This window comes from Pan troglodytes, chromosome 12 (assembly GCF_028858775.2).
Source record: "Pan troglodytes isolate AG18354 chromosome 12, NHGRI_mPanTro3-v2.0_pri, whole genome shotgun sequence".
NCBI classification, from domain to species: Eukaryota; Metazoa; Chordata; class Mammalia; order Primates; family Hominidae; genus Pan; species Pan troglodytes.
Genome location: NC_072410.2, coordinates 36,842,785 through 36,954,557, shown reverse-complemented (window position 1 = coordinate 36,954,557; position 111,773 = coordinate 36,842,785). Strand labels below are relative to the sequence as shown.

General features: G+C 44.9%; 1 protein-coding gene across 17 annotated transcripts; it reads right to left on the bottom strand.

Annotated features, from left to right (window-relative positions):
• Positions 1 to 38,308: 38,308 nt before the first annotated feature.
• On the bottom strand, positions 38,309 to 88,448 carry ST3GAL5 (ST3 beta-galactoside alpha-2,3-sialyltransferase 5). 17 transcript variants are annotated; one of them, XM_063788823.1, is made up of 9 exons: positions 88,214 to 88,348; positions 69,487 to 69,673; positions 68,283 to 68,422; positions 62,561 to 62,684; positions 60,373 to 60,484; positions 47,028 to 47,371; positions 45,547 to 45,733; positions 43,564 to 43,722; positions 38,309 to 39,552 (listed from the first exon to the last, which is right to left on the bottom strand). In XM_063788823.1, the coding sequence occupies exons 4-9, from the start codon at positions 62,680 to 62,682 to the stop codon at positions 39,304 to 39,306; spliced, it is 1,173 nt and encodes a 390-aa protein (XP_063644893.1). In that variant the 5' UTR covers positions 62,683 to 62,684; positions 68,283 to 68,422; positions 69,487 to 69,673; positions 88,214 to 88,348; the 3' UTR covers positions 38,309 to 39,303. The 17 variants fall into 17 exon arrangements, with proteins under 17 accessions (XP_063644893.1, XP_009440873.1, XP_063644897.1 ...); XM_009442598.5 differs by lacking the exon at positions 68,283 to 68,422 and having other exon boundaries at positions 88,214 to 88,419; XM_063788827.1 differs by lacking the exons at positions 68,283 to 68,422; positions 69,487 to 69,673 and adding an exon at positions 52,041 to 52,239 and having other exon boundaries at positions 88,214 to 88,406.
• Positions 88,449 to 111,773: the final 23,325 nt, after the last annotated feature.

The window sequence follows — 111,773 nt, the reverse complement described above, 5'->3', positions numbered from 1 at the left end:
ACGTAAAAGAGGCATTTTGAAAGCAAGTCCTTAACCCCCAAACCAGCCTTCAGGTGACTGTGGTGCTGGATGACATCTTGACTATAAACTCTGAATTCCTGACCCACAGAAACTGAGATAATAAGTGTTTATTGTTTTAAACAACCAAGTTTTGGGGTAATTGTTTTGCAACAATAGACAACTGATACATGCCCTTAAAAGGATGGGCGGGTCTTCCCTTCCCCTTTACCCTCTCTCTGGATGGAAGGTGGATGTGCAGTGTGCCATCTGGGATCTTGCAGATAAGGGCAACACGCTAGGGATGGAGGAGCAACAACATAGAGGGGGTCTGGGCCCTTGATGGCTTCATAGGACAGGGTCAGCATAACAACTCAGACTTCTATGTGAGAGGAACATGAACGTCTATATTAATTAAGCCAGAGCATCCCAACCAATGCTGGGCCTTCCTGGAGTGCTGTCAATGGGTTGCAGGTGCATGAAGCTACTGATCCCCTCTGTCTCAGGGCCAGTTGCTTCTGCATGTAAGCAGCCTGCTATGGACTGAATGTTTGTGTCTCTCCAAAATTCATATGTTGAAACCTAATTCCCAATGTGATGATTTTCGGAGGTGACTAGGTCATGACAGTGGAACTTTTATGAATGGGATTAGTGCCCTTATAAGGGACTAGCAAGACCAGAGATTTTTCCCTTTCCACCATATGAGGACACAGCAAAAAGGCACTATCCATGAACTAAAAGCAGGCCTTCACCAGACACCGCTCTGCCAGTGTCTTGATCTTGGACTTCCCAGTCTCCAGAACTGTGAGAAATAAATTTCTGTTTATAAGCTATCCAATTTACAGTATTTTGTTTTAGCAGTCTGAAAGAACTAAGACACAGCCTTATTCTTTTACCCCCATGAGCTACACAATTATTACAATTTTCTCTGTGTGCTGTGATGGGAATAATGTTTGGGAAGCTTTGGGTCTCTGTCATGACAGCCAAATTTTATCCCAACAAATACATTCTCCAAAGTGAGATGTGGCTTAGTACTTTTAACATATGCTGCTCTCCTTAATCAGGCTATGGGACACTCTGAGGGGTATGTCAGGTCTTGGCAGGTGAGGTGGCAGGTACTACAAGTGGTCGGGCTTTCTCTAGGTCCCAGAGGCCCCAGGTGTTTGTGATCACTCCCCTTGCCTGTGCAGGAGACTGATTCTGCAAACAACAAGAGCAAACCCTCCTCCAGGCCTTGGGGAACCACTCACAGTTTGCTTCTGACTCCAGCTCTCTTCCCCCTGAGCTGTGTCTGTATCCCAACCTCCCTTCTCTTCTCAGGCTCTGTCCGCTCAGGAACACAGATGGTAACAGTGCAGAGGTGGACACTGCTTAATAACATCATTTCTCCCTGAGGACGGTCATGGGTCACACACCCAAATCAAACCAAGCCTCCTGTGGACAGAATTCTATTAGGAGGTATGGGACTGGGGCTTTCCTGATGTCACCCACTCAGAAGAGCAGAATCTCTATTTTAATGGCTACATGTTATGCACGGAATATTTGTGTCCCACCTAATTCATATGTTGACATTCTAATCCTGATATGATGGTACTCAGAGGTGGGGCTGTTCAGAGGTGATGAGGTCATGAGGGTGGAGCCCTCATGAACGGGATTAGTGCCCTTCTCATAGGAGCCCTGGGGACCTCTCACACCCTCTTCCACTGTGTGAGCACACCACTCAAGAAGAGGGCAGCTTGTAACCCAGGAGAGGCCTCAGCAGTACCTGACCATGCTGGCACCCTGAGCTCAGCCTTCCAGACTCCGGAACTTTGAGAAATACACTTCTGTTGTTTAGAAGCCACACAGCCTATGGTACCATGTCACAGCAGCTCAAATGGACTGAGATGGTGAGGTTCGCCAGACCCAGGCAATCTGCTGGATGTGTCCTCCCCTTTGCTTAAACTCAGGGTTATATGAAGTAAACAAAAGGATCCATTTTAGCATGAGTGACATCACACTGTAACATGAGAACCATACACATTTTGTGATATTGCTTATGCAGACTTAGATCTACAAGACCATAAAGATTCCACAGTCGTGGCTGGGCACAGTAGCTCATGTCTGTAATCCCAGCACTTTGGGAGGTCGAGGTGGGCAGATCGCTTGAGGTCAGGAGCTTGAGACCAGCCTGGGCAACCTGGTGAAACCCAGTCTCTACTAAAAATACAAAAATTAGCCAGGCATGGTGGTGCATGCCTGTAATCCCAGCTACTTGGGGGACTGAGGCAAGAGAATGGCTTGAAACCTGGAAGGGAGAGGTTGCAGTGAGCTGAGATTGTGCCACTGCACTCTAGCCTGGGTGACACACTGAGACTCCATCGCAAAAAAAAAAAGATTACACAGTGGCTTCTAGTCTCACTGCCCAGTGGCTCCTCATTAATAACTGATAGGAACTCCAAACAGCATGGCCAGGAGACTGCATCAGCTTGGACCTGGTGGATCCCTCTTCTGACAGGCCCTGCTGCTCCCTTCAGCTCTCCACACTGCTCCATGCCCACAACTGCTAGTCTTGGGATTGAGTGTTTATTTCAGGGCTCTTATTTCCAAACTAGTTCAGTATCTGCTGAGGTGATTGTTCAAATTTTGCTTTGAGCATTAAGTTAGTGAATTTTTTTCTTCTTTTTTTTGGAGGGAACAATTTTTTTATTGTGGTAAAATATATATAACATAAAATTTAACATTTTAAGCATTTTTGAGTTTATAATTCAGTAGAATTAAGTACTTTCACAGTGTTGTACAACCATCACTACTATCCATCTCCAGAACTTTTCATCACCCCAAACTGAAACTCAGAAGGTATCAAACAATAATTCCCCATTTCCCTTCTGTAACCCATGGCAGCTCTATTCTACCTCTGGTGTCTATGACTTTGCCTATTCTAGATATCTCATCTAAGTGGAATCATACAATCTTTGTCTTTCTGTGACTGGCTCACTTAGCATAATGTCTTCAAGACTCGCCCATGCTGTAGTATGGGTCAGAGTTTCCTTCCTCTTAATGGCTGAGCACGTAAGTTTTTAATCCGTGGATTTCACCAAAGGTTGAAGTTTCTAATACATTCTGCAAAATTCCTGCAGACACTTACTAAATGTGGAGTTGACTTCTCTTTTTCCTGCATCATTCTCTTCATTCTCTATACAGTGACTGTGTGACATCTGGTAGTGCGTGGTTAGGTGTTTCATTCATTCTCTCGAATGAGAGGAGGCCCTCCCAGGTTGGAGTTCTATGCTAGCAGCAGGTGCTCCGTGGAGCGGCGCCAGCAGTGACACCGAGAGACGCCCCTCTCTGGTGACAGCTCCGGAGCACTGCCTGTTACTCTACTCTTATATTCTGGAAGCCTCATCAACATCATGCTTTGGTATTTTTCAGTGTGGCTACACATTTCTTACTTCATTTAATCCAAATGCCCTGATGGAGGCTATGTGTCAGTAACCCTTTGAACTCTGAGGAAACTGAGGCCCAGGGAGGTGATGGCTCTTGCCTCCCCAGGAGGTCAGTGGCAAGTGGGAGGCTGAAGCTTAGGGCACCCAAGTCCAGGACTGTTTTCTGCTTACCCCTCAGGGAGTCTCGAAGGTGGCAGAGGCTTCAGGTTCCCTCCTTTTTGCACTGGCTTTTCTCCTCCTACCTTGATGGGCATGGATACACTGATAGAGGTTGGAGAAGGTGGGGAGATAGGGGAGAATAAGCACCAACCTTTCAATTCCTCAGCTTGTGCAAACCTTGTTTCTTTTGAACTGTCTTCAGGGCTGAGTCTGGCACTCTCAAAAGGCAAGGGTAGGAAGGTGGCAAGAGGGGCTGTAACCACTTCCTGGGGACTGGGGCTAAAACCACGGGGCTAGAATCTTCCCCTCCCCCTGCAGGAGGATATCAGGAACTACAGCCATTTGAGAATAAATGATTCTTGCATATGATTTAAAAATTATGAAATAAAGGAAATGAGGTGAAAAATCTCTTCACTCTTGTCACCAGCAGCCATTTCCTTCCTTACAGGTATCAATGTTTCCTACTTTTGCATATCTTTCCTGAGGACTGTTATGTATGCATATATACACAAGTACATACATACACATATACGTATGTATGTATGGGTATGTGTGTGTATATATATTCTTGTTTCATTTTCTCCCACAGATAGTAAGTATATTATGCATATTGCCCTGTGCCTTATTCTTCCAGCACTTTCACATAATATATAATAGTAATAGCACTGAACATCTATTAAGTGCTTACTATGTTCTGGGGTTCTGGGTACTGCTCTTAGAACTTGGTATGGGTTAATAGTCTTAATACATTTGATCCTCACAACAACCCCATGAGGTAGTATCATTTTTTCAATCTATACATAGTAAAAAAAAAAAAACCCATGCAAGCTAAAACAACACTGAGATACTATTTTTCATCCGTCATGCTGTTAAAGATCAAAAAGCTCACTAACACACGGTGTGGAAGAGGGTGTGGAGACATTGATACTCCATAGATTTTTGGTAAGCAATTCAGCAAAAGCTATTACCATTATAAAGACAAATAACTTTTATTCAGCAATTCCACTTCTAAGAATTTTTCCTGCAGATACACTTTGCAGATGCTGAATGAGTGGGGCACATATTATTCATGCACCATTGCATAATAGCAAAAGACTGGGAAAAAGTTAAACGTGCATCAGTAGGGACTGGCTACATATGGTATATTAACATCCATTTATTGAAATATTAGGCTGTGGGTTTTAAAAAAATGAGTAAATTATTGATGCACAGAGGTGGTGTTAGTCTGTTCTTACACTGCTAATAAAGACATACCAGAGACTGGGTAATTTGTAAAGAAAAAGAGATTTAGTGGACTCACAGTTTCACATGGCTGAGGAGGCCTCACAGTCATGGCGGAAGGCAAAGCAGGGGCAAAGCCACTTCCTACATGGTGGCAGGCAAGAGAGTGTGTGCAGAGGAACTGCCCTTTTATAAAACCATCAGTTCTCATGAGACTTATTCACTATCACAAGAGCAGCATGGGAAAAACTAGCCCCCATGATTCAATTACTTCCCACTAGGTCCCTCCCACAACACGTGGGGATTATGGGAGCTACAATTCAAGATGAGATTTGGGTGGGCACATAGCCAAACCATATCAGACTGGCTAAATATGACATATGATATGATATATTAACATCCATTTATTGAAATATTAGGCTGTGATTTTTTTTTAATGAGTAAGTTATTCATGCACAGCGGTGGGATGCTCTCCAAGATGGAGAGGCAGTGCAACATCATGGTTAAGAATCCAACTTGAGCCAGGCTTCCTGGGTTTTAAGTCTGGCTTTGCTGCTTATCAACTGTGCAAAATTGGACTGTTACTCTACCTCTCTGCATCTCTGGTTTCCTCATCTGAAAAGTGGGGCTTGTAATAATAACACGTTGTAATACCTCCAGCTAACCCTCAGACAAGTAGGAAATAAATGGTCATGGTCATATGCCACTGGAATTTTTAAAAAATATTTTTTACACAGCATGAATGCAGTGGTAACTAACTGATACAAGTGCACAGTAGTTGCTCAATAAGTATTGCTTAATAAGGAACTGAGCAAGTCCTTTCTTTATAGTGGGAAATTTCACAGGTTACCTGAAGAGCAACTCCATGTAGAGCCCAAAGAGGAAGCTCAAGGTTAATATTCAACATACAACCAAAGCACTGGGGTTTTATTTATTCAGCAGGCTGGGTTTTTTTTTGTTTTGTTTTTTGTTTTGTTTTTTTTTTTTTTTTTGAGTACTGGCTGTGCTAGAAGCTGACACACATACAAATAGAGTAAGGATTGACCCCTGTCCTCAGAGCACACACTCTCTGGAAGGAAAAGATTTATAAACAATTAATTATAAGTATCGTGGCACTTGCTGTAACAAAGGTATGCAGAAAGTGTGCAAAGGAGGTAACAAGCATTTCAGCCCGTGGTGGATGCGGGGTGAAGGAGGTGAAGTCATGGGAGTCGGGGTGCCCAGTGAGTGGTAAAGGGATAGAAAGCTGCAAAGGTCAGCCGAATCCAGTGTGGGAAGGGCCTTGAAAGCTTGGGAAGGAATTTGAGTAATACAATTTTTTGGCAGAGGGGTGCCATGATTTTGGAAAGATCACTTTGGTGGCAATGTGGAAGGTGCAAAAGGCGGCTATTGCAGGGCCCAGGATGTGGGGTTGCTTACATCAGACCTCCTGCTACAAGGACAGAATTGATCGGGGACAATTTCTAGGGACAGGATTGATCTGGGGGGTATGTGGCCCCAGATGAGGAAAGAGAAGTCCAGGAGTTGGTAAAAGAAGTCCTTTCTTCTAACTCCCCTGCTAGGTAGGCACTGTACCAGTTAGGAAGGCATTTGGCTGCAGGTAACAGGAAACCTGGTTCTAGAAGTTTAATCACACAGGGGTGCATTTTTCTCATAATAAGAAATCAGTAAATGGTGGTTGCTGACTTTGCTGTGGTAACTTGACAACTCTGAGATTCTTATGGCCTCTCCTCCTGGTCTTAATGTGGTTGGTACAACTCTAAGTATCGTGTCTGTGTTCAAAAGAAAACCAAGAGGCAGAAAGGTGGAAAGAGAGGACCATACCAGCTGCATCTGTCCTCTTTTGTCAGGAAACCAGTTTTACTTGACATTTGCACCCCACCCCCTGCCAGCTTCCACCTATATCTTATGGCCCTATCCTGGGTGCAAGGGGGCTGGGGAACTGAGGAACAGGCTTGTCATGCTCAGTGGAGCCTCTTTGTGGGACCAGGCCCATTTCCATTCCAAATGAATTGGGTTTGTTACAAGGAAGAAGGGGAAATAGATATTAATAGGCAGAAGCATGTCCCCAAACATGGCCAGAGATGGTGTATCTTCTGCCATAGGAACTCCTGGTACATGGCACGAATTCAGACATCCTGCCTTCTGGACCTGACACTATGAAGCCCCACTGTGTTTCCCCACTCCCATTCCAGGCCTCTGCCTCAGTGGGTCCCAGTTCATCCCTGTCCATCCCAGAGGGGCCCTCTGAAGTAGATCCAGGCCCTGGGTGGGGGGCAGTGGCTAGTGCTAAGCAGAGTGGGACGAGAGCACCATCACTGAGTTCCCTACTGACCGTTTCTGAGCTGAGCTGGCACAGAGGTCCTGGGAACAGAGGCTGTCTACAGCCTGGTATTCTGGTAGCACAGAAGGCTCCTGGAAAGCCATCTAACCCATCTTGCTGGTCTCTTCTTGTGGCACATGATAGTAAGCCATGAGGACTCTTGAGGACAGATGGGAAGGTCATATGAAAACTCCTAGCAAAGTGCATTTACTGTGGAACGAGGAGGACCTGGATTCTTCCAAAATCCAACTTGGTGATAAGCTGAGTCATGCGTGGTAACAAATGCCCCGACAAGTATAATTGCTTAAACACGAAGATGTATTTCTTGTTCACTCTGAATGTCCATCGTCAGTTCACAGGGGCTCTGCTCCGTGTCTCTCCACGCTGGGATCCAGGCTGATGGAGCAGCCACCATTTCTAACTTGCTGGTTGCTATGAGAGAGGGAAAGAAGAGATCTGGAGGGTTTACTGTGGCATTTCCTTACTATTTATTTATTTATTTATTTATTGAGACAGTCTCTTATTCACTCGATGGCCCAGGTTGGAGCGCAGTGACGTGATCTCAGCTCGCTGCAACATCTGTCTCTCATGTTCAAGCGATTCTCCTGCCTCAGCTTACAGAGTAGCTGGGATTATAGGCATGCACCACCATGCCCAGCTAATTTTTGTATTTTTAGTAGAAACGGGGTTTCATCATGTTGGCAGGCTGGTCTCAAACTCCTGGCCTCAAGTGATCCGCCCACCTCAGCCTCCCAAATTGTTGGGATTACAGGCATGAGCCACTGTGTCCAGCCTCACTATGACATTTAAATGCCCTGATTTGGGAGAAACTCACATAATTTCTGCTCACAACAGATTGGCCAGGGCCAGTTTCATGGCCCTGCCCTATCACAGAGGGGCCCTGAGTGTGATCTTACCACGGGCCTGGAAGACAGAGAGTAGGGAATGCATTCATGATGACCACATTGACCTTGGGAAAGTTGTCTTAGTTCTCTGGGCCTCCTTTTCTTCACCTGAAAGTAGTGTTCTTAAAGCAAAGACACAGTGGTTAAAATGGCTCTTAGAATCCCTCCAGCCACTGGAGATAGCCATTGGCTAAAAATGAACCTCAAATTAACCTCACACCCCATACAAAAATTAACTCAAAATGGATCACGAACGTAAATGGACTTTACAAAACTATAAAACTTGAAAAAGCATAAGGGCAAATCTTTGGAATCTGGGGCTGGACAAAGGGTTTTTATACCTGATACCAAAAGCATGATCCACAAAAGAAAATTGGTTCAACATGGATCATGAATTGATAACTTGGGCCTCATTAAAAAATCCTATATGAAAACTTCTGCTCTGCAACAGATCCTGTTAACAGGCTCAAAGACAAATTACACAAAGCTACACATATAATAAAATTGCAAAGAGCAACACACACCCAGACACATACACACATACATGAGTGCACATATATCTGGTGAAATCCGGATACATTCTAAGGACTATACCAAGTTTCCTGGTTTTGATATGGTCCTATGGTAATTTATCAAGACATTGGCAGAGTCTGGGTGAAGGGTGCATGGAACCTTCCTGTACATTTCCTTGCACCTTTCTATGGATCTGTAATTACTACAAAATGAGACCAAAAGAATCCTGGCTGGGCACGGTGGCTCACACCTGTAATCCCAGCACTTTGGGAGGCGGAGGCGGATGGATCACTTGAGCTCAGGAGTTCGAGACCAGCCTGGACAACATAGTGAGACTTCTTTTCTGCAAAAAATACAAAAATTAGCTGAGCATAGTGGTGTGCGCCTGTCCCAGCTCATCGGGAGGCTGAAGTGGGAGGATTGCTTGAGCCTGGGAACTTGAGGCTACAGTGAGCCATAATTGTGCCACTGCACTCTAACCTGGACAACAGACTGAGACCATGTCTCAAAAAAAAAAAAAAAAAAAAATCCCTTCAGCCACCCATAAAGAAATCTGCTTTGGGGATCATAAGCATTCGTATATTTAAACACCTAAGTCACTCTTAGTCCTGCAACATGCTCCCGATGGGCTGAGGGGCCAGCAGATCCCATCCCCCAGAGTGTCATTGCATGGAATACATGAAGAACCACCTGAATCACTGCCACTGACATTTCTCTGGCTCTGTCACTTTTATCGTTTACACTGGTCCACAGCTTTTTATCAGAAACTCTTGGGGCCAGGAAGTTTCAAAGATGTGTGTTTTTTTTTTAAAGGGGAGTTAGAAAAGTTGTCTAGGGCTGTGGTGTTTATTATGTAACTCTCCCTCCCCCAACAGGATGTGGGGCAGACCCTGTCATCAAACACATTTAATGTAATTAATAATCACAAATGTAAGGTATAAATACTCCCAAGGAGTGAGATAAATACAGACTAAAATTATCTTGTGTCACTTCAAGTCACCAAATGAGTTCTGTTCAGGTCAGATTTAGCCCTAGACATTACACACGTGCTCACATGCATGCACGCACGGCTGGTTTTCCGAGCTTTTGGATCTGGGAATTGCAGAGCAGAGGCTGTGCAGCATGGCCGAATGTGCCTACCGTGACTCCTCGGGTGCCAGGCCCAGGCCTTGTCTGACCCATGGGTTGTGTGGACAAGAGGCCACTGCACCTCAGGGTGCCAGGGATCCCAGGCTCCTGAGAGTGAGGGGCTCAGAGCTTCCCCAGCTGTCACCTTCACACCTGGCCACTTGCCCCTAGATCTGCTGGACCCTGAAACACACTCCTCCCGTTACTGGCTGGTTGTGGGTGTCATGGTGTCACAGCCCCTGGAGAAAATCCCCCAACCCCCACCAACCTTTGTCCCCTCCAGAGAGCATGGGCACCTTATCTGCAGCCCAGGTGGCTCCTAATCTTCTTAGACTCCAAGGTGCTGGGTCTGGCAGGAGCCAGAGACGGAGCCCAGGCCCGCCCTGGTTTTACAGATGAGGGAACTGAGATCCAGAGAGGGTGAGTGAATTACCTAGACTCACACAGCAGGTCAGTCTGGGCACTGTACTGGATGATTCCTGGCAATGAGAGGGGTGCTGGAGGCATGTTTAAAAATCAGGGACTGGAAGAGCCTCTCAGCCTCAGAGAAGACATCTGAAGCAGCCTCTCAGCCACAGGGAGCACCCCCCGCCCCCACCCCAATGAAGTGGGAGAGGTTCCCAGGCGCAGGGGGAGGAAAGGGGTCATGCAACCACGTCCTTGCCTCCCGCCACGAGTGTACCCCGAGTCACCAGGTTTGCTCAGCCGCAGCAGGGCCAGCCCCGGCGGCTGGAAGGCGGCGGCTGGGCCTGGACGTGGGTGTGGGCGCCCCCGGCCTCCCCCCGCCCCCGCAGGCGCCCCCCACCCCCCTAGCAGGCGCCCCGGTCCCTGTGTGGGCTGCTTTGACTCAGCGCCGGGAGCCGAGCTTAGGCAAACCACGCCGCACTGGACGCCATTCAAGCTTTTACAGGCCCTCAAATTGGGGCTGGAGCCGGAGAGGAAATACTAAAATCCTGTGTACACAACTTCTGTCTGGGCGCGCCGGGGCTCTGGGAAAATCAGGCGTGGCGAGGGACACATTTGGACTGTTTAAGGGCTCCTTTTCCCTGTTCTGCTTTTAGCAGGCATCACGATGTGTCGCCTAAAACCAAGACTCCTGGGTGTGGGCGCCAGGAGGGTCTGCGGAGTGTGTGAGCTGAGGCTCGGCGGGAGGAACTAAGCTTTTCTCCTGCCCCCACGTGCCAGGCACACATGCGCCCAAAGTTGGGTTCAGAAATCCCTGTGGTCCATAAACCACACACTCTGCATGGCCCAGGCCCCTTCCCCTGCAGAAAGATGCAGCTGTCGGATGCTGGATCCTCAGAGCCTGGGCTTGGGAGTTAGGCAGGCCTGGGTGGGAACCCGGCTCCCCACTTGGCAGCACTATGACTGTACTGTGGGCAAGGGCCTCTATTTCCTCATCTGTAAAATGGGCGTGATCATGGTAAGTTACCTTGGAGGTTAAAGACATGATGTAGGTGGGGAACTAGCTCAGAGCCTGGCACATAGTAGGTGCTCCCTAAGTGGTAGCTGTTAGTATTTATATGGATTAATAGTGATAGCATCATGTTGAGCCTGGCACATGCTAAGTGCTGCCTACAAATCAATTCATTTAATCCTCACAGCAGCCCCATGGGATAATACTGTAACCCCATTTTAAGGGCAGAAACTAGGTCAATTCATTGACCTACCCAAGGTCACAAAGCTGGTGACTGGCTGGCCAGTCAACTGAACAAATGAACAGTTGAACCCAGGCCATCATTTTCATAGTGCAGATGATTTGCCACACTCTGAACTGTAACAGAGGAGGAGCTGGTGGTGGCCAGAGCTGCTGATAAGCTGTGTGTCCATGGCATCCTCAGCCTGGCACCGAGCCACCCACACCTGGGCCTCATCCCACTGTCCCAGTTCCAGCCCTGCCAAGTGCCCTCAAGCACTTCCCACCTTGGCCCACCAAGAGCCCGAGCTGCCCCCTCCTACCTCTCGGCCTTGGCTCAGCCTCTCCCCCACCCCCAAGCTCACTGGCTGCCTGCCTGTGCATCAGGCCACTCACTGGCCACCCCTCCGGTGGGGCTGGCTTCTCCTCTGAGCTGCAACACTTCCACCCCCAACCAGTGCCTTCAGCCTCCCTTCCTTCGACTTGGGCCACGCTGGTCTGTGATATGTTTGTTTCCCTCATTCTGGTCGCTCGTCAAAACCCTACAGATCTGAGGCCAGACGTAGTGGCTCATGCCTGTAATCCCAGCACTTTGGGAGGCTGAGGAGGGTGGATCACCTGAGGTCAGGAGTTCGAGACCATCATGGCCAACATGGTGAAACCCCGTCTCTACTAAAAATACAAAAATTAGCCAGGCATGGTGGCATGCGCCGGTAGTCCCAGCTACTCAGGAGGCTGAAGCATGAGAATTGCTTGAAGTGAGAGGCGGAGGTTGCAGTGAGCCGAGGTCATGCCATTGCACTCCAGCCTGGGCAACAGAGCAAGCCTCCATCTCAAAAAACAAAAACAAAAAATCCCCCAAACCCTACAGGTCTGGTCTAGTCTCTTGTGCAAAGCAGGGTCTCCCATTTGTGGAAACGAATTTTCACTGGTGGTAAATATTGGGTGATTGGTGACATTGTCCTCACTGGTGACTTGTATGAAGGAAAAAGAGAAGCCCCAGACAGTTTGTATAAGGAGGCAGGAGACAATGTGGGCATCACCCCATGTTCCTGACGTCTGCTGCCAAGCACGTGGGGGTGTAACTCCTCTGCCCACCCTTCCCCCTACAACCCTCTTAATTGTTCTGTCATCAGGGCCTCCCAGGAGCCCATGCTGTCTCAGGTAATGGCAGAGACCTCAGGTAACGGCAGGTGTGTGAGCTCCTGGCTGGGCTTCCCTATACCAGCAGCCTGCAAAGGGTTTCCATTCTGGGATCAGAGGGGCTCCAGGCCTGCCCATGAGCCACATGATGCCAACCTCAGCGTGGGCCATGCCAGGCCTGAGACCACATAGTGGATCTCCCAGACCTCTGCTGGGCAGCTAGAGCTGTCATCCCGCTTCCCCCAAACAGCCCAAACCCCCAGTGCCCACACCCAAGAGGCACGACAGTGTCATGGAAATAACATGGCCCTTGGAATCCAGAGATCTGGGTGTGGGTCCTGATACTGCAGTTCCATGAGGTCTTGGACAAATCACTTAACATTCCTGTGAGCCTCAGTTTCCCCATGGCAGTAATCATGTATATTTTACTTTGGGATTGAGAGACAGGAGAGGTATGAGAGCACCTGGAACACTGTGGGAGCTGAAGTGTTGGTTTAAGTGGGAGTCACAGTTGTGGTGGGGAGCTAGACTTGAGGGGTGACAGGATGACCCAGTGAGCTGGCCCAGCAGTAAGAAGGGAGGAATTGATGATGGAAAGGCTGGCGTCCCCTGGTCTGGCCTCTGCAGGACTCGTAGTTGAGTCTCCCCACCCCTTAGAGTGGGGGTATTCCTGGCCCCAACCACTTCACACCTTTGACGCTTGGGGGAGGGATGCATATACAGGTGGAGGCTGCTGGGAGTCTGGGGTGCCATGTGGGATACCCCAGACATCTGGCAGAGCTGCAGTGGTGCCCTATGGGTGCAGACTGGTTTGGGACCACAGGTGAGCCACCCCAGGGGCTTCCAGAAGGGCGCAGTGCCAAGGCAGCTGAGGATCACGAGTAAGGAGCCTAAGGGGGCCAGAGAACTTGGGGGCGTGTTACTTGTGCCTAAAAATTGGCAGATCGAGGGTCAGGGCATCTGGACTGCTCCAGTGAATAAGGGAGAATGCACACTGGCCACCATCAGCTGCTGGGTACAGCCGGGAGAGCTGGTGGACTTGAACAGGAACAGTCTGCATGGCGTGACAGCGCCCTCTGCTGTCCAGGCTGGGCTGGCATTGACGGTACAGGAGGAGGGTGATCCTCACACCTGGCATGAGCAGCACCTCCACTTCAAGCAGCCAGGGCTCAGGAGCAGGAGGGACCCCGGTAGATGGGAAACTCATTCCCATTTTACAAATGAGAAGACAGGCTACGAGGAGCGCAGAAAGTTGCTCAGGGTCCCGTAGCTATTAAATGGCAGAGCCAGACCCATCCTGCAATGCCCTTCCTTCTACCCCAGACTGAATCATTTTATGCAAAATATAACAGGACTCAGGGATGCTGGAAACAGTACCCTTCTTTATTTTATTAAAATCAAATTAGATCTGACTCCGCCTCTGGCTGGGCTGCAGAAAACTTCATTCTGACTTGCTTTTGGAGATGGGAGTGGGTGCTGCTCCTCCCTAGGCCTGTGCAAGAGCCAGGGAGTCTAAGGTGATGCCAGAAAATGGGCGTGAGGGAGTAGTGTTTAAATCTTCAGTGCGTCAGCACCACTGTGAGAGCTTCGTGTCCAAGCCTCAGGGGGTCTGTGCTGCCTCCTTGCCCAGTTTGGCAGCCTGGGCCTGAGGCCATGCCACTCGCTCCCCTGAGGCCCCCTACAGCTTGGCTATGCCACCTGAGGCCTTGCTCTCCCGCCCCCACCTCAGCAGGCACTGCTGCTCCCAGCCATGGAGTTCTCTCAAAACCTTTCTCAAACCTTTTCCTCCCCTCCCCAACCCACAGCATAATCCCCTTAAATTGCTCCAGATCCTAGAAAATAAAAGCAGGAAAGGAAAGGTTGGCTGAACAGGGAAGGAAAATATGTCAAGAACAAAAGACAAATGATTATCTCAGGAAAAGTTCCTGCCCCTCTAAACTCTGTGCTGGGCAGCCACACGTGCCCGTGGGAAAGTGCTGTGTCCTTGGAGTGCCCTGCACGCTGCAACTGAAGCCAACAAGACACGGCCCAGACAGGGAGCAGGTTGGTTGAATCCATTTGCAGAAACTTGGGGCAAGGGGTTGGTTGTGACGAATGTGGCATGCCACTCCCCACCTAAAGCAGTGAAAGTTAAAAGGAGGTTATGGAAAATTGGGGAAGGGGCTAAATGCCCAGGAGCCTGGGTTGCAAAGCCAATCCTATCTGAGAAGAATGAACTTGGGGACCCCTTATTGTCATCACAACTATAAAAAATGGCCTGGCAGGTCCAACTGTGGCCCTCTGGACTCTGCAACAGCCAGATCTGCAGTCCTCAGTTTTAAATCTGTAACCAAGAGATTTGGTTAGAGATCCAAATTAGAGACCTAGTTATCCTTAGCTGTTATGTTCAGTCCACAAATCATGTTATTTTGTTTATAAATAGGGCAAAATAAAAAGTGATCTTTAATTTTCTTTGATTAATGAGCTATTAACTCAACTTGAAGACACTAAGCTCTCTTAAAAAAAAAAAAAAGCACTCATGGCAATAAAACTGCCAGCCCAGTGTCACCAGTTACCCAAGGGTGACACCCTCGTCCTGCTGGAGATGGTGCATCTGCTGCTTCGAGAGCCCTTTTCTAACCTGGGAAAGCTTGAGTTTAAACATGAAGATAGTGAAATAAGGTAAGCCTTTAGAAGCAAAACTTTCATGCTAAGTTTAGGAGTAATCTTCGTATGTTTGTTTCTTTAAAATACTGTAATAGTCTAAAGAATCTAACATTAAAGACCGACAGATTAGCCTGATGCCTCCAGTTTTAAATATGTACTAGAATTTAGACTTGTCATGGAACCAATCTAAGTGTCCACCAATTGTTGATTGTATAAAGAAAATGTGGTTTGTATACCCCACGAAATACTATGCACCCATAAAAAAGAATGAAATCATGTCCTTTGCAGCAACATGGATGGAGCAGGAGGCCCTTATCCTAAGTGAACTAACTCAGAAGCAGGAAATCAAAAACCTCATGTTCTCACTTATAAGTAGGAGCTAAACGATGCATACACATGGGCGTAAAGATGGAGATAATAGACACTGGGGACCCCAAAAATGGGGAGGAGGCTGGGAGGGAGGAGGAGAAGGGTTGAAGCAGGGAGAAGGGTTGAAGAATCTCCTGTTGCATATAATGTTCAATATTTGGATGATGGGTACACTAGAAACCCAGTCTCCACTATTACACATATAATACGCATGTAACACGCGAGTACATGTACTCCCTGAATCTAAAATTAAAAAAAAAATTTAAAAGAATTTAGACTTGTGATTTTAAGTTGCAAAGGGAAAAAAATGACCTTATTTTTCTGAATAATTATTGGAATTTCAAGGAAAACTGACGCTTCACTATTTTAATAACATTTTATTTCTTAGATTTATAAGAATTTATTATTTGAAGATATTTTGCTTGTTAAGGCAATACAATTGCTTTGTTAGGCAACTGACGTGCTTACAAAAGAAATGTAATATATTACATTTATAATGCAGTTCAGAGTTTAAGAGAATTTAATTAATTAAATTTACAAATAATTATTAAGGGAACTTAGAGTCTTCAAGTTGAGTTAATAGCTCATTAATCAAAGAAAATTGAAGGTCACTGTTTTTATTTTGCCCCATTTATAAACAGAATAACAAGATTTGTAGACTGAACATAACAGCTAAGGATAACTAGGTTATTTCATTTTAATGGAACATTAATTTAAAACCCAAGCAACTGTAAGTAGTCCTTTCTGGAATGCCCTCAGACATTAAAATAAAAAACAAAACAATTCACAATGACAGATATTAATACGAATAGCTAACGTTTGTATAGTGTTTTACACTAATGCTCTCTTCCATTACTGATGAGAAGCACTGGGAGGTTAGTAACTTGCTCGAGGCCCTGCGTCTAGGAAGTTGGACTGGAGCTTGGCTCTTTGACTCCAGAGGCTGCACTTTTTTTTTTTTTTTTTGAGATGGAGTCTCGCTCTGTCGCCCAGGCTGGAGTGCAGTGGCAGGATCTCGGCTCACTGCAAGCTCCGCCTCCCGGGTTCACGCCATTCTCCCACCTCAGCCTCCCGAGTAGCTGGGACTACAGACGCCCGCCACCACTCCCGGCTAATTTTTTGTATTTTTAGTAGAAACTGGGTTTCACCATGTTAGCCAGGATGGTCTCCATCTCCTGACCTCGTGATCCGCCCGTCTCGGCCTCCCAAAGTGCTGGCATTACAGGCGTGAGCCACCGCACCCGGCCCGGAGGCTGCTCTCTTAACCACGGTGTCGAAGGATGTTTGGGTCTTGGTTCTAGGATCTGCAACTGAGGTCCCTGGAGAAGGGCTAACACTTCCCTAACATACTCTAGTGAATGCTGTCTAGTCAGCACTCCCACCTGCTCAACCACTTTGGTGCTCAACAGAAGACGTGGGCAGATCTTGGCTGCCTAGATTTGAACCCCAAAGTACGGCCACAGGTGTGTGTCCTTACAAACATGGAAATTCTGATATCCACGTGTGACCGTTTACAGATGTGAACTGTGAGAGCTATGCATTATTTTCTTCCTTGTGAACTACATTCACCATTTTCCCACGCTGTCTTTCTCCCAATCATTTACATTTTAAAAGTTGGTGGCATTTAGCATTACAATATAGTTTTTAGGTAACAGAAAGTTCTGGTGGGACTGGTGACTGAACTAGATGAGGAATTAACGTAGCCCAGAGATGGAAGCAGTGGACTTCGTGTCGAATTTTTCATGGACAGGATGAGTGTGTCTTCATCTAGGCGAGCAGCGGCTGTGTCCTGCTAGGCAGAAGCGTGGGTTGTAGTCAGTGTTATCGTATGGAGGTTTAAACATGGGTGACATGGGAACTGTTTGGCGGAGTGCGCTGGGTCGCGTCTGTTGTCTCTCACTCACCGTCTCTGCCATCCTCTCTACTGCTGGGATTGGGAATCTGAAAACTATATTCCAACTCCGTTGTCTTTCTACCTGTTAGGTTCTGCTAACAGTGGGGAGGGGACATCTGGCAGCATCTCTCCCAAGCAGCAACGGTAGCAGTGGTGGCAGCAACAGCAGCAGCAGCTGGTGAGTATGGGCCCCTGGGTAACACCATTTTCCCTTTTGCTTCCTGTAGGTAGAAATCTGTAGGTAGTCTTCTTACAGCAATTCTGACACCTCTGTCACTCACTAATGCTTTGTGTTGAATCCTTCTGTTTAAAATGTTTGCCGTCGTTTCCACTCTGCTGATTGGACGCTGGCTGATACAGATCTCATTCTCTGTTTGCTTGTTGCGCTCAGCTCTTTGATTTTAAGATAGGTCCATCTTGCACTGTAGACACCAGGTTGGTTGCTTCTGACTGCCACATAGTACCATGGAGCATGCGTCGGCGACATTGTACCTCCCCGCCCTGGGGGATTGCTCATTCAGATTGCCGCCCAACATGCTGTGATAATTTTTTTTTTTTTTTTTTTTTTTTTTTTTTTTTTTTTTTTGAGACAGAGTCTCACTCTGACGCCCAGGCTGGAGTGCAATGGCACAATCTCAGCTCACCGCAACCTCTGCCTCCTGGGTTCAAGCAGTTCTCCTGCTTCACCCTCGCAAGTAACTGGGATTACAGGTGCACGCCACCACACCTGGCTAATTTTTGTATTTTTAGTAGAGACGGGGTTTCACCATGTTGGTCTGGCTGGTCTCAAATTCCTGATCTCGTGATCTGCCCACCTTGGCCTCCTAAAGTGCTGGGATTACAGGTGTGAGCCACTGCGCCCGGCTGATAAATATTCTTAAACGTGTTGTCTTTTTAGACCTGTGTGAGAATTCCCCAGGATAAAAGTATATACCCAGGAGTGAAATTGCTTGGTCATAGATCATAGCTATGTCATATGCTACGTACTGTAAGATTACACTCCAAACTAGCCATGCTCCCCACCCAGATAATACTACATATATTATTCTATAACTGGATTTCTTTCACTTTATATATGACAAAAATTTAAACATTTCCAACTGGGGAAATTTAAGAAAAAAATTAAGACGGCAAACTATAATCAACTGTGGAAACAACTGAAACTGTGTATAGGATAACAGCTTCTACAGTCAGCCTGCAAAGCCTGTCTACCACTCATTAACTGTGTGACCCTGGGGTAATAGCCTAACCTCCCTGTGCCTGCCTCAGTTTTCTCATTGGTAAAATGGATATAATAATAGTACCTACCTTATTTTAGGATGTTATTAAATAATGTACATAAAGTACTTAGACTATTCCCTGGCACATAGCAAGAACCCAATGACTGTTGGCTATTATTGTTGAACATTTAGGTAATTTCCAGTTTTTTTGCTATTTCTCAACAATGCTCCAATGACATTCAGGATTTTTTTTTTATGGTGGTAAAAGACATATAACATCACATTTACCATGCAAGGTCAGATTCTAGAGTGACCACCTGAGTACTCACACTAGAGCTCTGGCAGCAAACACCAGCCTGGGTCTAACAAACTTTTGGCTTGGGACACCTGGATCTCTTTAGAATAACAGGGTCTCTTCAGACTGCCTGTTCCAGTTGCTGCATGGTCAAGGCCTGTGGCTGGAAGTCCCCTTCTGATGGTTTCCTGATTTCTCCATAGCCAATCCCCTGGCCAGGGCCAGCTTGAGCTTCTGGTGTGGGTGAGACTCCATAGTCCTAATCTCAGGTCAGGTAGGAGAATGTCTGTGCACAGTTGCATGACATGAAGGGACAGCATTGATTCAAATCCCTGCTCCGTGGCTTAGCATCTGTGTGATCTTAGGCAAGTGATGCCACCTGTCTGAGCCTCTGTTGCCTCATCTGTAAGATGGGAATGATACCTATTTCACTGTGTTGCTGGGAGGATTTGAGAATTGCAATGTGTCTTAGTCTGTTCAGATTGCTATAACAAAATACCATAGACTAGGTGGCTTATAAACAGCAGATATTTATTTCTCACAGTTTTGGAGGCTGTGAAGTCCGAGATCAAGGCACTGCAGATTCAGTGTCTGGCGAGGGCCTTCTTGGCTGGTTCAGAGACAACGCCTTCTTGCTATGTTCTCATCTGGTAGAAGGAATAAGTTAGCTCTCTGGGGCATCTTTTAAAAGGGCATGAACCCCAATCAGCAGAGCTCCACCGTTAGGACCTAATCACCTCCCAAAGGGAGTGCAGTTATTTGCATGCCTGTAACTGAAGAATGGTCCTCCTCTATCAGGGAAAGTCGTCCTCTTCGACTGAGCACACAGCTTCAAGAGGGACGCATGTGAAGTGGTGAGGGAGGAAGGGGACACCCACCTAGCCAGCCTCACATCCTACCATACTTTTGATTTCTATCATTTCCTTCTGATTCTTTCCTAGATTTCTCATCTCTCTGCTTATATTATCCATCTGTTCTTGTATGTTGTTTACTTTTTCCATTAGAGCCTGTAATGATTAATTTTATGTGTCAATTTTGAGGTTCCAAGATGCTTGTTGAAAGTGAAGATATTTAAAGTGTTGAAAGAAACAAACAACCATTAAATTATTCTTCAAAAGTGAAGGAGAAATAAGATTTGCTGTCAGTCAAAGGGTATTTGTAGCCGTTAGACCTACCTTCCAAGAAATGTTAAAATAAAATTTTCAGAGAAAAGGAAAATGACATAGGGCCAGAAATTTGGAACTAAAGAAATAAAGAATGCCAGAAAAGGAATAAGTTTAGATTGGCTGACTGTATACCAAAAAAAAAAAAAAAAAAAAGGAATAAATGGGGTAAAATAAAATATTTTAATTTTCTTATTTTTAATTACTTTGATAGATTATTACTTTGTTCAAAGTAATAATAGCAACAGTGTGTTGGGTGATTATAGAATATGGATAAGTGAAATGAAAGCTAGTTGTCTTATAAGTATAGTAGGGAGGAATTGGGAACAGTCTTGTTATAAATGGACTTCTATTAGTTGTAAATGCATATGGAAAACTAGGGCAACTTTAAAAAAATGTAAAGACATATAATTGATATGCTAGGAGAAGAAAGAAAACAGAGTCATATAAAATGCTTAATTAAAACCAGACAAGGCAGAAAAAGAGAGAAAATTTTTTAAAGGAAATAAGAACAAGTGCAACAAATAAAAAACAGCTATCAACCTGTTAGAATATCAATCTAACTATATCAACAATCACTAAATGTGAATGGTCTACATATACCAATTAAAAGAGACTGTCAGAGTGGATAAAACAAAGCAAGACCCCAACTATATGTTAAGAGCAATCTTCTTTAAATATAAAGACCCAGATAAATTCAAAGTAAAGGAATGGAGAAAGATAAACCATGCTGTCACTAATCAAAAGAGACCTAGGACCGCTATGTTAATTTCAGGCAAAGCAGATTCAGAACAAGGAAAGCTGTCAGGGATAAAGAATACATAACGATAAAGGCATCAATTCTCCAAGAAAACATAGCAATCTTTAACATGCAGGCACCTCACAACACTGTCAAACTATCTGAGGCAAAAACTGATAGAACTGCAAGGAGAAATAGACAAATCCACTATTATATTTGGAGAGGCCAATACCCCTCTATCAGTAATTGACAGCCCCAGAAGGTGGAAAATCAGTAATTACATAGTTTACCTGAATAGCCCCATCAATTGTCTGGATTAAATTGACATTTATAGAATACTTCATTTAACAACAGCAAGAATACACAGTCTACACAAGCTCACGTGAAACATTCAGCAAGTGTTTGATATTTAATGTTTGTGTCCCTCCAAAATGCATAGGTTGAAGCCCTAACCCCCACGTGACTGTATTTGGAGATGGGGTCTTGAAGGATGTAATTAAAGTTAAATGAGGTCCTATGGGGGGTGACCCCATCCAATATGATTGATGTCTTTTACGTCTTTTTTTTTTTTTTTCTTTTGAGATAGGATCTCACTCAGGCGCCCAGGCTGGAGTGCAGTGGTGAGATCTCAGCTCACTGCAACCTCAGCCTCCAGAGATCAAGTGATTCTCCTACCTCAGCCTCCCAGGAAGCTGGGACTATAGGCGTGCACCACTGCACCCAGCTAATTTTTGTGTTTTTTGTAGAGACAAGGTTTTGCCATGTTATCCAGGCTGATCTTGAATGCCTGGGATCAGATGATCCACCTGTCTAGGCTTCCCAAAGTGCTGGGATTATAGGTGTGAGCCACGGCTCTCGGTTGGATTAATGTCCTTATAAGAGGAGACACTGGAGTGCTTGCATTCTCCCGTGCTTCTCTCTGTCCCTTCCTCCCTCTCTCTCCACATTGGTCGTGTGACCACAAAGCAAGAAAGTGGCTGTCTGCAACCCAAGGGAAGAGCCCTCACCAGACACCAACCTGGCTGGCACCTTGATCTTGGACTTCCAATCTCCAGAACTGTGAGAAAATACATTTTTGTTATTTAAGCCACCTGGTGTATGGTATTTTGTTTTAGCAGCCTGAGCAGATGAAGACATCAAGAGAGAACACTTCTGGGCAATAAAACACACTTTAACAAATGTAGAAGAATAGAAATCATACAAAGTATGGTGTCAAATCACAATAGAATTGAAAAGGGCACGTACACGTGAGTGCCCTGGAGTTTAAGCTCCACTGGCTTCAGGCAAATCTGCTTCTGCTGGTGATCCCCTTCCAGGCAGGGCGGGTCAGCCTCTCTGTGCACAGCTGTCCACTGCAAACTTGTCTCCCTCTCTCTGTGGCTGGGCACCAGGACATGTGAAGAAGGAAGTTCTGAGGTTATAGGGATCAGCCTCCAGGGCACAGCCAGCTAGCCTCGGTGACCATTTGGAGGCCTGGTGTGTTAGTCAGGGTTGTCTTAGAGGGACAGAACTAATTATATATATATAATTTATTATTATATATAAAATATATTATAAAATTATTATTATAAAAATATATAATATATATAATTATATATACTTAATATACTTTATATAATAAACTCATAATAAATAATAATTATATATAATTAATATATATAATAAACTCATAATAAATAATAATTATATATAATTAATATATATAATAAACTCATAATAAATATATAATATATAATAAATTCATATATGTTTATATATGAGTTTATTAAGTATTTATATATATATGAGTTTATTAAATATTAACTCACAGGATTACAAGATCCCACAATAGCCTGTCTGCAAGCTGAGGAGCAAGGAGAGCCAGTCCAAGTCCCAAAACTGAAGAACTTGGAGTCTGATGTTTGAGGGCAGGAAGCATCCAGCATGGGGGAAAGATGTGGGCTGGGAGGCTAGGCCCGTCTCACCTTTCCACATTTTTCTGCCTGCTTTATATTCGCTGGCAGCTGATTAGATTGCGGCCACCAGATTAAGGGTGGGTCTGCCTTTCCCAGCCCACTGACTCAAATGTTAATCTCCTTTGGCAACACCCTCACAGACACACCCAGGATCAATACTTTGTATCCCTCAATCCAATCAAGTTGACACTCAGTATTAACCCTCACACTTGATAACAGGAGATTTCTGTAGACAGGAAAGTGAGGAAGTGGGAAGGTATCTCACAAGATGGTCCTGAAGAGACATCAGAGTCTTCCCTCTGGCCTTGCAGGGGCCTATGCAGGTAGCTGCATGGAGCTCTTCTTCGGGTCAAGGAGATGATGTCCCCTTCACTGACTTTTGCACTTCCTTGAATCTGCAGGGGAGTGTCCCTCCAACCTCAGAGTGAGCAGCAGCAGCTGACCAGATTGGAGGACATTTCCACTGTCTTCCCTGGCAGCTGTGATGTGTTGTGCGGTGGCAGCTGAGGATTGCCTGCATGTAATCTTTGAGGTTCCAAGATGCTTGTTGGAAGTGGAGCCTGGTCAAGCAGCAGAAAGGACAGCTGGATCCATGCTGGGTAGGGTGAGGTGGGGTGCGGTGGGGTGCTTGTCAGGGAAGTTGGCTTCAGCTGGAACTGGAGGTTGGCTCCAGCAAAGGAGGTTGAACATCACTGATTCCTGACCTGCAGCACCCAAATGGCCACAAAGAGATGTCATGGGTTTTGAGGAGGCCACAGAGCCAACAGCTTTAGTGTCTTCAGAAGGATGAAGAAAACTTGAACAACATTTAAAAATAGCTTGAGATATAATTCACATCCCAGAGAGTGCATCCATCTATAGGGTACAATTCAATGGATTTTAGTATATTCACGGAGCTGTGCATTCATCACTACAATTAATTATAGAACTTCTTCGTTTACTCAAAATACCCCGGCACCCCTTAGCTATCACCCTGATTCCTCTATCTCCCCCAGCCCTAGGCAACCATTAATCTCCTTTTTTGTATCCATAGATTTGTCTATCCTAGACATTTCATATAAATGGAATCATGCAATATACGACCCTTCTTTCACTTTGTGTAACGCTGTCAAGGTACATCCATGTGATATCAGTTCCTCATTCTTTTTATGGCCAAATCACATTCCATTGTATGGATATATTACATTTTATTTATCTGTTCATCAGTTGGTGGACATTTGGGTTGGTTTCCATGTTTTTGGCTGTTAGGAATGATGTCCCCATGAACATTCATGTACAAGTTTTTGTGTGGACGTGTGTTTTCATTTCTCTTGGACATATGCCTAGGAGTGGAATTGAGTCACGTGGTAACTTTATAACCATTTGAGGAACTTCCAGACTGTTTTTCAAAGTGGCTACACCATTGTACATCCCCACCAGCAATGTACAAGGGTTCCAGTTTCTCCACTTTTTTTTCAACTTTTTTTTTAATCATTTGACTTTTTTTTTTGAGACAGAGTCTCACTCTGTCGCCAGGCTGGAGTGCAGTGGCGTGATCTCAGCTCACTGCAACCTCCGCCTCCTGGGTTCAAGCGATTCTCCTGCCTCAGCCTCCCAAGTAGCTGAGACTCCAGGTATATGCCACCATGACCAGCTAATGTTTGTATTTTTAGTAGAGACGGGGTTTCACCATGTTGGTCAGGATGGTCTTGATCTCTTGACCTCATGATCCACCTGCCTCAGCCTCCCAAAGTGCTGGGATTACAGGCATGAGCCACCGTGCCCGGCCTCATCTGACTTTTTAATTAAAGCTACCCTAGCAGACATGAAGTGATATCTCATTATGGTTTTGATTTGTATTTCTCCCATGGCTAATAATATTCAGGACCTCTTTATGTGCTTATGGCCATTTGTATATATTTTTTAAAGAAATATCTATTCAGATCCTTTGCTTATTTTTGAATTGGGCTATTTGTCTTTTTATTCTTGAGTTGTAATTGTTCTTTATATATTCTAGATACAAGCAACTTATTATGTTTATAATTTGCAAACAATTTTTTCCCATTCTTTGGGTTGTCTTTTCACTGTTTTGATAGTGTCTTTTGAAGCCCCAAAGTTTTTTATTCTGATGGGTGGTTTATCTGTTTTTTTCTTTAGTTGCTCATGCTTTTGGTGTCAATCTAAGAATGCAGTGCCAAATCCAGGGTCATAAGGATTTATCACTATGTTTTCTTCTGTGACTTTTATGATTTTAGTTCTTCTTTATAGGTCATTGATCCATTTTGAGTTAGTTTTTATATACAGTGTGAAATATGGATCCAACTTCATTCTTTTGCATGTGGAAATTCAGTTGTCTCCACATCATTTGCTGAGGGGACTATTCTTTTTCCATTGAAAGAGGTTGGTACTCTTGCTCAAAATCAACTGGCCATAGATATATGGGTTAATTTCTGGGCTCTCAGTTCCATTCTGTTGATGTATAGATCTGTCCTTATGCCCATACCACACTGTTTTGATTACTGTCATTTTGTAGCAGGTTTTAAAATTGGGTGGCATAAATTATCCAACTTTTTCAAGATTTCTTTAGCTATTTGTGTTTTCTTGCATTTTCATATGCGTTTTAAAAGCAACTTGTCCATTGCTGAAGTCGAAATTTTGATAGGGATTGCATTGAATTTGGAATCTGGGAGTATTGCTATCTTAATAATGTTAAGTTTTTCAATCTATAAACATGGGATGTCTTTCCACTCATTTAGATCTTCTTTAGTTTTCAACAATATTTTGTAGTTTTCAGAGCATAAATTTTGTACTTCTTTTGTTAAATATATTCATAAGTATCTTTCTGATGCTAATATAAATGAGTTTTTTTTTTAAGACAAAGTTTTGCTCTGTCACCAAGGCTGGAGTGCAGCAGTGTGATCTCAGCTCATTGCAACCTCTGCCTACCGGGTTCAAGTGATTCCCCTGCCTCAGTCTCCTGTGTAGCTGGGATTACAGGTGCCCACCACCACACTCAGCTAATTTTTTGTATTTTTAGTAGATACAAGGTTTCACCATATTGGCCAGGCTGGTCTTGAACTCCTGACCTCAAGTGATCCACCTGCCTCGGCCTCCCAAAGTGCTGAGATTACAGGCTTGAACCACTGTACCCAGACGGGAATTGTTTTCTTAACTTCATTTTTGATTTGCTCATAACTACTGTATAGAAATAAACTGATTTTTGTACACTAATCACATATCCTTGTAAACTTGCTAAACTCATTTGTTAGTTTAATCATTTTCAGTGAATTCCTTAGGATTTTCAACATACAAGATCATGTTATCTGCAAATGAAGACAATTGTACTTCTTCCTTTCCAATATGGATGGCTTTTACTTCATTTCCTTGCCTTGTTGCCCTGGCTGGCCTCTTTAGTACAATGTTGAACAGAAGCTGTGTGAACAGACATCCTTGTCTTGTTCCTGATCTTCTGGGGAAAGCATTTTGTGTTTCAGCATTGAGTGAAAGCCCTTTAGCTGTGGCCTTTTCTAGATGTCCTTTAACAGGTTGAGGAGACGGAGTTCTTCAGAGGAGGAGCTGTGTCAGCTCTGAGGTGACGCACAGCATTGTCAGCTTTCTGAATCTGAGGTCCCGGCTGGCTGGGAGGAGATGATGTCCTGAAGGATGTGGACATGATGGGCTGGGGCTCTGGGGACTTGAGGGGAGTCCCCGCTGCAGACCTGGGTATGGGAATAAAAAGGCAATATCAAAGGCAGTAATTGGACCCGTGGGAGTGGACCATCTTGGGAAGAGAAAAGAGCATCGGGGCAGAGATGTGGGAGAGGGGAGGGGAGCCCGAGAAATGGTCAGAGGAGGAGGAGAAAATCCAGACTGTGCAGGGAGGAGAGAAGTGCCCCAGCAGCTGAAGACGGTGCCAGAGCCTACTGGCTGGGGGGACCTTGCAGAAGAATGGGCCAGACCCACTGGGGGCCACCTGATAGCCCAGCGCTGAGAGCTGTGCACGCGGCCTCACAACACCAGGTGGCGCGGTGGACCATTGTAACAGCCACTCCTCTTAGCCCTGGTGGTTTCTTTTCATTAACGACAAATGAATGAGCTGGGGCCTCGCCAAGCCCCTGTTCAACCGATGGAAACTCTGAGAGGGGCTGTGACCTTCCTGAAAGCATTACAGGGGCATTGTGGCAAAGGTGGGGCTGCCTCCTGGCCTCCTGGCTCCTGTCCCAGGATCTCTCTCCAGTCACCCCTTACCTACCCCAAAGGGATCTAGAAAAGTGGCTGGCGGAATACCCGGTCAGAAGGCAGCCTGGAGGGACTTGAGGTCCACCAAACCCGTCTAGGTCCCCAGCACCACCTGCTTTTCAGTGTTGCCTGCGGTGAGATCACCTTCCTCGGCTTTCCCATCGATTCTCTGCTCCCAGTTCCCCACTCCCCATTCTCTTTCCACTCAGAGCCACATGATTTTCAGTTTAAGCCGAATTGAGTCACTCTCCGCGCCCCCCCACCCCTGTAACATCCCTCAGGGGCTCCAAATTGCTCCTTACCCCCACATTCATCTCCCTCATCGCAGCCACACCCTGAGCCTATGCTCACTTTGTGATTTGGTTGTTAAAGCATGTCCTGCTTTAACAACCCTTCTCGAAAGCTGCTAGTTTTGCCTGGAACACTCCTCCTGCCCTCCTGCCGGCCCCCTAATTAGCATTTTGGTCTCAGTTTAGACTCACCTGGTTTTCCTGGTGCGCTCCCGTGGTGCGCCTCCCCTTTGCTTTGACACCGCCGTTGTCATGTTGACTTGTTTAGCATCTTTTCCCTCTAGACTGAAGATCCAGAACAGTAGGCAGGGTCCATGTTAGGTGCAGCCTGTCATCAGCGCCCAGCCATGGCTCTCTGCAGGCCATGGGAACTAAAGGTGGCGGTGCTGGCAGGGCAGGATAGGAGGTGGCGCCAGGAGCCACAGGGCAGTATTTCGAGGACAGCCCTGCTGGGTACTAAGATACAGCCAAGAGTGTCTGGAATGATGGGCAGAGCATCAACTGGTTTCAGAGTTTGAACAAATGGTGTTCAGAACAGCATGTTCTGCCAGAATGGTCAGCCAGACTGCCAGGACTGAGGGTCCTACAGAAGGACCCCCTTTGTCATTCTCACTTCCGTATTCCAGAACCGGGGGTATTTTAGTGTGTGGGAAAATAAAGCAATCGTTGAGTTCGATTTCAGTCCCAGGTTTTGGAAAACGTGTGGGTGCATCTGCAGTAGATAGGTCTCAGCACGGCCTTTGTTCCAACCCAGTCAGAACTCAACCAGAATTGGGGCCAGTAGATCCTTGAGCCAGACAATGACAACATGGAGGTACCCATAAAGCCTAGGGGTGACAAGCACCCAGCCATGCCATTCCTGTGGATACGAGGGTTGTTGGCCCATAGGACAAACTCTTCAAAACATTTCCCTCTCCCTTCCCTCTTGCAGCTAGTTGCATTAGTGGGTGGTAATAGAGGTTCTGAATTTTCCCAGTGCATGGGCGGGACGGCTGAGGGGCTCCATGAATGCAAGTTTGTTACACAAAGGAAGTCACCTATCTCTTTATGTACATAGAGACTTCCAGAAGGCTAAAGAAATAAAAAATGATCTAAATGAGCTTTTCTCCTTTGTATTTCATATTTCAGTGTTACAAATATATAAAATCTTTTTTGGGGGGAGTATTCAAACTTGGACAATACAAATTAGGCAGTCCAGGGGCTGGGCATGGTGGCTCACACCTGTAATCCCAGCATTTTGGGAGGCCAAGGTGGGTGGATCACTTGAGGTCAGGAGTTCAAGACCAGCCTGGCCAACATGGTGAAACCCCATCTCTACTAAAAAAACACAAAAATTAGCTGGGCATGGTGGTGGGCACCTGTAATCCCAGACACTCAGAAGGCTGAAGCAGGAGAATCACTTGAACCTGGGAGGCGGAGCTTGCAGTGAGCCGAGATGGTGCCATTGCACTCCAGCCTGGGCAACAGAGCGAGACAGCATCTCAAAATAAATAAATAAATAAATAAAATTAGGCAGTCCTTTGTTTCTGCGGGAAGCTTTGACTCTGACAAACAGGAACAAGACTGTGGTCTTTGAATCTGGCTCTTTACCTCCAGCCAGAATCTCCTCAAAATCGTTATCCCAAACTTGCCCACTTCCTGAAGACAGATGATTCTTTCTAGTTGTGGGGAAGTACAATGCAGGAAGTGGGCAAGTTTGGGATAATGATTCTCTGCTAAATGGATTGAAATTTAACATTGGAAATCGGTCCAATGTAGTCATCCAGATAATGAAAATTAAACTATATACATCTCTATTTGTAGTAGAGATGGGGTTTCACCATGTTGGTCAGGCTGGTCTTGAACTCCTGGCAGGAAGTGAGCGAGGGAGAGGGGTGGGCAGAGAGATGGGAGAGGGAAAGAAAATCAGGACTGCCTGTCTATGGAGGCGGACTGAGGAAAATTCTGGAGACACTTTGAAGTAGCTTCAGGCTGAGACAGATGTCATCAGGAGAGCCCCTTCTGAAAGTGACTCCAAACATCTTGGGATAAAGGTGTTAAAAACATAAACTAGGTCACTAGGAATAAGTATATAAAGCAGTGAGTGTGCTGGTCATATTGTCCAAAGACAACCTCAGGATATTTGACTTGCTGACTGGGCAGTGTAGGAACTGAGGTTGCACACCCCAATGTGCATGAACCTGAAAGGGGCTGCTCCTCTGTGAAGCAGGAGGTTGAATGAGGTGGTTTTTCTATGCCTTGTCAGTCTTCTGTGGGACTAATAGTGGTCATGTTGGGAGAGCTGGAGAGTTTAGCAAGAAGACAGGAGGCCTGTCCCTCTGACCTCTCCTTAGCTGCCCCCCTGGCATCACGGTGCACACCATGTTCTTAAATTTAGGCCAAGTTTGCCGACAAAAGTGATATAGGTGAGCCATCGGCAAAAGATGGAGAAGGGAAGGCCATTGACATGCTATTCCACTCAACCTTTTGTTCGAGGACAAGATGCTTGGTTTAGGCTGGAATCTATAGTTTCATTTGTTTGGAATCAATATGTGCTATGGTCTGAATGTTTGTGACCCCCAAATTCATATATTGAAATCAAACCCCCAATATGACGGTGTTTTGAGGTGGTACATTTGCGAGATGATTAGGTCATGATGGTAGAGCCTCATGAGTGAGATTAACACCCTCACAAAAGAGGCCCCAGAGAGCTCCTACACCCCTTCCACCATGAGAGGACACAGCAGAAAGATAGCCATCTATGAACCAGGAGGTGGCACCTCACCAGACACTGCACCTTGATCTTGAACTTCCCAGCCTCCAGAACAGGGAGAAATACATTTCTGTTGTTTATACACCACCCACTGTATGTTATTTTGTTGTAGCAGCCTGAACACATGAAGACAGTGTGTGTGTGTGTGTGTGTGTGTGTGTGTGTGTGTGAAGGTTTTGAAAGTCACCCCCTTTTCAGCTTATCACAACGGAAGCTCACGCAGCTCTAGAACAAAACCCCATAATCAAAAGGTCTTTTGTCCACCATTATTTTAAATACAAGGTTGTATTTAAATGATCAGATCTGTAGTAATTACCATCTTTTAAAAATAATCTTTGAGTATATAATGATGGCCAAAAATTTTTAAAAAGCAAATATGCAATACAATAGAGTTATATTATCTTGGTTTCCAAATTCCATGTGATAAACTCATGACAACTGCCTTGAACACAAAACACAGAGCCTCTGACTCAGGAATTTCCCTATTAGAGTCTGAAGCTCCAGCCCACACTTTGATATACCTTGGCAGGTCCCTGAAAAGGTAGGGTACACACATATTTTGTAAACTTCAGCAGTAAGCTGGTTTTCTAAAATGTATGGATATGTACACAGACATTAAATGGGCCTATCTGGCTTTTGACACTTTTAAAAATACGATTTAAATCACTAGGACAATTATATATATAAAAAAAGCAACTGTTCATTTATTGCTTCAGTTACCTATATTCCATTCCTCTTAGCATAAGACTCCCTTATCCCAGATTCTAGACTCAAGAGCTCTTCATTGTATTCAATCTTAGACCATCAACTGCCCATCTTCATGTTCCACCAAAGATATGAAATCAAATAAAATCAAAACATATTTATTTAATGCCTACGACAGGCGAGGCCTTGTTATAGGTTCTTGAGATGGAATAATAAAATTCTTTCACTGCAGAGTTTATAACTTAGTTACAGATGTACACTTGAATTACTCATTGCTTTAGGGCTGATGGTCAATTTCTTCCCACTTCAAATGAGCCAGTCTGATGGGACATCTTGATATATTATGAGTAACAGTCAATGCGAAACTACTTTTTCATTTGACTACTGTTCTTGTTTTTTTTTGAGACAGAGTCTCACTGTGTCACCCAGGCTAGAGTGCAGTGGAGGGATCTCCCCTCACTGCAACCTCTGCCTCCCAGGTCCCAAAGTGATAGGGTTAGAATGTAGCCAAAACGAAGTGATCCATGGTTTTAGAAATCTTTAACAGGCTGGGCATGGTGGCTGACACCTGTAACCCCAACACTTTGGGAGGCTGAAGCAGGAGGATTGCTTGAGTCCAGGAGTTCAAGACCTGCCTGAGCAACATAGTGATACCCCCATCTCTACAAAAAACTAAAAATTAGCTGGGTGTAGTGGTGCACACCTGTAGTCCTAGCTACACAGGAGGCTGTGGTGGGAGGATTGCTTGAGCCCAGGAGTTTGAAGCCAGCCTGCACAGCATGGTGAGACTCTGTCTCTACACGAAATAATTTGCTGGGCACAGCAGTGCCTGTAGTCCCAGCTACTTGGGAGGCTGAGGGAGGAGGATTGCTTGAGCCCAAGCATTCGAGCCTGCAGTGAGCTATGATAGTTTTCAAGATACTAGAAAAGTAAAAGAAAAGAAACTAAAAAAAGGAAAAGAAGAAAAAACTCACTAATGTGCAAAAAGAAAATATTTGAAGGTTTAAAACCCACTGGTAAAATTAAATACATGGATAAACCCAGTATTACTTTAATACTGTAATTGTGGTATATAATCCACATCATAACTATAGTATACAAATCTATCTATCTAGTATAAAGCCCCAAATACAAATCTATCAAAAACAATAATAGTTACAGCAACCTGTTAAGAGATAGGGAATATAGGCCAGGCATGGTGGCTCACGCCTGTAATCGCAGCACTTTGGGAGGCCGAGGTGGGCAGATTACAAGATCAGGAGATCGAGACCATCCTGGCTAACATGGTGAAACCCCATCTCTACTAAAAATACAAAAAATTAGCTGGGCGTGGTGGCAGGCACCTGTAGTCCCAGCTACTTGGGAGGCTGAGCCAGAAGAATGGTGAGAACCCAGGAGTTGGAGCTTGCAGTGAGCCAAGATTGCACCACTGCACTCTGGCCTGGGTGACAGAGCAAGACTCTGTCTCAAAAAAAAAAAAAAAAAAAAAAAGAGATAGGGAATATAAAGATATATAAATTGAGATAATATAAAGCCAAAATGTGGGGAGGATGAAGTTAAAGTGTAGAGGTTTTTTCAGTTTTTTGTTTTTACATTTTTCTTTGTTCCTGTTTTCTGTGAGATCTATGTTGCCATCTCTTTAAAATAACTTGTTGTATCTGTAAGATTTTTTTGGTAAGCCTGATGGTAACCACAATGCAAAAACCTATAATAGATTCGCTAAAAATAAAAAGCAATGTGTTAAAACATACTATCAGAGAAAATCACTTACCACAAAGGAAGACAGTAAGAAAGGAAGAGAGGAGTTACAAAACAACCAGAAAACAAGCAACAAAATGGCAGTAGTAAGTCCTTACCTATCAACAAAAACACTGAATGTAAATGGACTCAGTTCTCCAATTAAAAGACATAGAATGGCTAAATGGATAAAGAAGTAAGACCTGACTATATGCTGCCTACAAGAAGATCATTCCACTTCTAACGTGAAGGGATGGAAAAAGATATTCTATGTAATTGGAAACCAAAAAAGAGCAGGAGTAAGTAGCTGATATAAGTAAGTACTTACATCAGATAAAACAGACTACAGATCAAAGACTGTAAAAGGAGACAAAGAAGATCACTAATGATAAAGGGAATAATTCAGCAGGAGGAAATATGTATAAATATCTATGTACTGAACAACAGAGCTCTCAAGTATATAATGTGAACATTAACAAATCTAAAGGGAGAGATAGACTGCAATACAATAATAGTAGGGGACTTCAACATGCTACTATACGTAATGGACAGGTCATCCAGACAGAAAATCAAGAAACACTGGAGTTAAACTACACACTAGACCAAATTAGGCCTGACACCGACAGAACATTTCACCCAACTGCTGCAGAATACACATTTTCTTCATCAGCACATGGAACATTCTCCAAAACAGACTGTATATTAGGCCACAAAACAAGCCTCAACAAATGCAAAAAAGTAGAAATCATATCAAGTATATTTTCTGACCACAATGGAATAAAACTAGAAATAACAAGGGGGGCCTTGGGAAATACACAAACACATGGAAATTAACACACTCCTGAATGACCTAGGGCCAATAAGGAAATTAAGAAAATTTTAAAAATTTCTGGAAACAAATGAAAATGGAAAATGACATATCAAAATGTGTAGAATACAACAAAAATAGTACTAAGAGGGAATTTTATAGCAATAAATGCCTGTAACAAAAAAGTAGAAAGACTTCAAATAAGCAACCTAATGATGTACCTCAAAAAACTAGAAAAGAACAAACTAAACTCAAAATTAGAAGAAAAGATATAAAATTCAGAGCAGAAATAAATGGAGACTAAAAAATAAAGAAAATCAATGAGATGAAAAGGGGTTTTTTTTTGGCAAAAACAAAATTGACAAACTTTTAGCTACATTAACTAAGAGAGAAGACTCAAATAAATAAAATTGTAAATGAAACAGGAGACATAACAACTGATGCCACAGACATACAAAGAATCATTAGAGGCTGTTATGAACAACTACATGCCGACAAGTTGGAAAACCTAGAACAAATGGGCAAATTCCTGGACACATACAACCTACCAAGATTGAAACCATGAAGAAATAGAAAATTTCAACAAACCACTAATGAGTAATGAGATTGAAGCCATAATAAAATGTCTCCCATCAAAGAAAAGTCTAGGAACTGATCGCATTATTGCTGAATTCTACCAAATATTTAAAGAAGAATGACGACCAATTCCATTCAAATGCTTCATAAAAATTGAAGAGAAGGGAATATTTCCAAACTTATTCTATAAGGCTTGCATTACCCTGATACCAAACCAGACAAAGACACAACCAAAAAAGAAAACTATAGGCCAATATCACTGATGAATATAGATGCAAAAATCCTCAAAAAAATACTAGCAAATGGAATTCAACAACACATTAAAAAGATAATTCATCATGATCAAATAGGATTCATCCTAGGGATGCAAGGATGGTTCAACATACAAATCAATAAACACAATATATCACATTAAGAGAAACAAGAACAAGAACGATATGATTATTTCAATAGGTGCTGAAAAAGCATTCAATAAATTAAACATGCCTTTATAAGAAAAAAAACCTTCAACAAACTAGGTATAGAAGAAACATACTTCAAAATAATAAAGGTCATTAGCTATGAAAAACTCCTAGCTAATGTAATACTGATAGGGAAAAACTGAAACCCTTTTCTTTAAAATCCGGAACCAGACAAAGATGCCCACTTTCACCACTTTTATTCGACATACTACTGGAAGTTTCAGGGCAATAAGGCAAGAGAAAGAAATAAAGGGCATCAAAGAAAGAAGTTTAAATTAGTCTTTTTTGCAGATGACAGGATATTATACTTAGAAAAACCTAAAGACTCCACCAAACAATTGTTGGAACTGATAAGTGAATTCAGTAAAGTTGCAGCATTCAAAATCAACATACAAAAATCAATAGCATTTACATATGCCAAGAACAACAATCTGAAAAAGAAATCAAGAAATCAATTTCATTTATGGTAGCTACAAAGAATACAAAATACCTAGGAATCAATTTAACCAAAGATGTGAAAGATCTATCCAAAGACAACTATAAAACACTAATGAAAGAAACTGAAGAGGGCACCCAAAATGGAAAGATATTTCATGCTCATGGACCTGATGACATTCTTCACAGAAATAGAAAAAATAATTCCAAAATTTACATGGAACCACAAAAGACCCCAAATAGCCAAAGCAATCCTGAGCAAAAAGAACAAAGCTATAGGCATCACACTACCTGACTTCAAAATATACTACAAAGCTATAGTAACCAAAACATCATGGTACTGGCATAAAAAGACATCAGACCAATGGAACAGAATAGAGAACCCAGACCCAGATATAAATCCATACGTTTATAGCCAACTCATTTTTGACAAAGGCACCAAGAACATACAATGGGGAAAGGAGAGAGCCTCTTCAATAAATGATGCTGGGAAAACTGAATAGTTATATGCAAAAGAATAAAACTGAACCTCTATCTCTCACCATATACAAAAACCAAAGCAAATGGATTAAAGATTTAAATCTAAGACCTAAAACTATGAAACTACATGAAAGCATTAGGGAAACACTCCAGGACATTGGTCTGGGCAAAAATATTTTGTGTAAGAGCTCAAAAGCACAGGCAACCAAAGCAAAAACAGACAAATAGAATTACATCAAGCTAAAAACATTCTGTGCAGTAAAGGAAACAATCAACAAGTCAAGAGACAATCCATGGAATGGGAGAAGATATTTGTGAACTATCCATCTGACAAGGGGTTAATAACCAAAATATAAAAGGAGTTCAAACAACTCAAAAGTAAAAAACAAACTGATTTTAAAATGGGCAAAAGATCTGAAGAGACATTTCTCAAAAAAAGATAGAGGGCCAAGAGGTATATGAAAAAAATGCTTAATATTACTAATCATCAAGAAACACAAATCAAAACCACAATATAATCTCACCCCAGTTAAAATGGATCTTATTAAAAAGACAGGGAATATAAATGCTGGCAAGGATGTAGAGAAAGGAAACCCTTGTGCATTGTTGGTGGGAACGTAAATTAGTACAGCCGCTATGGAGTATTGTATGGAGGTTCCTCAAAAAACTAAAAATAGAATTACCATCGGATCCAGCCATTCCACTACTGATTATATATCCATATTAGTCTGTTTTCACGCTGCTGATAAAGACATACCCATGACTGTGAACAAAAAGAGATTTAATTGGACTTACATTTCCACATGGCTGGGGAGGCCTCAGAATCAAGGTGGGAGGTAAAAGGCACTTCTTACATGGCAGTGGCAAGAGAGGAGGATGCAAAAGTGGAAACCCCTGATAAAACCATCAGATCTTGTGAGACTTATGCACTACCATGGGAACAGTATGACGGAAACCGCCTCCATGATTCAAATGATCTCCCACAGGGTCCCTCCCACAATACATGGGAATTATGGGAGTAAAATTCAACATGGAATTTGGGTGGGGACACAGAGCCAAACCATATCAATATCCAAAACAAAAGACATATTGAAGATATATCTATACTCCCATATTTATTGCAGCGCTATTCACATAGCCAAAACATGAAACCAACCTAAGCGTCCATCAATGGGTGAATGAATAAAGACAATGTGGTATATATACACAATGGAATATTATTCTGCCATAAAAAGGTTGAAATCATGTTATCTGCAGCAAGATGGATGGAACTGGAGGTGATGTTAAGTGAAATAAGCCAAACACAGAAAGACAAATATCACATGTTCTCATTCCTATGTAGGAGCTAAAAAAGTGGATCTCATGAAGATAGAGAGTAGACTGGTAGTTACCAAAGGCCAAGAAGGGTAGGGGGAAATGAAGAGAGGTTGATTAATGGGTACAAACATACAGTTTGATAAAAGAAACAACAACCAGTGTTTGATAGGTCAGTAGAATGCCTATAGTTTACAATAATTTACTGTGTATTTCAAAATCACTAGAATAATTCAAATGTTTCCACCATAAAGACAAATATTTAATGTGACAGATATCTCAGTTACACAGATTTGCTCCTTATAATTACACAAATGTATTAAATTATCACATGGACCCTCAAAATATGTACATCACTATGTATCAATCAAAAATTAAAATAAAAAAACCCTAAAACTGAAATTTTCTGTAGCTCAAAGTTCTAGAAGTATGTTAAAATACAGAACATGTATGTCTTCCTAAGTTGCCTCAGAACCAGTGATTTCATTTATGTCGGAGGGTGTGTGTGCAGGTCTAGAATGCAATACAAAGCTGTTAGAGTGGCAGTGAATTCTCAGTTACTGGAGATCAACTTTAGAACACCCAGAGGCACCTAGCAAAGGTCTGTTTTCATAAGTGTGTGTGTGGGGTGGGGGAGTAATGGGGGCACAGCTCTGAAGTGAAGATGCAACTTCCAACAAATGAATGCCAAAGTGTGAAAAGTTCTTGAGAATGATCTCCAGCCAACTCCTATTGGCTGGTGGACTCTATAAATAAAGGTCTACAAAAATATGCCTTTTTAGGGTATCTACTTACCACCTGAGTAAGTAAAAGTTGAGAGACATGAGCAAAGCAACCTAAGGATGCAAGAAGGGCCTTACAGGGAGGCGGGATGGGGATGGGAGCGGGCCTGAGAGTTGCTGCAAGCTGACCAAGTGGAAGCTTTGAGCACCACACATCCCAGCAGCCTTGAGAAGCAGGTAGGCAAGTCTCCTCATACCAGCAAGGAGGCGAGCATTAAGAACGTTGTCTGAGGAAGTTCCGGCTTCTCCAATAACCCCCTGAGGGATGTAGGGGTGGAGCTGTGTGGTGTAAGCCCAGCACCACCTGAGCCACAAGGGAGCTGTGGACCATCTTCCAGAGTCTCAATTTTCTAAACTCATTTGATGGGTGATAATCTTAAAACATTTTCTCTTTAACAAGCAGTAGCTTATAGAGTAGGAAATAAAATTCATACAAAATTATTTGTAAAGACACAAAACGAGAGAAATATGACTTTTGCTCTCCTGGCCACTCTGAGCTGGATCCCAGACCCCAGGAGACTGAAGGGACTCTGCTTTGAATGCTATGACCTGACTCCTGGCCCTGCACATGGTGAGGAGGAGGGAGATGGGAAGACGTTCGAATGGGCTAGGGGCCAAGGCTGCACTGAGGCTGCACAAGCAGTTGCAGGAAGGGAAAATGGAGGGAGGTAGCATTAGTGACAAGAGCAGCCACAGAGTGGAGAATAGCGATGGCGGCAGCCGAGTCTGGGGCAGGCTGGGAACAGAGTAGCAGATCTTCTGATATCAGAGGCTAGAGCCATTAAGAGACAGAAGCTAGGGGCAGCCTGTCTTTGGGGAGGAAGCCACCGACACCCAGCATCTCTCCAGAAGGGTTCACAGTTGTCTGGACTCAAGCAGCTTGCAGGACCAGGCGCCTTAATTCTCTGTCCCTCACTACTGGCAGCCACAGAGAGGTCTCCACCTAGCAGCAGCATCCAAGAAGGAGGTTTTGGGTAGATTCATAGACATAAGCACCCAAATTAACCAGACTACGAGAGTTCCTCAAAAGTTTTTATTCTTTTTCATCTTTTTAAACTGGCACACTGCCTGGTATACACCGCCAGGTAGGCATTCAGAAAAGTTTCTTTTTTTTAGATACACAATTTATAATACTGGGAAGATTTCATTTCAGTGTTTCCCAAAACATTATTCCTGGAAAGGGTGTACTCTCCCATGACTCTGGATAATAGAAGTTTTGTTCTGATTTTTTAAGTCACCTCAGACAGACACTGGAACACGTTAGATCTAACACTTAAGTGCTTTGAAAGGGCAGTAAAAAATCCCCAAGGAATTCAAGAATTGTAATAATTGCTGGGAAGACTGTGGTTTCTGCAGCCCAGGGTGGCTTCACAGTTGTCAGAGGTCACAGATTCTATGTCCCTCCCCGACCAGGGACCTCCAGGACAGCTTCCCTGGTTGGTTCTTGAGTCTTTCAGCAGAAGGCAGACCAACAGAGAAGGGTTGTGCCCTTCTCCGACCAGCCCAGGCCTCACGCCACTGTATCGCAGACCCTGTATCAGCAGCATAGCTACGGAGCACGTCATCCTGGGAGTGGATCCTCCGTGGGTCACACCAAGCAGCGCAGCAGGGAACCAGAATGAGGTTCAGGGCCACCATCAAAAGAGTGACCTCCCCTCTCCTTCCAATTAGTTACCTGTATTCAATGTGCAGTGTAAACGAACAGAAGTTTTACAAATTAAATTACTTTCTTAAAAATCAATACAACATCGTTACATACAATTCTCTTTGAGAAGTCTTTCCAATTCAATTCTTAAGTTTCATATACAAAATGGTGTGCAAAAACAAACACTGACCTCAAATAAATAGGGAAAAAAAAGTGGGAAGAGCTAAAATTTTTTGTGTGTTTTTAAATTAAAAGTTAAAAACTTCAGCTGCACTTCAAAGTATCTGCAGGATGGAGAAATACATCAAGAAGGCTGTCAAAAACAGCTCTCAGAGTTAGAGTTGCATTTTCAACTGAGGTTTTCTATGTTCAGAATTCACGATCAATGCCTCCGCTGAGATCTTTCACCACTCCCTCTTTGACCAGCTTTAAGAGGAACTTGGTTTCCGTTGTCACATTATGCATGGTCTGAAAGTTCATAGCAGCCATGCACTGATTGTCGAAGTAGTGCAAAGGTGTTCTGGGTTGACTGAGGTCATATCCAAAACCCGCCAAACTGACTTCATCGCACAGATGTGTGGCTAAGACAACGGCAATGACACCGATTGTGGGGACGTTCTGAGAAAGGGAAAAGAAGACCAAAAAGTAAAAAAAAATTTTGGCACAAGTCACCATTTTGCTGGTATTACACATGCTATGCAGAGTCATGAAAGCTACATTGGGGGCTGCAATTTCATACATCACATAATTTTATACATCATGAACTTTAGAGTCCAACTCTCCATTTAAGTCAGGAATCTAGGCTCTAAAACATGGTCTGTGATGTTCACACTTTCAAGGGGCAGCCTGACAATTCTTACACCAAGTTAAAAGGTATTCCCCTTCTAGGCCGGGCGCGGTGGCTCACGCCTGTAATCCCAGCACTTTGGGAGGCCGAGGTGGGCGGATCATGAGGTCAAGAGTTTGAGACCAGCCTGGCCAATATGGTGAAACCCTGTCTCTACTAAAAATACAAAATTTAGCCAGGTGTGGTGGCACACGCCTGTAGTCCCAGCTACTCAGGAGGCTGAGGCAGGAGAATCACTTGAACCCAGGAGGTGGAGGTTGCAGTGAGCCGAGATCGAGCCACTGCACTCCACCCTGGCGACAGAGCAAGACTCTGTCTCAAAAAAAAAAAAAAAAAAAAAAAGGTATTCCTTCTAAAATGTCTACCCCACTGGTCCTTCCTATATGTGATGCCCAGAATCATTAAAAAAAAATAAAAATTAAAAAAAAAGCCTACTTCCTCTCTCAATGACAAATGTCTATGAGGTCTGCTCTGGGAGAGGAGGGCACAGGACCTTCCACGGTCCTTCCCAGGGCACAGTTTCTGGAGCCCATCCCTTCCTGAGAACAGAGGATTCTCAGTTCTCACTGCAGAAGACTGCGTTCACACACCAGCAGCTACATCCCACTTAAGGGCCCCATTGGCTTTGCTGGCAAATAGCACTTCCAGGCCATTTCCCTATGTAGAGCTGCTAAGCCAGTTTCTTCCCACCGTCTGTTTGGGCAAGTAAATTTTGTTTTTTTTTTTTTGAGACAGCGTCGGTCTCACTCTGTTGCCCAGGTTGGGGTACAGTGGCGCGATCACGGCTCACTGCAGCCTTGACCTTCACAGGCTCAAGTGATCCTCCCACCTCAGCTTCCTGAGTAGCTGGGACTACAGGCATGTGCCACCATGCCCAGCTACTTTTTGTACTTTTTTGTAGAAATAGGGTTTCACCATGTTGCCCAGGCTGGTCTCGAACTCCTGGGCTCAAGCAATCCTCCCGTCTTGGCTTCCCAAAGTGTTGGGATTACAGCCATGGGCCACCATGTCTAGCCTCAAGTACATTTTTAGTCCTGAATTAAATATTTCCACATTTGCTCCTTTAAAAATGTATCCTACTGACCTTGGCCTAGAATCTCCATTGTCTAAACCTTTCTAGATTCTGATGGTGTCCCCACTCCCTCCTCATGTCTGGCATCTTGTCTTGCCTCCTGGAATGTGCAAATCTGACATCGTGCTTTCTGGATCTCCATGCCAGCCTTGGGTAAAAACAGTACACAGGACAGGGAGGAATACAGAAGGCCCTGCAGCTCACTAGGCCTCCTCGAAGGCTGCCACCAATCTACTAATAACTCTTACTATTAGCATCCTTTTGTATAGTTTTTCATGTAAAAATGTGCCTCCCTTTTCATTCATCTTAGTTGAGCTTGTGGCTGCCATAAATATAACTCTTCTTTTTTGTAAAGTGGAACAACAGTGGACCCTCCAGAGTTCACAGATTCAGGTGGGATTAGGGAACATCTACTGAAGCCATCATTTGTTAAAATCTGCTTCCTGCTCCTTGATGCATCTACCTCTCAAAGCCAACCTCACCTGTTAAAAAGGAACTCAACAGCCATTCTGCATGCTTGGAAATAGAAACCAAGAGAAATTAACACAAAGGACACTTTCCTCCTGTTTAGCCAGGGCTCTAGGCGTTGTTCTGTCTTCTCCAACCATGTACCCCCAGTGACCATCTTGTCACACAGGGAATATTCAATGTTTGTGGAAGGAGTGTGTGAAATCAACTGTCCATTGGGGTGATATATGGAGAGAACTAAAAAACCGATGAAAAACTCCCCAAAGCATGTCATCTCTATAGCATGCCCTTTGAGATCACGTCTCCTACTGCTCAACAGGCTTCTTCATCTGCTGGAAGGACATATACATGAGGAAGTTTCTGATACTGCAACTTTAGATCAGAAGTCCTCTTTTAAGTTACTGTTTTTATCCAAAAGAAAAACGCCATTTTATCAATTATAAAAATAGGAAAATATTCAGTTCAACTAACAGACAGATTATAAAGCAGAAAGTAGAAGTCTTCTACAGACTTCCCCTCTGAAGAAGAGCATTCTTCACAGGCTGGTGTCTATTTCCAAGCTTTTATACTAAACACATACTTTTATTGTTAAAGTGTTCTGTATCTTTTTTTTTTTTTTTTTTTTAAGATGGAGTTTCACTCTTGTTGCCCAGGCTGGAGTGCAATGGGGCGATCTCGGCTCATTACAACCTCCGCCTCCCAGGTTCAAGCGATTCTCCTGCCTCAGCCTCCCAAGTAGCTGAGGTTACAGGCACGCGCCACCATGCCTGGCTAATTTTATTTTTAGTAGAGACAGGGTTTCTCCATGTTGGTCAGGCTGGTCTCGAACTCCTGACCTCAGGTGATCTGCCCGCCTCAGCCTCCCAAAGTGCTGGGATTACAGGCGTCTGCAACCGCGCCCAGCCTAGTGTTTTGTATCTTTATTTTCTCACTTAATATACTATGGAGGTGTTTTCCTATCTTCTTCATCCTTAACAGACAATACTGCATTGACTTTATCATAATTTGTTTAAACAATCCCATAATAATGAACATTTAGGCTGTTTTTAGTCCTCTGCTGTTAATGCTATAGTGTACATCCTAGAATATCCATCTTTGCAAATTTCTCTAATTTCCTTGTAATCATGTTTTTAGTATAAAATTGGTGGGTCAGAGATGATTCATATTTAAAATGGTTTAATATTGCCAAAATATCCTCCAGAAAAAGTGCCAGCTGATCATTCTACCTACATTCCTGCCAAACAAGGACATTATCAAACTTTTAAGTCTTTGCTAAGAAAATGGGCAAAAATACTATTGTGGCTCTAATTTGCTTTTATTTGATTATTGGTAAAGTTGAACATTTTTACATGTATTCTTTGGCTATTTTAATTCTTCTTTTGTGAAATGTCTATTCCTATTTTTTGCCCATTTTCTATTGGTTCATCTTTTTCTCTTTGATTTAGTAAGAGCTCTTTGTATTCTGAGAGTGTTTATTCTCATTGTACATGTGATAATTTCCACACAGGTCTTAAGTTTTAAAGACACCAGTCAAGTTATTCAGATCAAGAAGCCGCAAGTAATAAAGGCATGCACACCCCCATGCCCCTGGTGGCAGCACTTGCTAATTGCAGGTAAAGAATCTCTACTGCAATAAACAGCCTAGAGCACAAAGTTCCCAAATTAGGCTGCAAAATAAAAATCGTCCAGGGAATTCAGAAAATCTTAAAACACAAAACAATTAGAATGTCTGAGATGAGACCCAGGCATTAACTGAAAAACACTGTTCTTGAGGATTAACTTTTATAACTATCACCTACAAAGTGATGATAAAAATCAATACTCACCTGAATGGCCCACAGAGTGAAAATGTAAATATGACTTTTCTCTGGGGTACAAAATTTTTTAAATTTTTAAAAAATTAAAAAATAAAATGTAAATAACTTTTCAGATCATGAAAGTGCCTTTCAGTGTCCTGCAGTTATATGGAGTCCTGGAGTAAGAATACCTTAAATAGTACCTCAGTGATTCAAGTGTTAATGTGCTGCCTACACTAAAGAGAAGAGTCACTGGAGAGAAGGCCAATTAAACAATGAGGAGCCCTGCAGCCAAGTGCAGAGTGGTAAACACACATGGAGCATCTAATCACAGGCTGGGTTTCTCCACTGGAGATGCTTCTGGGTATACAGTTGAGCCAAAGTGAAATTTGTACACATCTCCCCTCAAACAAGGAATGATTAACTTTGAGTAGCAATAAAAATACCTTATCTCGGCCCCAGAACCTTGACTGAGGCTCTGAGTACTGAAGGATGTCAAAGGCAGTCTCTTTGATGATAACTGGATTCAAAATCCTGAAATGTTTTGGCTGCAGTGGGATTTTTTCTGCCACCTGCTTCCAAAAGAAGAGTCGTACCCAGAATGGCTAAGGAAAGCAAGCAAGCAGTTGTTAGTCATCCTTCTAGGGGAGGGGAGAAAGCATTCCCACTCATCAGACCAAGGCTGTGGGTGTGACCCCATGTGGCCCTGTGCACTGCCTTCTGAAGCAATCTACTCCTATAGATTGCAAAAGCTATGCAAATCCAGCTCTCCAACTCAAAAAAGTAACTCTAAAATAGCCACTTCACACAGGCGGCACTGGACAAAGAGATGAATTGCAGAACCAGCTTGTATTTGTTTGAGGTAGACATTCCTCAGTGGTGCTAATGCTATCATTTTGTCTAGGGAAGCCCAAGTGAATAGGTCCAATTTAAGGCTATTAAGTGCTGTAACTGCCATCACCTTGCATCCTCTCTCACTTACTCTATTTCCTAGTCCCATGAAGTCGTTTCATATATGCTTCATCTTCCAACTAGAACTTCTGCCCGATAGAAAGTCCAGAAGACCATGATGACTGATATAGAATCAGCTTTGGAAATACAAATTTGTCATCACATGGAGTTTACGTGAAAAGTTGAATACGTCCCATTAGTTTCACAGACAGCTAGTTTGTGCATATGTCTATATATGTGCATACACTCCTCGACAGCTGACCTCTGAAATGTATTTGAATATAATGGGTGAGACTATAAAGTAATGTGACCAATAAAGACAAAAGGAATATGACCAAGTGAGGGCCATCTCCTCCATAGCTGCCCTTCTGGAATGCCATGAATTTATTCCAACAGGGGAACCACTGACCAAAGCATTTTTGGAGCTCTTTAGAGTATTCCTTGATTTTTATATTCTTTTGAATACCCTCAAAAAGGCTTATATCCATCTAAGTAAGTCTAATTTCTGGAACTAGCCAAAAGCTATGCAAGTTCATGTCTGGAGAACAAGGTGGGTGAACAACCTCAGTAACAGCAATTTTGGTCACAATCTGGATATTCCCATTAAGCAATGATCACCATTTTCATGTGACTCTTAATTAGGTCTGGCCCATCCATGCAGAGTGTACAGCTGTACACAGACATAGGAGGAAAGCACCCACTCCTGGATTGACACAACTGCAGCAGGGCCTCTTTATAACCATCTCACTCCATTCACGCCACCAAAAGGAAAAATACTCCCACTGTATGGTACTTTCCGATTTCAACTGGGTGGGCAGGGTCTCATTTGTCTCTTAGGAGTGTGAAATTTCACCCATGAAATCAAAAGCACTGAGGAAGTGCCGGTGCGGAGACCGCACCCAACAAATCTCCCACTAGCTCCTAGTATTTGTTCAGTTTAAATTATAAACACCCTCACCATTGTCTCTACCAGGAATTCTCCAACCTGCCCATGTACAAGAACCACTGGAAGAGGGCCAGGTGCAGTGGCTCATGTTTGTAATCCCAGCACTTTTGGAGGCTGAGGCGGGTGGATCTCCTGAGGTCAGGAGTTTGAGACCAGCCTGGCCAACATGGTGAAACCCCATCTCTATTAAAAATACAAAAATTAACTGGGCATGGTGGCAGGCGCCTGTAATCCTAGCTACTCGGGAGGCTGAGGCAGGAGAATCGCTTGAACCTGGGATGCGGAGGCTGCAGAGAGCCAAGACTGCACCACCGCACTCCAGCCCTCTAGCCTGGACAACAGAATGAGACTCCATCCCCAAAGAAAAAGAATTGCTGAGGGGTTTCTACAAAGAGAGTGATCATCATTTGAAAGACAACACATAAGTATGCATTCTGCTCTGCGTGTTTAAAAATAAAAGGCTATAATTACAACTAAGTAAGACTCCTTCACTTTTTACTAAGGCAGATTTAATAGAAGTATTAGTGCTTACCAGGGTTTCATTTTTTACCATTGCTTGAAGCCAGTTGAAATCAACACTCTTAAATAAAACAGCAACAAATAAGTCATTGGAATAATATTCAAGGTCAGACAGTGGTGCGCCCTCTGGATAAGTCATCCTTATAGTAGTTTTATTTCCAACATGTTCTGAATATCCCTCAACTGGTGCACTGTTTAACCTATTTAAATAAAAAGGACAAAGACACTGACAAAGCAGGCCATCAACCATCTCTGTACACCAGGCAGTATCCATGTCATGTCCTCCACGTCTTCTTATGACTAAGAATGAGTGCATGGTTTGCAGCCTCATCTCCCCTCCCAGCTCTGTCTTTCTAGGATTTCGAGGAATGCAGCCTTTAGTACTTGAGCGAACACTTGTATCTAATCCCTGAATGTCAAGCAATTTCATGTAGCCCTAATATTTTTACTCAATCTAAGCATATTACATTTGGGACTTTCTCTGGGTGCCAGTAAAATATCCTCGGAAATTTTCCATTGTGCTCAGATGTTAGTTCTTGCCAGAATTTCAAAAAAGGAATCAGAAGGGAAAATCTAGTCCACCATGCCTGGCTGACTTTTTGATTTTTTGTAGGGACAAGCTGTCTCTATGTTGCCCAGGCTGGTCTTGAACTCCTGAGCTCAAGCGATCCTCCTGCCTTGGCCTCCCAAAGTGCTGGGATTATAGGCATGAGCCACTGCGCCTGGCCAGAAAACAATTTTTAAACAGTGAAACCAAAAAAGAATCTAGGATGACTGCCTATTGGCTATCATGGTGAGTCTGAACTTCTCTGTGTGTCTTCCATGTCCCAGCCAGCACTGCCTTCCAGGACTCACTGGCCCCAAGCCCCTTCTCCAGAAGCCAGGCCCCTCATTGACTCAAGTCTCTTGCTGTGTCCTCTTCTTGCCCCTGTCTGGGAGTTGTGGTCCTTTGCTGTTTTACTTGAATCTACCCACCTTCCAAATCTCACTTCCTCTGATAAGGTTCTGCCACTTACTGTAGCCGGCAGCATGCTCCTCCAACTTAGGGTCAGTATGACAGTTTGGAGCATCCAACCATTTTGTGTTTTTGTTTCAACTTCTCAAACGTTAAGTCCCTTGTGGGCAGGGACTGTGAAGAGCTTCCTGCGTCCCTCACTGTTCCTGGAGCCACACTGACCAAGAGCAGTGCACTGAGTTCTAGAGGAGAAAGGTTGGTTTTAAAAGCGATGTACCCCAGTCTGGGCAATTCGGAGAAACCCCATCTCTACTAAAAATATAAAAAATTAGCCATGCGTGGTGTGTGCCTGGGGTCCCAGCTACTGGGGAGGCTGCGGTGGGAGGATCTCCTGAGCCTGGGAAGTTGAGGCTGCAGTGAGCCGAGATCACACCACTGCACTCCAGCCTGGACGACAGGAGTGAGACCCTGCCTCAAAAAATAAAATAAAATAAAAACAATAAAAATAAGTAAACAAACAAACAAAAAAACCAATGTACCTTATCACAACATCGAACTGGTTCAGGGTGTGGCCCAGTTCTAATCCGTGCAGTATTCCTCCGCTTCCAATAACCACACAGCGCCGACAGGTCTTGGCTTTCAAGTGTTCAGGGAGGTCGTGCTCTGGCAAGAGTTCCAAGAGGGTCTGGACTTTACTGGAGAACTTCCGGAACCCAAAAGGAGGATCGTACTTGGACTCAGCTTCACTGTCTTTGGGGGCCTTCTGCACAAAAGGGAGTAAGTCCACGCTATACCTGTGCTCAAATAACAGCGCCATTGATGTCTTGGCAAACTTGGGACGACATTCCTTCTGCAAGACTTGCTGAGCATATGTCTGAGCTCTCTGGAATGAAATCACACCAATCTGGGTTTTAAAAACTCTCCTGCATTAAAAATATACTCTTCTAGATGACAATTTGTCCTATGATGTCTGATGTAGCTCCCGTGTTGATTACTGTCTTTTAACACAGAATATTTGCTTTTTAGAGTTAAGTTTGGCTCAGAAACTTGAAGAAACAACCTGGGAGAATCACATGACAAGGAGATAAACACAGCAGGGTATTCATTTCATTGCACAGGCAAAGCAAGAAGGACTCCCGCCTCCCACCCCCAGCCTAACACTGTTCAAATACATTTGGGGTGAAAATGTACTTTGGGGTGTCTAAGACTTCATATTTCATAAAATTCTGATACATGCTACAACACAGTTAAACTTTGAGGACATTATGCTAAGTGAAGCCAGTCACAAAGAGACAAATACTGTATGACCTGACTTATATGAGGTATCTAAAGTAGTCAAATTCATAAAAACATGGTTACCAGGGTTGAAGAGAGGGAGAAAAGGGGAGTTGTTTAATAGATACAGCGTTTCGGTTTTGCAAGATGAAAACATTCTAGAAATTTGTTTCACAAGAGTTTAAATATACTTAATGCTGCCAAATGGTACATTTAAAAATAATTATGATGGTAAATTTTATGTTTTTTTTTAACCACGTTAAAAAAAAAGGTTTCATATATCAGGTTCTCATCTAGCAGGATGACAAACAGGCTTATTTATCAGTTGAGATACAGAATGTCACAGTCTAGAATGCAAATTACCTGAAAGAATCAGGGAATGTCCCCTTAACATAGAAATTGCATTGGTTTCAAAGCATTTTCCCAGCCTGCATTTCCATATGCATTTTAATGTTTTGCCTCAGCCAGGAGCTGCCTGAATGCAACAAAACTCAGAGGAAAGGCGGGCACGGCGGGTCACACCTATAATCTCAGCACTTTGAGAGGCCAAGGTGAGAGGATTGCTTGAGCCCAGGAGTTCGAGGCTAGCCTGGGCAACATGGTGAGACCCCACCTATACAAAAAAATTTTTAAAAAATGGGTCAGGAGTGGTGGTGTGCCCCTGTAGCCCCAGCTACATGGGAGGCTGAGGCATGAGTATTGAGTGATCCTCAACCTGGAAGGTTGACGCTGTAGTGAGCTGTGATTGTGCAACTGCACTCCAGCCTGGGTGACAGAGGGAGACCCTGTCTCTAAAACAAAAACAAGAACAAAAACATGACCATCCTGGCTAATACGGTGAAACTCGTCTCTACTAAAAATACAAAAAAAATTAGCCGGGCACAAGGTGGCGGGCACCTGTAGTCCCAGCTACTCGGGAGGCTGAGGCAGGAGAATGGTGTGAACCCGGGAGGCAGAGCTTGCAGTGAGCCGAGATCGTGCCACTGCACTCCAGCCTGGGCAACAGAGTGAGACTCTGTCTCAAAAAACAAAAAAACAAACAAAAAACCCCCCAAAAAACAAAAACAAAAACAAAAACGCAACCTTGGAGGAATATGGTATGCGTGTCCATTCACCCCAGTCTTCCTCTTGGCTCAGCTGGACAAATGCTGACTCAGAACCCCTGTCAGGTAGTTCTTCCTATCTTTGTGCTTTTTTATCCTTGTCTCCATATTTAGCAGCCTTGGAATTGGACCTGCATTACTCCTCCTATTCACTACCTTCTCACAGGCAGAAGTGTGTGTGTGTGTGTGTGTGTGTGTGTGTGTGTGTGTGTAATCCTATATTTACTGGGATATTTATTAGGAATTTAACATATCTTTTCAACTTTGTCAGTATCATTATGAGGATTATTACTGGGGTATAGGTTTAAATGTTCATCCCAACTATGCTTTTCCTCAAGGCTTGTTATTTTTATTTTCTGATTTTTGCTTAACACATTTTTTTTAGGAATGCATCTATCCTATTATAACAGAGATACTTAATATATTATAGCTTTGATAAGTTGTTAGCATCCGTGAAGAGAACACTGTCTACATCCCAAGAATCTGGCCCCATTTCTGAAAAAGGAACTGATATTCTTGGAGCCTCAGAAACGCTGCTGCAGACACCATGCATAGCCACTGCCTCAGTTCACCCTCACGACACTATGGCACCTTGCAAGATGATCATTAGTATCTTCACTTTGTAAGAGGTCTGAGCTGGCCCAGCAAACCTGGCTCCTAAAACAACAGCCTCTACCTAGAGAAATCAGCACACAAACACCACCACTGATAACAAATGTTTAAATATGAATTGGCATCTTCATGAGGAAATCAGCAGGAAAGCCAAGCCAGGAATCTGCCTTGACCCTGAGCCCCCGAATGGAGGGGCACACCCCTGGCCAGGCCTGCCCAGCAGGCGATGCTCCGGGTGCTTAATGCCAAGCTGGTGGAAGCGGGACACACAGAGCGGCCACACACACTGCACATTCATCTCGAAACCCTAGGCCCGAAGGTCATGAATGGCAATTTTTAGAGACCTAAAGGCCTAACTCTCCACTAGAGAATCATATCCCAAGTATCTGGTTTTACAAATCTCCTAGGACAGAAAGGAACATCTGAGAAGTGGCAAGAGGGACCCGGAGAAGCTCACTGATGGCCACGGGACTAGAAAGAGGTGCGTGAGCGAGCTGGATGCTCGCCAGGCTGCCAGGTCTCCTCTTCAGAAGCTGCATCTGGAAAGGAGTGAAATTTCATTCCATTTCCATTCTCACCAAGAGGTTAATTTCAGGTTTCAAACTTAATTTTCTTCTTTTTTTTTCTTTTTTTTTTTGAGACAGAGTCTCGCTCTGTCACCCAGGCTGGAGTGCAGTGGCGCAATTTCGGCTCACTGCAACCTCTGCCTCCCAGTTTCAAGCCATTCTCCTGCCTCAGGTTCCTGAGTAGCTGGGATTACAGGCGTGCACTGACACACCCGGCTACTTTTTGTATTTTCAGTACAGACGGGGTTTCACCATGTTGGTCAGGCTGGTCTCAAACTCCTGACCTAGTGATCCACCTGCCTCCACCTTCCAAAGTTCTGGGATTACAGATGTGAGCCACTGCGCCCAGCCCAAACTTAATTTTCTAGACTGTGGGTAGGGCACATTTCTCAGTAGTCACCTTCTGACTGTGACCCCTCCTGCGCCTAAGTCACAGTGGATGCAGTAGTAAATCCTGAGTGAGTTTCTACATGCCCTGGCAATGTCTAAAGCCACAGCAATTCCTTGTCCTCTTCTGTTTCAACTCGTTTAACAAATCTCCACTGACTGCCTGGAGACAGGGCTTTTTCTGTAGAGAGCTCACACGGAACTCCATCTCACAGCCACTCAGAACAGGAGGACCACATGGGCCATGTCCTCCACTCTGGGATGGTTTCTGTTCTTGCTTCAATGGTGCACAACCAGACATCATTGTCTTGGGGGCTTCCTCAGAGCTTGTCCCACATCTTTAAATAAGTTGAACCGGCATCTGCTTCAGCTGCTCTCTTCCCCCTCCACTGCTTGCCCGTAGCTCACAGCTCAGAAGAAAATGCCTCGAGGGGAGCGCCCCACCTTCAGGAGCTGCAATGAAGAGAGGAAGCAGTGTGACTAGGCCGTGAGGACTCCAGAGCTCCCAGGAAGGCCTCGGAGGCGTCAGCTGGGGCCTGGGTGGCATTCATCCAGATGAGGCTCACTGGAAGCCAGGAGCTGGTGACTCTCTCGTAAAATACAAGAACTCCCGTTCATCTTATATCCAGGGACAAAAATAAAGGTTTCAGTTTTTAACATCTTCCAGGCTGCGCTTGCAGGTTGCCCACGATTAAGACAAAGTAGACATCTGGTAGTGCCAATTGTTAATGCTGTGGCAGTGTGCCATAAAAACATCATGTGAAATTCACAGAAAGGTATTAAAAACAATCAAAGTAATTTTCCTCAGCAAAATCCCCACTTTCATTTCCACTCTGAAATTTTAAGGACAACCCTTCTCAGAAATACAAGTAAGTGGCATAATTCTTAGTAAAAGGCAATGTTCTACTGCACTTATTATTTTTTAAAAATCCGGAACAGGGCAGAGCATTCAGAGTGAAAGAAAACTCGTGTCTGGCATTAATGAGATGTGGGAAGGAGCTCAATTCTGCCATGGATCGCGTGATCTGGGGGCATCAGTGACCTTGTGGAACTTTCATTTCCCACACCTGTAAACTCTGGTGCTGGTCGCTTCTTCGCAGGTTGCTCTGATGCCCTAAGCATTTTGCCCAGTACCTGGCATGTGTGGAGACTTGTATGATATCACACAAGGACAGTAACTGAGGGTCAAGTTATTGACATATTTTACTCACATTTAAGTTATAACTCTTACCCAGTTAGAAGCAGAAAAAAATTTAAATAACCAAGTCATGGAAATAACACTACACTATAAACTCAACCAGTTGGTGGCAGCCTGGGGTGGGGTTGAGGGTGGGGACTGACTGCAGAGGGGCTCTGGGGAACTCGCTTGGGCCATGGGAATGTGCTAAAGCGGGATTGTGGTGACAGAGGCGTGGCTGCATAAGTTTTTAATACTCATCAAACAATGGGCTCCAAAGGATTAAATCTTATGTAGATTTCATCCCATCAACTGTTAGAAAAAAAAATAATCAGGAGATCTGGAGGCTGGACTCAGTTCTAGATTGATTTAACTAGCAGCGTCGTCTTTGTTAAAGCATTTCTCCCTAGGTCGAGGCATCAGTTTTCTTACCTCTAAGATATCCCAGGAAGGCCTGGAAAGCGGGGAGCAGCACTAAGGAGAGAAAAGACTCGGTTTGAAGGTGCTGGTGCCTGGGCTCACTGAATGCTTCAGCAGGGAGGGCCCTGCTTCCTTTAAAGGCACGGTGTAGGTCTGCAGAGTCCGAGAGAAGACGATGAAGAAGCGGCTGAGTCCATCTGGCCATAATTAACTGCACGCAATGCCATCCGCAGGGAGATAAGGTTTTTAGCTCTCAGAAAGGAGAGAGGGCCAAGTTCAAAATGCTGCTACTACACAGCCCAAACCGAAACTGACATCAACGTGCCCTCGTCTCTCTTAAAACATCTTTTAAGTGCAATTTCACATCTGAACCACACTTTCAAAGTGTCCAGGCATCCCTTCAGAGCCCACTGGTAGTCTTTTTAACAACTGGCACATTAAGGGACATATTTAAATAGAAAATACAAAACCCACAACTGCCATAGCCACACTTCCTTTGCTGCAGTAATGAAGGCGGGGGCCAGTGTCACCAGACAATGCTCACGTCTAGCAGGGCTGGCAGGGTCCCACTCACACTGTGGGTTGCTGAGTGGAACCAACAGAGCTAACAGGGCCCCACCCTTATGGCTCTGAGACCTTCTTCTGCCCATATACATCCACGATAATTCAAATTTGTCCACGTGCTCTTGTGGTAAGGATCAAATCTCCACTGACTGCCTGGAGACGGGATTTTCTTCATGGAGAGCTCACACAGAACTCCATGTCATAGCCACTCAGAACATGAGGACCACACGGGCCATGTCCTCCACTCTATTCTTGCTTCAGTGATGCACAAATTAAGGAGCTGCTTCGTGCTTAGTGTAGCATTCAAGGCCTTTTGCTATCTGGCCCTGTCTCATTTTCAGTCCCATATCCTGTGATCCCTCCTCCCCAAATCCTCAGTGATAGGCAACTCTTGCCATTCCTCTCATGTGCAAAGCATTCTGAGGCCTGCTCTTCTGCACAAACCACCTCTTCTGCGTGGAAGGAAGCAGGATATCCTGTCAGGACTGTTTTGAAAAGTGGAGCATTTTAACAAGGTCAAAATGTTAAAAACCTACTTTAAAAAATTCTCTAGTAACACAATAAGACACCCTCAATTCCACCATAATTATAGCAGGTTTTCACTTTCTATTTTACTAGTTTCAAACTCACGGAGTTTTACAAACATGTTTGACTTACACAGCTGCCCCCCATTCCTTCCTCTTTCTCTATGAAAAATTACAGGGGACTTTCTCCTTTACTTATTTCCGTATTACTTGAATTTTCGGTGTTTTTTTAAATAATTGAAAAAAGTAACCTTTTAGAAATCGCTCAGCACTGGGGTGACATGGTAGATGGACACTGTGGGCTGCTGCTCAGTTTTGCTTAAGTGGCTTTGGCTCCTTCTCCAGGCAGGTGTAGGACCAGGGAGGCCAACTCCCCCATCAGAAGTCCTCCCACCCCCCTCGTCAGTGATTGGTCAGGAGTCCTCACTGAAGCCCATCAAGGAAGGGCATTGGCATCTATGAAGGCTACTATTGGTCCAGCCATGAGCTTAGGTCTAAATATTGGCCCAGTAGCCTAATGAAAGGACTTACATTCCATGGTTCAGGGAGAAGGGGCAGGGAGCGGGTGCTGGGCTTTTCCCTGTCTACCAGTGGATGTTTAGGTTGAAGAGAACTATCAGTCCTGTTCCTCACATTAAACCTAAGGTGCATTACTGATGTACTCAAAGAATTACAAGTTATAACCGGATTTTCTGTACAATCTAGAGTTCACAGGTAATGGAAGATTACACTGTGATTCAAGTACTATCTCCCCTTCCCCCTGAAGTTGAATATATATAAGTGCATATTAAGTAATGTAAGATGTTAAGCACACAGCCCCTGTCTCCCAAGACCTGGCCTGGAAAACAAGTGGGGAAGATGAACAGCTGAAATCCTACAATGATAAACATCAGGATTAAAGCATGAGGGGGCTCTCTCACACACACAGAGGGACGATCAGGGATAGCCTCTTAGAAGGGGTAACCGCTGAGCTGAGACTTGACTTAAAATACGAGTAACAGAAGGGCGAAGAGCAGGGAAAGGCTCTAGGCAGCAAAGAAAGAAAGAATGCAGCAAATAGAGGAAAGTTCTTTTCAACAAATGGTCCTGGGACAACTGGAGAACAACATGCAAAAGGATGACCTTGGACCCTGACCTCACACTGATATGGTTTGACTCTTTGTCCCCACCCAAATCTCATCTGGTAGCTCCCATAATTCCCATGTTTTGTGGGAAGGACCCAGTGGTAGATGACTGAATCATGGGGGCAGGTCTTTCCTGTGCCGTTCTTGTGGTAGTGAATGGGTCTCATGAGATCTGATGGTTTTAAAAATGGGAGTTTCCCTGCACAGTTTCTCTCTTTTGCCTGCTGCCATTCATGTAAGACGTGACTTGCTCCTCCTTGCCTTCTGCCATGATTGTGAGGCTTCCCCTGCCATGTGGAGTTGTAACTACAATTAAACCTCTTTCTTCTGTAAATTGCCCAGTCTTAGGTATGTCTTTATCAGTAGTGAAAATGGACTAATATACCATATACAAAAATTAATGCAAAATGAATCAAAGACCTAAATGTAAGAGGTAGTATGTTATAAACATACTAGAAGAAAACTTGGGACTAAACAATAGTTTCTTAGATATGACACCAAAAGCATAAATGACCAAAGGAAAAATAGGTAAATTGGGTTTCATCAGAATTAAAGACTTTTGTGCTAAAAATGATACCATCAAGAAAGTGAAAAGACAACTTAGAGAGTGGAGAAAATACTTGGAAATCACATACCAGATATAGGGTACTGGTATCCAGAACACAGAAAGAACTCTTACAATTTAAGAATAAAAAGTCAAATAGCCCAATTAAAAATGGGCAAAGGATCTGAATGGGCATTCCTCCAAAGAAAACACACATACGGTTAATGAGAGCACATGGGAAAGATGCTCAGCATCATTAGCTATCAGCAAATCAAAACCACAATGAGATATCACTTAACATCTATCAGGATGACAGTAGTAAAAAAGGAAAGATAATAACAAATGTTGATAAAGATGCGGAGAAACTGAAACTCTGGTACCTTGCTTACAAGAATGTAAAATAATGCAACCATTTTGGAGAACAGCTTGGCAGTTCCTCAAAAAGCAAAACATAGTTACCACATGACCCAGCAACTATATTTCTAGTATATACATAAAAGAACTGAAAACAGGTACACAAATACTTACATACAGATATTCACAGCAGCATTATTCATAATAGCCAAAAGTGGACACAACCCAAACGTCCACTAACTGATGAATGGATAAACAAAATGAGGTATATCCATACAATGAGGTATTATCCAGAAATAATAATGAAGTACCGATACATGCTACAACATGGGTGTACCTTCAAAACATTATCCTAAGTGAAAGAATCCAGTCACAGGAGACCATGAAATGAATAACATGAAATGTCCATAATAGGCAAATCTATACAGACAGAAAGTAGATTACTGGTTGCCTAGGATTTGTGGGGAGGGGGAAGTAGGGAGTGACTATGAATGGATATGGAGTTTCTTTTTGGGATACTAAAAACCTTCTAAACTTAGATCATGGTGATGGTTGCACAGTTCTGTAAATCACTAAAACCACAGTGTATTGCACAAAATCACTGCACTGTATCCCTTTTATTTTTCTCAGTGTCTTGTTCTGTTCTGTTGTATGGGCTGGAGTGCAGTGGCATGATTATAGCTCACTGTAATCTCAAACTCCTGGGTGCAAGTGATCCTTCTGCCTTAGTCTCTGGAGTAGCTAAGACTACAGTTGTGAGACACCACACAAGGCTAATGTTTTTATTTTTAATAGAGATGATGTCTTGGTATGTTGCCCAGGCTGGTCTCAAACTCCTGGCCTCAAATGATCCTTCCTGCCTCGGCCTCCCAAAAAGCTGGGATTATAGACAGGAGCCACCATGCCTGGCTGTACTGTATGCTTTAAATGGGTGAACTATGTGGTGTGTTAATTATATCTCAGTAAAAATGTTTTGAGGGCAGGGCATGGTGGCTCATGTCTATAATCCCAGCACTTTGGGAGGCTGAGGCAGGAGGATCACTTGAGTCACTTGAGTCCAGGAGTTTGCGACTAGCCTGGGAAACACGGTAAGACCCTGCCTCTACCAAAAAAAAAAAAAAAAAAAAAAAAAAAAAAAAAAAATTAGGCACGTATGGTGGTGCATGCTATAGTCCCAGCTACTCAGGAGGCTGAGGTGGGAGGATTGCTTGAGCCTGGGAAGTTGAGGCTGCAGTGAGCAATGATCGGGCCACTGCACTTCAGCCTGGGTGACAGCGTGAGGCCCTGCTGAAAAGAAAAGAAGGTGGGCTCAGTGGCTCATGCCTGTCATCCTAGCACTTTGGGAGGTTGAGGCGGGTGGATCACCCGAGGTCAGGGGTTCAAGACCAGCCTGGCCAACATGACAAAACCCCATCTCCATTAAAAATACAAAAATTAGCTGGGTGTGGTGGCACGTGCCTGTAATCCCAGCTACTCGGGAGGCTGAGACAGGAGAATCACTTGAACCCAGGAGGTAGAGGTTGCAGTGAGCTGAGATCATGCCACTGCACACCAGCCTGGGAGACAGAGTGAGACTCCGTCTCAAAAAAAAAAAAAAAAAAAAAAAGAGAAAAGGAAAGAAGAGAAGAGGTTTACCCAAGGACCTGTGAGGGGTTGAGTGTGCCTAAAATTCACAGAGCTGGGACAATGGAGGTGGCACAAAAAGACTGGAGAGATCAGTAGGAACCAAGTCATGAACGGTCTTCTGGGCCAGACTAAGGAGTCTGGGTATTTTCCTGAAGGTAAAGGAGAGGCACCAAAGAGTTTTAAGGAGGGAAGTAATATATTAGATTCAAATTGTAGAATACGACTACTCCGGCCACAGTGGGGCATGGCTGGATGCAGGAAGGCAGGTGAGAAGACACACAACCAGGGAAACAGGAAGAGCAGGTGACTCTAAAGGGCAGCCCTCGCTCACTACACCTTTCCTTAGAATGCCACGTACTATGTATTTTTACAGACACAGTCCCTACTCTCAAGTAACTTATACTTTAGATGGCAGGATGAGAGGCTCGTATGAATTAGGATAATACCGATGGAATGTGGCAAGCTTCAGAGGAGCTTGGAAGTAGCAGTGAGGTTCAGTCTGAAAGTCACTGAGTTGGGGACTGGTTAGGCTGCATGCAGGTGTTCTTTGAGAGCCTACCGTTTGAGACAACTCCACCCAGAATTCAGAACTTTGAAAGCCCCAGGTTACGAAACCAGCCTCCATCTTCCAGTCAGGCACTGGCAAATTGCTGAGAACCACAGAATCTCAGACCTGGAAGGGATCAGAAAGGCCCCTGAGCCCCTCCCTGTCTAATGTCTGAATTCTACCTACAGGACCCCTGGCTTTTTTTTGAGACAGAGTTTCACTCTTGTCGCCCAGGCTGGAGTGCAATGGCACAGTCTTGGCTCACTGCAACCTCCCTGTCTTGGGTTCAAGTGATTCTCCTGCCTCAGCCTCCCGAGTAGCTGGGATTACAGGTGCCTGCCACCACGCCCAGCTAATTTCTGTATTTTTAGTAGAGACGGGGTTTCACCATGTTGGCCAAGCTGGTCTCGAACTCCTGACCTCATGATCCGCCCACCTCAGCCTCCCAAGGTGCTGGGATTACAGGTGTGCGCCATCACACCCGGTCAGACCCCTGACTTTCTTAAAGATGCCCAGAGAGTCACCACCAAGGTGGTCTGTTTATCCCATCTTTGGATGCCTGGGACCGTCAAACCTTTCTCCTTTGAGCTTGGCTGCCATCCCGATACAGAGCTCTGCCATTAAGGCCACTTGGGCAGGCCCATCCTTCTGCGGTCTGAACCTCTGGCTCATTGACACTGACTGCCATGTGCCCTGCACCAGGTCTTCTCTCCTTAAGGCTACACAGATGTTCCTATTCCTTCCATGATTCCTCAGGGAGGTGATCTTGAGTTTCTCCTCTGGTCATTCTTAGAAATCACTAGGATTCCTTAGGGGAGCCTTAACAAGTAACAGCCTAACAACCAGAGCACTTGACTGACCACTGCAGAGACAAGCAGACCACGTGGCTTAAGTTCAAAATGATCACAGGCAGCCGGGGCACAGGTTGACACAGATGTGCCTGGCTGGACAGGAAAACTACTAAGTTGATTTCCCCCAGGGTATTACTAAAACACACCTTCTCCACCCTGTGCTTGTGGAATAGTATTCTTGGCCCTTGTACAGGAGAGCGCACCTCTCTCCTCAGCTGACCCAGACTTTAGAACAATCACTTTACAGTTGGTCAGATGGTAATGGACAGGAAAAAGAGGATGCAAAGAGAAAGCGGAGAAGGGCAGCAGAGAAACAAAGGGAAGAGTTCCCAGTCCATCAGTAAGCCATACCAAGTGCCATCATTTAAAGACTTTCTCAGAAGACAAAAACAGAGACAGGGTGTCTAAAACCTTTATCCAAGAGAGCTGTGAAGCGCCGTGGAATTGCAAAGGACTGGGGGAGGTATGTCTGCAAGGCCAGACAGTCCAGGAAGAAAGGGAAACCTGAGCAGAGGGTACTGGACACATCCTACTCGACCAAAGCAGATGTGTTAATGCTAATGAAATGACATGAGCCAGCAGACACCTGAGGACACCTATGCTAGGAAGGCTGGCCCTGCGACCAGCAAGACCCTGAGACTCAATAGTTTTGCAGGAGCCAAGCTGTGCCTTTGCTAACTGAGCTCTTCATTTATTTGTTTATACCTGTCTGTACCACAAAAAAAATTGGAGGCACTTCAAAGGATGTACAAATTAAAGTAGAAACGTATGAATAAAAATTAGGATCAAGAAAGGAATTTTGTATATATTCTCTTACTCAACTTCTACATTTCACAGTTGAGAAAACTGGGACTCAAAACAATCAAGTCACCTGCCTAGGGTTTCACCATTACTAAGTGGCAGTTAGATTTGAATTGGGTAAAACATTTAAGCTCTTTCCTCTCTGCACCATGCTGCTTTTAACTTTGGGCTTCTCTGTGGACACTCCCTAACCAGGCAGAGAGCAGAGTGGTCAGGAGCTCAGACTCTGAAACCACACCACTGAATTCAAGCCGGGCTTCACCACGTACTGCCACAGGTGACCCTGGGCAGGTTACTAAATCTCCCTGCTCCTCAGTTTCCCTGCCTGTGAGATGGGGATGATTGTAGCACCTACATCCCCAGGAATGTGATGAAAGTTAAATGAGCTAATATTGCTAATACACTTTTAGAACAGTTCCTGGCACACGGGAGCACTAAACCACATTATAAACTAGCTAAACTAGACGTGAACTTGGGTGAGCAGCTCAACCTTTCAAGCCATCATCTGTAAGATGGAGATGATACTGGGATATCTCCCAGTCACAATGACTAAAGGAGATAATATATATAAAGCATCCATACATGTCAGTTATAATCCCTCTCATGCTACTTTATTTAAAATCATCTCTTCCTCCATCCTGGGCTAAATGTTATCAGATAATCCAGCCACTAAAATAATCAGTGACATAAGCATTTGATATGTCACTTGATTTGGAAACATAAATGTAAGCTGAAAGAAAAATCTTGCAATGCAATGTGAATTCATTAAAATTAAAAATAAAACACAGGAAGGACAGATGATACTAAGAGAATTTCTGGCCAGGCATGGTGGCTCATGTCTGTAATCCCCGACCTTTGGGAGGCCAAGGCGGGAGGATAGCTTGAGCCTAGGAGTTCAAGATCAGCCTGGGCAACATGGCAAGACCCCATCTCCACAAAAAATTAAAAAATTAGTCAGGCATGGTGGTGCACACCTGTGGTCCCAGCTACTCAGAAGGCTGAGGTGGCCGTCTTCTTGCCACTGCACTCAACCCTGGGTGCAGAGCGAGACCCTGACTCAAAAAAAAAAAAAAAGGGAGAAAAGAAAAAAGAAAGAATTTCTTTGTTGTTTACTTTATAGCATCAGGGCAAATTAATTCCAGGAGAGGAGCCCTAGAGCCTGTTGGGTTGAGCCCACCTCATCCCACACCCCAGCTGCAGTAAATGGGAGAAGGATACTGTGGAGTAGTTAGTGGTGGGTTTTTAGAAGAAGGTTGTCTTTGGTTTTGGAGTGCTGAGATTAAGTGCTTTCCCCTCTGAGTTCAAACTTTTATTAACATATATTTGTCACACAGTAGACTAATGATATTATAGTTTGAGCATATGCTTGGCAATGTTTTCATTTAAACCACACCAATGGGATATCTAACCTTTACACGGTCAGGGTCCACATAATGCATTTTTTTCATGTCACATTCTTCAGTAGTATAATTTAACTTGAGGATATAAAGGATCCACACTCCAAACACAAGCAATGTACATCTGGAAAAAAATCAATTAGGTATTATGATGTAGTCATGTGAGAATCATGAGATGCAATGTGAAACTGAAAACGGAATCCTAAATGAGTCTGCCTGCTATGCAGCATAAAACTACAATCTTTAAGTTGACATTGGGGTGAAAGGAAGGGGCCATTTCCTATTTTCCTGACAAGATAAACTAGTCATTTATGACTGTCTTTGTTATAAGCAAACACAGAAAAAACTTTTTTTGCAAGAGCACTGTAACAAAATCTGAATCACAATGTCAATTATTGAACTTAAAATCAAGTAATAGACTTGAACTATAGAATCTCGGCTTCAATCTTTTGTGACTTTAAAATTCTGTCAGTCCTTAAAAAAAAAAAAAAAAGAAAAGAAAAGAAACAGTTTATTCACAGTACGTCTAAAGAATTCTACCCGGAAGTGAGGCCGACTGGGAAATGAGACGGGACCATTAGTTACCCTTAAGATGACCTAAAAAATATTTTTAAAGATCTGATAAATTCACACTATTATATAGTTTAATACACACACACACACACACACACACACACACACACGACTTGGAGAACAGAGCTGAGTCTAGTCTTAGTTTTAGAAATCTCATTTTTACTAAGTTCTCCAGTGACACAAACCGCAAGCTAAAAAGTTTCAACCAAAATTTAAGAACCACTGCTTTAAACAATTCTGTTCTTGAAAAAACAAATGTAAGAAATAAAGAGAAAGTAATCCATTTTCTAAATAAAGGGGCGGTTTTTTTTCAAAAAAAGCATCTAGCATAATATATTATACATAATAGATGCAAAATATTTCTTAATATTTGAGGATGAGAATACAATGAAGTGTTGCTGGGAGTGTTTTAAAAACTTTAAAATTCTCATTTAAAACAGGCTTCCCATGACAACTTGGACAAGTTGGGATTATGTATAATGATAAGTGAACAGGATGCTATCAATTTGTGTAAACGTGGGTTTGGGCAGGGGGCATGGCAGAGCACACACACACAAAATATTTCTCATATACACAAGAAACCGGTGACACTGGTTATCTTTAAATATGGAGGGTAAATGGGGAGCAGGGATGAGAAGGTGTTTCCCTGAGACTCTTTAATACCTTTTGAATTTTCAATCTTGAAAACCTAATATTACCTATTCTTCTCTTCAGCCCCAGAAAAGGTGTTACATTCAGTGCATACACTTCCCTTATTTTGATTTAAAAAAAAAAAGAAAAGAAAAGGGTGTGAAGGCAAGCCCAGTGTCTGTAGCACATATCAGACTGTGCCTTAATTCCTGGAGCGAGTCCACCTCACCCACAGCCTAAGCAGCACAGGGCGCAGGTCTATCTCCCCTGCTGCCTTGTGGCTGGCGCCCAGCATGACGTCATGAACGTGGTGGGCCTCAATAAATATTGGTTGGTGACTCAAGGGAGGCTGAATGTAACATAAGCCTTATTCTTATAAATTTCCTTTTCCCCTACACTTCCTAAGTCAGTAAAGTGAGACAGAAGACTAGATTGCAAGGTTGGATTTCTATGTTTAGACATGAAAAAAGGGCAATTTTCAACTGGGTTTGACTGGTATATATGTAAAAAAAGACACCTGCCAAGTTCCTCCTTGATTAATTCTATCACTTATTAGGATATAAGGGTGACCTGGCTCAAACACCTGTCATCATTTTTAGTATTCGATATTTAACAGTATTCAAGGGCCTTCAGGGAAATTTAATTAACCATATTTTAGATTAACTTACAATAGCTAAGGGAAAAGCCCTCTTTTGTTAAATAAGGGCATGAAGAGCAGTGCACGGTGAGAGCTGCTCTCCCAGGCATCCAGGCCAAGGTAGAGAGCCTGAGCAGCTACTGGGCACTGTGCACTTACCAAATACAGCCAGCTGTACAGGCCCACTCCGGCTGTGCACTCAGTCTTTACTCAGACGTGCCTTTGAATGTCTGAGGCATCCTTTGACCAAGCATGCCTCTCCAACATTAGCCATCTTGAGGGCTCTCACTGAATTTTTCTCCTAGTTCTACACAGTTGACCCAAAGCAGGGGGATCTACAGTCCCAGGGGCGGTACTTACTTGAGGATGTCTTTTAATAACAAGCTGGGCCTTCTCATCTTGCTTTGAGCTCGGGTGTACCATTGCAGGGAAGGCCTCGAGCAGTCACTTCTCAGTTTCACATAGGTGTACTCACTTGGCATTGCTGTGAAGAGAGGCAAAGAGGGCAGTGGGGAAAAAGAGAGGAGAGAGTTAGGAGGATGGATTATGGTTTTCAAAGAGCCTTTATATGTTGCATCCATACCATGGAATAGTAACTGGCAATAAAGAAGAATGAACTGTTGTTACATGCAACAAAGTGGGTGAATCTAGAGGGAACTATGCTGAGCTGATACCAAAATGTTACATACTGTATGATTCTCAACATTCTTTTTTTTTTTTTTTTTTCTGAGACGGAGTCTTGCTCTGTTGCCCAGGCTGGAGTGCAGTGGCACGATCTCAGCTCACTGCAACCTCTGCCTCCTGGGTTCGAGTGACTGTCCTGCCTTAGCCTCCTGAGTAGCTGGGATTACAGGCGCATGCCACCATGCCAGGCTAATTTTTGTATTTTTAGTAGAGACAGGGTTTCACCCTGTTAGTCAGGCTGGTGTCGAACTCCTGACCTCGTGATTCACCTGCCTCGGCCTCCCAAAGTGCTGGGATTACAGGCATGAGCCACTGCACCCGGCTGATTTTTAACATTCTTAAAATGACAAAATTATAGAAATGGAGAACAGACTAGTGAGTGTCAGGGGTTGTGGAAGGGGAGGTAGATAGGTAGATGTGGCTATAAAAGGGCAACACGAAGGACTCTTGTGAGGATGGAGATGTTCTACATCTTGAGTGTATCCATGTCAGATTCCAGCTGTGATATGGTACTATAGTTTTGCAGGATGCTATCATGGGGGAAAATGAGTAAAGCATACACAAAATCTCTCTAGATTATGTTTTACAACCGCATGTGAATACAATTATCCTAAACTTTAAAGTTTATTTTTTTTAAAAAAGGACCTTTTACCTTTTAGAGCTACATACAGAAATATCTACAGATCAAATAGCAAAAATGAGATCTGCTTCAAGAACTCAGGAAGGGGATAAGTGGAGGGCCAGGGAGAATAGATAAAACTAACTTTAAGCTGATAATTTACTAAAACTGGGAGATGGGTCTAGGGCTCACTACACAATTCTCCCCACTTCTGTGTATGGTTAAAATTTATATAATAAAAAAGTTTAAAAAGAAAGTTACATTAAAAGCAGAAGTGTTACATCAAAAAAAAGAAAAAAGAGAGAATATGGCAATTTAAAAACACTTTTCTTAAAAAATATGTTGTGTGCCTGCCTATTTATTCTTTTGAAATAATTTTATTAGCAATTTTCAAGTTCTAAATAATATTCCAATAGTACTGTAGTAGGGATTGGTCCGTCTCCCCCATATTCACTTTCCCCTAACTCAACTTAATAGAGCTCTGGATTTTTAGTGGGGCATAGTACCTCCCAGAATGAAGACTACATTTCCCAGTCTCCCTTGGAGCTAGGACTTAAGACTAAGTTTTAGCCAATGGGATATGAGCAGAAGCATCCTGTGCAATTCTCAAGGTGCTTCCCTTGGCATACTCTGGCTTCTCCTGTATCCCCTCTGCCTCCTGACTGAAATATGGACCATGATCTGCCACTCTGGACCACACAGAGAGGACATTACTCAAGGATGGTGGAACAACAAGAGAAGGAGCTGGGGCTCCTGGGACAACCCCATAGGGCAGAGAGCTGCCACTCTACTTCTGGACTGGTCTATGATAGAGGAATAAGCTTCTGTCTTGTTTAAGGAATGGTTAATTAAAGGCAAAATTATATCTTAACTAATATAGGCACTAGTTACTATTATAATAAATGCATATATTAATTTAAGAAATAATGTCTTCACTATAGTTTTTAGTTGGATGGAAGAAGTTATATCTCATTCATTTTTCACTTCATTTTTCCCGTTAGGGTTTTGCCATCTTCTTTGAAAAAAATCTATTTATCTTAAACTAAACAGGCATTCAAGTTTTTTTTTCTGCTACTGTAAATCTCTTCCTTAACTCCTTAATTTTTTTTTTTTTTTATTGATCATTCTTGGGTGTTTCTCGCAGAGGGGGATTTGGCAGGGTCACAGGACAATAGTGGAGGGAAGGTCAGCAGATAAACAAGTCTGCCTGGTTTTCCTAGGCAGAGGACCCTGCGGCCTTCCGCAGTGTTTGTGTCCCTGGGTACTTGAGATTAGGGAGTGGTGATGACTCTTAACGAACATGCTGCCTTCAAGCATCTGTTTAATTCTAATTCTGTGTAGCAAGAGTTTTTATCATTATGTATAATTCTATCAAAATAGTTTCAATAAGTGTTGAGGGCCTTATTAATAAACCTTTGCTGAAGAATCTGCTGAATTATTAAATGAGAAGTTAGAACAACTGAGATCCTGGAAGGTTTTCAAATACCACAATTCTGTGGTTACTTCATGTACAGTCAGCCAAGTGGTGGGAATCAGCAGGCTACCTGTAGCCTGTGCATATTTAAAATGGAAACTTCTGAGATGACCGGAATGATACTCAGTTCACACCAAAGTGGACCTCCAGAGAACAAAGATGACTGTGGCAAGAGTATGAGAAAGACTCCAGGGCCTCCGCCTCCAGGTGCTCTGTTGCTGAGCCAGACAGTCCTCCGGCTCTTGTTCTACTCTGCCCGTCAGACTATAAGCCTGTAAATATTTTCCGAACTCTCTCTTACCAGCTGGCTTCTCGTAAAGTTGTGATCCTAGGATGTGCTGGTGAAAGACTGGGAGGCAATCTTTCTTTTCCCCTGACTTGGTGAAGCTTTGGATAGCAGTAGTAGCAGACAAGGGAAGGTGTCTACATGTGACTCCTGCAGCAGTCGTGTGCATTCGGATTCTTGGGTTTTTAGGCAGCAGATGCTGTGGCACTTCCAGTAACTTTGTGACAAGTACAAGCTTCTGACTAGGGGTGACAATGGCTCCCTGAAGACCAAATCCATCTCTCTAATGTGGACCTCTCACCTAAGCCCAGACCTGTATACCTAATGACTTGTTTGCTATCTTCACCTCAAGCAACATTCCTAAATGGAACCTGGCATTTTCTTCTATTCCTTTCATTCTTTGGTATCTGAACCATCTGTTCAGCCATAAGATGAAAACCTGCAGGTCAACCAGACTTTCATTCTCAACCCCAGTCAATCCCCAGGGCCTGCCAATAATACCTCCTGAATTTTTCCTGTTCACTGCATGCCTTTAATAGAAGTCACTTACCTCGAATGCCCTGATCTCAATTTTATCGCCTCAAAGCCGTCTTTCAAAAATACATATCTGCCTACTGGTTCCCAGCGTATTTCAGATTCTGTGACTCCATGTGACAAACCTGTCTATCACACTGCACAAAGAAGTACTGTTAGAAACCTGGATGTGCCAAATTGTTACTTCAGTGCCTTTGCACAGGATGTGCTCACAATCTGGAATCCCACCCAATAATCTGCCTGCTGAGCTACTTTTCATCCTTAAACCCAGCTCAAGCATCTCTTTCCTTATCTCTGAGGTCATTTTTCACCACCACACCCATCCCTGGGCACGTCCCTATCTCTGTTTACCACAATGAACTGAATTTTCTTTTGCAGACTCCTGGAGGAATGAGCTGCAGAGCCAGAACTCTGTTCACCTTTGTATCCCTAACACCTAGGACAGAGATTGGCACACAGCAGCCCCTTAAGAAACATCTCGAATGGAATGAAATGTGCATTACATGTCTGTAGCCTGTCATCAAACAAGATAAACTTCCAAGAAAAGCATTTTCTCAATACTGATTAAGAGTAAAACTAAAACTGAATGTTAACAGAAATTATAATGGCAAGAATAAAGCATAAACTCTATTGAAACATCTAAAATGGCTGGGTGTGGTAGCTCACACCTTTGGGAGACTGGGATGGGATGATCACTTGAGGCCAGGAGTTTGAGACCAGCCTGGGCAACACAGTGAGACCCTGCCTCTACAAAAAAATAATAATAAATGAAATATCAAAAATGTCCAACAGCAGGAAATTTGTTGGTAAATTACAGCACAAACTACATGAATACTCTACAGTCCTTAAGATCTTGCTACACAGCAGGGTCTCTGACTGACAGCATCAGTGTAACCTGGAAGTGGGTTAGAAATGCCCGCCCCAGTCTTGCTGACTCAGCATTTTAATGAGATCCTGGGACATTCATATGCACATTAAAGTTTGAGAAGCACTAGCTTAAAGTACTCAGTACTTAACATTTATTGACACTGAAAAATATAAGAAAAAGGCAGTTTTATAAAAATCTATGTATCTACACATGTAGTTACCTCCTGGGATATATCTATTAAAGGCATGTGCTCTGTGGTGGGCAGGCATATGCAAACCCACCCCCAAAGGCCAAGGAAGAGGCTGATGAATCCAGTTTCTCAGAAAGAAACATGTGATGGGGACTTACGAACAGAAGCCATGTCCTGGGTGGCGGCGAGACAGGATAATGGTTGCCCATGCTATTACTCCCCAGACTGAGGGTGTATACACCCAGGTCTTAAATATCATACTGAAGGAATGTATAGGACATTGACATCCAACCCTCAGGAAAATGCAAGAATTTGCCGAAGGGCAGGACTTATGGTATAACGACAAGACTGTTTTGACCTAAGGGCAAGATTTACAGTAAGTATATGAAAGTAGAAACCTTAGAAGCCTTCCTGGGACTGGGGTTAGTCAGAAGTCAACATGGCAGATTAGCATCCAAGATGGCGTTGCTTTAGCCTCCACAGTATAAGAGTTTGACTTCCCAAGAAGTTTCATCAAATCCCTCTACTTCAGCTCAGCAGGCATTACTTCTTCTGATTTACAAGGGACCATGTGGATTCCACGTCCCTCAACATCACAAGAGAAGGGCCAAGCTGGGAACAACAGACAAACGGCAGAGTGGCCTCTCCATGATCCCTTGGAGAAGCCAGGGCTTATCAGCTGAAAGTCATGATCACCTTGACACCATCTGGACTGTTTTCACTCATTTCTTTTGTTTGCGATTTTCTGTTCGGTGAAAAGGTGGCAGTTGAAGGTTGGATTACATGAACATTGAATCAGGGGCATGCTTTGTTAATTGCTAGAATAACTGTGTCATAAATTTCAATAGCAATTATACTTTTGTTTTCTGGTTTGAGATGGGATCTTGCTCTGTCACCCTGGCTGGAGTACAGTGGTGTGATCACAGCTCACTGCGGCCTCAACCTCCTAGGCTCAGGCCATCTTCCCACCTCAGCCTCCTGAGTAGCTGGGACTACAGGCACACACCACCATGCCAAGTTAATTTTTGTATTTTTTTTTTTTTTGTATAGATGGGGTTTTGCCATGTTGCCCAGGCTGGTCTCTAACTCCTGGGCTCAAGCCACCCACCAGCCTTGGCCTCCCAAAGTGCTGGGATTACAGTTGTGAGCCATCATGCCCAGCTGGCAATTAAACTTTTTTTTTTTTTTTTTTTTTTGAGATGGAGTCTCACTCTGTCGCCCAGGCTGGAGTGCAGTGGCGTGATCTTGGCTCACTGCAACCTCTGCCTCCCGGGTTCAAGCAATTCTCCTGCCTCAGCCTCCCGAGTAGCTGGGACTACAGGCACGCGCCACCACACCTGGCTAATTTTTGTATTTTTAGTACAGACAAGGTTTCATCATGTTGGCCAGGCTGGTCTCAAACTCCTGACCTCAGGTGATCTACCCACCTCGGCCTCCCGAAGTGCTGGGATTACAGGCGTGAGCCACCGCACCCAGCCGACAATTATACTTTTAACCAACAAAAAACGATCAGACTGCAGGGGAAGAGTGTTCATGTAGCCATAGGTAATTATAGGCGTAGAGGCATCTGGAAGAAAGTACACCTGTCATCAACAGTTAGTACAATTGTTTTGTCTTTGTTTTTTTAGAGATAGGGTCTTGCTCTGTTGCCAAGGCAACAGTGCAGTGGTGTGATCATAACTCACTGCACCTTCAAACTCCTGGGCTCAAGCGATACTCCCACTTTGGTCTTCTCAGTAGCTGGAACTATAGGCATGTGCCATTGCACCCAGCTATCTGTTTATTTGTAGAGATGGGGTCTCTCTCTGTTGCCCAGGCTGGTCCCAAACTCCTGGCCTCAAGCGATCCTCCCGCCTCACCTCCCAAAGTGTTGGGGTTATGGGTGTGAGCCACCATGCATGGCCTGGTGGTGCAATTGTGAGTGAGTTTATTTCTTTTTGCATTCCTTTTTTTTTTTTTACTGCCTGAATTCCATACATTACCAGTTCTATTCCTGAAAAACTGAAACTATTTTCACTTAGGGAGGAAATCCTTAAGCTACGATTGAAATTTAAGCTATGAAAAGACATTTGAAAATCACCCAAATAAAATATTTTTAGGATCCCTTAATCATCTCTTTAGTATGGGACAAAAATATCCCCAAAATTAAGCATTTAGGCTTAAAAAGCAGAAACAAATCATGAGGAACTTCACTAAGAAAGGACCACATGTTTGCTGAACTGGAAAAAAACAGATTTATGGAGGTGCAAAATAAAGGATGTCAGCACTCAGCAAGTCCAGTTTGCCTCAGGGGGCAGGAACTGGGTTGCTCCCTTTCTGTGGAAGCCTCACTGGGCTTCCAAAGAGATGGTGAGTGAATCCCGACGGACAAAGGATGACAGAGGCCCCTCCCTTCAGAAGGCTCACACTTTCTCACCTGATCTGTTCTGGCACTGCAGCTTCAGCTAGAGACACAGGGTGTCACAAATAGCTCCCCACACTGAAGCCACCCAGCCAATGGTGAGCGCACACACACACGCACACACAGCCTCCGTTCAGTTAAGCAAACGAGACCCTCTCCTTAATTCAATTAACTTACATAATGTGAATGCTTGGGTTAGAATAATAAAACTACAGACATGCCCTACTTACCAAAATTGCTTATGTGGATATTCCTGTATGCATGCTTTCTTTTTTCTTTATAACACTAATCATGAGACATGTGATTCTTCATAAGTTTTTTACTTTTGAATTACACGTTTGTCTTGTCTCCCCCACTAGAATGCAGATTCCATGCAAGCAGGGGTCTCTGCTTTGCACACCACTGTCTTCACAGTGCCTAGGAAGGGAAGAGGCATATAAAGGGCATCCATATCTGTTTACTGAATAAATACGCAGTTTCTTATGAGGGTTTCGGAGGCGATGGTGGTTATAGGCCTTCCTCCAAGGCTTTTGTTGGCAGGCCATCACAAGGCTGGCCTGTCTTCTTCTGTCCTGTGGCTCCCTCCTCGTTCTCCTTTTTCATCTCCTAAGAGTTAGGATCCCCAGGGCTTAACAATTTGATACTCTTCTCACTCAGGCTGCCAGGAACAGCCTCCGCATCATGGCAACCACCTTTATGCAGAAAAGGCCTGACTTCCAAAATTATATTTTTCTACCCACATATTAAAATGTAACAGATTCTTCTTAAAGAGGCCATATGAAGACATAATTCTTTTTTGTGTGCTTTTTAAAATGATAAATAATCGTACACTTTTTTTTTTTTTTGAGACGGAGTTTCACTCTTGTTGCCCGGGCTGAAGTGCAATGGCACCATCTTGGCTCACTGCAACCTCTGCCTCCTGGGTTCAAGCGATTCTCTTGCCTAAACCTCCCAAGTAGCTGGGATTACAGGTGCCCGCCACCATGCCCAGCTAATTTTTGTATTTTCAGTAGAGACAGGGTTTCACCATGGTCTCAAACTCCTGACCTCAGGTGATCCACCCGCCTCGGCCGCCCAAAGTGCTGGAATCCTACATGTTTATGGAATACATGTGATATTTGGATACATGCATACAATTATACAATGATCAAATCAGGGTAATTAGGATATCCATCACCTCAACCATTTATCTTTTTTTTTTTTTTTTTTTTTGAGACAAGGTCTTACTCTTTTGCCCAGGCTAGAGTGCAGTGGTGCAATCATGGCTCACCGCAGCCTTGACCTCCCGGCTCAAGCAATTTTCCCACCTTAGCCCTCCAAGTAGCTGGAACTATAGGTGTGCACCACCATACCCAGCTAATTTTTTTAATTTTTAGTAGAGACGAGGTCTCACTATGCTGCCGAGGCTCATTTATTATTTCTTTATGATGGTAATATTTCAAATCTTCTCTTCTAGTTACTTTGAATTACACAACAAATTACTGTTTACTATAGGCACCCTACTATGCTATCAAACACTAGAACTTATTTCTGTATTTTCAATAATTCTTAAGGCCCTAATGAAGAAATATAAGGGCAAATTTGGGCTTTCAGTCAATTTGTAAGACATTTAACTTCTTCAAAATTAAGAATTAACCATTTAATGTAAGAGTAGAATAAATGCCATAAAGCAGTACATGATGAATTGCCAAATTAACTATACAGATAATTACTGGTGCATGAATAAGGCACTGATATTTATTGAGAGGGATAAGCCGACATATGATCTCACTACATCCTAAAAAAACTTATATCACTGGATTGCTATCTGCATTTAACCTGCCAGAGGACACACATGGGTAGACACAGAGCTGAGAACTCCAGCCCACATCTACGCACCTCCACGCCCATACTTTTCCAGCAGCAGGGTGGTCAGAATGGGGAGGACCTGGAACAAGAGGAGGGTATTTGTAATGTTGTGAGGGGGCTGCTTTCTAAAATAGTGAAGTCACACCAGGGCACAGACGGTTATAAACAAAAATCTGAAGTTGGGAAAGCAGAGAATAAACCAACATAGCTGCAGTGGACTGTGTGGGAAGGCAAGCAGGTGCAGCTTATAGGCTAATATGGCCAGCAGAGCACACTCTGTGGGGTGGGAGGATTCCAAGAGCAGAAGGACTTCCCAGCACAGCAGGAGACAAGCCTAGTCTGCTGCATGCTGGGTGGGCGACAAGGCAGGATCCTGGGCCCTCCCTACTGTGGTGTCCAGGCAGGAGGGGAGCCCAAGGCCTACCCTGGTGAGGGGGACAGGGAAGGAATGGGGACAGAGGTCTCTGAGCCAGAACAAAAGCAAGACTGGTGATGAACAGAAGACAAACAAAAGCAAGACTGGTGATGAACAGAAGCAGAACAGGGACAAACCTTGGTCCCAATCAGAGAAAGAAATAGGAATGGAAGTCAATTGTTGTCCTTCAGGGGAGATGATGAATTTGAGATGATAAATTACCACATGAAACTGTCCAGGAGGCGAGGCAGGCGGATCACCTGAGGTCAGGAGTTCGAGATCAGCCTGGCCAACATGGTGAAACCCCATCTCTACTAAAAATACAAAAATTGCTGGGCATGGTGGCGCACGCTTGTAATCCCAGCTACTTGGGAGGCTGAGGCAGAAGAATCGCTTGAACCCAGGAGGTGGAGGTTGCAGTGAGCCGAGATTGTGCCACTGCACTGCAGCCTGGGCAACAGAGAGAAAAGCTCCATCTCAAAAAAAGAAAAAAAAAAATGTCCAGGAGGTACTTGGGAACGTGCACGGGGCCGGCTGGAACTTCTGCAGCAGGTCTGACTGAAGTAGGCCCCAAGCCACCCACTGCGCAGAACAAATGAACTGCCCTCTCCCGTGCACCTAGACTGGTACCTACCTTCTGTGCACCTGGTACCTGTGCACCTAGACAGGGACCTACCATCCGTGGGGAAGGGAGAAAACAGCCATTCAAGTCACCGTTGGAGTTTTGTGTTTGAGAGGAAGAATTCCACTTGGCAAAGGAGAACGGAAGACAAGGCAGGAAGCCTTACCTCGGCCAAGAAGACAGTGTTGGGATGCATGCAGGTTAAAGCCGCCTAGCGACAACATGCAACAGCTACAACTACAGCAGCGGCACGGGGCGGCCGAGAGGAGGCAAGACATGGTGTGCTGTGGGCAGACAGAATGAAGGGGCCAAGCAAGTCCTGCCTCAAGGTGGGGCTGGGGGGTGCAGCGTTGTGGCCCTGCTGTGGCCACTGAATGTTGGCTGCTACTAGAACACGGGTGTCCCCTTCTCTGCACATCTGCCTTCCATCCCCAGACACTGAATGACTGACATGTTAAAGGCTGGCCCCCTCGCCTGGAGATGGGACCACCGTGAGAGTAATTCAAGTTCCCGAGCTCTGGGCTGAGACCATGGCTTTGCTCAGCTCTGCCCGGGCCTACTCTCTTCATCCTGGGAACTCCCTCAGCAAATCAGGAGTCAAGTTGGGTTAGCAAGGTCAAGGTAGATTAAGGTAAAGGTCAAAAAGATCATGGATGATGAAGGGCCCTGGAGGATTTTATTCAGGAAGGGGACATGAAACGTGGAGAAAATCACGGGGCAGCAGTGGGGACAAGGGAGGAGGGAGGCTACTGAGGGGCTACCACAGCGCTCTGGGCACCACAGGCTCAGCACGGACAGGACCTGGGATGGATCAGATGAGGCGAGAGTCAAGGGAGAGGATGACTCAGGTCACAGGGAGGAAAGAGGAGCCCTCTGTAGAGAGAGGCCATGAAGAGGAGAAAATGCCATGGAGACACTAAGTTCAGCTTGGCCTTGCGGAGTCCCAAACACCTGTGGGCTGCCAGGTCGGTAAATCCCACAAACAGCTGAGAACCAGGCCTGAGGCCCCAGGAGGGACCTGAGCTGGAGCATCAGGAGAAAACAAAAAAACAAACAAAAAAAAACAACCACTGGAAGAGGCTGCAAAGCATGCAGATTCCCACACTTCATCCCCAGAATGTCCCACCTGGTGGTAGGTCCAGGTGAGGACGCTGACTGTGCATGTTAACCAAGTTCCCCAGTGTTATGTGGGTGCAGCACTTTGAGAAATCCTGCCCACCAGCAAGTTTCTCACAGCTGGAGGAAAGCCGTGTAATTAACAACAGATTTTTAGCCTACATATTTTCAGATTCTCCTACAAACTAAGCAGAGTTATGAGGACCTACCTTCTGCAATGAAAAAAATTAAAATGTTGCTGTGTGAACGCACAATCAATACTGTACTAATTTTGACCATCAACCAAGATGCAAGCACTTCAGTGATTCTCGTGCTTTTTAATCTACTTCAAATCTACTATTCCTCTAGTGTTGAGAACACATCATTACTGTCATTCAATTGCCTGCTTTTTATAAATGTAAAAGTGTTAAGGCAATTAATTCTGAGCCCTTGGACTATATGAACATTCTCTAAAACTATAATGTTCCCAGCACGCACGATGGGATTTCTCCAAGACTTTCGTAAAGATGTCAAGAGGGCAGTTACTCTCAGAGCCCAGTTCCGCTTCCACCTATCTCACACTCTCCTCCTCACTCCATGTCAACCAAGGGGGCCTCGTGCTTGACTTGCCCTTCCTCTGCTGCCCCTCTGGATGGCTCCCTCCCCACCATCTCCGTTCTGGTTTTCATTCAAAAGTTGCCTTCCTTGACCACCCTCTGTAAAACACGACATCCACCCCCTCACTTTCCTGCTTTACTTCATAGCATTCATTGCCACTGATACATATTTGCCTATTCTCTGCTCTCCCTACTAAAATATAAGACTCCCAGCTTAGGGACTGTGTCCATTTTGTTCGCTGCTGTAATCCAGGAACCTAAAAAGTACCTCGCATATAAAAGGCATTTAACAAGCACCTGCAGAGTGAATGAACAGATGAATGAATGATCAGTGGCCTCCAACTAGATCCCCACACAAAGTTAACCCAAATTCACCACGGTCCTAACAAGAGACCACTGTGAAGACCAGACCTTCCAGGTGTCCAAGTATCATAATCATTGGGCATTTATTCAATGTCCAGATGGCACCAGGCAGATGGAAAACAGGGATTGAGATCCTTTTTCAAACAAGACCCACCATATGTGTTTGTTGAGGGGAGGCTAGGGGAACAATATAAAATGACTGTCTCCCCCCCACCATGGAAGAAAATGGCAAATGGATCTTTTTGTTGTTGTTTTTGAGACAAGGTCTCGCTCTGTCACCCAGGCTGGAGTGCAGTGGCGTGATCATAGCTCAGTGTAACCTCGAACTCCTAGGCTCAAGTGATCCTCCTGCCTCAGCCTCCCGTAGCTAGGACGATAGGTGTATACCACCACATCCGGCTACATTTTTAATTTTTTTGTAGAGATAGAGTCTAAGCTTTATTGCCCAGGCTGGTCTCAAACTCCTGGCCCCAAGCAATCCTCCCACCTCAGCCTCCCAAAGTACTGGAATTTGCAGGCATGAGTTACCACACTTGCCTGATTTTTTTTTTTTTTTTTAAAGAGAAGAGCAAAGAGATGAAATACTCAACTGTTTGGCTATTTGATAACAGCCAAATCACTCAATCTCTTTGAGGATGTTTGGTAATCTGTAGAAAGCAGGGTTGGGTGACAACATTTCTATGGCTCCTTCCTCCAATAAAATGTTACGATTCTCACTCATCTACATTTCAAAGGAAGAACAAGAAACATGAAGCTTAGCTTACTCAATTGATGCTAATATGTTATAGCCATCTAGGGGAGAAAACCAGAAAGCTGGAATAAGTGGGAGAAGTGGATTTAAGACAATAAAAATGAAAGAGAGTGGGGGAACACTGGGGCGGAGAAAACAGAGTGGAGGTTGAGAGACAGGAAATTCTGGGAAGGGGGAACTGGAAGGAAAAGACAGGAACAGGAAGAGAAGCCCCAGCACTGTTCTTCTTTCTGTTTCCCGGGGCTAGGGAGTTTCAGAGGAACTCCTCTTTGTGAATTCTTATAAGCAGACCTACCCACAAAGCGATTACAGGCAGCACCTCAGAGATCCTCCTCTGATTCCAAGACCTGCCGCCTGCTCCCCTCCCCACAGGAGAGGTTCCAGCCAGAAGCGTAGACGGTTGCCCTAAACTAGGTTTTAAAAGTGGGGCTGAGGAAGGACCCTCTTCATCATGCAGGACATAATAAATTCGTGATTTCTGCCAAAACATACAACCTGAGTTCTGTCAAGGTAGTGGAGAGACCCATCTTTAACTGGCAAATGCTGAGGATTTGGGTAGAATGCACCCTCCAAGGGCTCCAACAAAGCACGCTGGTAAGTGCACTGATCTCTGTGCATAAACACCCTCAAATGTGTTTAAATATATTTTAAAACTTATATTCTGCCTGGGAAGCCTCTTTCAGGGGCAGCTGTAGGGCTAGTCTAAACCAGGTAAATGTATGGGTCAGAGTTGGTTGACCAGATGCCTGAGGACAGCTACAAGGACTGCAGTCCCCTAAAATAGCAGTGGCAATGGGTGGTTGGGGGCTGGAAGGAACCTTCAGGTTCAGCAAAGCCACACTGTTAAGTGTTCCTCCACCCTGTTTTCTTTTCTTTTTCTTTTTCCTTTTTTTTTTTTTTTTTTTGAGACGGAGTCTCACTCTGTTGCCCAGGCTGGAGTGAGGTGGCGCGATCTCGGCGCCGCAACCTCCGCCTCCCAGGTTTCAAGGGATTCTCCTGCCTCAGCGTCCCGAGTAGCTGGGATTATAGGTGCGTGCCACCGCACCCGGCTAATTTTTGTATTTTTAGTAGAGATGGGGTTTCACCTTGTTGGCCAGGCTGGTCTTGAACTCCTGACCTCAAGTGATCTGCCCACCTCAGCCTCCCAAAGTGCTGGCAGGTGTAAGCCACCATGCCTGGCCCTCTACACTGTTTCCTGATGGTACCAGAGGAGACAAAACAAATTCTGCAAGAAAGCTCAGTGCTGTGGGTGTGACTTCTATAATGACCACGGAAAGGGCAGACACTGAAAAGCCCTATGGTGGCTTCTGATGCTAGACTGGCCACAGCACCCAAGACCTGGAGGCTGCAGTTTTTAAACTTTATCTTGAAATAATTTCAAACTTAAAGTTGCAAAAATAGCATAAAGAATTTCCATCTGCCCTTTAACCAGACTCCCCAGTTGTTACCATTTTACCACATTTGTGCTGCCATTCCATTGGTATACTGTGTGCATATTTATTGGACCATTTGAAACTTGAAGACATGATGACACCTACCCCTAAATATTTTAGTATTTCCTAAAAACAAAGACATCCCCTTTAAACAACCACAGCATAATGATAATTAGGAAATTAACACTGATTCAGTACTGTTACCTAAATACCTTATATAAATTTCTCCACTAGTCCCAGTGATGGCCTTAGAACAAAAACAGCAAGAATATATGTCATTTTCTTATTTTCTGTTACAGGGTCCAGTCCAGGATCATTTGACATTCACTGTTATGTTCCTTTAGCCTTCTTTAATCTGAAACCGTTCCTTTATCTTTCATGACCTTGGCATTTTTGAAAAGTACGGCCAATTATTTTGTAGAAAGTCCCTCAACTGGAGTTTGTCTAATGTTTCTTCATGATTAGATTCAACTTATGCATTTTTGGCTGGAATATCACAGAAGTGATCCTGTGCGCTTCTCAAAGCACTTCTCAGGAGGCATGTGATGTTGATTTGATTAAGGGTTAAGGTGGTAGATGCCAGGTTTTTCCATTGTTGAGTTAACTATTTTCCCTTCGTAATTAATAAGTGACTTGATGGGAGATACTTACAGACTAAGTAAATATCCTGTTTATCATCAAATCTACTTGTTTCAGTATCCACTGGTAGATTCTTGCAGGAGAAGGATATGACTCTGTGAGGTCAAACAAATTCAAACCTCAGGAATGAAACTAGGGCTGGATAAAACAGTAGGTGATGAACAAAAATTAACATGTAAGACTCCTATCAGACTTAATTTCCCCATTTATGTTCACTCTTAGCTATTAAGAAAAAAATAACCTCTAGATTTGCTTTTGAGAATACAGTATATATGAGTTGGGAGTATGGTAATTTCTCTATTGGTGCTTCCATGTCTGCTAGAAACTTAGCCCTTCAATTCACAAAGTGTCCAGTGGCAGCAAGAAGAGACACCCAGGTCCAGAGAGCTAACAGCTGGAGCCATCCTCACACCAATGCCTGATTTTCCAAGGGCAACGCTGCATGGCTCAGCTTGGTGATTCCCAGCTCACTGTGGCACAATGTAGGCAGCTACATTTAAAAACAAGAACTCTACTCTCAACTGATGACCAGGTTTAGAAACTCTGATTTGCCTTACCCAAGAAATATTTTAAAAACCCTGTTAGGACACAAGTAGAAATTTCAGAAAATAATATAAGAACAGAACATTTAAAAATCACTGTTATCTTACAACCCAGTGATACCCACTGTTAACATTCTGGTCTGTATTCTGTCAGCCTCTGCTCTTTGCATAGATATACTATCATGATGGGGGTCATGCTATCTACACCAGCCCCATTCAAGGTGCATTCCACTCGGGAATGAAGTCCTACAAAAAAGAACAGATTTTTCTCAATTCTCCCAGGAATGATCTATAACTAGAATCATTCCAGAAGCAAGGAGAGAAGTTAATTCATAACATACAATGGTCGCCTGACAGTACTGGGACAAAAGTCTCTTGTAGAACCTCAGTTGAGAAGGGCTGGTCTGTATGGTTGTCTAATTTTGTTTACCTAACAATCCTTTAAATAAAAATTTCATAAGCTTCTTCCATACACCAAGCACTGGGAATATAAAAATAAATAAGACACAGCCGCTTTCCTCTTTAAATGAATAATCCAGCTAGGAAAACTGAAAATGCCCAAATACTCGAAATACCAAATAACGCTGTGATGGAGGAGCTACAGTAGACCTTGCGCATCCTAGGCAGGAAACCACAGGCTCCATCAGAGGAAATCAGGGAGGCCTCCCTGAGGAGGTTATGTATGAATGGGTCCTCGAAGAATGACTAAGACTCTGGAGACAGGACAGAGAGAGGAGGGGGCATTCCAGACAGAAGGAAGGTAATGCCAAGACACACAGAGAGAGGTGTGTGCTCGGGCCAGATTACAGGGGCCTGGGGAAGAGTGGGCAGAAGACGCAGCTAGGAAGGAACCAGGCTCTCTTATGTTACACAAAGGAGGATGGCCCTAAGTGGTTCTTAAGTAGGAGAGTGGTGAGCTCATACTGGCATGAAAGAGGCCAAGGGACAGGGTAATCAAAAGACCACTGAGATCAGTGCAGTGAGGGGTGATGGAGGAGCTGAGCCACAGCCAGAAAGGCCGGAAGGTGGCCAACCAAGAGATGTGGAGGAGGAAGGTGCCACAGGACTTGGTCTCCAAGCCAGGAGGGGCTATTATTATAGCACTGGGCCAGCCAAGATCCATCCTGTGTAACAAATTCAGGTGGCTAAAGAGGGGAGTCGCAGGGGAGAAGGTATGCAAGAAGGCTTCAAATGTTACTGTTTCTCAAAATGATTTAATGGTGAAGGTAGGGGTGTCCCTCAAAGAGAAAGAGGCCAGAGGCCAGAGGGAGCAAGACATGACACTAGGGGTAAACTGAAGAAATTGCCCCTAGAACTGCCCCTCCCCCTGGGGTCCCATCAAGCTTTTACATAATAGCTTTCCTGTGGTGGGCCTGTGTGACAGCACATTATACACGCAGAATCTGCTATGAGAGAACAACTCTGTGGCAACCCCATGAATGCCCCAAATAAAGCAAAATCTAGAAGCTAAATGTTTAATGGAACATTTCCCTCTTAACCCAAAGGAAATACAAGTAGTTGGGCTGAATAAATAATACTTAACAGGAGAAAGTGAAAGTCAGCAGAACTGACAGTTAACAAAAAGCAATTCTGGGACCCAGTACCCAAAGGCTCCAACATGTGGGCCTTTTACTAAACTTGAGCAGAATGGGGAACACAGGGTATCAGATGATGGGAAAGTTTGTGGGCAATTTCTAAAACAATGAAGATCCCACTGCCGCAGAAAGCATAAGGGTGAAAGTTCTTAGGGTTTTGGACAATAAAAGTGGTATCACCAAATAGGACCTTAGAAATATTCTTCAGGGAACAGCTGTCCAGGTGGATGGGAAGGGAAGATAGGGAATTTGCTAGGCAGTTTTTTCCAATAACCCATGGTATTCAGTAATCCTGTATGTCTTATAGGAACAGAAGAACCAGAGGAGTCATAGAAAGCCCCAAATCAGAAAATAATGACCCTAGAAAAGGAACTGGAGGGACAGTGACTGGGACAGTGACAACCCGGAGTTTGGCAGGACCTGGCAATTTAGGGTTGGAAGGAGAGGGAGGAATTGTACAGGAGACAAAAGGAGATTTTGTTTGGGCTGCTTAAAACTCAGAACAAGTTACATTTCCATTTCTAAAACCAACAACATATATTCAGGTCTAACTAAAACATATAATTTTCTTTTACACCCCACTCACATCTCTTTTACTGTTGGCTCTGAAATTCTGGGAAACCAGCATTTGGGCAGGCTCCCCAACAGACATAACAGTTTTTAATTATACAACCCATTTTTGATCAAATAGGAGTATGTGCCTGGGGAGACAGCAACAAGAAACACACACACTGTCCCTCCTTCAAAAAGCTCTCATAGGCTGGGCATGGTGGCTCATGCCTGTAATCCCAGCACTTTGGGAGGCTGAGGTGGGTGGATCACCTTAGGTCAAGAGTTCAAGACCAGCCTGACCAACATGGCAAAACCCTGTCTCTACTAAAAATACAAAAATTAGCGGGGCTTGGTGGCGTGCACCTGTAGTCCCAGCTACTCGGGAGGCTCAGACAGGAGAACCAGTTGATCCTGGGAGGCTGAGGTTGCAGTGAGCCAAGATGGTGCCACTGCACTCCAGCCTGGGTGACAGAGCAAGAATCTGTCTAAAAAGAAAAAAAAAAACCTCTCATAATCTCATTTTAAAAAACAGACAAGTAGGTCTATTTTAACTTATCTATGTTGGACATGCGGGCAGAGTGTCAGATGATGTTTCAGATTTGGGGTGTATGTGTGATATGGTTTGGCTCTGTCCCCACCCAAATCTCAACTTGAATTGTATCTCCCAGAATTCCCACGTGTTGTGGGAGGGACCCAGGGGAGGTAATTGAATCACGGGGGCTGGTCTTTCCTGTGCTATTCTCATATTGAATAAGTCTCACGAGATCTGATGCATTTATCAGGGGTTTCTGCTTTTGCTGCTTCCTCATTCTCTCTTGCTGCTGCCATGTAAGAAGTGCCTTTTGCCCTCTACCATGATTGTGAGACCTTCCCCAGACATGTGGAACTGTAAATCCAATTAAACCTCTTTCTTTTATAAATTGCCCAGTCTTGGGTATGTCTTTATCAGCAGTGTGAAAATGGACTAATACAGTAAATTGGTACCAGTAGATGGGGTGTTGCTGAAAAGATACCTGAAAATCTGGGAGCAACTTTAAAACTGTGTAACAGGCAGAGATTGGAACAGTTTGAAGGGCTCAGAAAAAGAAAGGAAAATGTGGGAAAGTTTGGAATTTTCTGGAGGCTTGTTGAATGACTTTGCCCAAAATGCTGATAGTAGCATGGACAATAAAAATCCAGGTTGAGGTGGTCTCAGATGGAGATGAGGAACTTGTTGGGAACTGAAGCAAAGGTGACTCTTTTATGTTTTAGCAAAGAGACTGGCACCATTTTGCCCCTGCCGTAGAAATGTGTGGAACTTTGAAGTTGAGAGAGATGATTTAGGGTATCTGGTGGAAGAAATTTCTAAGCAGGAAAGCAGTCAAGAGGTGACTTGGGTACTGTTAAAGGCATTCAGTTTTAAAAGGGGAACAGAGCATAAAAGTTGAGAAAATTTGCAGCCTGACTATGTGATAGAAAAGGAAACCCCATTTTCTGGGGAGAAATTCAAGCCAGCTGCAGAAATTTGCATAAGTAGCAAGGAGCCTAATGTTAATCCCCAAGACCATGGGGAAAATGACTCCAGGCAATGCGAGAGACCTTCACAGCAGTCCCTCCCATCACAGGCCTGGAGGCCCAGGAGGAAAAAGTGGTTTCATGGGCTAGGCCCAGAGTCCCCATGCTGTGTGCAGCCTAGGGACTTGGTGCCCTGTGTCCCAGCCACTCCAGCCGTGGCTGAAAGGGGCCAATGTACAGCTTGGGCTGTGGCTTCAGAGGGTGGAAGCCCCAAGCCTTGGCAGCCTAGTCAAGAACTGAGGTTTGGGAACCTCTGCCTAGATTTCAGAAGATGTATGGAAACACCTGGATGCCCAGGCAAAAGTTTGCTGCAGGGGCGGGGACCTCATGGAGAACCTCTGTTAGGGCAGTGCAGAAGGGAAATGTGGGGTCAGAGCAGCCACACAGAGTCCCTACTGGGGCACTACCTAGTGGAGCTGTGAGAAGAGGGCCACCGTCCTCCAGACCCCAGAATGGTAGATCCACTGACAGCTTGTACCGTGTGCCTGGAAAAGCTGTAGACACTCAACACCAGCCCATGAAAGTGGCTAGGAGGGAGGGCGTAACCTGCAAAGCCACAGGGGCAGAGCTGCCCAAGACCATGGAAACTTACCTCTTGTATCAGCATGACCTGGATGAGAGACATGGAGTCAAAGGAGATCATTTTGGAACTTTAAGATTTGGGCCAGGTGTAGTAGCTCACACCTGTAATCCTAGCACTTTGGGAGGCCGAGGTGGATCACTTGAGGTCAGGAGTTCAAGACCAGCCTGGCCAACATGGTGAAACCCCATCTCTACTAAAAATACAAAAAAAAATTAGCTGGATGTGGTGGCACACACCTGTAATCCCAGCTACTTGGGAGACTGAGGCAGGAGAATCACTTGAACCCAGGAGGCGGAGGTTGCAGTGAGCTGAGATCGCACACCATTGCACTCCAGCCTGAGCAACGGAGAGAGACTCTGTCTCAAAAAAAAAAAAAAATTGACTGCTCCACTGGATTTTGGACTTGCATGGTGCCTGTAGCCCCTTTGTTTTGGCCAATTTCTCCCATTTGGAATGGCTATCCCAATGCCTGTACCCCTATTGTATCTAACTTGCTTTTGATTTTATAGGCCCATAGGCAGAAGGGACTTGGCTTGTCTCAGATGAGACTTTGGTCGGTGGACTTTTGGGTTAATGCTGAAATGAGCTAAGACTTTGGGGGAGTGTTGGGAAGGCACGATTGGTTTTGAAATGAGAGGACATGAGATTTGGAGGGGCCAGGGGAGGAATGCTATGATTTGGCTCTGTCTCCACCCAAATCTCAACTTGAATTGTATCTCCCAGAATTCCCACATGTTGTGGGAGGGACCCGGGGGAGGTAATTGAATCATGGGGGCCGGTCTTTCCCGTGTTATTCTCATGATAGTGAATAAATCTCATGAGATCTGATGGGTTTATCAGGGGTTTCCGCTTTTGCTTCTTCTTCCTTCTCTCTTGCCTCCACCATGCAAGAAGTGCCTTTTGCCCTCCACCATGATTGTGAGACCTTCCCCAGCCACGTGGAACTGTAAGTCCAATTAAACCTCTTTCTTTTGTAAATTGCCCAGTCTGGGGTATCTCTTTATCAGCAGTGTGAAAATGGACTAATACAATGTGTGTCTTAGGAAAGGGTTCCCAGAGGAAAGAATGTTTCTGCCCAGGCCTGAATAGGAACTGGAATGGGATGGGAGAGGCAGGTGCCTCGGGAGCAGGGACAGTGGGGACGGATGGCAGAATGTCAAGTGCAGCGTGCCTAAAGAACGCCAAGTGCAGTGTGCCTAAAGGGTCTACCCAGGAGGGCACAGCACCCTGAGACGCTAGAAAAGCAAGCAGTCCATGCCACAGGGGGCTGCAATTTTACTCTAAGAATAAAAGGGAGCAACCGGTGGTGAGGTGGTTTAAAGTGGAATTGGATTTTGGAGACCTCTCTCGAGGCTGGACTGGAGATGGGGTAGTCCTCTCACGAAGCAGGATCAGTTAAGAGGCTGCTATGGAGCTCCAGGCAAGCGATGACGGCACTGCCCAGGAGCGCACTCACCTGACAGGATGGAGCCATCTCTCAGGCCCCTAAGATCACCCTCGCCAATTTCACCAGTAGCTGTTCCAAGGGGCAGGCTGGGAATGCACTACAGACCACAAAGACATGGATACGACAGCCTCATTTACCACTTCTAGGCCAGACTGCCTGAGTCTGAACCCAGCTCTGCCCCCTACGGCTTCTTAACCTCTGTTCCTCAATACCCTCCTTTATAAAATGGGGATGACAATGGTACCAAACACTGAGGGCTGTGGTGAACATTACATTAGTTAGTATATATAACATGTCTACAATAGATGAGAATAAAGTGAGTAGGAAAGCACTTATTTCTTTTTGTCATATCTATGTTTTGTAGCATGTGGGTTCATTTGTGGGGGCAGGGAGTGAATTTACTGTGAAAAGCAGAATATAAAGCAGCTCATTAATAATTTACATAGTGTGCAGCTGTGTTATTAGGTGCATAAGAGTTTAGAAATGGAAACTTTTTGGGAAATTGAAACTTTGATCTACCTGTTTCTTTTCAATTTTTAAAATGTAGTTACTAGAAAATATAAAATTGACAAGTGGCTCAGGTTATGTTTCCACTGGACAGTGGTGATCTAGACAAAGGATGAGCAAGAAGCCCACATCAGTCCCCAAGTCCTGGGTGACAACAACTGGACTGCAGAAAGTGACAAGCAAAGAGAGGAGAGTATCAGAGGCCATACTTGTCCTACTCTTTTCTGCTAGAGTATAGATTAGAGATGAGAATAAGATGTTTATGAAAAGCAAAAAGGGGGTGAAGAACAGGGCAGAAGAGGATAAAAACGCAGAGGCTGAGGAGGAAAGAGGAAGGCTGAGGAAGAAACGACACGTGTAACAGAAAAACTGCCCCTGCTCAGAACTCAATACACATAAGCTCTGAATTATGAAAAAGAGATGGTCTTAAAAACAGCCTTAACAGTCAAAAGACAGAAGTACTATTCCACCAAAGCAGACCTTTCTAATCTGTTATTTTTATCAAACTGATCCTATCCTATCACATGATACTTAACTGTTATAATCCCAGATGTTAAAAATTGAAGGAAAAAAGGAAAGAATTCATGGGTACAGGACTTGGTGAACCATCCAATAACTTAATCCTGAACATTTTTCCATGCTGTAATAACGGGACAACAAAAATGTCTTACATGGCCTCAAAAACCCAAATAAGAAATGGGCTTTTCCTCTAGGTCACGGATAATTTTTAGCAGAAATGCAGAGAAAGCAGGCCACAGAAGTAGACATAAAGTATAGGAAGTGCAGTATTATGAGAGCTCAGAGAGGAGTGGTTTGTTTGCAGCAACAAGGGTGGGAGTTGAGACCAAGCCAGGCAGTTTCACCAGAGAAACACTTCCCTTAGGTCAGAGGCTCTTGGGGAGCTAAGGGTTCCTCACAGCTCACCTTGCCCTGCTGCCTGACCCACTGGGAGACTGGGGCCTATAGGTGACCACACTTGCTGGCACCATACACAGCCAGGTAGAAACTGATCCTGACTGCCAGAAGGACTCCTGATTCCTTCCCCAGTCTCCTTAGAACTGTGGCCCTCATCAGCGAACAGTGAGGAACTACCAATGTGATCATTTCAAAACTGGAATAAGGTCGGGCGCGGTGGCTCACGCCTGTAATCCCAGCACTTTGGGAGGCCGAGGTGGGCGGATCACGAGGTCAGGAAATCGAGACCATCCTGGCTAACACAGTGAAACCCCGTCTCTACTAAAAATACAAAAAATTAGCCGGGCGAGGTGGCAGGCGCCTGTAGTCCCAGCTACTCGGGAGGCTGAGGCAGAATGGCGTGAACCCCGGAGGCGGAGCCTGCAGTGAGCCGAGATCGCGCCACTGCACTCCAGCCTGGGCGACGGCGAGACTCTGTCTCAAAAAAAAAAAAAAAGAAAAAAAAAACTGGAGTAAAATAGCTGTGCCTGGGGCTCCTAAAACAGCAATACCATGCCTAGGTATGGACCTATCAGAAATGCAGACACATATGTACCAAAGCCAGACACTAGAGTGGTCACAGCGGCACTTTCTGTAACAGACAAATGCTGCAAACTGCCCAAATGTCCACTAACAATGCGTGACTATGTGGTATATTCACCCAATGGCCCCTATCACCAATGAGAGTGAACATGCTTCAACCATGGGCAGCATCATGAGTGATTCTCAGAAACTCAATGCTTAAGGAAAGAAGGCATACACTAGCCAGCCAGGCACAGTTGCTCACGCCTGTAATCTCAGCGCTTTGGGAGGCCAATGTGGGAGAATAGTTTGAGGCTAGGAGTTGCCAGAGACCAGCCTGGACAACACAGTGGGAGCCGTCTCTACAAAATAAAATAAAACAAATTAGCTGGGTCTGGTGGTGTGTGCCCGTAGTCTCAGCTACTGAGGAGGGTAAGGCAGGAGGATTGCTTGACTCCAGGAGTTCAAGGCTGATCCTGGGGGAGGCCGTGACTGGAGTACAACACAAGGGGAGCTCCCAGGGTCCCAGCCAGTTCTGTTTGTTGATCTAAGTGCTGAGTGCATGGGCATGTTCAGTCTGGAAAATTCATTGAGCAGGACACTTATGGTATGTCTACTTTCCTAGTATCTATGCTATACTTAAAAAAAAAAGAGGAAAAAAAAGTTTTGTCTGTCTGGTGTCCAGGTAAGACAAGCCTGGTAGTGTCCTTGAAGCCTCAAAGCTGATTTTTCTCCTGCTCCCTTACGCATTTCACTTGCTTCTCCTCTGCACGTGTGCTTAAGCTGGCTGTCTCCCGGGCGAGCCTGCGTGTCACCGTCATATTTATGGTTTCCTCCCACACCAGGCCTGTGATTCACCCCACTTTGGATGCCTTTGCTAACTTATGCCACCCACACTGATCCAGCCCTTGCTTTTCCTTCCTCAGCAGTTAGGCAGCTTGGAGCATCATTAACATGTGTATATTCCCAGTTGTTTTACTTCTGCCAGAGCTTCCCAGCAGACTAAAACCACGGAGCATGCCCTTCGGGAGTGATCTCAGTCCTCCATCGTGTCCACAGGCAGTGCGGATTAAATCGCTCCTCAGGAGCCAGGAGGGTGTGGAAGGTGAGCCTTATCCCTTCTCCCAGAAACTGCTGGCTCCAACACACCCACCTCAGCCCTCCAGGACCTGGAATGGACTCCCACAGAGGACTCACCTCTTTTCATTCATTGCCTCCCAAGGCCAACCTGCTAGATAAATTCCCCTCATTGCTGCAAATAGTCCCACAAGGCAAGCAGGGAAGAACTAGAGGAGCAAACCAAAGAACAAAGAGTGTGTTCTTATTCTGCCACGGATATATCCTTAACGTTCATCACCAATCTATTTTGATAACATGCAACAATTTACAATTTATGCCAAAATTATAAGAACTGTCTAAATAGTCGTAAATGTGAGCTCTCAAAATTTCTGCCTGTCAGCCCTCTCTCTTCCATGAGCCCCTTCATGCCTTCCTATCTCACCTGTTTCTTTTCTCGCCTAGACGAAGAAATGCTGATCATAACCAAGAATATCCAAGGGTCATTTCATCTTACAAAAACAGCAGCATCCATATAACAGGCACATGGGTAAAAGACTCAAGACATGCTGGTTATATGCTCTCGCAGTTCGTATGAATCTCTCCTTCTCCAAGTGACAGCTGGAATTCAGGTGCTTCTAGGCTCTGTTACTAGCAATGTTAGACACTCCTCGAAGCTGTCAAGCTCTCAGGATTACACAAGTGAAACCACAACCTGTCCTGACTGTATTCAAGTCTGTGCCCCTTCATGCAGCAGAAATGGATTCCTCTTCCACAGTTTCAGCAGCTGTATCCTTCCGTGGAAAAGGATTAGCAGCCATAAGCCCGGGGGAGGGCAGCTAAACACCAGAGGGCAGGAGATGAGTCTCCTTCCTCTCTGTGACACCCAGCACGGCCCTGCCACGAGGAGCAGGCAACCACTGGTGCCAGATGAAGCGCAGCACATAAAACCATTTTCCCCTTCAAATGAACGATGCCTAATTAAGCAAAAGCCGCATGCATGACTTAAGACAGGAGGATATAAAATTCGTCTTCCGAGTCAGCTAGAGATTCTGCAGGATCCTCTACCCTCGTAAACGTATTTTTTTATGATTAGAAAAACCCGGGGCCTGGAAGGGACCTCGGCCATCGGCAGGGTAAGCTTCTCAGGAGAGACCATGAGCCCGAGCCCCACAGGGGGATCAGTGTCTACCAAGGTCACCAAGCGGGTGTGAGGCAAGGGCAGGGCTCCTCGGGGATGCTCTCGGAAAACCCTGCGTTACTTACACACGCAAGGCGTACAATGAATGCACACCCGCGTCAAGCCACGGCTTACAATTCAGAAGAAATCAAAAGGTCGCCAAAACCTGTCTTCTCCGCAAGGCTGGCTGCAGAGAGGGTGCAGGGAAGGTCACCGGCGAATTTCTACCAGCGGCCCCACATCACGCCTCCCCGATGGATGCAGAGAGAGGTTTCAGGAGCTGCTAGTAACCTTGCAGGGGGTTCCCTAAGCCCATCCCAGGAAAACGAGTTAACTCGGCTCTGCTAACTCCGAAGCTTCCAGCAATGAATTAAATCCCGAGCTGCAGCGGAAAGCGGCGGGGAAAGGGCCACTGCGGCGGGACCCGACACCCGGCGGTCCGCCCCACCCTCTACCGCGTACACACCTGCGTGGGCCCCCCAGCCCGGTCCACACGGCCCGGGACCACGACCCTCCGCCCGCGCCCCAGCCGGGCTCGCCTGAGGGTGTCGTGCCCTGGGCGCTGCCCGCGGGGTTCGAGGCGGAAACGCCGCGCCCAGCCGGCCCGGGAAGAGACAAGTCGCCGCCGCAGCCCCCAGCCCGCGGGCCCCCGCGACGCCGAGGAGGGGGCTGCGCCACGTACCTCGGCCGGCAGGTGCCGCCGCTGCCTCGGTCCGCGGCTGCAGGGGACGCCGCTCTGCGCAGCCCGCCGCCTTCGTCCGCATACTAATGAGGGGGCGCCGGCCGGCCGCCAGCCCGGTACCCCGCGCCCCCACCCGCCCCCAGCGCCGCTCTCGCGCCCATTCAGCTGGGGGCCGCCGCTCCCCCGCTCAGATGCGGAGGAGGGGCGCGTGGGCGGGGTCTGGCGTCACGAGGACGCGGACGGCCAATCGGAGAGCACGATGCCTCCGCGGCGGCCCCCGCCCCCGGGCGCGCGGCCAGTCAGCCCTGCGGTGCGGTGGGCATTGCCGGAGCAGGGCGCCCCCTGCAGGGACGCACCCGGGGCGGGGGCCAGGCTGGGGCGAGCCCCCCTTGGTTCTGGAGAGGAAATGACATACAGTTTGTGAAAGCATAAATATTCGTGAAAATAAGAAAATTCAGGAAGGAAACAAAGCTTAAGGCAGTGATTGATAGGTTATTTCTTGGACACAGCTGAACGTATACTGTGCGCCTGCAACTTTCCGGTGGTTTCGGACCGGACTTCAGTGAAGCCAGTGAAGTCGGTCGACTTGCAGAACTTCCTTTCAGAGGGGCATACACAGCACCGCGGCCGTGTGCCTGTGATCTCCTTCTGGGTTTGAAAAAGAAGATCCTAGACACCGAGCCAAATATGTTTGCATAAACCGGGAGACTTGTGGCTCTATTTTGTAACAGCTTGGCGCAGGGCAGCTGGTTTGGAGATGTCTCTGTTCTTCCCTTGGTGGGGGTGCCGGAAAAAATGTGCTGCCTGGGCGATCGAGGTTGGGGCAAAAGCGTTGCAAAGGAAAAGGTGGGAGGACTCTACTTTCACACTTCCCAGAAGAGTTTTACCATAAGACTATTTCTGGATTGTTCTAACGTGAGGATATTGGGAACATTTTGAAAATACTGGAGGAAAAGCTCTCACTGGGCGATTTAAATCCGGTAAGTTGGCCAAGGCAGAGCAGCTGCTGGGGTCAGCGACAGCTGACCCTTGCAGCTGAGTATCTTGCCCTCTTAATCTTGGAGATCAGCCCAAGGCCCATGTGTTACAGGAAAGGGGTCCCGATCTAGACCCCAAGAGAGGGTTCTTCGATCTCACGCAAGAAACAATTCAGAGTAAGTCCACAGTGCAAAGTAAAAGCAAGTTTATTAAGAAAGTCAAGTGGTGGCTGGGCACAGTGGCTCACGCGTAATCCCAGCACTTTGGGAGGCTGAGACGGACAGATCACCTGATGTCAGGGGTTCAAGACCAGCTGGCCAACATGGCAAAACCCCGTCTCTACTAGAAATACAAATATTGGCTGGGCGTGGTGGCGCAAGCCTGTTGTCTCAGCTACTCACGGGGCTGAGGCAGGAGAATCGCTTGAACCCGGGAGGCAGAGGCTACAGTGAGCCGAGATCGCCACTGCACTCCAGCAGGGCATTCCTGAAAATAAGAGGAGGGACATATCCAACTAAGGTACAATGCTTGTAATGCTTGTATATATGGGCAGATGTCTTCTGCTACAAGGGTTTGTGATAAAGGATTAATTTTTCCTAATTACTATATTTTGCAATAATCAATATTATTATTTTTAAAGCAAAATTAGGAATGCCTTTGTTCTCCAGATATCGGGATATCTGGACTCTCTCAAGTCTGGGTCTGTTTAGTAAGCATCACTAATTTGTTCCCTTAACCATAAACACCTAGAGGCTAGGAATGCCTAGCTTTCAGGAAATGCAGCCTAGCAAGTCCCAGCCTCATTTTTCTAGCCCTCACTCAAAATGGAGGCGCTCTGGTTTGAACGCTTCTGACACATGTGCTTGATGCAACACTCTTTACCTCTCTTTGTCTCCCCTGTCCTTCCCCTTCTCTTCCAGATTCCCCTTGTCGGCAAAGCCAGGCGCTGATAGCATTATGGCTGCCATGAGAGTCAGCAGTATCCCAGCTTCCAAGGATGGGTGTAAGGTGGGGGTGAGGAAGAAAAGGAACTTGAAGCTGCCTCCTGTCCCAGAATCACAAGACATCTGTTAAGCCCTTACTACCTCATTCACTCCACTCACATTAGGTTGACCCACTTGGGCAGCAAGACAAGCAGGCCTGCAAACTTCCTTTTCTTCATCAGCCACAGAGACATCCTTAGCTATTATTCTGGATTAAGGCAGAGATCTCCAAACAGCAGACTAAGATCAGCCTCTAGATCTCAAAGCCTTACTGGTATCTCTCCAAGTCAGTGGCTGATCTCAGAGAAGCTTCTGAATAGTGACTAGCAAAGAGTCACTCAGGCTACTTACAAATCCAGGACAGCAGCGTTTTTTTTTTTTTCTTTTTTAGAGACAGATTCACTCTGTCATCCAAGCTGGAGTGCAGTGGCACGATCTTGGCTCACTGCAACCTCCACCTCCTGGGCTCAAGCAATCCTCCTACCTCAGCCTCCCAAGTAGCTGGAACCACAGGTACCCAACACCATGCCAGGCTAATTCCTAATTTTTTGTAGAGACGGCAGTCTCCCTCTGTTGCCCAGGCTGGCCTCAAACTCCTAGGCTCAAGTGTTCCTCCTGCCTGGGCCTCCCAAAGTGCTGGGATCACAGATGTGAGCCACTGCATGCAGCCAAAACCAGTTATTTTTTGGCTGGGCACGGTGGCTCGCACCTGTGATCCCAGCACTTTGGGAAGCCGAGGTGGGCAGATTACTTGAGGTCAGGAGTTTGAGACCAGCCTGGACAACATGGTGAAACCTTGTCTCTGCTAAAAGTACAAAAAATTAGCTGGGCATGGTGGCATGTGCCTGTAATCCCAGCTACTCAGGAGGCTGAGGCAGGAAAATTGCTTGAACCCAGGAGGCAGAGGTTGCAGTGAGCCGAGATCACGCTAGTGCACTCTAGCCTGGGTGACAGAGTGAAACTCTGTCTAAAAAAAAAAAGTTATTTTTTATCAATATATATTAACATGCAATGGATTTATTATTATTATTATTTTATTTATTTATTTTTTACTTGAGACAGAGTCTTGCTCTGCCACCCAGGCTGGAGTGCAATGGTACAATCATGGCTCACTGCAACCTCCACCTCCCAGGTTCAGGTGATTCTCCTGCCTTAGCCTCCAGAAGTAGCTGGGATTACAGGCAGGTACCACCATGCCCAGCTAATATTTGTATTTTTAGTACAGATGGGGTTTCACCATGTTGGCCAGGCTGGTCAAGAACTCCGGACCTCAGGTGATCCACCCTCCTCAGCCTCCCAAAGTGCTGGGATTATAGGTGTGAACCACAATGCCCAGCCAGATTTATTATTTTAATGACCTAATAAATATTTTAAATTTTAAATATTTAAATTAAATTAAATATTTAAAAATTTCTCAGTTTTAATTTTTAATTTGGCAAATATCAAGAGAAAGACCATGTCAAAAAGATTCTTTGGGATCCTCAGTAATTTCTAGGTGTGTAAATTGATCCTGAGACCAGAGTTTGAGACTTACTGGTCTCAGCCACCCAGATAGCCCCATTGCCCCATCCTCCTTGCCACTAGGAATGATTCATGGGTAGCCACAGGAACCACACTGATCCAATCAGAGGAAGTCTCAGGAATTTATTGGATGCTGGGGGAGAGATGCTTTCATGTTCTGCTAGACAAGAACTAGGCAGTAAGTAGCCTCAGAAGCTGTTGGTAAGACAGACATCTTGGACTACAAGAAGAGCTTATTTTAGGAGGAAAGTAATGCTGTGGGAAGCAGAAGACCACGGTTAGAAAGAAACCATTTCCTTTATGACATTTTTGAGTCACTAAATCAAACCAGTCCTGAAGTCCATCTTGCCTCCGTACATTTCAGCTGTATGAGATAGTAAGTTCCTCTGTGGTTTCAACTAGCCAACCCCAGATGCCCCAACTGATTCGCCATGTACCTACTTATGCAACACAAGTTGCAATGATGAAATGAGGCTGGAAGGCAGAGAAGGGTCCAGGAGGAAAGTACCTAGCTCAGGCAAATGGGATCTTCAGCGGCATATGATCGTAAGCAGCAAGATTATAGCAGATTTTTACTTCTTATTTTTATTTTTGCTTTTCTGTATTTCCCATATTGGTCAACATGCATATGTATTGCTTTTACACTGAGGAAAAATTAGAACCTATATTATTACTTTTTTTGATAGTGCAATGACTGGCAGCGCAATATTAGAGAACAGGTTGGGGAATGGGATATGGCAATAGAACTCTTAGGCTAGAACTGCTAGCAGGGAAGAAAGAAGATTTGCAAGGGATGCAGATGGGCCCCAAAACCAAACTTACTTTCATTTACAGCTTTGCCAAGAGCCAACCTCAAAGATTCCAGGGGATGAACAAGAATCCCCAAAGGTTAAGAAATCATTAATTATGCCTCAGTCTAATTGGCTGGAATATTTGCAGGGAGAAAAATGTGGCCAACGTGAAGATCATATGTCAATACTGGAAAAGACTTAGGATATAATATTAAGTGAAAAAAATTAAAAAGGCAACACATCGTATGCAAACATCTATCATGTGGCCAAAAACTGGAAGAGAACTTGGAAAAAGAAAATAGTTGTGTTAGGGTGGTGGGATCACAAGTAATCTTTCTTCCTTTTTTAACAAATCTGTTTTAATGTTGTTATAATGTTGTTTTTTGCAATAAGTAAAAATGTGGGGAGTCATTGGTTCAAATTACTGAGGTCTCAAAGAGGCCTCTCCAGACGGCCTGTTTCTTTTTGCCTGCCAAATGGCCCTCACCCCATGCCATGACAGAAGCTGTGCCTTCCCTGAGGGCCCAGTGTCTTTGAAACTGTTAGGGGTGATGCTGATGTGACTGCTTTGTAGGTGGCCAGAAGGAAAGGCGGGAAGAAAGATGTTGGTGGCAGCCAAGACCGAGGAAGTCTGTGAGGCAGGAGGGGTGAGGGGTCCCTTGCCCTGTGACATAACCTTGTCGTGTTGGAGTTTCAGGCCCAGGTTACTTACTGAAGCATTGTCTTTTTCTGTTGGACTTCTGTCTGGTCCCCCTGAGACGTTGTCTCTTCCGCAGGCCCTCAGGGGCTGGAGCACAGCTGTAGCCAACAGAACACAGGCTCTGTCTGCTGCCCTGAAGCACAAAGGAAGTTGGTCTCTTGAGGTTTTTCTAGGAATGTTTTCCTGTGAGCAATCACAGGAGAAGCGGGAGTAAAACAAACAAAGGAGGGGAAAAGATGACACAAAAACATCATGGGAAGGCTGGCTGTTGGCAGAGGGGGCTCAGATTGAGGAAACAATCCCTCATGGAATGAATTCTTCTGTTAGTGGAGTGATGCATATTGACAGATCCAGGCACATCTTCAGGCTGCCCTTCTGTCTGTCCCTCACCCATATATTCATTCTACAAATATTTGCTGAGAGCCTATTATGTGTGAGGCATCATGCTAAGTGCATAACATAAATTACTTCATTTTATCTTCACAGTGTCCCTTTAAGGTAGGGTCTCTTATCCCCATATCTTACCCAAGGAACCCGAGGCTTAGAGAAACTTAAGGAGATAAAATAACCTGCCCAGGGTCACAAAGTCAGGATTCAAACCCAGGATGTCAGAGTCCAGAGCCTGTTACCAGCAGAGGGTCCTGACAAGTCAGTAGTCGTCCAGGTTCTTGGCGTTTTGAACAAAGAATTGGACAAAATGCACAAACAAAGCAACAAAAGAATGAAGGAAAGAAAGCGCAGATTTATTGAAATGAAAGTATACTCCACAGAGTAGGAATGGCCCGAGCGAATGGTTCAAGAGGGCTGGTTACAGAATTTTCTGGGGTTTAAATACCCTCTAGAGGTTTCCCACTGGTTACTTGGTTATACCCTATGTAAACAAAGGAGTGAACCGTGACCAGTCTGATTGGTTGCGGGAGGGGACCAGTCAGAGGTACTTTCCATTTTTCATCTGTGATGCAGTGCAAAGGGAGTAGCCTCTGATCCTTTTGTTACTTGGGTATGGAGAGGTGGGGTTTTCCATCTGATTCAATTTTAGGAAGTCAGTGCAAATCAGCCTTAGGTTCCCTGCCTCCAGACCTTATTCTCTTGCCTCAAGCCTACCTAAGTGATAGGGTTTGGCTGTGTCCCCACCCAAACCTCATCTTGAATTGTAGCTCCCATAATTCCTACATGTTGTGGGAGGGACCCAGTGGGAGATAATTAAATCATGGGGGCAGTTTCCTCCAGACTGTTCTTGTGGTAGTGAAGAAGTCTCATGAGATCTGATGGTTTTATAAGGGGAAACCCCTTTCGCTCAGTTCTCATTCTCTCTTGTCTGCCGCCATGTAAGATGTGCCTTTCACCTTCCACTGTGATTGTGAGGCCTCCCCGCCACATGGAACTGTGAGTCCATTAAACCTCTTTTTCTTTATAAATTACCCAGTCATGGGTATGTCTTTATCAGCAGCATGAAAACAGACTAATACACTAAGACATAGTCCTCACCCTGAAGGATCAAATGGTCTAACAGAAGAGAAAGACACGTCTAACAAACAAACAAACAAAAACCAGTAAAACAACAAGATATAAGAGAAAAACTACTAACAAGGAGCCAAAGGCAGGGTGCAGTGGCTCACTCCTGCAATCTCAGCCCTTTGGGAGGCCAAGGTGGGAGGATCGCTTGAGCCTGAGTTTGAGACTAGCCTGGGTAATATAGTGAGACCTCATCTCTACAGAAAAATTTAAAAAATTAGCTGGATGTGGTAGCTTGCACATGTGGTCCCTGCTACTTGGGAGGCTGAGGCAGGAGGGTTGCTTGAGGAGTTTGAGGCTGCAGCGAGCCATGATCAAACCACTGCACTCTAGCCTGGGTGACAGAGTGAGACCCTGTCCTCCCACCCCCAAAAAAAGAGCCCTAGGAGCATCAAGGGGGCACAGCAGAATCCGTCTTGGAGCTCAAGGCCACCTCTTAAAGGGGTGAGACTGGTTTTGAAGGATAAGGTAGGTATACTGATAGGCATATTAGTTTCAGGCTATACTTATTTTGTTTCTGTGTAATACATTACCACAAATTAGATTAAAACGACACATCTTTATTATCTCACAGTTTAAGTCAGGTACAGTATAGCTGGATTCTCCACCCAGGGGCTCACATGACTGAAATTGTTACCAAAATAGGGCTTTGGTCTAAGTCCCACTACTCCCAGCACAGAAAGCCAATCACTGAGACAATAAGTATTGTCAGTGAAGAAGGCTTTAGTCTGTTGCTACAGCCAAGGAGATAGGAGAACAGTCTCAAATCTATTTCCCTGACCTACTAAAATTAGGGGTTTAGGCCAGGTGCAGTGGCTCATGCCTGTAATCCCAGCACTTTGAGAGGCTGAGGCAGGCAGATCACCTGAGGTCAGAAGTTCAAGACCAGCCTGGCCAACATGGCGAAACCCTGTCTCTACTAAAAATACAAAAATTAGCTGGGCATGATGGCATGTGCCTGTAGTCTCAGCTACTTGGGAGGCTGAGGTAGGAGAATCGCTTGAACCCAGGAGGTGGAGGTTTCAGTGAGCCGAGATTGTGTCATTGCGCTCCAGCCTGAGTGACAAGAGCGAAATTCCATTTCAAAATAAATAAATAGATAAAAATAAATAAATAAATAGAATTAGGGGTTTAAATAGCAAGGAAGAAATGTAACCACGGCTGTGAAAATAGGAATTAGGAAGGAGTAAGGAAGAGGAGTTGGTCAACAGGAAGCAAGTGGTCTTCTGGCAGATGAGGGGTCTGGCATCTCATTGTCCAGATTCAGTGATATGTAAGTTTCTGTTCCTTGATACTACCTGGAAGGCCCGATGGTTTCCAGAGAAAGGAACCCAGATAACAAAAATGTAAATTCTCAAGTTTCAAGACTTGAGGGGTCAATTTCCATGTTTATTCAAAAGAAACAATAAATATCAGTTCTATGGGACAATTGGGTCAGTTTTCAAAATCAAGATGGTGGGGCTGGGTACAGTGGCTCACACCTGTAATCCCAGCACTTTTGGAGGTGGAGGTGGGCCAATAGCTTGAGCCCAGGAGTTCGAGACCAGCTTGGACAACATGGTGAGACCCCGTCTCTACAAAAAATACAAAAATTAACCAGGCGTGGTGGCACATGCCTGTAGTTCCAGCTACTTGGAAGGCTGAGGTGGGTGGATCACCTGAGACCTGGAGGTCAAGGCTACAGTGATCCATGCTCATGCCACTGCACTCCAGCCTAGGTGACAGAGCAAGACCCCTTTCTCAAAGGAAAAAAAGAAATCAATCAAGGTGGTGGTCAGGGCTGCATTTCCTATCTGGGCTCAGGGTCCTCATCCAAGATCATTGCTTTGTGGCAGAATTTATTTCCTTACAGTTATAATAGGATTGAGGTCCTCATTTTCTTGCTAGCTGTTGGCCAGAGAACCTCCCCCCTCAGTTCCTAGGGTGGCCCCATAGGAAGTTCCTTGCCATGTGGTCCCATGGGAAGTTCATGGTGCGGACACTTGCTTTCTTCCAGGGCAGCCAGAGCACAGCTCTATCAATTTCTCTTCTGCTGCCATTCAGACAAAATTCTCTGCTTTTAAAAGGCCCATGTGATTAGGGCAGGCCTGCCTAGATCATCTCCTTATTTTAAGATCAACAGATTTGGGACCTTAATTACATCCGCAAAAGCTCTCCGCAGCAACACTTAGATTCATGTTTGAATGACTGAAAGTGTGCATATCCCGGGAGCCAGGAATATTGGGAGCTATCTTAGAATTCTGCCCACCATAATATGATTTAGCAAATGGAGAAGATGAGGAAGGGTTGTCTAGGAAGAAGAAATAGGATATGCAAAGGATTCTGGGGAACTACTGGAAAATGATGCTAGAAAAGTGAGTGCCATGTCTCTAGCAACATGGCAAACCAGATTCTGGAGAAATCTGCCAACTCAAAACCCCTAAGATACTGGGGAAACTATTAAAACATATTTTGTAGCAAGGCTGGGCTGGCAGGAATGGGAGGAAACTCCTCTGAGGTCGAACAATGAGAAAGTGTTAATCCCGAGAGGTGAGCAGGAGCCAGCACTTGCCCTGGAGCCACCTGCTAATCCTGGCCAAGCAGCAGGCTGGAGATAGGAGACAAAATCTAGACTGGAGCAGAGGGTGAAATCAGATTGGAAATCCTTATGCACACCAGAGCCCTCAAAGGGTGGAAATTTCAGCAAGGGTGGTTGGACTTTTCTCCCCAAAGGAAACAAAGGAATGCTTGCCATAGATAGTCAATTTGCCTTAAGATACCTCATTTTAGCTCAGAGTGGAACCAAAACAAAGACAAAAGTTTCCCCTAAGAATTCCTAACCAAAAGCCCACATTCATGCATTTGGGACAGGAATTCATACCACCTTTGTGACTAAAAACCTTCAAGCCAAACATTATTTTAAAGTGGTCCCAGGTTGGTAATTCCCTTAGACACTTGTAAAAAGCAAATCACCTGTAGCAGCATGCTTTCTAGACCCAAGACTAAGACAGTTCCTCCGGAATTCCAAGGAATTTGAATTTGCAGTTTAAGACATCACAGTACAGGTAAGGAAATGTCATTTTACATGAGAGTTGGCAAAAATAATAAAATGAAGATTCAGATAATGAATTAGAAGACTCAAAACATAAAATAAGGTTGTTCAGTATGTTTCTAGAAATAAAAGAAGGTATTGAAAGTATGAGTAGGAAGTAAGAGACTACCAACAATAATTCAGTAGGCCAGTTAAACAATAAAAGAGAGAGATAAAGATACAATTAGTGAATTGAAAGATGGACACAAAGAAATTACCCAAAATGCAACACTGACAGAAAAAAGGTTACAGGAAATGCAAATGAGATTAAGGGATGTGGAGGATAGAATAAACCAAAAGTCTAGCACATGCCTACTCAGATTTCCAGAAATAAAAAATAGAGAAAATGGTTCAGAGGCAATAACTAAAGAAATAATGATGGAATTTTTTCCAGAATCAAAAATACACAACCTTTAGATGTAAGAACTCCCCAAAATCAATAAGCAGGAAAATTAACAGAAATATTAGAAACATCACAGTGAAACTGCTGATCACTAGAGACAAAAAGGAGATCTTAAAAGAAGCCACAGAGAAAAGACAAATTATCTACAGGGAAATAGAAATTATGCTGAAAATTGCCAGAAGACAGGGAGTGTCTGCAAAGTTCTAGGAGAAGATAATTGTCAACCCTGAATTGTAGAAACAAGGAAATCTTTCAAGATCAAGGGCAAAATAAAGGGGTGTGAGGCAATAGTAAGTGGGGACAATAGGTAGTAGGGACTATGGCAGCTGGAGAGCTCCATCTAAAGGGGACAGCCCCTGCTCAACTTCTGCCAATTGCTGGCTTATAGGAGTCAAACACCCTGTGTCACTAGATCTTTAGATTTTTCAAGAAAGGTCAGAAATCTGGATTTTTAAAAGTTGAATTATCTCAATTTTTAAATGTTAACAACAAAATTTAAAATGTATTTAATTGCAGGGCAGACAAATACTGTGTGGGTGAAATGAAACTTCTATGTGGAGGGCCTAAAGGTCTGATAAAAGTGGTAATGTGGAAATGGTAACATGGTAGAGTATGCAAGATCAACTGGAGAGGGGACCAGGCCTCTGCTGCTTCTTCAAACACTAGCTTTTCTGGCCAGTTTTTGTTTTAGTGTTTTCTTAAACTCAGGGATGCACTTACATTCTCAATTGGGCCTGTCAGGTGCTTAGAGGCAGGAACTTCATTTTCTCTGAACATTCCATGGAACAGGGCATAGTGCCTGGGTTTTAGTGGGTAGGGCAAATAACCTGGTAGAAATTAGTTATTTCTTCTTCCTCCCCCCCAGTCTCATTCTCAGACAATTGGAGATGTTGTTTCTTCCCTTCACCCCTTCAGGAGATCTGTGCCCTAGGGATTTGGGTTTCCCTTGACTGAGGTATGGTGGGATGGAGCAGTACTAGAGGGGTGGGGCTTCCTGGAGAGGCCAGGACCTGTGTCCAGTTCCCCTGAAGTGCACGATAGAGATGTCCACGAATACCCAGGTACTGACCACTAAACGCCACAGCTGTGCAGGAAGTTGGAAGTCTTATGGTCCAGACTGTGGCTGGGCTATGCATGGTGGTGGTATCTCTGTGGGCCCCAGGGCAGCTTATGTCCAGTGCCAGACTAATGGTAAGTAGGAACAAGAGTACCAACCACAGACCAAGGAGCAGGCCCCTGACCTATTTTTCTGACTCTGTATAAGAAACAGAGGCTAAAATAAGCCATCTGGTCAACCAGGTAGAACCAGATTCAGAAAAAGAGCACTGTTACCGCCAATCCCACGGGATTGCTTCTAAGCAATCATAATGCCAATCACATTGCAAAATGTTTGTGGATTGCAGAAGCTCCACCAAGAATGGAGACTGAAGCAAATGGGAGAAGGGAGATAGTGGAAATGGGAGAACTAATCAAGCCTTCAGTCATCAGGGACACATCATCTCTGCTTATCCCAGAGAACATCATCCTTTGTGGCCATTTTTCTAGGGTCAACAAGAAAAAAATCATACCTTTTCATTTTCATATACACTTAGAACAGTAAATGTATTCACAGAAATATAAGAGGCATACTAGAAAGTTACAAAACCATAAATGTATAGCTCAATACATTTTCTCTAAGTGAACATACCATGTAGCCACCTAGGCCAAGAAACAGAACATTGCCTGTCTTCCTGAGCCTGCCTCATGGCTCTTTGCGGTCACCACCCTCTCAGTGTTTTCCTGCTGTGGCAGCCACTCCTCTCACTTCCGTTACATAGGTTAGGTTAGCCTGATTTTGAACTTTGTATAAAAGAAATCCTATAGTGTGGACTCTCTGTGTCTGCTTCCTTTCACTCAAAATGGCACCTGTAAGGTTCATCCATGTTGCTGCAGGTAGCTTAAATGTGTTTATTTTCATTGCTGCAGAGCATGAATAGATCACAGTATTTTTTCAATCCCCTTGGTGGATATTTGAATTGTTTCAAGTTGGAGGCTATAGCAGATAATGCTGCTATGAATGTTCTTGCTCAAATCTTTTGGTAGCCTTGTGGGGTTTGTTTGTTTGTTTGTTTTGTTTGTTTGTTTTCGAGACGGAGTTTCACTCTTGTTGCCCAGGCTGGAGTGCAATGATGCTATCTCGGCTCACTGCAATCTTCGCCTCCTGGGTTCAAGCAATTCTCCTGCCTCAGCCTCCCGAGTAACTGGGATTACAGGCATGTGCCACCATGCCTGGCTAATTTTGCATTTTTAGTAGAGACAGAGTTTCTCCATGTTGGTCAGGCTGGTCTTGAACTCCTGACCTCAGGTGATCCACCTGCCTTGGCCTCCCAGCCTTGTGCTTTTTTTAATCTTTAAGAAAAAAAAAATCTAAAAAGAGCAGTGGAACAACTAGGAGTTCTGTGATCATCTCACCATATTACTCACGATCATAACATTGTACTGAACTAAGATGGTCTGAAAGTACATTATCACGGTTCCTGGTATTTTCCTTGTACTCGGTACAGCTGCATGTAGACACTTAGAAACCCAGAATGTCAGAGCTGGAAGAAGTCTTATATATCATCCTACCCAGAATTTCCCAAATTTCATCTTTACATTCATCCTCTTTGTGATTTTTGTCATATCCTCATACCACCCATACTATTATATTTTTCTTTAAATTGTCTTTTTTATCATTTAAATATCTGCTTTAGCTTTATCCTAAGCAATAACAGCTGTGTACTCATAGGTTTGATATGCAAGGTATATTCTTTTTATTACCCATTAAAATTAACATACAAGTATTACAATAAATGTGTCAGCCTACCACCTGTGTGAGATAGTTTCCATTGACTCCTCCTTCTGATCCACTTCCCATCCTGCTCTGTCTCAGAAGCTGCCCTCCACAGGCTAACCTCAACTGGTTCTCTTGTCTTCTGGCTTCGGGGTGTATTCAGCCAAGAGGCACTGGAGGATAGTTAGAGGTCGGGATATTTATCACCCTGACCTCCACCCTACCCTGCCCCAGTTGGCAGTAGCTGCATTCTCTAACAAAGGCCATGGGTCTCATCAGGCAGCCCCTCTCTCATGGCTGTAGAAAGAGTTTCAACCTTTTGCTCCTTCAGGTCCAAGAGTGACAATGCTTCCAGCTGTTGCAAGTCCCCCGAGTTTCCCCACCTCTTCTTGGCTCCCTTAACTATGCCCACCCCTTTATAAATAGTCCCTTCATTAAGCCCTCCTCACCTACCCCCTTGCATGAGGCCATCTGTCTCCTGCTAGGGGGATGCAGTATCAAACCCCACCAGTGGTAGGCACACATTTTTCACACTCATATAGGTGCCAGCTGAGATCCAGGAGGGAATTCCTTATCCAACATCCCCCAGCCTGTGAGTGCCAGAGCTAGGAACAGTATCCCTGGTTCAATGTGTTTCTCACCATACGTACTGCTTCTCAAGGGAGAAATTGGTCAGTTCTGTTAACAATGCCCAAGTGTTCATACTGTAATGTCCTCTTATGAATCTCTCACTCTTACACTTTCTTCCCCATCCTAATCCATGTTCTGCTGGGCCCCAGATGTAAATGGGATCGTGGCCAGCTCACCTCTTTCCTCCCCTTCCCCAGGACTCCCGGATGTCATGCATCAGCCCTATGAGAGCCTTGCCTCTTCTTCAACACACCTGTGTTTCACCGCTGTCCTTTGATCAGGAGTCCTGTCTGGCAAAGGTGCAAAGCCCCCTACATCTCTTCCTCTCAAAACCTGCTGCCCAACTTTCCCTCTCTTTCCAGAAATAATAATTCCCTCCCTGTCCTCCCACAACTCTACTTAGCACTGGCTTGAATGGTGACAAGTAGTGTATGTGTTTCCCTGACTACACTGTGACTGCTTCTATGATCACACTGAATTCCTTTTTGTATCATCAGCATCCCCCACCAAGTCTGACTCAAATAGGCCCTTCATAGGGCTATGTTGAGCAAGCTGCATTCATTAGGCCATTAAGAACATTAAAGCACAAAAGACGTTCTAATGGGTGACAGATGAATGCTCATCCTGGTAATTTTTTTTTTTTTTTTTTGAGACAATGTTTTGCTCTGTCCCCCAGGCCGCAGGGCAGTGGCGTGATCTCAGCTCACTGCAACCTCCGCCTTCCGGGTTCAAGCGATTCTCGTGCCTCAGCCTCCCGAGTAGCTGGGACCACAGGTGTGTGCCACCATGCCCAGCTAATTTTGTGTGTGTGTGGGTTTTTTTTTTTTTTTTGAGATGAGAGTCTCGCTCTGTCGCACAGGCCAGAGTGCAGTGGCACGATCTCAGCTGACTGCAATCTCTGCCTCCCTGGTTCAAGCGATTCTCCTACCTCAACCTCCCGAGTAGCTGAGATTACAGGCAGCTGCCACTACGCCTGGCTAATTTTTGTATTTTTAGTGGAGATGGGGTTTCACCACGTTGGCCAGGCTGGTCTCAAACTCCAGACCTCCGGTGATCCGCCCACCTTGGCCTCCCAAAGTGCTGGGATTACAGGCGTGAGCTGCCGCACCCAACCTCCCAGTAATTTTTTTAACAGTGATTTATTTTAACATTGTATACTAGAGACATGATCTGAGTTGGGGGTAGGACAGGGGGTGGCCTTGCTCAGTCTCTTGTTCTTCCCAGAGAGGTCTGAGGGAAAGGGGTGAGATGTGGTCACCCAGACTCATTCTGGGTCCTGGGTTTTCCAGCTGAGGTTCTTAGATGGGCAGCCTTGGATCTGTGCATCTCTGGTCATGGTGTACAAACTGTTAAGTGCGTGTGCACTGTGCGTGGGGGTGAGCCGGGAAAGCTCTGAATTCCCAAAGGAGTCTAGCTTCAGAGAGCACTTTAGCCTTCCTCCTGGAGATAAAGGAAGTCTTGTTGGTGTCCCCTCCTGAGGTTGGGGCCAAAGTTCCCACAACTTATAAATTGTTCCATCCCCTGGTGTTTTCCTCTGTGCGTGGATCTCCCCTACCCTACGGACCTTGAACAAGGGTGGCTTTGGCCTCAAGTGGCAGCCCATCTGGGCTCTAGGTGTTTGAATGCAGAGTTATGGCTGTTTCTTTATCTCTTTCATAGTTCCTGTAAACATCTGTCCAGGGCCTGAGCTCAGAAGGCAGAATCCATCGTGGAACGTGTCCAACTCCTACCCCAAGAGCAGCCTCCATGTTTACCCACTGACTGGGCTAACACACAGGCAGGCAGCTCTGAGCTCTGAGCACCTCAGCATCCTTGGACTCTGAGCTAGCGTGGTCACATGTCGTGGGGACAGAGTTCCCCAGCGCTTACCCTGCAGTCTTGCTTCTGATAGGGAAACCTTGAGCTCGTAGTGACTGTGGGGCTGGCTCTCCAGGACAAGCCCCTCCAGTGGAGCCAGGAACCAGGATGGAAGTTTGGGTTTGGGGGCGGACTGATGGCCTGGAGTTCACTGCCACCTATTTTCTTTTCCTCTTTTTCCATCTCACCCAGAGCTGAGGGAAGAGGCCTTGACAACAGGTGAGATTTGGGGCACCTGACTGTGACTTCAACCCAGCAGGTAGGGTTGGCCCAAAGCAGTTCCCCAGCTTGTCCTCTCAGGTCCTCTGGACACCCTTCCCCACCACACATAACCCTGGACCTTCACAGCGCCCACACCACCATCCACACCTAGGAAAGGACATCGGACTGGAGGTCAGGGGCCTAGGATTCAAGTCCCAGCTCTGCCGACAGCTACCAGTGTATTCTTGGGCAAGTCACTGAACCTCTCTGGGTCCTGATTCCCTTAGCTGTAAGAGAGTGATAATCATAAGGCCCTCTGCATTGCTCTAAGGATCAAGATAATGCTTGTGAAAGTCTTCACTGTACTCTAAAGTGTGATTAATATATATTCTTTATCCTGGAATCTCCTATCTCCTTTGAGTCCTGTTAAATAAACCATGATGTGAATGGTTAGTAATGAAGTTTTTGCCCCCTTTCTAGACAGTTATTTGTACTTGTAACCATAACTTTCAATGCCTTTATTCAGTGATAAGAGTACGGAATTAATTCCAAGTTCAGACCGGGTGTAGCAGCTCACATCTGTAATCCCAGCACTTTGTGAGGTCGAGATGGGAAGATCGCTCGAGTTCAGGAATTTGAGACCAGTCTGAGCAACATAGGAAGACACTGTCTCTACAAGCAAACAAACAAACAGACAAAAAAATAATAAATTACCTGGGCATGGTGGCACATGCCTGTAGTGCCAGCTGCTCAGGAGGCTGAGGCATAAGGATCACTTGAGCCCAGAAGGTTGAGGCTGCAGTGAGCTGTGATCACACCATTACACTCCAACCTGGGTGACAGAGCGAGCCCCTGTCTCAAAAAGAAAAAAGAAAAAGCAAAAAAGAAAAAATTTCAAGTTTACAGGCAGGCTGGGGAGGAGGAGCAACTTCCTATTCAGTGGTGCTGCTTCCTTCGCTGGGCAATTTGCTGGCATTGCCCTCTGTTGTCCTAAGGCGATGGACCTTGTTGCTATGTAAGGGAAGTCCTTACCCAGAAGGCTGAGAGGAACAGAATTTCCAAGGACAAAACACTTGCCAAGAAGCCCAGCTTCACAAATTTCCTCTATTTATCAACCCCTTGGTACACAGTTGCTGCTTTGATGAGGCTGATTTCAGCTGAAATACCACAGCAGTGGGAAAAGGAAATAATTCTTTCCTTGCATTCCAGTGTGAGGCTGATGTAGGCAAAGCAACCTGCCAAAGCCTTTAGAGACGCATGAAGCCCCCTGTTGTGTTTAAGGTCTTTTTCTCCACTTGGACAGGTTGGCAGCCACTTTCCTTCTCTCTTGCTCAATCCTTCCCCCTGCATTCCATCGGAGTTCTTGTTTCTCATCCAAAGAGCTCAATTCCTTTCTGAGCAATTCCTGTTTTCTAGTCTCCCATCTCTTCCTATTGTACAGACACCAGTTCATCAGAAAGAGTTTCCCAGTTAATTTTGATGTGCCCAGCATCACCTCTTACAGTGTCTGGCTCAGAAATTAATTCTTCCTTAAGTCTAACTCAATCCCCCATGTTCCTCCCCTGTTTCTAAACTCTCAGCAGGCTCCCCATTATCTCCTGAACTAAATTCTGTCTCCTAAGCCCAGCCTTAGAGGCCTTCCTCCATCTGGTCTCCAGGGCTAGATGCACTGTCTCCACTGGCTGATGCAGCCTCATGCCGGGGTGTGCGGCCTTGAAAAGGGGAATTTGACTTGTACCTACTCACCCCCGGGGTCCTTTATCAGGCACCTGTTGGTCCCAGCCAGCCTCTTGAACCTCATTTCCTATTTTCCCTTCTCCCCTGCCTGGTGGCTGGCCCAGTGCCCTACTCACCATGTCTCTGAATGGCATCACACAATCCTGTCTCTGCTCCCTCCCTCCCTCCCTCCCTCCCTCCCTTCCTTCCTTCATTCTTTCCTTCTTCCCTTCCCTTCCTTTCCTTCTTTCCTTCTTTTTCTTTCTTTCCCTTCCTTCCTTCCATCCTCCCTCCCTCTTTCCTTTCCTTTCCTTTCCTTCCTTCCTTCCTTCCTTCCTTTCTTTCTTTCTTTCTTTTCTGTCTGTCCTTCCTTCCTTCCTTCCTTCCTTCCTTCCTTCCTTCCTTCCTTCCTTCCTTTCTTCCTTCCCTTTCTTTTTGAGAGGGAGTCTCGCTCTGTTACCCAGGCTGGAGTGCAGTGGCATGATCTCGGCTCACTCGAACCTCCGCCTCCCAGGCTCAAGGGATTCTCCTGCCTCCACCCACCGAGTAGCTGGGATTACAGGCGCACACCACTACACCCAGCTAATTTTTGTATTTTTAGTAGAGATGGGGTTTCACCATGTTGGCCGAGCTGGTCTTGAACTCCTGACCTCAGATGATCCGCCCGCCTCTGCCTCCCAAAGTGCTGGGATTACAGGCGTGAGCCACCGTGCCTAGCCTCTGCACATTTCTTATATGATTCCTTCCACCCCAAATTCTGTAAGTCCTCTTAAAATTCCCTAAGGCCCACCACGGGTGACACTTCCTTATCAATTAAGCATGTGTGGATGGTACCAGGTCAGACTGTAGGGGGTCTGGACTTGCTGCTTCCCACAGAACCCAAGCAGCAGTGTCTTTAGGTTTTTCCTCTTGGGCCGTTCAGACTCCCCAGAGAGGAGTCCTCCAGGGACCTGCCTGGAAGGTGGGGTGAGGCTGCCAGCACGTTGTGGCCCCTGTGCAGTGAGAAAGGCTGGGAGTCTGAGTTTAGCAATCAGTGACATCTGTCTTCCATCTCTGTTTTCCATTCCACACCCCACACTTCACCGATCTTGGGCCTCCAGTCCAGAAACCTGCTTCTATCACCCTTTCCAGAGAGTAAAGCTCCAGACGCCCACTGAGGGGAGAGAAGGGCAGGTGACCAGCAGAATGGAGTTGAGGAGGGCATTAAGGAGCCTTAGAAAGACCTAGGAGGACCCCCATAGATTGCTCACGAAGTGTAAATATGGCTTACTAAGTAATTTACATGCATTAACTGGAACTACCTCACACACAGCTCTCCTCCTAGTCCCTTCCATTTTAACAAGCTGTGAACTGCCTGCCAGGTCCCCATGTTCCTGGGACTTCCAAGTCTGTCTTTTCTTTTCATTTTTTTTCTTTTTTTGTTGGGGTGAGGGACAGAGTTTTGCTCTTGTTACCTTGGCTGTTTGCAATGATCTCGGCTCACTTCAACCTCTGTCTTCCCGGCTCAAGCAATTCTTCTGCCTCAGCCTCCCAAGTAGCTGGGATTATAGGCACCCACTACCACACTTGGCTATTTTTTTTTTGTATTTTTAGTACAGATGGGGTTTCACCATGTTGGCCAGGCTGGTCTCGAACTCCTGACCTCAGGTGATCCACCCGCCTCAGCCTCCCAAAGTGCTGGGATTACAGGCATGAGCCACTGCGCCCAGCCCCAAGTCTGTGGTTTGAGGAGGCTGTGGTGTCAAACAGTGGTTCTGGCCTTCCCCAATTCAAGCTCGAGACTTGGCTTTCAGTCAAATATTCCTCATTTGTTTGCTTTCCTGTTTCCAAAATGTTATTGTTGTTATCTCCCCATAAAATCCTTTAACATAAAACATCACTGTAAGCCATGGTAGTGGACTCACGGAGGTTTACATAGAGAGTTGTCCACCTGCACGTCCCACGACAGCCAAATCCCCAGGCCTCCCCCATGCAAGGCCACACCCAGAGCCATGTGCAGATGGGAAGACAGGCCCCCATAGGTTCAGGGCATACTTGGTCTTATGTGGACTTGTTCTCAAAGCAGTGAATCAGCAGTGTAAAGATGGGGGCGGAAGGGCAGATGCAGCTCACCCTTGTGTCTCATGTGGGCACGCCCAAAGTTCAGCAGTCTTGGCAGTTTGGATGGAGAAGAGCTGCAGGCCCTCCGCCGTTTCTACCCCCAGGTATCAGCATCCTGAACCCACTGACACGCTCATACACGACATTAATCTGCCCTTCTAGAAACCACGCCTGTTCTTCTAGAAACTAGAACCATGTGTGGGTTCTGATGCCTGAACTTGTGTCTGAGCCAGCCCAAGTTCTTGCCAATCTCTTCTTTTCTGCACCTGGGTGACAAGGTTTCACAGTTTTCCATTTATGTACCTTTCTGGGCTTCCCATGCACAGGTCTTGTCATAACCTGCCACACATCAAGGTTCTGGAAAGTGGAAAATGTGCAGGGGTTTCACCCTCAGACTCAAAACTGCCTCTAGGTAAGCAAGGCTGGGCCCCTTGGAGGTCTCCCACCCTTCAGAAGGCTTAGGGCCTAGACAGGGTCACCACTAGCCTTTGAGCAAATTAGAAAAAAGCGCTTATTGGAATTTGCATAATCAATATACAAAGCTCTAATGACTATAAGGAGAATGTATCCTCTTTGATGTGGTGTCCTTGTGCAGTGCACCACCTGGGCAACTGTACACAGTGGCCTTGAGTCCAAAGTCACAGCAGGCCAAGTGGCCTCTTTTGGTCTTTCTTCTTAGCTCACAGTCAATATTACCTTTATCTTTCCATCCTGTTGCTTAGGAGAGGCCTGGTGGAAAAAGAGTCATAACAGGCAGTGAGAAGCAAGAATGTTGTTTCAGTTATAATAAGACTGAAATCTATAACTAGACATCCAATATATGTCTATTTTATTATTTTTAAACTAATAGACTTCGGTTTTGGGATCAGTGTTAGGTTTGTAGAAAAATTGAGCAGAAAATACACAGAGTTCCCACATACTCCCTCACCACCACCAAGTTGCCCATTATTAACATAGTATAGTACATTAGTTACAGCTGATGAGCCAATCTTGATATATTGATATTGTTAATTGAAGTCCATGGTTTACATTAGCATTCACTGTTAGCATTGCACATTCCATAGGTTCTGACACATGTATGATGACATGGATCCACCACTGTAGTATCATACAGAGTAGTTTCACTGCCCTAACAATCCCCTGCCCCACCCTCCCTTGCCTGGAACTCCTCACTACATTATTTTTTTAATCCTACATTCCCTGTTCCTTAATCAACACTGACGATTCAGACCCCAACTCCATTCCCTTCCTCTGTGGGATAGAGTAGGAGAGGGAGGGGTGGAGAGGGGCTGGGAGCTCCCCTTGGACGCCAACCCTCCTCAGCCTTTTGTTCTTTTCTCTGCTCACCCAATTTTCCTCTAGGAAGGAGATCAGCTGCACAAATCAAGAAATGCTAAAACTTCTGCTTTCTTCCCCTTCCTCCTCCTCGGGCAGCCACATCAGATCAGAAGTGAGAGGAGCAGGCACTCACTTAAGAAAAGCATCCAAGGCCAGGCGGTGGCTCGCACTTGTAATCCTAGCACCTTGGCAGGCCCAGGCGCAAGGATCGCCAGAGCCCAGGAGTTTGAGACCAGCCTGGGTAACATAGTGAGACCCCATCTCTATAAAAAATAAACAAAATTAGCTGGGCGTGATGGTGCACGCCTGTAGCCCCAGCTATTCTGGAGGCTGAGGTGGGAGGATTGCTTAAGCCTGGGAGGTAGAGGCTGCAGTGGGCCAAGATCATGCCACTGTACTCCAGCCTGGGTGAGAGAGTGAGACTATCTCAAATAATAAAAATACAATAACGGCCGGGCTCGGTGGCTCAGGTCTGTAATCCCAGCACTTTGGGAGGCCGAGGCGGGTGGATCATGAGGTCAGGAGTTTGAGACCAAACTGGCCAACATGGTGAAACCCTGTCTCTACTAAAAATACAAAAATTAGCCGTACATGGTGCTGCATGTCTCTAATCCCAGCTACTCGGGAGGCTGAGGCAGGAGAATTGCTTGAACCTGGGAGGTGGAGGTTGCAGTGAGCCGAGATTGTGCCACTGTACTCCAGCCTGGGCAATAAGAGCGAGACTCCATCTCAAAATAAATAAATAAATAAAAATAAAATAAAATAAAATAAAACAAAAAGAAAAGCATCCAATGAAGACATAAGTCTTTTAATCTTGTGACATATTAAAACGTTTATAAATACACATTTTACTATTTTATCTGAACATTGGTAGAAAGCATCTGCTGCATTGTATTGGCAAAGGACACTGGTTAAAAATAGGGTTTGGAGGCCAGACGTGGTGGCTCACGCCTGTAATCCCAGCATTTTGGGAGGCTGAGGCAGATAGATCACGAGGTCAGGAGATCGAGACCATCCTGGCTAACACGGTGAAACCCAGTCTCTACTAAAAATACAAAAAATTAGCCAGGCATGGTGGCATGCGCCTGTAGTCCTAGCTACTCAGGAGGCTGAGGCAGGAGAATCTCTTGAACCCAGGAGGTGGAGGTTGCAGTGAGCAGAGATCAATCCACTGCACTCCAGCCTGGGTGACCGAGAGAGACTCTGTCTCAAAAAAAAAAAAAAAAAAATAGGGTTTGGGAATCCTGTTTTGCCTTGTGTAATCCTGAGAAAGAGTTTCCAGTAACAGTCAAACCATGTTCCTGCCAAAAAACAACTCTCGGTTGTCCTGTTAGTGATGCAAAGACAAAACCATGTGGGCAAAATGATAATCAAATATTTAGGAACTTAAAGGGCATTGGTGACTGTTAGTAGGATGCACTGAGTTATGCTGCAGTAACAACCCCCAAAGGTCAGTGTCTGAAAACATTGATTTCTTGGTCACATTACATGCTCCTCCTGCATTTGCAGGGGTAATGGAGGTGAACAGCTGAAGTATTCTGCCAACTACTATTAATCAGAAGGATGTTGGCCATGAAGCTAGCCTTCGATTAGATTGTGAAGAGGTCTGGAGAGGGACGTGGGCAGGGCTGGCTTTATGGGCATTAATATATATATTTTTAAATGTAGTCTCACTATGTTGCCCAGGCTGAAGTGCAGTGGCTCTGTGCGATCATAGTGCACTACAGCCTCGAACTCTTGGGCTCATGCAATCCTCCTGCCTCAGTCTTTGGAATAGCTGAGACTATAGGCCTGTGCCACCATGCCCAGCCTAATCATTTTTGAACAAGAGCTCTGCATTTTCATTTTGCACTGCACTCTGCAAATGACTGTATATAACCATCGTGGTCCCAGGGGAGGGGCCAGGAAAGCCAGAATGATAGGCGGGCACTCTGGGAGAGGGGAGCAGCAAAGATTTACCAACCAGCTGAAAGTGTTTCAAATCATTTAACAATTGGTCTGATAACCAGTACGTATCAGCTGAACGTCAGCTCTCTACATGGGTGGGTTGACATGATAGTCCCTGGAAGAGGCCCACATTCATTAAGACAATCATTTGGGGTAAATGTGATTTTTTTTTTTTGAGACGGAGTCTCGCTCTGTCACCCAGGCTGGAGTGCAGTGGCACCATCTCAGCTCACTGCAAGCTTCATCTCCTGGGTTCACACCATTCTCCTGCCTCAGCCTCCCAAGTAGCTGGGACCACAGGGGCCCACCACCATGCCCAGCTAATTTTTTGTATTTTTAGTAGAAATGGGGTTTCACTGTGTTAGCCAGGATGGTCTCAATCTCCTGACCTCGTGATCCACCCACCTCGGCCTCCCAAAGTGCTGGGATTAGAGGCGTGAGCCACTGTGCCCGGCCTTTTTTTTTTTTTTTTTTTTTTTTTTGAGACAGGGTCTTGCTCTGTTGCCCAGAATGGACTGCAGTGGGCTGAAGTGATCCTCACACCTCAGCCTCCCAAGTAGCTGGGGATACACCACCATGCTCTTTTTTTTTTTCTGTAGCTATCTGCTTAGGAACAAAAGGAAAGGCAGTTTCTTGAATGACTCAGCTTTCAGCTTAATTTTTTCCTTTAGGCATAGTGAATTGGAGTCCCAGGTTTTTATTCTTTTCACGAGAGGAAACTTTTGTTTGCAAACAGCATTATCATTTTCATTACTCTGTGGTTGTTCTCTTTAAAAAAAGAGAAAAAAGAAAAAAATCCCTTAGCCCAGGATTAGCAAGTATCCAACATGCATACTCCTGCTTTCCCCTTCTTATTCTCTTCTTAGCAAGGGCTGTCATGACTGGTTAACCATATTACTCCTTCCAGTTGGTCCTGGATGTAGGCACAGAAGCCTCTACACAACACTCCAGTCAGTCGCTAAGAACATAGCAGGCTGGGACCAAGGAAAACCCCCGCC

What these genes read in the sequence shown, in the direction of transcription:
- ST3GAL5 (XM_009442597.4), bottom strand. Translation starts at nt 88,295, where the DNA reads ATGCGGACGAAGGCGGCGGGCTGCGCAGAGCGGCGTCCCCTGCAGCCG. An exon ending in CAGTTCGATGTTGTGATAAG is followed by an intron (nt 45,734 to 47,027) that starts GTACATTGGTTT and finishes TTATTTAAATAG; the next exon opens with GTTAAACAGTGCACCAGTTG. An exon ending in TGGTAAAAAATGAAACCCTG is followed by an intron (nt 43,723 to 45,546) that starts GTAAGCACTAAT and finishes TGCTTTCCTTAG; the next exon opens with CCATTCTGGGTACGACTCTT.